The sequence below is a fragment of the Macrosteles quadrilineatus genome, unplaced genomic scaffold, assembly GCF_028750875.1.
Source record: "Macrosteles quadrilineatus isolate MER2022 unplaced genomic scaffold, UCM_ALF_1.0 Scaffold_4__1_contigs__length_99947679, whole genome shotgun sequence".
Taxonomy (NCBI): domain Eukaryota; kingdom Metazoa; phylum Arthropoda; class Insecta; order Hemiptera; family Cicadellidae; genus Macrosteles; species Macrosteles quadrilineatus.
This window is the reverse complement of record NW_026542597.1, coordinates 46,586,254-46,730,432: the sequence shown is the minus strand read 5'-3', so window position 1 is coordinate 46,730,432 and position 144,179 is coordinate 46,586,254. Positions and strand designations below refer to the sequence as shown.

General features: G+C 32.0%; 1 protein-coding gene across 1 annotated transcript; it reads left to right on the top strand.

Moving 5' to 3' along the window:
• The first annotated feature begins 54,712 nt into the window (after positions 1-54,712).
• Positions 54,713-125,286, top strand: LOC128991605 (toll-like receptor 6). The gene is made up of 2 exons (XM_054414628.1): positions 54,713-58,983; positions 123,002-125,286. Exon 1 carries the CDS (start codon positions 55,133-55,135, stop codon positions 58,961-58,963), a length of 3,831 nt encoding a protein of 1,276 aa, XP_054270603.1. The 5' UTR covers positions 54,713-55,132; the 3' UTR covers positions 58,964-58,983; positions 123,002-125,286.
• Positions 125,287-144,179: the final 18,893 nt, after the last annotated feature.

The window sequence follows — 144,179 nt, the reverse complement described above, 5'->3', positions numbered from 1 at the left end:
AGGTAATAGCAAATACAGTACTATATGTTTCATTGCATCTCTGATTCTACTCTACAAAAATATCAACAAACAACTTAATATTATGTTTCATTGCATCTCTGATTCTACTCTACAAAAATATCAACAAACAACTTAATATACAAACCAGTTCTTTTAATCAGTTCCATCGTCCATTGCCTTCATTTTCACACTTACCCATTAAAGTAAACATAGTAACAGATATTTCATCGATTGTAGAAACAAAAGAACACTGTGTACTGCTTAGTTTTATGATAATTTCCTTGGTTTAATTTAATCAATGGTGTGGCAAAACACAAATAATAAATGTATCAAATAAAGTAAATGTGAACTGAAAGCTATGTTAAGATAAAATAAGAGTATTTTGTATTACCATTTGATAATTAAATATAGTTACACATATACAACAGATTTTAGAAAACAATAAATCAACCACGTACAATTTAGTTATTGATGATATTCTTTAGTTTAATTTAAGCATAGGTTTAGCAAAACACAATAACTTAATTTACCTAAATATACATATAAAAACAATGTGATGTGCAAGTTATGTTAAGTTAATCTAACACATGTTAAGCAGTTAGAATTTATTTAAAGTAGCCTCCAAATTCATACAAACCATCTATACATCGTAATTTTCATACTGTGTTTCCATGAAAACATATCAATAACATTATTTTCATAACTTAGACGCTTTAAAAAATCCAAAGCAGAGCCGGAGTTGATATAGCAACGGTTATAGAATCTTTTTGTCTATAATCATTGACATAGTTTTAGAATAAATAATCCATGATAAAATGTTAGATTAAAATAAACCTACCTCATAGTTATAGAAAATATTATATTTAATTTCTTTGTATCAGCTGTCTGAAATTGTGAAATATGCAGTTTAGTAGTTCTTTTTGTTTACATTTAAATGTCAAAGCAAATGTAAACAAACATTGTTGGTGTTCTCATCGCAGCCATGGAGACCAATCAATATTTACTTTTAAAATGTTCACCACAGAACTTTTAAAGCCAAAGGGGTAAAGCCTACGGTCAGTATCGAAATGTGAATAGTCCTATAATGGTCCTTGGTATGGTAGCTATATTTTTGTAAAATTTAAGCCCAGTTGGTTCAGTAGTTTTTGCACCTATTAGTAACACACATACAGACAGACACCATTAGATTTTTATATAATAGTATAGATATAGATTTAAATTTTGTTCCACGTTTCAAACGAACATTACATCATTTTGAGTTTAATTCCAAATAGCACTCTTAAGCACCGCACCATATGTTTGTTTAATCCCCTTAAACAAATAATCTTGTATTTAACTATAAAACATTGTTTCGTTACTTTTGTTAATTGCAGTGAGTATGTACATACGTATGCACATCACTCCGCCAGTTACACCGGAGCAGATCCTTGCCCCTACACACGCCCAATGCGGAAGGGTACACACCCTTTGAATAAGCCAGTGTAGCCGAGCAAGGGGGTGGAACCCTACTGCAGGAAATCGTCAATAGCGCCTTCCCGTTATTGTTATTTGATTTATGTTATTGGATTTACAATCGCTGGGTGGCGTGTTAGCGTGGTATTGTACTGTTAATAGTTATTTTTAATAGACTGAATGGCTTTTTGTAGCGTGAAACGTGTATTGATTGATAATCCCAACCAACTGAAAGATCAAAAACTAAAAAGAGGCAGAAAACTTTAAATAAAATAAAATAAGTTTAAATATTATTATTGTAAACTAATTTTATCGTACATAAGGCAGTTTCTCTTTTATCAGATTTTATATATCTGAACGTCGTGTAACGGTTTACACCAAAAATTTTCTGGGAAAGGTGGTTTTAATGCTAGCAGCCTAATCGGTAAAATCTTAATTTTAATAATTGATTCTGTAAAAATTAATGAGAAAAACAAGGAAGTAAAACTCATTAATAAACAAGGAAGTAAATTTATTTCATTACTACTGTTGATGGGTTTCATGATATTTAATCGAAGCCCCTGAATTATGTGTTATAAATCGAGAGTCGGCCAAGTTGGTCTTAATAAAGACAAACTGAACTTTGACTTTACCAACTTCCCAACTTGCAGACTCAATCACTCTCTATGAGTCTAAAGACGTCAACGGGTTGAGAAGTTGAGTTGTTTAATACTTCCTGAGATTACTCATTGATAAGATACTCCAAACATGTTATTTATAACATCATGTTTTAGATCAAACAAAATATCGTAACGCCATGTATATTTTTATTATTTCTGTATTATTGAATCGTGGTTTTACGAAAAATGATTAACTTTCTCAAAAACTACCTAAAAATGTTACCTTACTAGAATAATTCCTTTTAGCCTAAAATACGTTTGATTCAGCTACAATGTTGACAATGTGATGCTAGATGATTGTTATTCCTATTACAAGATTTCAAATAATTTGAATTGTTATTCATACATTGTTCTATGTTAATGAAATCAATCTTCAATGTGGGAAAATAAAGAGTAAATAACACTTTTCAGGGCTTTCTTCATCTTACTTATATTTTCACAACAAAAAAAGGAACCTTCTATCTCAACTTTTAAACATAATCCAACTCTCCAATTATTCGTCACCATAACAACCAAAAATAGCCAAAAACTTAAATATAAACAAACTATTAGTCAGCTGATGCTAGTTCACAGCTACATTCAAGTCAATCTCATAGTATTATGGCAGTTAATGAAGAACCTACCTATTTTGACTTTTGAGTAAAAAAAAAATCATTTAAGCTTAAATCTAAATGCAGATTTAGGAAGAGAAAATATCTTTTAAAGGCTTTATCTTTTTGTGAAACACTGTGAAAACGACGTAAACAAGATATATTTTTTCGTTGGGAAAGTGGCTTATAACCATATTTTTATTAAAATAAAGATATATTAAAATAAAAATATGTACCTATATTAATCTGTATTTTTATAAATAATTCAAAATCTCCAGTAGGCCTACCTCTTAGCGCTTTAGTTCAAGAATACTATATCAACCTGGTAGTTGATGAATAATTATTTTTCCAAATGGTGTAGTATTAACTTTATATTTACAATCTTAAAAAAAATAGTTTTACATTTCTCCGTAACGGGAAAATCCGACCCAAACAATTATGAGTTCAATTGAAGCAATAAGGCATAAGGTCCTGTTATCGGTTGGAGAACAGTTTATAGTTTATATCGCCTCTCTACTAAACTGTAGTTTATGGTCGACGAGTGTTTGATATAAAGTGTAAACTATGATGCTCGCAGAGCGTATCTGCCCGTAGCTATCACGCCACGATTGCTATGATTCTCCTCGGTGGTGCTCTTTGCTGTAAAACTGTCGATCGCTATTGGTCGTATTTAACTATGTTCACGTTACTATGGTGATAACTAAACAAATTATATAATATACACACGCAAAAACACAAATAATATATTATTTATACGTGTTAAAAGGAAATGTTCTCTTTTTTATTCCGTACCAAGATTTTTTTTTAAACCATCACAGTTTACAAAAAAAATCTGAAAATTTTAAGTATTTGTGTTGCATTCTAAACAGCCAACAGCTAGTAGCTTAAAAAGGACGGATCTTTATCCTATGACAATAACAGTTAAAATCTTTAACTTTAAAATAATCAACATTCATCCATTTATGATAATAAAAATCCCCTTATCTAGTAAAAATACATTAACGGAATCGAAATAAAATCTGGGAATTTTTAAGGGTATAGTAAAGAACGGATTCTATTTAATCCAAATAGCCTTACATTATCAACTATATTATAGAATTTATAAAATTGTTAAGAGAGAAATAAGTTAGAAAATTAGAAGTTAGAAAAAAAGACTTAGACAATTAGACTTACATTTAAAAAATACTTTAAAAATCCAAGGCAAAATGGCTTTAATAGAGCTTTATTTAACTATTTTAAGCCCGGTAGTCATTGTAAACACAATAGATCATAACATTCGCATACATACTATGGGGGGCAAGGGAAAAATTGCATATAATATGGAAACTACTTACTTCTTTGCCTGATACTATCAATGCTATATTATGACACAAAAAAGTAAAATTGTATTACTTTATTATAATTGAATCCTGATTAAGCGAAAAGATTGTTGTTAGTGAAACGATGAACGAACCATTTCACCCGTGAAGATACAAGTTCTTCATCTCTCAGTAAACTAAGATGTTGTAATTTATTGGATAGGGTATGGAACATACAGTGTGGTATCTCTTATATTAATACGTGAGAGCTGTATTTTGTGAACAAACTCCTCCGTTATTTCGGACAGATTTTAACGTATGAGGTGGCAAATAATTCGTTTCAATTCGTAGTTTTGCATAAAGGTTTTAGAATTTAAAATCTATTACCCTTAAGGGAACGAGACGCTCCCAAAGGTCGCTTTTTCTCCTTAAGAATTACATTGAAAACAAATTTAAAAACATAAACAGGTGTATATAAAAAAAAATCACCAGCTTTTTGAAAGTAAATATTGATGTTTGTAATATTTAGGAGGTTATAAACAAATTGAAACAGTTAATCAGTTTTGTTGGAAGAACAGAAAATATCTTCAATTTAAAGGGGAAATATTGAAAACAGGAGGAAGAGACAATTAATAGGAAATCTTATACGTATGAGAAGAGTAAAGGAGAGGCCTGGTCTCACAGTAAGGAATCCAGGTACACAATCACTTGGGGAGATGAATAATTTTTGCCAGTTGTGCTAAGCAACTTATTTTGGAAGTAAAAAAACCTTGAAGAATATACACATAATGTTGTCACAGTGGTAAAGTAAACCTACCTTATGTCAGATCAAATAAATACATGCAAGAAATGTTTACTAGTAACAGCTTTAAAAGGGAAACATTTGTGAAAAACACAAACAATAAGGCTGGGTCCAAAAAATGCTAAAATACTTTTACAAGAAGCGTTTATTATTTCAAAGCGCTATTAAATAGCGTGAGTATTTCAATTAGTCACATAAGAATTTAGTAAAAAAAAGAAAATTATGACTGTTATTACTGTAGTTTAAAAAAAACTTCTCTATAATACCGGTACTTGACAATTGCTCGATTTTGAGATACAGGTACACTAGTTATTTTTAATCAATGTATGTCATAGAGCTCGAATTATCCTAATATGGTAAGCCACGCAAAAATTAAGGACATGAGGATCACGATAAGACAGATGTTTCGCCACACCGGAGTCGAACATCAGCTGATGCATCAGGGAGACCCATCCCTCCTCAATGATGCACCATTAGCGAAAATAAACTCGGCCGAGATATTTATTGACCCCTGCGGTTTTTGCAATATTTAGTTCCAGGGTCAGCCCCTCTGTCATAATGGCGTTGTGTTACTGTGATTCACATCTGTTACGTTGAGTTTCCATCAATTTTTAGCAAGCGACGGGGAAAAATAAGTTTTTTTATTTATCCAGATGACTCTGCGGTTTAACAATGAATAAAGCCTACACTGACCGAAAATAGAGAACAATTGTTTCATCCATTAAAAACAATAATATGACTTGATATGGTATAATTAAATTTTTGATTTCGATTTTGATAGTAGGCCCAATCCAAAACCGATATTAACATCAGCTTAACTAGTTACCTAAGTATAGTCTAGCTTTGTGCTTTGTTATTTAAAGCTAGATGACTTATTCTAGACAAAATGCTTAATATAGATTAAATCCTCAGTATAATAGGCAAAACATATCAAGTAAAATAGGTGAAAGAAAACCTGCAAACATGACCTTTGTGAGCTGTAGCAAAAATTTGACATTACTCTCTACACTGCCAGGCATCGTTTCCAAAAGAGCAAGTCTGAAATTCCCTAGCAGAGTTCATGAGATACGGTCCAGCCTGGAGAGTTTACGGTTCCCTGTCGCATATCTCATGAGGATCAGCGGCCTCTAGGCACAGGAGTAGAGGGATCAAGATGACTCACTTCCATAACTGAGATGTTCTGACCACGAGAAGTCTTCAGGCTCACAAATGAAATCTTCCAAAGAGAAACCTACTAGGCTACAACCAAAATATACCATATACGATAAGTTTGTAGGATCACAATAATTAGTATCAGTGACTAGAAAATCATGTTTTTCTTTGTAGCTGTCTGTTTCTTGATGTTGTTTCAGCTTTTAGAATTTCTGAGGCTGCATACTGAGTGTTTTTGCCCTATGAAGTCTTGAATACACAATTCAAATATTTCGACTACGAGAAACGGTTTTAGTTTTGACGGCAGACAATGCTCAGTTCCGTTCCAACCCGATTTTAAAAGTCTCTTGAAGGAATAATTAAACTAGTCTGGCTTTCTAATCACTCTAATATCCTCCCTCTCTTATTATAAAGTATTTCTACATAACTCAATCCAGAATGAATATCTTGTAGTAATCAGACCAGTATCATAGCTATGTAGTTGTTGATAATTTGGTTGGATTTGGTGGTTCACGACCACAATGAACAAGTGGAATGACTATAAATAAACCTATAAATCTTGGTTTGACACATCGATTGGTATTTTGACAAAATATCTTAAAAGGTATGGGGAGTAAAGTTCATTTAGTAAAGGATAGTCAGGAAACCCTTAAGATTTTAAGTATCAAGATTAGCCAATAAAAAATAGAAAATCTTTCTAAGTAAAATAAAATAAAATCTTCGACATTTTCAAATTTGCGGTTAGTTTTTTTATTTATTACACAAACATAATGTTCTTTAATAACACTGACTTGGAAATTCTTTTGGATGGAATGAACTGAATGAATGCTATCCTGGCCACACAACGAATTAATTAAACGAACCTTTCACAGAAGCATTATTCTGGAGTACGTAGATCCAATTACTGGAAGTTGATATGGGAAATGACCTACGATCCGTCATATAGAGGTGGTGTTACACACTATGAATCACACAGGCAGTGATTGCCTTATGATGGCTCTTCCTGGTCCAGTCTGAATATAATTGAGCGAAACGTGATTTCAATAGCTTAGAGCACCATAGATTCAATGCTTGTGGTGATATGTTTATGTTATTAATTGCCGTTCAATAATTTAAACAAAAAAACTAATTAAAATGTTGTTATCATTCTTTGGAGGTTTATATTTTTCCCATAGAACCAACTAGGGTCAGTATTCTTTCTAGTCTTTGTAAAAAAATAATAAAACTCATTTATTCGTCAAAGCATTACCAGCTAGTTTGCAGAGTATGTTTCGTGTTGTGTTCTTCAAACACATGAACATAGTAAATAAAAACGTTGGCTTACAAATTATTAGCCATTGTGAACACGTGAAGTTAATTTTTTTTTAATCTGCGACTAATGAAATATTCTTACTTTGCCTTAGATATGCTTTTCATCTCAATACTGAATAGATAATAAAAAAATGTCATTTATAATATTTTATTCTCATAAACACGTAATTATTTTAAACACTGTAATTTTTTTTGTATTACAAAAATCCTTATTTTGAAGTCAAATACAAACAATTAATTTAGTATTTAACTATACGGTAGTCATAATGTATTAAAAAAAATATGAGAATTCAAAGTATCTAAATTAGGATTGAAAATATTAGTTAGCAAAAAAAAAACATTGAAGAATATTTGTTACATTTGATTTTATACTTTTTATTCTGATCTTAGATTTGTAGATAAAATCAACCTTAAAATAATTTATATGGTAAGTAAGTACCATAGTATAATAAAAATAAAACTTATCATATATTTTTTCTATAAAGGAATAAAAAATATAATACATAATCGCTCAAAAAGGTTATTGTTAAACCAGTAAATTAAAAACTTATTAACGTTATTAACTTCGAACTCAACTTTGTAGGGAGGATTTGTTATCCTATTTTATCATGTAGCCTTCCAACTAAACTGATTATAAGTTACGTTTCCTGGAGAAAGAAACACTCAGACCCAACAGAAGCCGGTATAAGTGATTCAAAACGATCCTGTTTCATGTTTGTTTACGAGTCAGATTTTAAATATCCTATCATTTGGATTCATCGATATTAAAATCAGGTTTTAAATCTTCAAAATACCACTCTGAAAAACGTATTGGGGACCGAAAAGCAATTATGCGCCATAAATATAACGGATAATAGGAATAACTGGGTTTTGGAGCAGTGGAATCTTTCGCGGGAAAATAATGAAGGAGAGCCCGGAGCTGCTGCCTGACTGCCTTCATAAAACTTCTTAACTGTTTCCAGTTTTGGCAAATCCAAAATATGCTGCCAACGCTCAATGGAAGAAGGCATCTGTTTTGGACGCATTCTTTACATTTCACCAAAAATGTTTGACTAAAAGCGGATTAACAGGGTTTAAAAATGAAAGGTGTAATTAAATTATACATTATTGGGTTACTTCTTTAATTTGTTACTTATTTGTTTGAATTTACGGAAAATGTGCTCTTTCATTATATTTTATAGAAGGTTAAAAAACAATACTATAACATTCCTTGTTTTTCAAAGGTATGAACTTAAAATAAATCCATTGTAGTGTAAAATAAATTCAACGTAAACAGTCTTTGTATTAGTCTAGCTTGAGCTTGAGCTGAGCTTGATTATAATGTTCACATTATTCCTGGCACAGCTAGTTATTTTTAAACACCTTTCTACTTCATGCTTGAAGTTTTATTGGTTAAATTAACACTTCCCCTACAACTATTTGTTAAAAGGCGATACAAAACCACTTCCATATCTCTCTGAAGACAACACACGGTTACAATTCAATCATACGACAACGTGAAAAATACTCTCGTATTATAAATTATAAAAACACAATTCCAACTCAAGAAATTTGAAATGGTAGCCTATGGTAAGTTTAGAAGGTTACTTAAATTTTAGAAATTATCAATTTGTGGTTGCGTATACTACATAATTTCTATTTTATTACAATCAAGGTTTTTTTTACAAGCACTGCAAGTCAAGACCTTTTAATGTCAAGGCCTATGAAAGCATCTTACAAATCATATAAGTAACGAAAATGATTTAAGTGTGCAAACGAATTCCTTAAAAAAACTGACCAAACTCTTCTGCTGCAGATGATGAGGGATGGTTAGTTGTACTCATGGGAAGAAAAGCGTTAATCAGTAAATGCATGTATCCGTTACACTGGTCGTAGCCATGATGAAGTTGGTAGCAATGAGTCTAACAGAACACAAGGGAAATCAGCTGGTCAGAGAACAGAGAGCGCCAGTGTTTATCCTAACACTACTCAAGTAGGACTAATCAGCACAAGTGGTTGGTCCTTTTAACATGCATTAAGTACTGTAAATGTAGACAATTTAGACAACATTGTGATTATATGTACAACTTTGTTTGAAATTGAATTGTTTTGTTACGGTGAGTGCTTGAGAAGAAACTATTGCGGACATTTTTTTCACTTTCATAAAAATGGAAAATGATTGTTGCATTTTATTTTATAGCATGTGGATATTGAAGTTGTTTAACATGCATTTAAACACTTTGCGAAGCAAGCAGTTTTCCAAATGTCGATTTATAATCGCATTTTAGGAAATGTATGAGGGTTAAAGCAAATCAATTCAACTTTAACAGCTAGTTTTAGAAAATAAACCAGCTTTGAATCCACGATTACTTATTTAATATTTACTATTTTATGTTTATTATCAATGTATGATGAACACAGTTATGCCTTGAATAAAAAACAAACTATTTATGTAACATAATACTAAACCAATATTGTGAATATTGTTTAAAAAAAGTTAGCCTACAATTTAATTTATTACACAACATCATCGAGTCTTAGAATAGCAATATTAGATGAACATATTAGCTTAAATATATAGTTTTGTAGACGCTCCAATTTTGATTGTTGTGAACCTTATACAACTTAGGATTAGTAGGCCATCTTCAATTTTATCATGATTTTTAATCTGCTTCAAAAATTTACGAAATACAACCAAGATTTTCATCAATGAACTTACACAATTGATATAAAATCATTGTTATTTTACACTCACTTCAATATAGGATTGGGGTTAATTACAGTGGAACCTTGATAACAAGACCCTCGATCACAAGTCACCCTTTTCAACAAGTGTCATTTTCTAATCCCCTAGAATTTTATTTTAGACCTCATCACATGTTATTGCAAACCTTGATAAGAAGTCGACCTTGATAACAAGTCTTTTTTAATAATCCCCATGAGAGTCTTGTTATCGAGCATCGAGGTTCTACTGTATTATACTTCGTGGGTCAAATATTTATACAGCAGGTTCTATATCCATATCACCTATTGAATAAAATGTAATACTGTATAATATAGGATCAGTTGTTGGGAGCCCACGTTTATTGCAATTACTAATGTTACTCAAATATTCATTACTATGAGAAAATGTTTCATCAAAATCTTCATGGATAAAGTTAATTTTATTTATTTGGAAAAACTCACACTTAAAAGCTGCGTATTACTTTCATTTTCATATAATCAGGAATTCACAACACAACAACAACATAACAATGAGCTCAAACCGTAGTCTACTAGATCTTGACTAGTTCCAACAGTATCGTGTTATTAATTTGTTCTTGTGTTGTTGGCCAAACTGACTCAGCTACTGGGAAATCATCTCGTGTAACGTACGGTTCATAATAACAGTCCAGCCAACCATAACTCAGTCTAACCAACTGAGGAAGGACTTATCACTGGCCACTTCGTAAATCATCTTTTTTCCTGTGAACAGTTTTGGTTCATCGACCCGTTATGAAAACTGTTGTTCTGCAACAGGTCAAAGAGTGTTTCCTCCAAGTAAAATGCCTTCTCAACCTTTTAATATTTGATTTCAATAAATCGTTTTATGTAAATAACATAAACCATAATGATAATCAAACAAATTATAGACGTATTCATCAATTCCGTAAATTTTTTGCTTCTTAAACATAATGAATTAGTTTATATTGTTACAATCTAATACCGTACGTCCTTATTAGTACGGGTATGTAAAGTAATTAAACATACTGTATATATTTTTTTAAACGCATCCAGGGTCAAAATGAATATTATTAGCTCATAAAACATCAATACACGCCGAACAAAACATGTAATATTAGTATATTCATGATATTAGTGCATCATATACGTTCTGAAGTGCTCATTTTAATATGTTTCAAACTGATTTAAACGTTCGCAAAATGAACTCAGCGCTACTGCACGTTATTTGTTGCTCACTAACATGGAATTGTTTCTCGAGATCGTCCCAGTAATGAGAATCGCTCGTGTTCCAGAGTAAAACTCTATAAACATCTTACGATTGTTATGGATAAACTTGTCTAGTTGTTTATAAAAGCTAAATGTCACTTGAAGGTTTGGAAGGATTGTAGTTTAACGTAAAGAGTATCTTTGTGTCTTATTATCCATTTTTTTATTGATATTGTTAAATAAAACATTTTTTACTATTACTCGTATATAATTTTCAAAAATAAGTTTATACCTGTAGATAAACATGTTCTTTAGAATGTACTTCAACACATATATTACAAACTATTTGAACTCTTTATTCTACAGATTTGGAAACCATTACGGCATTAATTTATGATTGATACTCAAATAAACAAACCTTTAATAGAATTTTCCTATACTGTATTTTTATAGAATTATTGATGATTTTGTTGTTGTTCCCGAATAAAGACCTGCACCAGCCCTTTTATATTTTATGCAATGCAATGCTTAGAGAAGATTTACTGAAAACCACTAGAGGTTTCTTTTTAACTGTTAAACATAAAGAGCTTTATAATCCATATGATAATATTGACACTCTTTAGACATATGTTCAGAAGTATTTTATTTTAATTTGTGGGAGTTCAAACAGATAATTGATTGTAAAAATACTCGTCATAATATTTAGCATAATAATAATTATTTATCAAATTAAAATAGGAATAAGTCAGTTTGAACGAATGAGGTATATAGTATATACCCACGTCCACCCGAATATGATTTTAATTAATCGGTTGATAATGCATTTCTAAACAACTATATTTACCTTAACTTAATTTTTTCTTCTGACGATGCCAATCGGACACTCTATCCAGCTTAGCGACCAAGCATTGTTGATTAATTTAATTACGATTATTAATCAAGTAAAATCTGTGGTTGACTAACTAGTTATAGTGATTATAAGCTTTGTTTGTTTCAATATTGGTTGTGGTTGTAATTTTCCTCTCGTGGTTATAAGCATTTTGGTTCCAATACAACTTTATATTATAAAAGCAATATAAAAAAAGAAAAACAATTGTAATAATTTTATACTCACTAGGCTGAGGACACACATGAGGATGACATTAATTAATTACAACTAATTATTGCTTTGATTGGGTCAAGTAACGTGTTTTGCGAATAGGTTTTAAAAACATTATAAATAGATAAACTAGCTACAAACTTGAGCTAAAAATGCTCATCTGTTTTCCTATCAGTGTTTTGTTCACTACTAAAGAATAATAATTGTGACAAAAAATATCAGCAACAGTTCCTCATTTCTAACGCTTAAACGTTATAGACGTGTTGTGTACATTATAGTTATAGAGATTTAATTTACTACCGTATCTTGAAAAACAAATTGAGAGAGCTTTTCCACCGTCTGTGGCACAAAGGGCACAATTAGCTGAAGAGCTGTTTTCAGATTGCGGCAAAAACGTTTGTGAGAGCACTGAGAGCGCCCTGGATTAGCGCCCTTGCTTTAAGCTTTCATAACATTTTTAAAAATATTTCCAATAACAACAACTTTTAGGAATCGGAAAGTTTAGAAAAGAGTTTCCGATTCCTTTAATTAAATATTACTCCTTAGGTTTTCGGCTATACCAGTTTATGAACTAGAATAAAATTAGGCCTAGTGTTATGCTTAGTAATTCAGATTGTGACATAATAAATAATGATGTTTTATCCACCATTCAAGGCGAAACTAAGGTTTACAGTAGTGGTGATACATTGCTGGCCGACAACATGGATGCACAACTGGAATGTCCAACGGAATTCCTCAACAGTGTTGAGATCAGCGGCCTCCCAAGACACCATCTTTGTTTAAAAATTGGTGCAGTCGTATTGTTAATAAGAAACTTGAATACTGCAAAAGGCTTAATAAATGGCACACGCCTACAGGTAGCTAAATTACACGAAAACACAGTAGAATGCAAGGTTCTAACAGGGACCAGTGAGGCAGAACAAATATTTATCCCTAGAATCAAAATGTGTCCTTCAGAGACAACTCTACCATTTAAGATGCAAAGATTGCAATTTCCTCTCCTGTTAGCATTTGCTATGACAATTAATAAGGCACAGGGCCAATCGCTAACCAAATCTGCAATTTACCTACCTAAGCCTGTATTCACTCACGGCCAGCTTTATGTTGCCCTTAGTAGGTCTAGATCATTCAATGGCACTAAAGTTTTCATCAACGAAACCGGTAACCAGAGAGTACTTCCAGATGGAGGTTTTTCCACTTCTAACGTGGTGTTCGAAGAAGTGCTACTTGACTGATAAAATGTTTGTTCAATAAAATGTTTATTAGTTTATTCTCCTTTCATTTTTAAAATATTTTTGCGGCTCATAGAGCCGCACGGGTGCACTAGTGTTATATCATTTTTTGTTTGGTTCTAATATAAATTGAAAGTTTTAGTAGATATTGAATTACAACAGACGTGACTGTGATTATACAACTTCATATACAAAGCATATAAAATACGAGGGATTCAAGTAGGAAGGATATTGTAGAAATGATTCAATGAGATGCATGTGATAAGATGGAAGAAAAACAGTGCTTCTCATTGTTGCGGTTTGCCCCTGAGCTGGTAAGACACATATTTATAGTGGTTTAACTACCTGTTATTTTCGTCCCAGCTCAAAATAGTTGTATTGAATCTACAGCCATGGTTTCAACGCTAGTTGCGTTATGGTCACGTAGGTCATGTCGAGAAGTATCACATTGTTGTCAAAGTCGCTCGGACGTCGTCAAACTCACATAAACACAAACACAATGGGACGGTATAGTACGTACAGGCTTGTATTTCGTCCCCAAGAACCATTGTTAACTATGTACATGTCCTATTGTGTTTGTGTTTGTGTTTATGTGAGTTTGACGACGTCCAAGCGACCGACTATGACAGCAATGTGATTCTTCTCGGCATGACCTACGTGACCATGATGCATCTGTCGTTGAAACAATGGCTGTAGATTTTAATATAACAGTTTTGACCTGGGACGAAAATAAAAGGTCATTAAACCACTATAAATAAAAATAGAATATATTTCATAGAAGTATATGTTTTTCAGCCTTAAGAATTAGTTAGAGTAACGAATTATTGTTGAATATAATCTGATTAAGGACCTAAGGATTAAGTAGACCTACGTTATTTTTTTTTCTTTTTCAAAATCAACACATTGCATTTTACACATTTTACACCCCCCTCTAGAGATTGTTTTTATTTTGAGGCTGTTGTATTAAAATATTACGTATGTATAAAATTACTAAGAATAATTTGATAATGAATAGATATTTAATTTAAAGGCATTAGTACTATGTGTTTCAAAGTGTATTACATGGATTTTGAGATAACCAGACGTACAAATTGTTCATTTGGATATAGTAATTGTGTTAGGTAATGTACAGTTTGTTATCAAGTAATACGTCAAAAACAGATTGTATTAGACGGATCTGTACATCTAGACATGTAGGTGCAGACAGTATTAGCATTACTTTGGAAACATAGCCAATTGGAAGGTTCAATGATCGCCAATATATAGTCAGAGAAGGAATGTAATTAAGCGTAGAGCAGTCATGAAACGTCCCCTTATTGTACGACGGGACCTACACAGCCAAACACGGTTATATTGATCACTCAAAAGGCATCTCTGTAGTCAAAGGTACGTCTTGCCTTAGCTTCACTGTAAACTGAACCTCCTTTGTGTGGGCCTACAACTAAAGCCTGATGAAAGCGAGTGGATTTTGAAGTTTTATTACGTAAGTGCTGAATCGCTATAGGTTGGTAAGGCAAGAAACATTCTTCAGGACATGTTAATAAAAGTGGTTGAGTTTCGATACCACGATAGTGAACTAACTATTTTAGTTCATAATTCAATAAAAATGTAATCTTACTAATGTTATGAATGTGAAAGTTTGTTTGTTAGTTTGAAGTTCAATCACGCATTAACTACTGGTTGGATTAGGCTCAAATATGGTATGATGGTAGCTCACATTCCCGATTGACATATAGACATATTCTTATCTAAAAAATCATTTCGGTATCTGTACTGGAGAGTTTCCCATGTTAACCTTATGAGCATATTTAATTTCATATTTAATTTAATTTTTATTTTATTTAATTTTCTATTTAATTTAATTTCATATTTAATTAGCATAATTGATGAGTCGGTGGCTCTGTCGGTAGCGTCGCTGACTTCGGGCCCAAAGCAGCGAGGACGTGGGTTCGGATCCTGGTCACTGCCGATAACATTTTATCAGTGTAGTTCTCCTTCGTACTATACCGGCTCAACCCTTTGCTGGATACGTTCCACGCACGGGCAGTTAGTCTGTGTGGATGGGCAGATGCAAGGTTAAAAGAGGCCGCCAACCTCTTTTTTTTTAAAAAAAGGAGAAAAGAGAAATTAAAGATTTCTTTCAGCTGTTTCAACTACAAAAGTTTGTTCTATGACATTTAATAGCATTAAAAAGGTATAAGGTTTACCTGTGCAGCACTCTTATTATTTTTTTGCATTTATGACAGCTAATTTGAACTAAGCAGCAGCAAGAAGGTGTGAGAACTTTAACTTTTTCTATTGTTTACGTGCAGTGGTAGAACATTATGGCTACAGTGGATGGCTATGTGGATACAATAGTATACCGTAAGTTAAAAGAACCAAATTTTCGCAAACCGTGTCCTCTCCCATTGCAAAAGCAAAGCACGAGTATAACTGCAAGAAGCATTTTATACTTATACGCCAACCCCGTACGAAGGACGGGTAATCTGTAGTGTAAATAGGTTTTTTTGTGTTAGGACGATAGGCACGAGCCCGGAATTGTTTTTCACATTACTTCAGGCTAGACCTAGGGGTTGCGGCAATATCACTTAGATAGAATCCATTGGTGACTTGGCAGGATTTGAACCCGGGACATCAGGGACTGAAGTCCCCGCTCTCTAACCACTACGCCAGCTCGCTCGCCACCAAGAAATAGTACACATTGGTCTTATGTGTATTCATTTTATGAGTGTACCCTTTATAGTGTAAATATAAAGGGTACACTCACAAAATGAATAAACATAAGAAAGACCAATGTACACTATTTCTTGGTAAACTGTTTATAAATATTTTATGTAAATGAACTATACTATGAACATATTTTGGAAACATGCGAAGCAAGTATTTACTATGAAACGTCAAGTCATTATCATGTGTAACACATAATAATGCCGAATCAACCATAATTTCAACCTTACAATTAGGCCTACAGTCAATGAACAATCATATAATTTCACATAACGTTTACAAAACCAGAAAATCTGGAAAACAGGGGAAATGGTTATTGACAATGAAAAATAATATAATAGCATAGGAAATATATTTTTTGTTTACTTAGTTTTGATCATTACACACTTCATACATATTTAAAATACCCTTATTAATAGCGATGTGGACATATGAAACGAAAATCCAACAATCACATTAGAACTTGACCCTCATGGAAGCACCACTAGTTTAATTTTTACGATCACTTCTGCTTTTTCACCTTTTCAGTGATCTTTGAACCGTATTCGATATTCCAGATATTTTAAAGAGGTTTTAAAACCACGACTCATATAGTGTGTTTTACAGTTTTTATGATAAAAGCCACAGCATAGACGCAACCTCTCGCTTCCTTTCAGGTAATGCAAGCGTAAACGCTTCCTCTTCACGGTGGGAAGATATGTATGCTCGCTTACCTCTGAAAGTAATAAACGAGAGAGAACCTCTCATTGTTTGCACTGTGATCTGGCGCCGTGTGCTACCTGTTGATGGAAATGGAGGGAAATATGAAACAGACGCTTTGTTTATGTGGATGTTTTTGAAAACTGTTTCTAAACTAAAAGTATGGAGTATTCTAAAAAGCGTGGAAGGAAGTCGACTCAATTGTTTATAGGTTGAGTTCATAGCTTATAACTAGTAAAAATTTATGTTTTCGATATTTAATAATCGTCATTGTACAGGAAATATTCACTTCTATTGATGGAATTTTCTGCATAAGATTGAAATGGATTAGTGGACTAAAATACTTTATATAATTTCTCTATCCCTCTAAAAAAAACAAAAAAAAACAAATTTAATAACCAGAACTACCCTATATTGGAAAAAATACTGTAGTAGTAAATTGAGTTTAATGTACCGGTACTGAATTTTAGTGTTGGAAACGCCACTATTTGTAGATTCCAAAAATTACACTTTTTTTCTATTATTATTATTCATAATTATTCATTTTATGTTTCTTCAAATAAAATAACTTCTGTGAAGATTGGTTACACAATACTTTTATTCTAACCTCATCACCTAATCCTAAAACGGAAATTGTTATGCAATTGTAAAGATAAACAGATGCGAATAAGATTATAAAAAATAAAAAAACAAATTACCTTTTTGGTTTTTGTTGCCTTGAAGTTCTGGTTGATTTTTGATACCTGATGCGCATTTCGCCACAGGTTGTGGCATCTTCAGAGTTCACTTCAAGGCAACAAAAACCAAAAAGGTAATTGATTAAAACTGTTCTTAAAACTGGGTTATATCATAAAACAAAACAAAGAGCAGAATTTTAATACAAAATTTCTTTCCCTCTTGAACACTTGAACTAATAACCATAGGTTTACATAATGGTGAAGTACGGCTGGTCCACAAAATTAGAACGCGGAATGTTCCAAGAGCTTCAAATCTGAGTACTAATGTAATGATTTACCCATCTGTTGATTCAGTGACCGGATGGCAACCACGATAAACTGTAAGTCTAATAATCTAAAACACAATGTCCTTAAGCAGCAGTTTGGGATTGTAGAACACACAATACTTCACGAGATGAACATTACTTTGTGTTCGCCATCTCATCAAGCTAGAAGGCGAGGATAATGTCGTCGTTGGGCTGCCTGATTGATTTTTACTATCCATTAGGAGCGGCATCAAAAGAGATCGTTAGCTAAGAGCCAACGAACTCTTAGAAGAGGCTAACTAGGTGACTTCTCCAGAAATGCTTTATTGCTGGTTTTATAGCCATTACGTTCGCCTAGCCTGTCGGCATTAGTTACTACTGCTACATTGTGGTTGAGGTTTTGGATTGGGGAAAAATATGGACACAGTTGGGGTATTTATTTGACTCTAAATGTTAAATTTATTTTTACAGCTGGTAAATGCTAATCTAATATGCGATAATGCATTTTCGTATTTCGTATGCATAGAGCCTGAAAAAAGAGTGTTTCTTAAAAAATATAAAAATTCATAGGCGTAGGTAGACACAAATGAAAGAAAAACGCTTCACATCAATAAATTAATGAAATCAACCCTCTCAACACTCTACTAGTTTTCTTTATGATATATCTCGTATATATTCATGATGAATCAAGCAAAAGTCATAAAATACTCACGTGCTTATAAATATCCAATAACACCGTCAGCCGATAGCTAACTTGTTCAGCATTAATATGGTAAGGCTCTGCCTTGTTAATTTATAACAATAATAAGTGTCACAACCACCAAGATGGTATGAGCATTGACAGCAATATCTAAGAATTTATTAGTTGTGGTTATAGTAAATCTACCAGGCTTAAAATGATCGAGGTTATTTTATTAAGCAACTTTAATTACTTGTAGACTATGACTATTTTTTGCCTGGACTTCTTTCACTATAAACATTCTACAGAAATTAGAAAATGTAAGTTTTACTTTAAGAATAACTTGTTGTAGTTATTTCCACACGGATAACAAATTGTTATTAGGGTCTTTACAGTTTTTAAATTAAAGCCCAATGGAAGAACGTTAAATATTAGTTTAAAAATATCATTGATAAGTTATGATCATGTGAATAAATCGTAAGGGGTTCTCTGCCAGAGTTATCCAGTTGTCACTAAACAAGCCTGACGTGGTAGTTGTAAAAATAAACCCACATTACTGAAATTACCCAGTAATAATATGCAATCTTCTAGGGTCCCCTGCTTATTATGTGGGTGCAATTATTTCCTCGTTTTCTACAGACCAATTTCACTGTCTGTCTCCTTAGCTAAAAAGTTTCCATTTGTTTCTGAGATGAGCTGCGTTGCGTCGTTTTTAATGGAAAGTCCACAGTGAACTGTATAAGTGAATTTGTAACATAAAATATTTCATAGAATTGATGTATGTTGAACATTTGACTTTTTACCCTATAGTATGTATTTATTAAGCAATTTCAGTTCTCTTAATTTTGACAAGTAGTGTAAAATCCTACGAAGGTAAATCTACAACAGAGTTGACAAAGTTTTCGTACACATACAAGAACTAATATCTACACGTAACGCTGTTACGTTAGTTATAATTAAAACATTTGACTGCGTATTCTACACCATACTCATGACATTTCTTGTATTAGTTATATAGAATAGTTTTGATGTAGTAATGTAATATATTTTGATAATAATATGACTACCAAAGATATAAAATATGAAACCTACAAATTATTGTTTTGCTATAATAAGTCAACATTTGAGACATTAAAGACATACTTTAAAATTTTTATCGATTAACTAAAATTCATTCTTCTCTATTGCCTTCAGGTTTCATTTTTGGTCATATTAGTTTCTACGACGTTTGACGACTGACATTTTTGTTGTAGCCAGACTGAAAGGGATTCTGGCCAGTACCTTTTAATTTACGTGCAGGGTATATAATATACTCGCCTTTGTCTCGCTGGGGGCTCCCTTTTTTGGTTGGGGGTAAGTACAAATGGGCCATGGCGCACGGCCTACAATTGAGCCAAAGTTCAGATCTTTTGCAAATCTAGAATTGGGTAAAATTGATTTAGACCGATGCACCTGTAGGAATAACATTGGGGGGGGGGGGTTCTATATTTCGTGGGGTTTTGGGGGAGTTATATTTGTAAAATGTCACTGTTTGAAAAGGGCGCAAGATGTGAAATCATGCCAAATCTCAGATATCCAGTTAATCTAGAAATGGGTAAACGTAAAGTCAACTACTTTCAATGTTATTAACTCGATAAGAATAACAAGGGTGGTGGGAGAGTTTGATATTTTAGGGAAAGGTTTAATATTGTAAAATGCCATTTTTCGTAAAAAGGCGCAAGACTTATAAACGTGCCAAATTTCATATCCCCAGCTAATCTAGATGTGGGTAAACGTGATCAAGACCGAAACACCTATCAAGGAGTAAAGTTACGAAAAAACATTTAAAGTGTAAAATTTAAAGTAAAGTAAGGAGAATACAAAGCAATAATAATATTTGCAAAAAGGAATTATTTAAGTATGAAAAAATAGCGAAAACCGGTAAAAATTGGAAAGAAATTTACCAAATCTTGAAAGTAGGGCGTTTTTTGAAGCTGAAGGAGTGTGATTTTTTGAAAACGCTTATTAGGGTTTTGTAGAAAATTCAATTCATGCTCATGAAAATTCGTTCAAATCCTTTCTATCTCTTACCGTGTTCAAACTATATCCGTTTGACAAAAACGTGTTTTGTCGTTTTTACATGTCCGCCATTTTGTATTTTTTAGGGGGTTGAAATTTGAAAATGGGACTTTTGCAAATTTCCCCGATAATTTAAGATACCATACTACAATACTACTACATTTCAAGTCTCTAGCACGTTTCTAAACGATTCAGATGAGCATACCAAAGTTGGCCACTTTCAATGTTATTCTCCTTAAGAATAACATAGGGCTCGTAAAAGTGGTAAAAAACCTTCAAATTTTGACATTTAACCTAGATTTTGGGGGTTAAGGAGTAAAGATACGAAAAAACATGTCAGAAGTAAAATTTAAAGTAAAGTAAGGAGAACACAAAGCAATAATAATATTTGCAAAAAGGAATTGTTTAAGTATGAAAAAATGGCAAAAACCGTAAAAAATTAAAAAAAAATTTCCAAATTTTGAAAGTAGGGCGTTTTTTGAAGCTGAAGGAGTGCGATTTTTACTGATATTATGGAACGGTGACAAGCACGGCACAGTCCATGTTTCGGAGAACTCAGTGATATTCATTGCGTTATAGCTTTGCTGTCTTTAATCAATAAAATAAATTTGTTTAATAGTCAGGAAGTATTTTCACCCCTCCAATTTTATGCGTAAATTTACTTTCTTAAAGTTTCGACGATGATAAATACGGTTTAAGTAACATAAGAATCAAACAGAAACTTTACTTACCGGTAATTACTTTACAACAGTGAGGAATGGGAATACAAATAATAAAAATCTAATTATTCATACACCACCAAAAAGCTCAGTAATGTTAAATACCTATTTTAAACAGCAACAAAATTCGCTGAACGGAATAAGAACCATGCAAGATGGCGTGTCGGAACAGCAGCTGCCGGCGGCTCGTTTGGTAATCACAGGGCTCCACAATACAACAGGCTTCCTATTACAATCATCGTTATTTTATATCACATATTGTTAAGTGTTAAACTTTATGACACCAAATTACCACATGGGCCGCCTTATCTATGCAGGTATCTGGCCTGCTAGCTGCGAGGTGATGAAAAGCGGTCAGAAGGCTGCAGCTGCTTATTATCAGAAATCATCGTCATTCGTCTTCCGTCTGTTTATAGTGGGACGATCATGGATTGTTGTGATTATAAGTAACGCTACCAGGTCCGGTGGTGGTTGGAGTTCACTGACGTGTGACGGGGGCGGTTCTCTGTGGTCTTTGATGTTAAAATTGTACACAGAGAGTGTAAAGTTAGAGATGGATATTTTTACTTTTTTGGTTGTGCAGATCTTTATAACTAATTGTGAAAATTCGACCCAATAAGATCATGCATTCTGATTCAAACACTATAAACAAGAGTTAGGCGATGAGTAAATGTGAGGTTAGAGTCAGTTTATATCACACACTTACGATAGATGACAATATGCTATTTTAGCTCAAACACGAATATTGTGTCAGTTGAGTGAGATGCTTTGTGGGACTTTGTTACTAGCACTGACCAAAACGCTATTGTATACAGGATTTCCAAGAGGGTAAAATATAACATATGTTTCCAACGTAAGTGCATAATATTTCCCTTAAAGTGAAGACCGAAAATTAAATACCGACCGAGAAATTAAGCGAGCGTATATGATACGTAGTAGTGTTGTTGCTAAATTGAACAAACAATTCTATCCTGGGATAAAATACAAGAAGCCAAGTCATTTAGATTATACAAATTAAACATCTCCTGAGATACCAGTGTTATATTTTGTGAAAATACACAAGAACGAAGCAAATGAAAAGGCTCTGGCCTAATAGGTAATCAAAATGATAACAATCAAGTGAATGGTTTTGATTTGTAGAGTTAGCATTTTTTCCTATTTAATTTTGTTTGGAAGCATTTAATAAATCAAATTTGACAAAAGTATTTTTGTTATCATAGGGGTGACAAATCATGTGCCATTAATCTATACTTATTTAATACGCAAGCAGGATTTTTGTGACAATTACTCCTCCGAAACTACTGAACCGATTGACATGTTTTTGGTGTCATTGGAAAAAGCGTAACGTGTAGTTGTGCAGGAAAGTTTCTTTTTAGGGAAACAATTAGAGACCGAGGTCCTGGGGCCCTTTAAAGTTTCGTATTTCTCCATAAGATTAACATGGGAAACAAACATTGTTATGGAACTACAGCTGTTGTCAGAAATGCTGTTCTGCTATTTAATTTAATTTGTTTACAAGGAGAATTGTTTCTTGGTGCCATGTGGTCAATGAATTATACTTTTGTATATATTTTAAATGCTATACACTATATAAAATGATAGTACTGTAATACATTAAGAGATCTTTATTTTAAAAAATCAATAAGCAGGATTGAGCTTTTGCCTATATGTTTCCTGGTAAGTGTGTTGTAACTGTTTCTCATAGTACATTATAGTATCTTAAAGTAAAACCGAATTATTCTTTTCTACATTCTCACCCCGTAGCGAAGCACGGGCAGAGCAACTAGTTACTAATTATTGCATAATTGGAAGTTAACTTTTCTTTGTGTGTCAACGTTAATATAAAAATTATATTAAATATTTCACTACATATCACATTATATATAACAAATTATGTTATAGAATAATGAAATCACATATCCTTTTACAGTTATTATACGTATGATTTAATTGTTTTTTAAACCATATCTTGCGCGTAAGTTCAATAACTCAACGTCAAACATACTATTCGTTTTCCACATTTCGGAAGAACCCACACTATCATTACCTCGCTATTTTTCATTCGAACACTTATTACCTCGTCAGATACCCTGATAAAACAATTTCGAGACCGTTTCCCATAAAACCTTTGTACAAACGGAATAATTCGTTGATGAGTTTGCAGGGTGCGAGCAAGCATGTTAAACGCCGGACGATGAAATTAATTTTTATTTATGAGTTTGCCGGAGGACAATTAGCAAGAAGAAGTACTAATTTGGTGAACGCCTCGTTGGTTAGGGATTAGCGTATCTGATGTAGACGGACAAAAAGCATCTTTGTGTTAGTAGCGGCGCGTTAGACCGGGCAGGTGAATACTCTAGCGCTGGCCTTGAACATGGAACACCGCTGACGTGGTGGCTTGCGCTGGGATTTAAAACTCATCATGGTTCAATGTAGGCTTCTTTATGGTTAAGCCAATTTGTTCAGGTAATTCATAGGCCTACTCAGGACAACATCACTGGTGGTATGACCTAACTTAACCTAGCATTGCATAAGTATATTGACCTAATCACTTTTAGGTAAATCTTGTGCGGGAGTTTAAAACTTCGGATTCAAAATATAAACTGTTACAAATCTTACAATTATTACTTAATTTAATTGATTATAAAAAATACCCATTGACTTATATCAGGCGGAAGATTATCACGAGATTTCAAAATCATTTCGAATGTCAATTTGCTTTTGTTTAGGCTTAAACCACTGACTAAAATAAAAACTAATGCATCCTAACAAAAATAAATCATACGTATGTTTATACAGGACACGAATTCGGTAATTTGGTACAGGTTACTACCTAATTTGCCGCATTACGAAATATATAAGAACTCTGAAGTAGATGTTTGTACTGAAAGTTAATACTTACATTTGTTTAAATTAATGGTCCACACTAAATTTATTAAACCATATTTCACCTTTGACGTTATTTTAGCTTAATCTAACAAGAAATAAGTAAAATAATGTTAGAATAAGACATCGTTCATATTACTCCAAGGGTAATGAAAATGACGTAGTCATCATTCTTTAATACTCTATAACACTCATTTATTTGTTAAACATATCTAAACCAAACGCTAAATACAATTACATTTCTGCGATATATATATAAATTTAGAAGCAAATAGAAAAGAAACAACCTTGGATTTAATTATAGCTACGTACTATGCCCGTGTATTCAAGATTTCCACACAATTTTTCAACAGGAAAGCCCTGGATGGCGAAATAAAATATTCTCTGTTGATCATCCAATCAATAAGCATCGGAACTGAATATGCAATGTTATAGCTATGTTGTTGAATGTTGATATAAAATACATTTAACAAATCACTACACATCAGCTATAATTTCTCTCTCTAATTTCACAAAAGTAAAAGAATCTATGAAAACTATAATAAAAAACAACAACAACAGAAACACGAAACATCTATTTATGCACGACAACACAGGCAGGATATGAATCTAAGGTAATTTTTACCTAAATTAAAAATATTAGAAATGCACAACATTTATGACACCTCATAAAACATTGTGAGTTCAATATTTATGATGATGTATGAAACAAACAAGCTACATCGATGGATGAAACACAAAGGACAATGACGTAACAGTTTACTCATGGGATAACACTAACAATGATCAAAGTATCTTTGGCGTCCTTACAGATGACAAGTTCTTTTCATGTTATTGCAATGCCAGTGAATACGCACTGGGATTTATTATAAATCATATGGATATTTTCGTATGGCTTCTAGCAGAATGGGTGACATATTTCGAATGCATAATTAATACCATTTCATATTTTAATTTACTAGTTACAGGTTTACTTAAATTTTTAATTTAAAATATTGACATAAAGTAAAAAGCTATGCATGTTTTCAAGCGGTTTCCTTTAAAATCTGTTGGGTAGCCAAACAAACTCAGAAAAGGAAAATCAAAATTAACTACCATAAGAAATACATAGGGAGCAAATATCGTTTACGTACAAACCAAATAGGACTGCAGATAAATATATGCCGATGCTTGATGTGAAATCTGTTCGTGCATACCTTGAATAAATGAATGAATGAATGAATAAATGCACCTTCAACTTGAGAATTCAATCATGAAAATCGGTCGGCCAGAAGAGCCAAACGAGCTCGGAAAAGAAAACCCAATTTTTTAAAATAGGTACATAAGATAACTTATTTCATAAAAAAATAAATTAAATCAGGTTTGTTATATTTTGTGTTATGGTTCGATGAGTGTTGTGCCAAAACGAGTAAACTGGAAAGGAAATATAACGACGGACTTTATGACTAGTCATTGCCCACACAATCGTAACGATAAATATGTCTGCTTTGACAGCTGTAGAAATACGTCTCAATAGCGTGCACAAACAATGATCAAAGTAACATTACTTAGCCTACACCCGATTTAATCCTTTCGCGTATCAATACCGTTCTAAATATAGGACACTCAAAGGGGCCTTGGAGGACTTTCAAAACTCAGTAATTGTTCATGTTTATGTAGATGTTGAGGTTTTTTCATGTTCTTTTATAAGTTTATTTGACTTTTAAAAGTAACGTGGACATTTTATAACTTTTGAGTTATAATCTACTGCACTGGGCTCGTTATAAAACTTTATGACCGATAGAAATATAAATTGTATCTTATAAGACTTTTTAATTGAATTATGTTTAATTGGAATATTGTATTGTCTTTTTTTATTATAATATAAGGCAATTCCTTAGTTCACCCAATTTTTAAAGTATTCAGACCATATAATCAGAATGGTTTCGAACAGCTTTTAAAAGATTCCTCAGAATGATAGAAAATTTACTTGTAACATATTTACAGTTGGCGGTTTTACACTACATAAATCCGATGAAATTGTAATCCTATAATATAAACACACACAAACCTTCTATGTATTATTTCCTAATAAATCTCCTTCACAAATAGCATTAAAATATACACTTATCTGATTTTTTGGGTTATTTCAAGAAAAACTGGAGTTGGTATGTTTTATGGCCGATATGATTGCGGAAGGAAATACTAATTAATATTAATTTTCCTCTCCTTGTGAAGGTACAACCTCCCCTCTTCTCACAACAAGCCTTAATTGGTTAATGACCACGCATGTTTTTGACACATTATACGCCATTATCCTCTCATTACTGAACCTGATTATCGCTATTTTATGTAACACCATTGTTTTAAGCTGACAAATTTACGTCAAAACACCACAAAACATCACCAAAATTGTTTCCGTGGTAAAGAAAAAGATTAATTAGAGTAAATAGTTATACCAACCACTACTTCTATTCAAATTACCATTTTATGTTGTTCTTGCGTGAAAACAGGAAATATATGAACAATTAGTGTAGTAAGATAATTATTAATTTTACTCACTTTTACTTCAAATTTTCAAATTAACAACTAAAACATCCCACCTTTATGTTTTGGGTAAAAATAACAAAGTTGATAAAGTCTCTAGAGAATTATACTGATATTTTTTTCTAAACGATATTATTAGATACATTGCTAAACAAGTTTTATTAAGATTTTTGCATTTTTATAATTAGAATGTAAAGGGGAAACGACATGTGTATGTGTACATGTGTGTGCGTTTTATACACATTATAGATGTGTCAATGTGAACAAAGTTTGATCTAAAACTATTCCGACCTTAACTTGAGAATGTCATTCTCGCTTTTGGCACTGCAATTATTGTCACTGCTTTAGAGCTAAAGCCAATGGTAAGATAAATTACATTATAATGACATTATTTAACTTATGCCTAAAACCATATATCTAGTATGTTTTAAATTTAAACTTTTAAATAATTCCAACAGAATTATGCATTATTTTTATTCATTAGAGCTGAAAAACGGTGGGAGTTCAACAGCAATGCTATTAGGTGTTACTTAAGATATGTTAAAACAAAATTAAAGGTGTTGGCTACACTCTTGCCTCAATTCCAACTAAAACTTAGTAGCTAGTGTCCTTTGGTACTAAGAAAAAAGTTGATTCATATTTATTGACGTTCGAGGAGGGTAAAATTTATCATCGTTATTTAAAACATCTTCTGAATATGTTTTAAGCTAACAGTTATTTTTTCAAATTTCTTAATTTGTATTGGAAGAGACTAGACAGACAACTTCTGAACTAAAAAATTATGAATCCGAAATGCATATTAATTAATTAAGTATATAAACCGTCACATACCAAGGATGTCTAGTTATTGTTTCATTCACATCACATATTTGTTTATTAACTGCACCCTGGCTGATGAATACACTTTATTTAACATATAGGCTAAGTTATATCATCCTTTATCTATCGTTGCTACATAATGTTTGTATTTAAATTTAGATTTATTTTTGCAAAAATTCAATCCTTATGAGTTTGTTCCTTTTTATAAAAAAAGATAGGCCTACACTTTAAACTAGCCTAAGTAATTTTAGCTAATTTATAATATTTTTTAGTTTTAAAATGTATTTTAAGAAATAATAGGCCTAAATCAAAGTCCATTAGTGAACATGTTTACATTACATAATATCCGTCTCATTCTTGACCCATTCATACGTGAGTTGAACAGATTTCATCATTAAGACATGCACCAATAATTCTATTTAACGAGGCTTGCGTTTACAGTGAATGAACCGTGCACATTTAAATTGCGAACCTTATTAGACGAGTTACTTGTTTTGTGGTGCAATATGTGAATACTGCAAACTTGAATTCCGCATATTGTGCTTTGCAAAACTAAAATCATTACATTATTGACATCCCGATAAACAGTAATTTGTGTCGGATATCTATTTAATTTTATCTCATGCTTACATTTATGGGCCTGAGTTAAAAGTACTAAATTATGTACATTCCTCGTTGTTATGAATCTGTAATTTTCACTATTATCTTGAACCTTATGCAGATCTTACTCAGAAACCTTTGTACATAAAATAAGTGTTGTTGAATGTATAGACTTATGTATAGAATGCATAGGCTAATTTTATAAAAAGCATACGTCAACTTTCAATTATTTGATAAGGTAAAAACACATTTTCCCCATTTTAAACCACCAAAACATTACATTCTGAAAACTGTTTTCAAATTTTTTTATCACATCATTTCACAATTTGTTTAAAAACAAATCATTTTGTATATTTAAAAGTTTTTCTATGCCTAATGCTTAAGGAGAGAATATATAAAAACTACATACTAAGACATCAACATTTGTATAAACAACCCGGTATGCTGTAGTAGCAAACCTCGGTACCCATTAAAATTAATTTTATTTTAATACAAAATAAATCTCAAAAGTTTAAGGGAATATTTTAGTGACAGTCCACCCAGGTAAATGGATATTCACTTAGTCTACAGGTTTGCTGCGGTGGGGATATTTGTATTTTAAAGTTATTATAAAGTAATCTTATTTTTGTATTTTTCTCATGTAGACAGTGACATGACAATTTTCCTCTAAAGTTTATAAGTTGAGTCTGTCTCCAAGTGTACGAGTTGGAACTGATGGTGTTTAGTTGAACTAAGTTGAGATTGCCTGACCGCAATCTTCTCAACCACAACCTCCGTTAATCTTCTGTTTCTTCCTAATCTGCGACTCTGGTTGGAGTCTCTCACCGTTTATCAGTCTATGACTTCGGTCTGTTCAAAGTATGTAATTTGGTAGAAGTAATCAAACTTGGCATATTTTGAACAGAATTTCATTAAAGCATTTTCATAAAAAGTTCCTTCAGCCAGAAATTGCAATAAATTTCATAAGCTGTATAGAAAATAAATAATTTTTTCAAGTAGTTCTAAGGATTTCAAATCAAATGTGTTCATTTGTTCAGTTGTAAGTAAATTATGACAATAACTGCAATGACTGTGGATCACAACATTGTACCATTAAATTGAAGAAGACAATTTAAACGTACAAAACGAAACCTTAGGGTACTATATTAAGTTAATCGTTTTTTAGAATTGCAACACATTTTTTTAAGTTGTGCTTTGGCTAGGACGTACAATGTTAGTGAAAGAATAATACTTTTGATAATCTTCTTTTTCGTTATAGACAGTAGGGAGTGTTTACATTATAGTACAGGAAAATAATTTAAGAAATAAAAATAGTGCAATTAACATCTTGTAATAAGAAAAAGAATATAGCTCATATGCATTTTACACAACACCTTCCATAAATAAAATAAGACTAATTTACCTGTAACAAATTATCTTTGGTAAAATTGTTATCTATTCATAATAAAAAAAGAATAATTTTGAAACAAGGATGATCTTAAGGAGAAGTTAATGTTGAGAGTATTTGATATTAAACGAGTAAATAATTGCACCAAGATAATAACTAGAAAGGGCACTTGGAAATTGCTCACTATTATCCGGTCATTACTGTAATATGAGCTCGTTCATTTTTACTTTTGCTTTTTGCATCTCTCCTTCTTTACGTTAAGATTAGACTAATGCTTTCATCAACCTCTTTATGCCCGATCGCACATTAGGGATTCCAATGAAGTCCAAAAGCCCACAATCAACATGCAAGGTAGTAAAATTAATATTGTTTGTTTGCAAGATTGGAAGTTTAGATATCATGTTATAATAAGTCTACGAACATGACCAGGTCTGATAAAGGAAAATAATTACCATGGTCACGTAAACAGGAAAAGTTCATTGCTGTTATTCATTGCTATAAGTCACTTTATGCATTATGACATACTAGCTGTTGTACCCGTGCTTTGCAACGGGAAGAGAACACAAAATAGAAACATTTTTATCTTTACATCTGTTGCATAAATAGTTACACATCCACCAACGCTTTTAGAAACAAAATTCAACTTTTATGGCCTTAATAGAAACGTTTAAGTTATGACTTTTAAATCTGGTAAGTAGTGGATACCACCATTTTGGGTTTGATTAATTTTAAATCTTGTGTAGGCTGATATGAGAAAAACTGACCAAATCTTAAAACTTTCACATACATGATTTACCTTTATCTCCCTTGGTAAAATTTTTTTTCTTTATTTTTGACATTTTAAATTTCAATTTTGAAGTTGCAAAAATGCTTATTTTTAAATTTAAATGAATTTTTTTTTAATGGTACTCTTTTTTATATTAAATCACAAATCCTTCCATATTCAGTTTCTTCACTCACAATAAATCATTAGCAACACTAAGTCAGCTGTTATAATCTTTAGAAATATTGTTGTGCCTTATCAATAGTCTTTTGAAATATTAAAGAGACTATATCTGTACTATAAAAAATGCTAAACAAATGTGTACATGACAAACATGTACTACAGAATGAAATACCTGTTTTGTTGTATGATGGTTTCAATGTTGTAATTTTACATAGCATTAACGACAGCAGACATAACTAATATGATTATCAAAGCAATCAAGGACCAAGGCCAAAAAATATTAATAGCAAATACAGTATAAAATGCTTCATTGCATCTCTGATTCTACTCTACAAAAATATCAACAAACAACTTAATATCATACCAGTTCTTTTAATCAGTTCCATCGTCTATTGCCTTTACATTTTCACACTTTAAGTAAACATAGTAACAGATATTTCATTGATTTTAGAAACAAAAGAAAACTGCGTACTGCTTAGTTTTATTATATTTACCTTGGTTTAATTTAATCAGTGATGTGACAAAACACATATAATAAATTTATCAAATAAAGTAAATGTGAACTGAAAGCTATGTTAAGATAAAATAAGAGTATTTAAATCAACGATATACAATTCAGTTATTGATGATATTATTTGGTTTAATTTAAGCATAGGTTTAGAAAAACACAATAACTAAATTTACCTAAATATACATATAAAAAAAACAATGGGATGTGAAAGTTATGTTAAGTTAATCCAACACATGTCAAGCAGTTCGAATTTATTTAAAGTAGACTCCAAACTCAAAATCTATACATTGTAATTTTCTTATTGTTTCCATGAAATTATATCAATACCATTATTTTCATAACACTTAAGACACCTTAAAAATCTAAAGTAGAGCCTGAGTTAAAGCAGCAATGCTTTTAGAAAATTTTTTTTATTTCTATAATCCTTGACATAATTTTTGAATAAATGATCTTTGATAAATCTTTAGATTAAATAAACCAACCACATAATTGTATGAAATATTATATTAAATTTCATTGGATCAGCTGTCTTAAAATGTGAAATATGCAATTTGGCAGTTCTTCTTGTTTACATTGAATTGTCAAAGCAAATGTAAACATTGCGAGTATTCTCAATGCAGCCATGGAGACCACTCAATATTTACTTTTAAAATCTTCACCCCAGAACTTTTAAAGCCAAAGGGGCAAAGCCCACGGTCAGTATCGAAGTGTGAATAGTCCTATAATGGTTCTTGGTATGGTAACTATATTTTTGTAAAATTTAAGCCCAGTTGGTTCAGTAGTTTTTGCCCTTATTAATAATACACAAACAGACAGACACCATTAGATTTTTATATAATAGTATAGATTAATGTTGTATAATGTTTTGAAATATTTAAACTATGTCTACACTAGTCTAGTGAGTGCTGGGAGTTAATATATATCAGGGATATTTATATTTTTTTGGAAGGGGGGATAATATTTACTTAAAATATTAAAAGTTACACCATGGTTTGTATGACCAAAGATGGATTGAAAGGAGTTGTATCGTCAAAACACTTGCTATAGTGTAGCCAACATGCCAACCAGGCGAGTTTAAGAAACAAGTATTACACGTATATTTAATAAAGTATGTTCTTTTTAGAATATTATTTATTATAAGATTAACATTCTGCGAAATTAAAAAGTTTTTGTTTGAATCGTCCTGGGAAAGTTTTTTTTTACAACATTTCAATGAAAATATAAAAAAAAACATTTTATTTAGGTAATTAGTTCTTAAAATTTATGCCTTACTTCTAAACAGCAGCATGTTCCATTATTGTATGAAAGTTGTTTGTTGTGTCATAATTGTATGTCATCATTGCTTTTATTTGTTATACATAATTTTTTGAATCTTTGTAATATTTAAATTATGATGGAATTAAATTTAATTAGAAAACCCTCATTGTTTTTAATCAGCTAGGATCCAAAGAAAACGTCTAAAGAAAAATTCAGTTAAATTGTTTTAACATCAATAACTTGCAAAATTTTAAATATATTTTGGGTTCTTAATAATATCCCAAAATGTCAAGTCTGTATTATGTGATAGTGTTTTAGAGCTTGCTGCCGTTTGATTGCGTGATGTAGATTAAAATTAAATATGAGTATCCATACTATCCATGTAAATAATTTTAAAGTAAATTATACAACATCGATCATTTTAACTATATCTAGATAATGTTAACAAAAGGTTAACTTTTGCGAGTATTTTTTAAATCAGCATAATTTACTCGTTTCAAAATAAACCTAAAGATAACCAAACATAGGAACGTAACGCTAGTAGCATTCCCCAAGTGGTGAGGTTATTGCAGCACTACCAACAACGGAGGTATTCATCTAGACATAACCGGGCTCTAACTCGCTATAATACGGCGTGGTTTGCGGAAATTGCGAATTTTCCTCTCATTCTAACGAGGAGCTCGGCATTCTCGGTAATAATAATGTATTATGAGTACCGCTGGCATCCCAGACCTTGCTGAGATAGCTGCAATTGCTAACCATGATCCGCTATGAAAATATACATTCGTAGCAAAAACAAATTCTGTTGGATTTTATAATTATTTTCAACACACTTACATTTTGTCATCTGCACAGTCATGACTACACAGTCATCTGCATAGTCAAAAGTGTACTCGCATTCAAAAATGTTGCTTAGAAACGACCATCTAGGTAATCTTTAATTATTTTTTATAAATATAATTAATTGTTTAATCCAATGGAATACATAAAATGAATTGATAATTCTAATGGCATCGGGATAACTGTAAAGCAGATATAGATCTCCTCTTCAAAATTGGCTATTCTAGTCAATGTCAATGTCTTTAGCTTTTTACATGTCTCTAATGTCTTTATCTTGGGGAGCAAACTGGTCCGGTGGTTAGAACGTGAGACTTCGGTCCATGAGGTCTCGGGCACAGATCCCGCCAAATCACCAATGGATTTTATTTAAGTGATAACGCCGCAACATCTAGGTCATAATAATGCATGTTTCTGAATTAATGTGAAAAACAATCCCAGGCTCGTGCCTAGGTCCTAGGAAAATATGTCTGGCATAAATTGGATTCCGACCTACTAAGTCATGGCATTATAAGAAACATATTTTGGTAGAAACAATTTTTTTTATAAGCCAATGGTGGTAAAATAAAGGATATTATTATTTCATTGAAGAAACGTTCGAGCACAGGTTATACGATTTAATATTTTGCTTTAAAATGGATACAAAATGAGAGACATCGCTTCAATGTTGTATTTGATTTTGTATTGTTGTTTAGTTTATTTTTTTTTGTATTAACGATTGGTTTGAATATGGCTTCGTAATGATTGAGCTTGGTTCAATTGGTCTCTATCTGCAAATTCTCTTATTTACCCCCTTCCTCATGTCATCAAACAAAGCATTCTCAGTTTACAATAAGGCACTTGAAAGGCATTCCTTAAGCGTTCCCCTTTGAATACAAGGCTTACGTTTACTTATTCAATATCCTCCTGTTTATTGACTGGATTCTAGCAATCAGAGAATGATTGATGTATGCAAGAGAAATCAAATGAGGTATAGTTATAGAGTTCTAACTGTAATGGCAAACCAACAACTGGATTTAAAAATATTTGAGGCTCCCTAAATAATTATAAATTATAATAAAAAAAAAGATTTGTCATAGGCTACGACCTGAAGAATGCGTTCCCATTTAACCATTAACAGTAATATTCAATGAAGAAAAATACAGCGGGATCTTGAATGAAAGAGCAGAGTGTGTATGTTTATGAAAACCTATTAATTGGATAGTCAATTGGAGTAGTTAATTGGTTAGTAGTATTAGTGGTTAGTAGTTAATTTGATAAAGCTGCGTGGAACAAAGAACGAAGTTTTATTTTTGAATGAGATGATTACCTGTTGTTTCGTTAAAATACAACAATTTTAAATATAAAATCTGTCAAGTATTTCTTCAGATGATCAAGGTTGTAGTGTTGGATTTATTGAACACCACCAGTTCCCACGGACTTCCTAAACTTTTCATAAAAACAGTATAGAGTAAGAATTACCTTAAAGAATGTGAATAGCATACAGAGAACTTAACGTTTGGAGTAGAAAATAGTGTAAAGAATTAGTTATTACTGAAATTGGTACTATAAATCAGTATTTTAGAGAGGAGGTAGCAAGTTTTTATGTTAAAGAATATATGCGTAAACTTAACACTAATTAATAGTCATCTGCCAATTGACCCACAATCATTGAATATGCAATGGATTGAAGTCTTCTTTACAGTTCATACATAGTTGTTATATATAAAAAAAAACATTCATCCACATTTACCAACATATACAAAAACACAACATTACAGCCAAAATATAAAGTGGGCAGATTTTCAGTTCGTGCGTTAAGCCTAGGGATTTAATTCATTACTGTATTTAAGCCAGTAGATCAATGATTCAGAAGCCAAAATAAATTATAGGAAACTAGAAACATAACTTTAGAGAGGAGGTAGCAAGTTTTTATGTTAAAGAATATATGTGTAAACTTAACACTAATTAATTGTCAGCCAGTCACTACAACGCTAGGTTAACACGATTCTATGATTTCCCTGGTCGCTACTTAGCCACATTGATGTACATGAAGTAATTCTAGTACACTGTGACAAGTGATTGTACCATTCTAACACTCTGGATTTGGTACAGTACTTCTGCACCGATAAAATTGGAAATATTACTGATTCCTAGTAAATATTGGCTGAAAAGGTTAGATGTTTTGCAGTATAATTCTTAAACATGTTACGCAAAAATAGGATTTCATAATAGACTGTTTTTTTTTATCATTTGTATTAATTAAATGACTGAAACGACATCTTAAATCAATATGTTAAAACAAATACATATTTAAATAGTTACGCTACTATACCTGAAAAAAAAACAGCAGTTTCAATTGGCACCTTGATTATTATGCGGGATGGAACTTTTAATAATGGTGGCATGTAGATGTGTCACTGAAAACGAAATATTATGGAATGTATCGATGAGAGTACTGAACATGATTTTGCAAAACACAAACTAAGATAAACTCGTTGAGTGAGTCAATTTAATCGAATTTATAATTGAGTCTATGGAAAGTAAAGGTGCAAATGGTTTCAAAAAATTAAACATTTTACCTAGGCACTTGGAGCATTTAAAAGGTAAATTTTACCATAGAAAGTATCATTCCAAGAAATATAACCCGTGAAAAGTGATAGGTAGTGTTTATGTTTAAAAACAATAAGTAAATAATATGTTAAATACTTTATTCCTTCAAAGTGTCCCCTACTTAAAAAAAATACGTTAAAAACTGAAAATACTGTAGAGATTTTTCATACTCATAATAATACTTGAACATTTAAGTTTAATTTTTAAAAGTAAAATGTGTTAAGTATTAAATCAGGTGAATCAAGGAGATTTCAATGAATACTGCATTCAGTTCATATGATTCAAACTGCATACGGTGCACAACAACAAACCACTTTTTAGCAAGACTTATGAATAGAGTTGATTAACTTTATAAACATTTCCCGTGGAACGAGGCGTATGAATAGAATCAGGTCAGCTATTCTGACCACTTGGCTATTCATCTTCCATTTTTTTGCAACACAACATAGAATCTCGCATCCTTGAGTTTTCCATTAAAATGAACAAATTAAACATTAAAATTTACTTTGAATTAGTATAAATTATATCACCCAACCAATTAAGTTTTTTTTGTTTGTAAAGTTTAATTTATTGCAAATCTTTATTGATTCCGTAAAAAAAATTAATAATCCTAAAATTTTTGATCATATTTTAAGATATGGGAAAGACAAAAAAATGTTCCAATAAAAACACCTTGGGTAGTCTCTGTTTCAGAAATTTCTAGATACTTGTGTAGTATTGCACATAAAACCACTTATAAAGTAAAAGTAGATTCCGTGTAGAAAAATAGGCTTAAAGAATACGTTATATTCTTGTGCCTCGCCGTACAATTCATACAAGTCTCAAGAGCTGATAGTTGAGGTTTAAGAAGTACAAAAGCTAACTGTTTCAATCGCTACTACTATCGCTTATTTAGTGTCGCTAAAACAAATTGAGCAGCAAATTAAATCAAAACAAAATTGCATACTTAACTCAACACCTATACTACTAGGTTATTGATTTTAAATTTTGTTATGTACTAAATTTACATAAAATATTATTATAGACTTAACGATATTGTTTTTAACAAGGCTTTCAAGTGTTAAGTTTTGAATAACAATTAACATAATTATAATCAAGAAGAAACATAAGACGCAATATTACCTAACTTATGTCTAATTTACCTATCGTAAAACCAAAAATTATTTCCACTAGAAGATTTTTTTTAGTTTTAATAATGGAAAATAAAAATGATCCATCAAAGTATAACGTTGCGAATGCAATAACTGATATGGTTGTTACAATAAAAAAATTTACAATTTAACAACACGTGTACGCCTTGACTGTGTTTGAACACTTTTAGTAAAATTTTCATGACTGTTTTGCCACAAACCACCCTTTAAAATAGTTATTGTTTAATGCATTTAAAGATTTTTTGCCTTTTATGAAAAACTTTTTAGACGAATTCTTGAACAGTACGTTAAACTAATTTAATTAAACGTTTCACAAGACAAAAGAATCACGGACACACATTATATGCTATTTTATGCTATAAAAGAAAAATTAACTATTGCATGCATACAGTAATAAACGGCAATATATCTGCATATTTGCTATTTGTTTCGCAATTTACGCGGGTATACCGTACCCAGAGGTCAGCGGCTGTCTAACGATGCTGTTCTACAACCCGCAATTTCATGAATAGAATGAGGTCGCCCATTCATCAATGATGATACACACAGCGTTACCTTTAGTTACCTACAGTTTGTTGAGGTCCTTTGCTACGATTAGTAGTCCGGCTAACACAAAACTTAACACAACCGAATCAATATTATAATATACGTTTTAATTGTCTTTTAAGTAATGTGGGGTTTCCTGACAACACATTCCGTAATTAAAATGTTTGATGCACATGTAATTAAAATGTTTGATGCATAATGTTAATGATTTATATTCAAATCGCATTATCTAGTAATGAAATATTTATACTTCACTGCAAATATATTGTTATCGGTTATGGCGCTGTCTAGAAGTACACAGACATGGTGAATGTAGATTTTATTTGAAAAGTTCATATTAACAAAAAAAAACTTACGCCTTAAATAAGTCAATTGTACTTGCAAGACAAAGGTTATATGGCATTGAATTGAATACCGAATTAAAAAATCTTATTCATACAAATAAATTGTTGTTAATCATTATTGTATTTTATTGAAACGTCATGGAGCAGATGTTCTATATTAACGGTTTAAGGATTTAGTAAATTATTTTATTAGGGCCAAGAGCGCCGTTTCCTTGTATAATTTATATTTTAATATGGACACTGTGTTGCAGTATATTTGACGTATATTAAAATTTTTAGTAGTTTATTTACACTTTTTAACTATTGGTTATTCATTACAATGCATTAAGTTTATTATAATTTTATGATCGACAGTACAATATTATCAATCAATACATGGCCATACAAGTTTTTGGTTATGTATTTAACATATCTATAAAATATGACGATAAAAAAACATTACACTTTTTATTAAGTGAAACTAAAACGTTTAAGATAAAAGTAATCATATGATACTTTCCATAGTTTAATATTATATTCAACAATTAAAGTAAATATACACATATATTTTCTGTTGTAAAATTTGTTTTAGGTAAAATGGAAACATGTGAAACTAATTGAAATATCAATGACTGCACGATTCCCAGAGGAGAAAATGTTATTAACTTCATTCCAAGTCAATTTGATGATTCTAATCAATTACGGTTCTGGAATTGTCATAACATTCGTCATTCGCTGTTAACATTCGATATCTCTCGGCAAAATATTGCTTTGGTCGAAAAATATACGAAAAAATTTACAAGATTAAATTAATATATATTTTTAAATTACCAACGCTGTATAACTATTTTAATAAACACTTACAAATTTGTAGTTTAAAAACGCCTGAAATTTTTCAAAATCCATTATTTAATGCTTTTGTAAAGGCAAGCTTCACAAAAAGTCGTTAAAAATGTTTTCAGTCGAAATTTGCTTGTTATTTACTGTATCTCAAAAATGCGTAAAAAAGTATTCAGATAGTAAAGTTTTAGTTAAAATCTTGGCAATTAATTAGCAAATTAAATTAAAATTGTGGGTGCCTTTGAATTAAAATTTTTAAGGGTGAACTGAATGGGTCATTTATGTTATTAAAACGAGTCTCGAAAGCAAATTAGGTCAGGCTTTCATAGCTGCTCCCTTCACTATGTGTCGTTAGTGTCTGGTTTATTAAACTATTTTCTTTAAAACGGTATCACTGCTTGAAAATAAAAAGACTAGCGTTAGTCCTCGTGTAACTAATAACCACACACTCGATTCTGTAACAGTATCAATAAAAAAAATCGTTTGTCAGACTTGAAATATTACAAGTGAACAATTAAATGTACTGTTCTACCCATTTATTTTCCTTTTTACATTTCGCACCAGGTAATGCTGAAACTTTGATCTATGTATTCTGAAAAGATAGTGAACTATTTGTTATTTCCTAACTAAGATAAGTGAAAATCGTCAGACGATAGATGGTATTTTAAAGGTTCATCAACACTAATACTAATAGACTGTTTTCAATACTTCCATAATAATGTAATACAACTAAGTCATTAAATGTTTTTTTTTCACTTGTAAAGATAAAAGTGGTTAAACAGAAAACTATTTTTATTGTCCATTGGTCAACAGTGTGACGGGTAGTCACCAAAAATTATTTTCTAAATTTTGGGATTATATTTTAAAAGTAAAAGACCTGGTAAATGGATTTCACAATGCATATACCAGTGTCAGAACATTGGCATTTAGTAGACAGAATTCTTGATGACACGTAGCTTGCTCAATCGACCGACCCACAAAAACCGTAGACTTAGCAATTGTTCTTTGGAGAGACTGAGGTTGGAGTTGACCGAAAGGAAGACACTTCGCCCCAGTCAATTCACGGGGACACATCGCCCCGTTTTTGGGACACACCGGGTTTTTGGTAAGGCGATTACTTTATTAATGTTTCAACTTTATAATTTTTGTGATTGTCCAGGCTAACTTAACTTTTTAAAGTCAGTGATTGATTGATGTTAATTGTAATCATTTTTATAATAATTGATTTAATTTATAATTTGTGTGAATAAATATAGTTACTATTAAATTCCTGTTTGAATATAATAACATGTCAAAAAGAATTATAATTATTAGAGCTTTATATAAATTTCATTTGCTTAGGCCTACTTAAAGAAAAGGAGCCTGTAATAATTTTATCATCCATTTTTATTATTGTCTTTATTATTATCTTTATCATATTGTCCATCCACTTTATTTGAATAATGATTAAACATTCTTTTACCTCTCACTAAAGTATTCTGATTATTTAAATCGATCCCGGTTACGCCCCCGGTCACAATTCTAATCGTGGCAACAGCCTTTATAAAAATAAATAAAAAACAGCACATGAATATTCAATACACACATAAAGAGAGTATCATAGGAAATACAATTTTAAATTCTCCTTTTAAGTGAGGGTATTTGTTAATTATAAAGTTTTTTTTTTTTTTTTTTTTTTTTTTTTTTGGGAATATAGATGTATTACACCTAGCTACTGAAACATTAAATCTGTACAGTATTTGTATGGTTAGAGTCACGTTGTGAGGCTTGTAGAACAACAAATACTTGGTGTTACCAATACTTTTAGTCAATTACTATTGATAATTGACGCTATGAGAACTCAGGCATTCAAGGTGAAAGTACACTTCAAACACTTTACCGTGCTGAAAATAAAATTTGAATTAATGCATTCTTTAAACTAATAACACACATAATTTGGTTTGTTCACTTTGTTTGGTGGCCTGGTCTTAGGCCTAGAAAGTATGGTTTATTAACCAGCAAATCAACAATAACAATCTGCAATCTTATAACTCTTAGCTATGTGATCCAGAGCTTAAAACTAATCTAAACTAATCATTAAAGGCAAAATAAGAATTTTCTTTTTAGAGTCCTCAAATGAGAAAACCCAACGATAGTCATCAATTGTAAGTTAGCTCGTATGAAAACACAAGTTTAGATTTATAATTTAATATTATCAAGTTTGTACCCTTTACCAAACATCATATTCTCTTAAAGCTTAAAACATTAGAAATCTTTGAACGAAAGAAAACGTTAGCTTAAATCGATATTCTTCACTGGGGAACATGTATTGTGTTGACAAAAAGATTAGATTGTTACTTATCAAACAAGGGGGGGGGGGGGGGCAGAAAGGGGGAGGGTAAGTAGTAGCAAGCAAAATAAGGGACTGATATGAGTTTGATTAAAATGGCAGTAAATGTAAATTTTTTTAGCAAATTTTAATCACGCGTAAATATATACTTAGTTGATCTAGATTTATCCTTTTTAAATTTTTTTATAATGTTTCCATTAATAAAGTTTGTATTATTATTGTATTGTAGCAAACACAATAACATTATGCTGTACAGTGTACCAAATTACGATTACAGCAATACACAATATAACTTATCATTTCAAATTTGTCCAGAATGGTAGAAAGCATTAGATAAAAAACAAAATACAAATTATCTACATTTTACAACATATTTATTTGACTGTCTTTTATAATTAAATATCCAACCCAAATCCTACTAATATCCCTAGATTTAATGTAATACCTCTATTATATATTATTGTATTTTCATAGTTATTGACTTAAAAGCACGTTTAACCCACTATTTCTCGATATTGCTCTAAAAGAAGCATAGAAGGATTTAATAACCAAACGTACTACCCACTCAAAAGTAAAGACCAATTTGTATTCTTTTAACAGGCTAGACATGTGACCTGGTGTTGCAATATGTATTCTTTTCAGCGTCTCTACAGTGATGCAATTGACCCAGTTAAATAAAATAAAGAACATTCAATATATTATCCAAGTTAATGCCATTTTAAGATATTACAGTAATGAATTTATAAAATTATGATTATAACCTTTCGGTTACCTAAATATAATAGTTTGACTACTAAACCTTTCTTTTTTGGCTACAAATTTTCATAAACAATACACAAGATGCAATCTTACTAATGCCCACCATGTATATTTTAAAATACATTTCGATTGGTTAACTTTACAACACATTACATTACAATACATTACATTACATTACAATGACTTTTTTGACAAAAAACTTCAACTCATTACGTTTATATTTTATTTACAAAAAGGTTACTGAAGATATATAAAATGTACTATTGCTGTGTTCGCATTATTTGAATTATGTATTTAAAGGTTTGCCAGAAATTCAATTTTTGTTTATTTGTCTTTTATCTATATGTTATGCCAGAAATATAACATGATTAAAACATCAAAGGTGTGTTGAAGAAATCAAATTTAATCTGAGCTTATTATTAATTCAAAATAAGAAATAAATATATTTTTTGAAATTAAATTAATTATAATATAAATATACATTTTTTAAGTGATAAAAAACTCAGTTCAGCTTTTAAACGGAATAGTGAATCTCAATGCCACTACCCTAGATTATTCTTTATTTCTGAAGTAGCTTACTATTGACAAACACATAAAAATCCCTGTCATCGAAAATAATGGAGTTTTATTGCTGGAAAGAAAAAAAGTTTAAAAGAAAAGTCAGTCTGCTTTGGAACAGAGGAAACGTATTGTGTTGACAAAGAGATTACATTGTTACGTATCAAACAAAGGGAAAACGGACACAAAGAGAAAGAAGTGGTAGATAAGGAGATACATTGGTAATAAAAAACTAGATCTATTATTAGGCGTTTTTAGCATTCGATTATATCTAAAAAATATATTTCTTGGTAATTTGATAACCATCACATAAAATGCAATTTTATTATGGTTATTTTCAGTTTTAAATTTTGTTGTTATTTCACTTCGTATTTATATAATGGTTACATACTTCCAACTACATTATCCACTTGAAATGTTTTTATTTATTATTTTAGTAACCAGAATTAAAAATTCATTGAACTCTTTTAAATCTAATTTAAAAATATTGTTTTTTTATTACATTTTTATGTATAGTTCGTACTCTTTATTAGTTAACCCCGAATTGTAGCAGAATCAATATGTTTGCTTCAAACTATGTTATTGTTGGTAACAGATTATTTGATAGCTCAAACAACAATTGATAAAGTGAAACACTTTTTACGTGTAATGGTTGAAGTTCTTTATTCAATTGCATGAGTTTTTTTCTATTTGTTTACTTAGTTCAAACACGTTCACTACAACGAACTATTCTGAGTATAAAAAATCTAGATATACATTTTTATTGTTTTACTAAACAAAATACAAATATTTTCAATTATTAGTTATTTAAAAAAAATTGTACAGTTTTGCTACTGAGATAGCATTCTGTAACCTTTACAGTAAAATACTGGGGAAACCAATCAATTGATTACTTTTTACGGTTACAGTATGGCATAGATATTACCAATGACTATTAAATTATATTATTTAATTTACAGCATAGTTTATTTTTTAGTTCCATCTTAGCAAAATAAATAGGAACCGTTAAATGCAAACTAAGTCGTGTCTTTCACATGATGGGCATATTCCAAGGATGACTATAAAATGTTAAATACTGTAGTAAGAGTAAACTCCTTAGAAACTTAGAACTGGTTAGAGTATTTTTAGATGCATAAAAATAATGTGTAATTTAATAAAGGGAAAAATTATAAAAAGAGCTTTAGAATTTTAAAGGGGATTTATGCAAAAACCGCGCTTTAGGTCCAGAGACGGATTATAAAGTGAGGTGAGTGACACAGCTCATCACTGAAATGAAAACTGGCCGCCATTACATTAATTGTATCACATTTAACATGCATATTGTACATCAAACGAACACAGCCTGACGAGTGTGGAGTGATGATGACTTTGGGCATTTAATTAACTAATGGGTAGAACCCTCTAACTGGATTTAATGTGGCAATTACATTGGAACAAAGTATCAACCCGTATTTGGCGACAATTTACAAAGGTATTAGTGTTATGAAGCTTTTAAAACAACGAGCATTTCCAGTATTTCGTGTATATCTGGCCTTCCAATTTATTACTGCAGCTTTAGGTTTTGAGGTCAACTCCATTTTATAGTGTTAGTATAAGCTCTTTTGTTTATGTACATTAAATATGTTTAATATTTAAAAAATCGTAACTGACCATGTTTCAATTTTGGATGTCAATATTGAAGATTATACTTGTGGCTCTTCTGGAGTACATCATATATATATTCAATTTTTAACTTTTGCATGTATAATAAAATCGTATATTTTATTACTAGAACCAAAAGTGGAAGTTCTGTTTAAGTTTCACGTGCGTGGCGAAACCGAACATGTGACAGCTACTTTCACGATTAACGAAGCCGACCAGAAAATCACTTCGGTACAAGTTTTGAACAACACTTTCCGTCACGGCGCAAAAATACTCATATGTACAAAATAAGAATAAAATTACAACCAATATACTTTAAAACTGTTTAAATAGTGCCACTAAACAGATACTATCTAATATACTTTTATGTTTGTTGAATAATAATGCGTATAAGTACTGTAGAGTAGTAGATAATTGAAGCAATGCATTATTTGTATCTTCGGACGAATAATTGCATTCACTATTATTACCCTATCTGGAAAAAAATATTTCAAGGTCTTGTGCTACTAAAAGGGCTTAATACTAAACAAAGATGTTATTTGCTCTGAGGTACTCCTATATTTACTTCAAATGTGAAATAAGTGCACTAAAGATTAACGAATCGAAAAAGTTATTCCAAACAGCTCTGTAGTCTTTAATATCGAATGAGGAAATGAAAGAGTAACTTTATGCCAATCATACCAAGATAAAACGCATGACAACCACATTCATTTAGTAATGGAATATTGGTTGAAAACCGAATTAAACGTGTCAATTACGTCAAAACCGAGTTGCCAAATGATGTTGTCGACATTGTTTGAAGTGACGGGTGTATTTCAAACGAATATTTTTGTATATTTTTCATTTGCATTTTAGGATAAGTCTGTGATATATTCAGTTTTTTATGGCTTCAGTTATCTTTTAAGGCAGGTTTTGTGGTTTTGAGAACATAAAGCGGCATAAACATGATATATATTAAGCTATGTTTTATCGTCAAAGATTGAAAGGCAAAACAATGCTTACATTACAATAATACCTGATCACAATTATACCTGTATATGATCATTGTACATGTATATTATTGTATATATATATATATGAATTTGAACGGATGGTGTCTTTGGCCTCTAGTGACCTCAAAACGAAAATAAATCGGTCCCGGGTCCAGATCTTACCATGAGTAGGCCTACTACGGTAATAGTCTATTCCCTAAATGGGAAATTCGCTAAAAGAACTTCAGAAGAAAATGTTAAGAGAACTATAGAACTGTGGCTGTACCTAACCATCTGTCAGTATTCAATTGATTTGAACTTAAAACACATGTTAGCAATTATTGTTAACTAATATTTACTTTTCTTGTTTACCTTTTTCCTTCTTTTGATCTTGTACCTTTTGTCCAGACAATAAATCCTCTAAAATACTAATTATATTATTTTATTAATCATTGTACATCACCATTAACCACAGAACTATAATGAACTAAGAACCGGCCAACTTTTCAAAAAATGTAACCTACCGTGTTACACCTGGTGTTTTTTTAACGCAACCTAATTAATAAACACTATCGTGAGACATAAAAAAAATAAACTAGCTCAAATGATGGTATTCATTACAGATCAGCTAATACGCATCGTTGCATAATAATTACCTATCAGGCTTAGTGCTGATAATTTATGTCTTATAGTACTTGTAATTTGGGTTGTGTAAAAAAAAAACACCCTGTATGACTCAGGATGATTCGTTTAAAAGTTAAATCCAGTGCAAGTGAAGGAAAGGAAATCTCATGGGAGAGGCTAGTTAGCGTAAACGGCCAACGGACCGACACGACGACGACGGAGCGAGACGTCACGGAGAAGCGTGTCAAATCGTGTAGCACGGTCTGTGCGTAGACACCGCCGACACTTTACACTCTGGAGATAGTATTTCGAATAGTTAGGTAAAACAGCAACTTGAAGACGATTGTATTGTACATCCAAATTTTAAGGAAGGTTTTTAGGAACCAACAACAATGAAATGAGAATTTAAAACACTTCAATCAATGGCTCAAACGACAAATCGTTGATACCTGGTACACGATATCTTAAGGTTACCTACCTTCACACCTGATGACGTAGGCTCAGGCGAAGCACAGTTTTACACACAACTTCAGGCTAGGTTGCAGCATTATGACTTAAATGATATCGATTGGTGATTTGTGGGTTCAAAGTCTGGGTGTCCAACGGTGTAAAGCCCCGATACCTCAGATATAGTGTACAACGGGCCTTGATAATTTCGTATAGACCATAGATACCTTAGACATTATGTACCATCGTATCAAAGATTGGGTTGATTGTACTGACAAATAAACTGTTTGAAAGTCATGTTCAATAACTGTGATTGGTTCAAAAACACCGTATTTGAAGTTTTAGTTTGCTGTATCACTGTTCTCAACCAATGCTGTGTCCGGAAGGTCAGTAGTTAACTCTGTTGCATTGTTGCTAAACAATTATAAAGTTGAAATAAATAAATTACCTTCGTCAACCAGCTCCAAAAAGGTGTTACAAATAAAACGGCAATCAATGTGCAATCTTCAGACATAGATGAACACACTCATCAGGTTGGTCGAGTGCGGGAATGTGCGACTGTGCGTTCCTCAATAGGCCTGTTCTTTTTATCCCAACTTTAGAACGAATCTAGTTGTCATACGAGAACGAGTACCAACAACTGTGGTTGATTAAGGTAATCCTTTTATTTTATCAATTTAACATTGTGTTTTGGCTACGTTTTACAATTCAATTTCTGGACGCAATTCCTTTTAACCTATCTCATTAATACAATAATACTTTTATCTTTACATAATACAATCTAAATATTCATTACTCTACTACAAAACTATTGACCCCCGAACATCTAAAAGCAAAGTCAGTCCTTGTAATACGTGCATATAAAACTGCTTAAATCATAACACAATTAACCGTTCCAACAGCAGGCTGCCCTCCAAAACCTAAAATCGAATATAAAGCGCGGGAAAAAAGATAACAGTATGCGACGTGGAGGTAATTCGACATGATGTGACAGTGGCTGTGACAGTTGTTTGGCCTGTCGGGGCAAGTGGCACAAACAGCTGACATTATCAGCTGACAAACCACATGTCGCTGTCAGGAAACATTGATAAGATTGTCTCTGACCCGAGTGTCAGTCAAGTCGGAATAAAACATAACTTGGTTGCTGTTTTCATCAGTACAGTGGCCGATAGTCAGCCATGTTGGATGAAAGAGTTGTTGGAATTAATGCTGGAAAAATGAATAGTGCTGCACTCTGTTTGTAAACCTTATAACGATGATTTTATGTATTAGCCCAGTGTCAAGAACTAGAATATTAATTTTTTTGAACAAAGTTACCTCAAGGCCTTGTTCTTGCAGGATGAAGTTATATTTATCCATTATATTTTACCTCAGTGTGATCATCCTCCAACAACAAAGTCTTAGAACTTAGTAAAAAAAAACCCCTTATTACCTTTTAAAGCCATTGAATAACATTGAACCGTTAAAACGGCTGACAATTAATTCATTAATTTCTTTAAAATATGAATACTCATAAGGTTAACATGGGAAATTCCAAGCCACTGGGGCGGAGCCTGAAAGGAGGTAAGGATATAGGCTTATATGTTAATCGGAAATATGAACTATTATAATGCCAAATTTCAGCCCAATCCGACCAGTAGATGCGATTGAACTTCAAAAAAACAAACAAACACACAAACTTTCACATTTATAATATTAAAGAGATTTTTAAATTCGAGTGAATGTTCATTTAAATTTTGATAGCTTGTTATCGTCATAAGACAGCAACAGTAATCATTTCACAAAAGTAATTTGTTTTGTAACAGTATATCCAAAATACTTTTATGAACCAATAAAATTTTCTCTAACTATCCTATTTATAAAATGCATGTTATTACCTCGGTTTTACATGGCTAATATGATTTGGAACCAGACTACCAACCCCTCATGTACACGAATCCTTACAAGTTCCTTGCAAAGGCAACATTAGTCGCAACAAAGTAAAGCAACTTTGGGGGATTTTCTCAAACAGGATCTTCAAACAACGGTTTTATTGCACCAAGAGTATGTGTTGACAAAAAGATTACATCGGGATCAAACAAAGGGAGCCAGAACCGAGGGAGACAGAGGACTGGGGGATGCAGTTTCAAAGGCCGGTCTGCCATCGGCGAGACAAGGGTAGTTCACAATCTCGCCACCAGGGTCGCCCTCTTCCGGGGTAATCAATCGTTAGGGCTCAGAGTATAGCGATAGAAACCGACTTTGTAAACTGTATCAATTTTGTCATCGATATAATTTCTTTATTGGTTCTTGTTTTGTTTTTATATTATATTAAGGTATACATTTTTAAGAAACTTACGTTGAAGGAATCACGATTAACATTTTGAGAATAGTGGAGTGCAGTTCTTACTTGATGCAACCCTTAAATTAAACTATAATCTTATTAAATTTGCTAACTATATAACCCAAACTCTTGTCCATTTAATCTTTCGTTTTTATTAGATGCTAATTCATACTATGACTTTTTTCGTATGTTCAATTTTAGTTTCACTCAATACACACTTCGCAAAATACATTCGTTCTTTTTTTTTACTTTGTTTAAGCCTCATTGCTGGAAAAAAACTGTTGTAAATATTACGTCGGTGGTATTGAAGAGCTCGAAAAAGTAGCGAAATGTTTTGGTACCGAAAGAATTATATAATTTTTAAAAATTCGTCCTCGTGTCGATATTATAAAAATATTGTTTTGCATAATATTGTTTCAAAGCCTTACTACTAGGAATCAAGTAATTGAAAAATAAATTTAAATATGATTCTCAGAAGCTTATTTCAAAATTTGTAAAATATTGTTTCATTGCAGGTATTATTAACACTTAGAAAATATTTACTATGTAAATTGTATCACTCTGTTGACTTTTCTGATATTGTAAAATATCTTGCAATATGATATTTCTTCCAGTTTTACAATCTCTATTACAATCTTTAGATTGTTCCACATGAATGAAGAAGCATTTCACATGGACGAACTGTCCAGATGTCTTGTATACACTACAGCCTATAATGGAAAATTGCCATGCATTTATATAATTCAGATTCCTCTTCAAGTTGCATAAAACTGATCTCATTCAGTTAGCCTGTTTCACAAAGCCATACGTAACCAACAGTAGTCATAACATAGTGATATCCATTGATCTGGGACAACACAGAAGTGACCAACAGTAGTCATAACATGGTGATATTCATTGATCTGGGACAACACAGAAGCGACCAACAGTAGTCATAACATGGTGATATCCATTGATCTGGGACAACACAGAAGCGACCAACAGTAGTCATAACATGGTGATATCCATTGATCTGGGACAACACAGAAGCGACCAACAGTAGTCATAACATGGTGATATCCATTGATCTGGGACAACACAGAAGCGACCAACAGTAGTCATAACATGGTGATATCCATTGATCTGGGACAACACAGAAGCGACCAACAGTAGTCATAACATGGTGATATTCATTGATCTGGGACAACACAGAAGCGACGAACAGTAGTCATAACATGATGATATCCATTGATCTGGGACAACACAGAAGTGACCAACAGTAGTCATAACATGGTGATATCTATTGATCTGGGACAACACAGAAGTGACCAACAGTAGTCATAACATGGTGATATCCATTGTCCCAACAACTGTTTTGAACTGGTGAGGTTAAGTGGCACTATCAGCTGACAAACCGGAAGTGGATGTCAGGGCACCGGAAACATCGATAAGATTGTCTCTGACTCCAGGGCTGTTGCTAAGTGACATGGAATTAACAACAATTTGGCTGTCCTCCCTAACTGTATGTGGCCCGCTATTATCTGCTCTAGAGATTTTGGGTTTCGGCTTGTCGTGGTACCATAGTCAATAAAAGACTTTAATTTAAAAGTAGTGATTATTGATTTCTAAATTACCTGATATTGTCACTGGCATTATGATTTTAAATCACATAAAACAAGATCTAACAATGGTTTTGAAGGGATATTTGACTTTTTGTTGATCTTTTGATCTAATACTTGATAGGACTTCATGCCGTAATCAGTAATTGTTGTTAGACATTCCTGATAACACAAGATGTTGGTATCTTAGACAAATTGTACATTTGGTTAAACTTAGGCTATAACCACATCTCTTTACCACATATTATTTACTCTCTACTATTTTAAAAATTTTCTCCAAAGGAAATAAAAAAAATACTACATTTATTTGGGCGTAAGATATGGGATTTTTCAGAAAGAAAGGGCAGTAAGATGTTTTCTACAAATGGGATTTATATTGTAAGCATAAAAAACATGACCAATAGTACACAACCTAATGTCAAACAAGTTTATTAGTAAATACTTATTTAGATATAGTTAAATGATAATTTCTAAATATATAAAAAATATAAAAATATACAATCATTTCTAAGTAAAATAACCATAATAACCTTACTGTTTTACAAAGGATATTTACTATAACACTTAACATTTCTATATGAATTCTTAACAATAAAAAAATAAAAATAAACCAGTATAATAAACATCACAAATACGACAACACAATAGAAAATAATAATTTAAGAAATTTTGTCAAAAACAACATTTCAAAGAATCAACTTTATAATACTGTAAAAAGGCTTCATTAAATGGATATATCAACAAAAATAATAACTGCAAACGCTTTAACGTGCATACAATTCAAACAAGAGCAACCAAACTAACTAAATATAGACCAGAATATATGAACACTTGTCACAACGTGTTAGAATTTTTTTTAATTACGTACCCTAACACACAAAAAAAAACTGGTCTTAAAGTTCTAATTAAAGGAAGTGGAATCATGTTGAAGCTTTTGTAACATTTGCACGGATACAGGATAATCTGGAGCTCATACTCCCGCCACTCTCGTACATCGTGGATAATTAAAACTCCGCATCCGATTTGCAGAGATGTGTTGCTAACAGCTTCACGTGGCAAAAAGTTGTCTCCGTTTATTCAGTTTAACTAAGTAATTTCGCAGAAACCTGGTTTGAAATCCGGCTTACAACAGGACACTGTTGCAAATTAACTTTAGGGAAGTTTTTTTCCCGTTCTGACAGAAGTTCTAAGGGTTCCGGATAAAAATCGTGGACAACGCCTTTTGGACAATTTAATCGCATTTAAAGATGGGCAGAAATAAGGTAAAAATGTGCAGGTGCAAAAGTAAATGATACTGACATACTTTGGAATAGTATATTTTATAACAAGAGTGGAAAGTGAGTCATTCCATATTTGAGACCATTCTTAAATTGCTATATTTATCGAGCACTATATGGTCTAGAAAATGTATGAACCCATTTTCACTCGTGTTTTGAACGTTGCTTTTTGCTACTCTAAAATGACTTATTATTTTCTTAACTAAAACAGACATTGATTATCTCTTAATAACAATTAGGAACATAAAAAATTCATATTATCATATTATTATCATATTATACCTTCAATTTAATATTCACTTTAGTTGTAGTATACAGTTTTGGTTGTTGAAAATTTAAACAGTTGACAAAACAATAACCAATCTTTGTTTGTTTGAAACATTACTTTTGAATAGTAAACATTCTTTTCCGTAGTAATCAATGTAATAATAAATTTTCGCAGGTGATAATAATGTAACAAAAACAGTCCAATTTACAGTAGCGTAGAGAAAATATTTCATACATTTTCCCATTTTAACAATTACAACTTTTAATAGTAATACTTGAACAATACATAACAAATTACACATTTTATCACCAGAAAGAGTTCTGATTAACCGTAGCCTTAATTTCAGAAACAAATAAATATTTCCTATAAAAATATTGATAAAAATAAGTATGGTTTTGTAAAACTGTATTATTCTGTATATTTCAGCTTCAAAACTCGAATTGAAAAGACCTGAACCAAAATGTTAAAACTGAAAAATCTTTTTTTCCAAAATTATATCACTAAGGAATTTCCAAATCGTCAAAGTTTTTATATTACTTGACCAGCTGTTAGTAATCCCTCCAATCCTCATGGTATTTATCAATTGTAGAGACATTCAAGTCATAATCGAAATTTCATTTCCTTCAAATTTTTCCCTCTACGGGGCTGATCAGTGTGCAGGTGGAGAACGCCCGCTGGGTACCTCGGGGGTCCCGTAACTAGCAACAGCTGGCTTATATGTCGGTCGGCACTCATTTGTCTGATGGAAATTGTCGTAACACTAATAAACGTACCAATAACACGAGAACATCTCGTAAACAAGGAGCGAACAGTAGTTATCTCATCGGGGGGCGGTCCGGTACGTGATAGGGGTAGGGCTGTAGAGGATACGGGGTGATTTTAAATTAAAGTTTTTGTGAGCTAAAATATCGGAGATATTGTTTGAAGAGATATCATGTGAAAGTGTAGGATTCATTTCGATTCTTAATCTTGGTGATTTCTCAGAATTTAATTTGGTAGGACTTAACCTTCACTGATACCAATAGTGCTCTGCGAATGAATACGGCATATGATGTAAAGCAAAGAGTATTTAATGACGTCTGGTTAGCAATAGAATCAATTAATTTGTAACAATTTTGAATTTCGTCTCATGGGGTACAACTCAATACGATCTGCAACTTTGTAAAGATTGTACATTTATTGTACTTTCGCCCAAACAGCATATGATTTTTAAAAGTGAAATTGTTTATTCCTTTAAACTATACATCTTCACATCAAACAAAAATACAATTTGAAAAATGTTTCATGATAAAATGAAACCTATATGAAAACCACATTGGTTTACAATAGTTGACGTAAAATAGAAACACAGAACAAGTATCATACTGGCAGGGTAATGAAAAAAAGATATTTTAAACAATTCTATCAGAGGGCGCAGCTGGTGTTTCAACATAATCACGAGTTGCATTTGCGGAATGCATTTTTCAACAGATCGCGATGAAAGTAATTCGAATTTCACAGAGTGTAAGAGCAAAGTTAGCGAGGACAAAAGTTAAATTAGTTTTAATGTGTCAGCCAGAAAGCTGTGTACCTGGGCAGGAGTTGGCCTCTGTTTCGGCGTTATTTGCATTTTGTGGCACGCGAGACAGTGTTGTTTGCTTTATATCTAATTTATTTTTCATGGCAATTTCTTATCAAGTGGATAGAATCGATTGTCTGTTACTCATATCCAAACAAAAATATTTAGGGCTAGCTGACATTGTTTATATAAATAAAATCAGATGAAATAATTAAAGTGTAGACAAATGTTTCCTGTGTTAAAAATACGATTTTAGTGCCTTGTTTGGTTATAGATCTGTTTGAACTAGGTTGTGGGTTCAAGAAATCTCAGAATTGCAAAGCACGTAAGGGATGGTTCACTGTTGGACTTTTTGCCTATTAGCCCCCAAAAAGAAACATTTTATATTTGATTTCAACTTCAAGAACTCATACTTTCTCATCTATAACATAAGGAATAGGAATATGAAGGCATTTACAGTACTAGAATTGCTATTTTGCTATGGTTTAATTAATTGGTTGTGGATCCGGTGAGCTAAGGGTACACTAAAGAGGCCTACTTGAGTGGGCGTAGTTTAATTTCGAAGCTAATATAATTAGATAACTATTTAATTATCGCTAATCTTACTAACTAGTAAACTAGTCGTGCTCCTAGTGAACTAGGGTATTAGCATAAATATCTAAGCGATATTCACAAAAAAAATTTATAACAAATTATTTGAAAATAATTCTATTCAATATATTGTTTTCTTATTGTAATAAATGGCCTATTTTTTGGTTCGCCTAATAATAACCAGAAAAAAATGTTTGAATATTGATCATTATTTGATTGTATGTTAAACATATGAAATCATATATTGTTTCGTTAAAAAGGTGTTTATAGCATTTATTGAATTAGTTGGATAGTTAGCGTAGTTCTCGTGAATCTTGTACGAAGTATTGAAACAGTGTAATGCACTATAAATGATATCATCAGATGAAATTCCACGAAGTAAGATAGTTGGTCCACGAATATAAGTGTATTACCATAGATTAAACATACTCCCTTGGTATTACTAACAAAACCACAGAATCTTTTTAGTGATTAAAAATACATATAGACTATATTGTCTTGAGATTTGTCAATATAAACAAAATATTTTTACTACTATAAAAATGCATATTTTTGTATACACTTCTTATATAGAATTATTGAAGGTGAATTATCTATAACGAAAACTATGTATTTTTATTTGCAGCATAGATGATCCAAAACAGTTTAATCGAAAAAACAAAAATTGTATAGATCAATAATACGATCACTAATTTTTATTACAACTAGTAATACTATTTATGTTTGCAACATGTTCTTTGGATTAACAATAGCGATAAACAAAATCCCAATGTCTGAAGCAATAAACCCAATCTCCTTTCCGGTGAAATCATTTCCCTGCGCCGTGTGCCTTTGATGTCTAATATCCAATAAGTTAGAATTAAATCTGCGTCTGGGGATATAAGCTGTAGAAAATTAATAAATCACAACTGCCAAAACTATCTTCCTTTGAGCCAGACGAAATGAAAATAAAAAGACTAGCTCCCCCATCTAAATCAACCCCTCCAGCATAAAAAGGGCGCACGAGGGGTGAGCCGGACAAGTTATGAGCGGGAGGTTCATAGTCGGTTTGACCGAGGGAGGAAGTGCTCGGGTGTGTTCGGCAATTGTCGGATAGACTCGGCGGTCGGCGCGGGCAGGGTTGCGAGATGTAGGCAGTGTCGTCAGTCTGTCGGGTCAGTCGGTACCGCGCCGCGGAGCTTGGTAGTGCTAACTCGCCCTGCCCTGTCTAGTTCAGTGATGGTTCGCCAATGTTCGACAACAGTGATCAGTGATACCATGATAGTGCAACTGTGTCGTCTTCCTCCACGGATCACATACAGCAACACATGATTATTACGTCAACAGGATCACAGCATTTGCCAAACGAGATTTTCAACACTACTTAAATTTTGGCCTACAATTATGATTAGGATTTTTAAGCTCGGAAATGTATGAAAATGAAGACTGAAACGTTTGTTCATTTACGGTAATTTTTCTCAATAGTTCACTCCTTAAAATAAAAATCTGTGATTTTGGTGTTTTTACAATGTAGACTGGCTGACGTGTACTGGAAATAATTAGGATTAATAACTAAGTATCAATTACTCACTGTTACATATTTCTAATTGCGATACTAATATGGCTCGTTACTGTTGCTTTTTATTAATGACGCTTTACTGGACGGGGAGAACCGTAATTTCAACGGAGGAGCCGACGGTTCCGCCCCTGCGGTACGACGCCCCGGACGACTGTCAGTGGTGGGTGCGGGACGCAGCCGGTAGTAATGACGAGGTAGCTCTGTACTGCAAACTGAGAACAATAAACAGCGAGTTCGATACGACAAACTTTAGTGTAATTCCCTCTGAGCATACTACCTCCTTGAAAATTGAATGTAACGAAAGCATGTTATCTAGAAGTTCCTTAGACGATAGCAGTTTCGCACATTTAACGAGACTTAGGGAATTGGTTTTAGAAAATTGCAAACTAGCAAAATGGCCATCGGGAGTGTTAGTGGGGCTGAGGGACCTCCGTAACCTCACGCTAAAGACTCGGAACACGGACTGGCCGACCATGACCCTGGAGATAGCATCCGATAGCTTCTCGCCCGTCCGTCAATTGGAGAGGCTCGATTTGAGTTCTAACAATATATGGTCCTTCCCAGAAAACGTGTTTTGTCCGATGACCAATCTAGTGACCCTAAACGTCAGTCGCAACCGCCTTCAGGACGTGAGTGACCTCGGGTTCAGAGAGAAGACACCTCCACCTCAACCTCTCATCAGCACCCAGGACGACGTCGTGGACCCCGAGACCGAGGGCAAACCTCCGTCCTCTCCATGCTCCATGGACATCCAAGTCTTAGACACCTCTTGGAACCACTTCGTGCTGATGCCGGTCAACGGGTTCAGCGCTCTACGCCGCCTCAGGGAACTCTACATCCACGACAACGAAATTTCGATGGTATCTGACCGTGCCCTCGCGGGACTCAAGGTGCTACAAATATTTGATTTATCTAATAACAAAGTGGTGGCTCTGCCGTCCGAGCTGTTTCGTGATTGTGCCGACGTCGTTAAAGAGATTTATCTACAAAACAATTCCATAAGTGTTCTCTCCCCCGGACTGTTTGCCGACTTGAACCAGTTATTAGCTCTGGATCTCTCGCGGAACCAGCTTACCAGCGCGTGGATCAATAGCGGGACGTTTTCAGGACTGATAAGACTAGTACTGCTTAATTTGTCGCACAATAGAATAACAAAATTAGACCCCACTTTGTTTCACGATTTATACACGTTACAAATCTTAAACCTCGAACATAACCTCTTAGAAACCGTCCCTCCAGACACTTTTACACCCATGAACAATCTACATACTTTAGTTTTATCTTACAATAAAATAACCTACCTCGATGCTTATGCTCTCAACGGTCTCTATGTTATGAGTCTAATATCCTTAGATAATAACGTATTAGAAGACATTCATCCAGACGCGTTTCGTAACTGTACAGGATTACAAGACCTAAATTTGAGCGGAAACCAATTAAAAACTGTACCTCTGGCATTAAAGGATCTGCGAATTTTGAGAACAGTCGATTTGGGTGAGAATAAAATTACTTCCTTGGACGAACCGGGCTTCCACGGAATGACCAATCTGTACGGCCTCAGATTAATAGGAAATCACCTCACTAACATCAGTAAAGACGTGTTTTCCGATTTACCCTCCCTACAAATCTTGAATTTAGCGAGGAATAAAATTAGCAAAGTGGAAACCGGAGCTTTCGATGTGAACGCTAATCTCCAGGCGATCCGTCTAGACGCCAACCTCCTGACAGATATTAATGGTCTTTTTACGGAAGTTTCAAGTTTGTTGTGGCTTAACATTTCCGATAATCGTTTAGAATGGTTCGACTACGCCCTCTTTCCTCGAGGATTACAGTGGCTAGATTTACATAAAAACTTTGTCTCAGAATTGGGAAACCACTATTCCTTAGAGGCAGAGTTAAAAATACAAACTCTAGATGCCAGCTTCAATAAACTAAATAAAGTGACGGCGGCATCGATCCCGAACAGTGTGGAATTGTTGTTCCTGAATGACAATTTAATAACGGACGTCGAGGCTCACTCTTTTGTCAAAAAGGTGAATTTAACTCGAGTCGATCTATATGCAAATCAAATAGTGGGGATGAACCTGAGCGCATTACTGCTGTCGCCTGTGAGTCCGGATAGGCCGTTACCGGAGTTTTATATTGGGGGAAATCCTTTCCAATGCGACTGCGGAATGGAATGGCTACAACGAATCAATACGTTGGACCATAGGACGCACCCAAGAGTAATGGACTTGGAGAGTATTTATTGTAAACTACTGTATAACAGAGACAGAATGTACGTGCCACTAATTGAAGCTGAACCTTCCCAGTTTTTATGTGCATACAAAACACACTGTTTCGCCCTGTGTACATGTTGTGACTTTGATGCCTGCGATTGCGAAATGATTTGTCCAACGAACTGTACGTGCTACTTTGACGGCTCATGGTCTGCCAACATTGTAGACTGTGCCGGTGCGGGGTATACCCAGATGCCGAGTAGGATACCAATGGACGCAACCGAGGTGTACATAGACGGAAATAACTTCGGAGAGTTAACCAGCCACTCCTTCTTGGGTAGGAAAAATTTAAAAGTGCTTTATGCTAACAACTCTAACATAGCCGCAATATACAACCACACTTTTAGTGGACTAAAGAGACTCACTGTACTACATTTGGAAAACAATCACATACGAGAACTCTTGGGATTCGAGTTGAGTAGTCTGGAAAATCTGAGAGAGGTGTACCTCCAAGGCAATAAAATACATTATATAGACAATAGGACATTTATCGGATTACAGCAGCTCGAAGTTCTGCGTCTCGACGGCAATAGACTTACAAAGTTCGCAGTGTGGCAATTCTCCGCGAATCCTTACCTCGTAGAAATAGGGCTGGCTGGAAATCAATGGTCGTGCGATTGCAAATATCTCCAAGACTTTAAATCCTGGTTTAACGACAATTTCGCCAAGGTCGTCGATGTTGACAAAATTATATGCGTCATAAACAACAGAACCAATGCAGTAGGACCACCAATTAAGGACTTGAATGGTACTTACTGCGCCGCCTACATCAGTGGGTCTAGAGGAATCGTAGGGCGGTACGTGATAAACGACTACATTCCATTTTTGTTCCTGACATTCTGCGCCTTCGTCGCATCTATAGTTTTAGTGTGCGGTTTATTTTTTTACAGAAGAGAACTTCGCGTTTGGGTATACTCGAGGTGCGGTTTGCGTATGTGTTACAAATCAACGGCGTTCGACGAAGAACAAGACCGTGACAGACTGTTTGATGCGTACGTGAGTTACAGCGTGAAGGACGACGCCTACGTCACACAAATGTTAGCTCCGGGACTAGAGGCCGGAGATCCTTCCTTCAGACTGTGCTTACACTACAGAGACTTCAACGTGAGTGCGTACGTCGCCGACACGATCATAGAGGCCGTAGAGTCTTCCAGGAGGACTATAGTAGTGTTATCCAAAAACTTTTTAAATTCGGAGTGGTGCAGATTTGAGTTCAAATCGGCGCTGCACGAGGTGCTAAAAGATCGTCGACGAAGGATGATCATTATATTGTTAGGTGATATCCCCCAGAGAGACCTTGACCCGGACTTGAGGTTGTATCTCAAGACGAGCACGTGTATAGAGTGGGGAGACAGACTGTTCTGGCAGAAGCTGAGGTTCGCGATGCCTGACGTCAGGAAGACCTCCAGGTCCACATCCAGGAGGTTACCAAGGCCTCCGCCCCCGCTATACGAGCACAGCGCTTCACTGCCGCCTCCGCCACAGCCACCCCCAGGCAAGCTGCTGCCTCCGTTTCTCCACCATCCCTCCAACCTCCAGGTCGCATCTCACCGCGACTCCACGAGACGACTGGCACATCCACTGTGGGCGTAGCGGATACTCTACCACCCTAGGTCAGTGCAGATTTTATTACCAATCTATACTAATATTGTTATTGACTTTAATAACGACAACTAAGTAAGTGCCTTAAAAAAAAAAAAAAATTATAGAAATTAATTACTGTACTTAATTAATTTTAATTCCTATGGTTTTATATTTTTTACACTGGTATAGCATCGAAAAGCCTTTGGTGTATGTTGCAATAAAAGGTTGATCAGTAGCTAGACAAATAGTTCATTACAGTACAATAATTTAATATTTTGACAAATATGCTATACTCTAAAAATGAACCCCATTATACGCTTTTGAGATGCCTGATTTAAACATTACATTAAGCCATTTCACTTAGTTAAAAAAAGTGAAATGCTACAAAAATATAAATGTAAAATTCTTTTAAATCTGTGAAAAAGCCTACGTCTTATTATCTTATTAGGCCTAATGCTAAACAATTTCCATTGTAAAACTACTTTTTGCCATACATTTAACCGTAAAACATTTCCGAAATTAGCAAAGTTTAACAAAACTCATAAATTCAGATAACTGCTGTCAAATTATCTCTAAAAAGCGAATGTCTCATAAAGAGCATACGTTTTATCGCATCCCATAAACTGTTGCAATCTGATAAATGGCACAATCAGTACATAAAACACGGAATAATGTCACATTTCGGTATCACAAACATAAATATAAGGTTCCACTGGGAAAGTGAAGTCCCTGATATTATTACTGATATCAGAAACAATATATTGCCCATTGTATGAACTAATCCCTGTGGGACAGTTTGTTCACAAGTTGGGTACGTTTAATCCCCTGTACAGATGTTACTCATATCCAGTTAATTGTACACGACAACTTTGTCTAATCCGTTTTACATTTTTAAACAGAATCCCTTTCAATTTTCTGATAAAAATGTTCTTTGAGTAAAAAGAATATCTATTATAAGCAGCTTTGTAAACGCGGTTATCTATACCTTTTTAATGAACTTCTTTGTTAGGTTTCCTTTATTTCTTGTATGCTATATTTACCTTATTATTTGATAACCTACGGGTTTGTAATAGTGTTTTATCCAAAACATGAGTAGAATATAGTAAACTAGTAGAATAAGTAGAATAGTTTTATTAAAATACATTTTGATTAATACTTTATGTTGCCAGATATTACAATACTTTTGTGTTCCCTCTTACAATTAAAATGAATGAGGCTAACAGTACGAATATCTGTTACGAAATTCCCAAGCACAATCAGCATTTAAATTGTAAAAACGACGCGTTTCATTATGGTAATCATTGTGAATTTCCCGCTAATACCACAATGCTAATCACCAAACGAGTTATGATTCTGATTCACACTATCCTTCCTGATTATACTCGCAATTAACATTAGGCAGGTTAATAACTTAATATCTTTTTAGAAATTGTTTTTAAATGAGCATTGTAAATTTTCATTATTTTTCCACTATAAATTTGTTTGGCAGACAAAGATATTTTCATGTATGTTTTAACTTTAACACTGTAATTGATTTGTATCAAAATAGTTTAAGAATGCACGAAGATGCCATGTTTTTTGTTTATTTTTACAGTTGGTAATGCTTCATTTTAATAACTACTGATTTAACGTTTGAAATGTGTATACCGGTATGTAGTATTTTTTATTCAATCTTATTAAGTGGAAAAGTTTATACTAAAATATAAGTCAAAAGCAATATAAATTGCCATACCTAGCAAAGTGTTGTTTCTTTTTTCATAACTTTTTAAAAGGCATTAAAAAAGTTACTTTTCAGTCAATAAATGATTTTTAACACGTTTTCCTTTAATCATTAAGTTACAAATCGATTTATGTGGTTAAACATATTACATCAAATCGTGTAAGTTAATCATCGTACATCATCGTGATTATTTAAAACTGTACAATTAAATGGTAATGTTTTAAATGACATTGACGATCATAAGATAGCGTTGTTTACGGTTTGCCACATTGGTCTACAGTCTGTGGTTTTACCTAATTTAATTGCATGTTCATCGCACCCCAATTAGAAATATGCTAAATACAAAAGTTCCTATGTTACTGTGACGTGTCTCCGATTTATTTCTACAATTTCGTCACACTAATAAAATGCATAACATTGTGCAACAACCATCTTGGTATAGTAAAAACTTTTTTATGTACTTCATGTACTTTTGTGTACCTAGGATTCACCAATATTGGTAATAATATGATTATCGTAAGTTTTACTAGAAAAAGTATGTAATTATTCTACCTTTACATGAAATGAACAAGAATAAGCCTCATGCAACCTTCAGCGTTTTGCGATTCTAATTTCAGTCTTGATTAGTAGTAACATCGACCATGAAACCGATCATTTTCCAAGAAAGTAACTTATCATTATAAAGTTAGAATATATTCGCCAAAGATGATAGCATATTACAGACAAGACACAGCCAAGCTGTATGCGATGTCTCCTATTTCACAAGGCGGTGTTGCGGTACAACCAGATGTGGGCCTGTTATTGATTTTCACCGCTTTGGTTAGTCTCCACGTCCCTATATTTACATTTTTACATTTATATATAAGTCATGTAAAATACACTAGAGGGTATTACTTTGTATTTACTAATGTATATCTTTGGAGTATTAATTTTATAACTTGTTTTGTTAGGTTGTTTCCCAACCTGGATCGAAAATGTTATTTTCAGGGTTTACAGGTTGAGTATTGAAATTGTTTCACGGATGTGTTGAAAAGATAAGGCTGCCATAATCATACTCGAGATAATTACATGTATATCTTTAAAATAATATCCTTCACTTTTTCACTCGTTTGTGGTATACGTTAAGTTCTTTTCAATCCATACGTCATATAAAATAGTACTTGAAATTTGTCAAATGCAGTTAAAATATTAAAAAACCTAATCATTTCCACTAAAAAGGTCAATAGTTAAAAAATATTATAAGGTTTAATAAAGCCCGTATTTTAAGAGACAAATTAAACTTTAACAATAAAATGTTATAATTTACGTTGCGTAAGTTTGTTCATCTATTAGGTAATAGTGAAATACCACTTAGGTTATGAGAAATTACTTAGAGCGTACAAAAGTGTCCAGAAAATCTTTCACTTGAGCGGTACTAGTTGATTGGCCTATTGACGCTGCAGCACAAGTGGTGAGGCTAAGGGTGGGTACTCGAGTAGGCAGCGAAATCCGGCGAGGTCGTCCTTTAAACTTTACAGTCATTGTTGGATTTCACAAGTAATTACGAGGAGACCTTCTTATACTTGCAATTTAATTTGTTCATCTTCTGTCCTAAATGTAATTTAGATCGTGTAACACGGTTCTTATAAAGTTTTAATCGCTAAATACGGTCTTAAAATTGAGTACAGTATTATAAACAGCTTTAATCCAAGGGTGGGCTGTAAAAATACAAATATTTTAAATAAACTACATTAGTTTGCAGCACTTTAATACTAATTATTCTATAATAAGCCTTTAATTAAAACTATAGTATGATTTTGGGATTGGAAACCTGCAATTTAGAGATAGAGCTCGCCTGAGACCATCTCTTTTCTGTAAAAATGGCTGATTGACTTATAGTAAAAGAAGAGTTAACCCCTCTATAAAAGGGGGTTGTAACAAACAGTATTTTGTATGTTACATTATAAATTAGCTAAACGTTTACCAATCTATTTGTTTAAAATCACGCCTTTTCATAACCATAAATTACATGAACCTTATCGTGGTTATGTTTTGTTAAGTAAAGGAAACACTGTTTATGAAAACCAATGGACTGTATTAATTGACTGCAACATATACATTTTCTAATTAATTAAATCAAAACATAACCCTTTCAACAGCAAAAGAAGTTAGTTGCGTTTCATTTTCTACCACAAGTGTAACCAATATTATATTCCATCGAGTAAAGTAGGTCATGTTGTTCCAAATAATCAGACAGATATAGTGCGATTGTTGTCTTTCTTTGAGTTCGCTGGCGTGAATGATTGGTTTATTGATTTCCTGTCACCGACGCTGTAGTTGCACTCTGCGTAATTATTTTTGGGCGTATGTTGTTTAGAAATATCATTCCACAATTGGGTCGTTTTCTGTTGTTTTGGTCCGAGTAAAATGTGAACATCAGTATTAAATACAGTCATTGTCTGTATGATATACAGGCAATGATACAGTATAAACGTTATGTCAATTGTAATTTAATTATTATATTGCTCATGATATTCAATGTTATTGGACAAATAACGAGAAATGTGTTTTTGGTTTTTCTGGTGTGGATATCTGTTTTGAATATTTTGTGATATACAGCGATTTCTTTGAATATATTTACTACTTTCAAAATTATTTTGTTTTGTAAATAATTTACAGTTCATAGAAATTCAATTATTTATTCCATAAGAAATATATTTTACCTGACAATACTTTTAACTAATTCAGTTCAAATATTTTAATAAAATAGACTACTTTAATAGCAATGAAGAAAACAGTACACCCTTTTATAGACTCTTGATCTATTTGAATTAATTATTACATTTAAATATCAACTAAGACGTTTGTTGCTAAATAATATATTCTACGTACAACCTTTGACTATAACCTAATCAAGAACACATTGTTTGGAGAAAACAGAAAACAGTAGAATCCTGAAGATATGCAAATTCTTATCGCATCATTTTAGAAATCTTCTTTGTTGATTTCTTGTGCAAATATGTAATGGTGGCAAAGGTGTAAAAGGTACAGAGGTGTAAAAGAATAAATGTTACACATATACAAAATACAAAGAACTGTAATTACAAGCAGTACCTAACACTTACTAACAATTGTCAAGGTTATCCTTCTGCTTGGTTGGCAACATAAACAAATATTTCTTCTCTTTAACAAATTAAATGCAGTTGAGTACTAAAATAGGAAAACCAAAAATAAAATAAAACATTTACGCACCTTATGATTGTTTAGCCACAACATCCATCTCTTAAATAAACAGCAGCACTAAATAGTTATAACACAAGAAAAAACAAACAAACTTTATGAAAACACGTTATATAAATCCATCAACTGTAAGAGTTTTAGCTCCGGATGGAAAAACAAGAGCATAAGAGAAAGTAAAATATTTGTCCATTTACTAAATCAACAGAATACAGAAGAGAAGAGGTGGAAGGAGGTGGGATATGATGTGTTATAGTAAACAATCGTAGTGATGGAACGCCGTCGTTTTCTATGTCAGTGTTGTATGCTTTGTTCATTGATTCGCCGTCAACTGCCATTCTCAGAGTTTCTCAATAAATGTCTGATTTAACTTATCACAGCTGTTGACTGCAAACATTGAAGAAACCATTAAGTTTTAAAGTTACAGTTTTGTTTTATAAGATATATTATGATTGTGTATCGCTTTAAATGATTCGACGAAAGTTTATCTAAGAGAATGATTATCGATATGCCCTTAACATTTGGTTATGAAATGGATTATTTTTTGGCTTACGGAAATAAATGTTTTGATCATTATTATTCTAATTGATTCTTCAAAGATACCTATATGAAACTCTTAAAGTGATTTTTAGAGAACCTTTTGCTACGCTAATTTATATTAGGCCTACAAACATTATGCTTTACAAATTTTACTTTTATAACAACCTACTTATAAAACCTACGTGATGGCAAAATTCGTCTTGTAGGTTAGATACGATAACGTTTGTTTTCACCTATGCAGGTGATGCGTTTAATGTTGTTGATATAAAAAATAATCAGCTCAATTTATTGTAATACTTATTTTTATTACTTGGTTATAAATCAATGTACAGTATAGATTATAGCATTTAAAAACCAAAGCTTATGTTCACAAGTTTAATCATTAGCACTGTCTGTTCTTTGCCTAAATGGTCATTATGACTATGACATGTGATATTTTTTTTTACGGCTAGCTTTAATTAAAAAATATTGATCTTACAGGTTACTAAATCGTAAGGTTCTATTCTTTTAAAATTCAAGCAACTACCCTTAGTTAAGTAACACAATTGACCTAACAATCCCCTACTTGGGTATAGCGTACACACCTGGCTTTTAGAAATAGGGCAAGTCTGAGTAACAATAGACCTCATACAATGAACAACAATGCCTCTTGTGCAAAGCTGGTCTGCATTCTAAAATTTATAACTTTTGTATTGGACTTTTTCGTCTAATAACCAAAATTTTGGCCATAACTCTGTTTTAATTTCAATAACAAGTACCGGTATTTGAAATTTTACAGTAAGAGGTCTTAAAAGTGTTCGGAATATCCGGGAATATCCAATGGGTAGACCTAATATACTGTAAACATTAAATTTGAAATACATTATTAAATATGTTAGAGAATATTACATGCAATAACTTTGTATCATTTCAGACCACAAAAGAGCTATTTTTATTCAAAAACTAAAATAAGCTTCAGGCTCTTTTTTAATTCTTGAGAGAAAGAAGGATTCAAAATTTAATGAGCATTAAACTTTGGAGGCGGTAAAATCAAACGAAACCCTACAGTTGCTTAATTTAACCCAGGCTCCTTTCAGAACGACTTTAATTATTTAGGAATTACATCGACAAACCTAGAGCGTCAGATTTTAACTTTGTAAGGAAAATCTTTGATAAGTAAATTTAATGGTGTATTCCTACTCGTTTCCAAATAAGTCGTGGAAGAGTTTTTATCGTGTAGTGGTAGGTATTGATATTTTCTTATTGTTTATAGCGATAGTATGTTTAAGAGAATTTTATATTTGTACAAATGCATAATATTTTACTACTATACTGTGATAATATCAATACGACGCCAGCCAAAGCTGGTTTAAAGTCATATCGGCACGTCATATTAACTAACGACCTGGACAATTATGCCATTAAAACTAATGGCCAGCAATATGAGCTTTCCCGATGTTATTTGTTATTAATATCACGTAAGTATAACCTACTTTTCCACTACACCGAAGTGTCATATCAATACAACTTGTTTATATCATTAAAGTAATTGGCATAGAATATGTTTTTAGTTTATTTTGTTGGATGAAATAACCCTTAATTTTTTTATCCTTAGGCTATTAGTTGAGGGATTTTTTATGAAATGTTTTCTGTCCTCTGTTAAATATTTTTTAGCTTTATAGGAAGGTGAAACTGTAGCTGAATGTGGGGTTCTAAACTATGAAATTGTCGCAGACTGAAATTAATTGGCTAATTAGTTGTTTATGGAAGAATACCATTATGACCCAACCAACCCCTCCGAATATATTTACATAATATTTTGCGCAGTGCATTTAGACTGCATTTCCAAATCAAACCAAAGTTAAAACATAAGTCATTTTTAAGAGTATTATTGAAAATAGTTCCAACAACAACAAAAATGCCGAGCCTTTAAAAGCAAATCTTTCGAAAATGGTTTCTTTTATTGTTATACGCATTATCTGTATCTAAACTGCCTGATAACTTTAGGTACAGAAACTATTACTTAAGTGTTTTGTAAAACCTCTCCAGTCACATATTAACGACTTAATTATCACCGGTACCTAGAACTTGAATGGGTTTACTGAATTGTCCTATATACGGTACTCTGAAAATTCTGTAATCATTTACGAAAAACTAATCTTCAAACCCATCAGATTCAACACAATACTATAAAACAATGACTTATTTTTGCAAAACGAATATTTTAACAAAACAGCGTGATGCTGCAAAACGTGAGTTTCAGACATTGTTACTAATTTCACACTCCGGTTCCAGTGTCATTAAAATTTTAAGAGAACTGCTCCGGAGCGACCGTATCTAGAAAGCAAAGGCACTTTAATAATGCAAGGATTAACCAGATTTCACCTTTGTAATTTGCAAAGAATATTTAAGTTAATCTTAAAACTAATGATTTATTTCAACATCAGTGTAAATTACTTGGGTTGTTTCTTGTGTCCGTAGTACTTGTATAACTTTTTTTGATAGACAGCTGTTGTATTTTATTTTGTTAAATTATCCTTTATATTTTGAGCCTTAAGATCTATATCTGTCGTTGCTAGCGATTTTAATCATTTTTTATTTTAGCGCAGAATTTGCCAATTGGGTGTGTTGTTAGCTTTTTGGTTAGCTTCTTGGGCATCGATGCTGGAGGGACGAGTTCAATTCCCGGCTCTTCCCCAAAACTTTATTCTCACGTTCAACTCTTGTAAAATGCCACTGGTGCTGTAGCAACTGGAAATAGCATATTTATTTATTTTAACTTTTAACTTGCCTTTCTTCAGAGTTATATTGACAACAAAACACCTACCGCTACGTATAATAATCGTATCAAAATGTGGATTTTTCCATATACAAATCATAAATTATCTTTTAAACTTAAGACAAGTAATTACACTTGGGGTGAAACTTATACGGACAAATATTATAGAAACAAATATACAATCTGAAGACAGAAAAATCTGGTGTTCAGGGTTTTGTTGCAAAACTAATTCTAAAGCTACAGTGAACAACTACCCGTAATATTATGTGTTTTTATTTTGGTTCGGTTCGTAAGTCACTGAATTCAAGTTATTCGGGACGTTGTTTGAGAATGTAAATATTGTAAGAGCCCATCACCGAAGTTGGCTGCTCTCTTCACTCGTAATAGTTTATCTGCACATACAAATAAAAATACCTTTTATGGGCTAAAAGGAATCCTACTTTTAAATACGAGCATAAATTAATCAACACGATGAATTTGTTTGCTTACTTTCATTTAATAATTTTGCTAAGTTTAAAGTGTATCAAAATTATGGTAAACATTTATATATATAGAGCTCATTTGTCACTATTAATTATATAGTTATAACTCCGCACGGTTGCTATTTTAACGGTTTATCGTCGTTGCGAATCATATGAAATTTGTATTTTTAAAAGAAACAACTGATATGATACAAATAAATCCAAGAACCCAAAGTCTGTAGTTCTGCGGCAGATGCATTTCTGTGGCCTCAATTGTTTATCCGATATAAATCAGGGGAAATAAAATCCAGGTCTGGATTTTTATAAGCAAGATATTTTAAACCTTGATGTTTCGGTCTTTTTATAGTTGTCCAGAAAGAACAATACTTTCTGAATGTCGGTTCATTTAACATTATATCCTTCATAAAGTTCGTTCCTTCTGACAAATTTTATTTTGCTTTATACCCACTACTATATACCCTCTGAAGGTACTTTTTATAACTAAAGTAAACAACACTTGAATACCAACTACTTAAATGGATATTTTTTAAAGCTTGAAAAAGCCATTAGGTAATCTTTTTTGACAAATCATATTTAATATTTCAAATATGAAAATACATAATATAAATAATTTAGTGAGTTGGTGGCTCAGTCGGTAGCGTCGCGGACTTCGGGCCCAAGGCAGTGATGTCATGGGTTCGGATCCTGGTCACTGCCGATAACATTTTTTCAGTACAGTTCACCTTTGTACTGTACCGGCTCACTCCTTGCTTTGCTGTAAACGATCCACGCACAGGCGCTTAGTCTATGTGGACGGGCAAATGCAAGGTTAAAAGAGGCCACCAACCTCTTAAAAAATTAAAAAAAAACCTTCCATAACCTTGAGTGTATTCATATAAATCAAGTTTTGTTAAGAAAGAAGCAAAATTATTTCATCAATCTTTAATCAGACAACAGAAAATATAATTTGTACATTTTTCTCAGAATGTCTTTACGGTTGAAATGAAGTTTTTGTTTACGATCATACAGATGGATTCCTTTTCATTTAGATCATAAAGGCTTAGGGACGATAAAATCTGTAGAAGATTTGTATAGTATCTCGTACGTAAAATGCATTGCGTGTAAAAGAACCAAGCCAACCAAAATAAAAGAAAACAAATACATAAGGCAACTTAAAATACTCTAACTAATAATTTTTACTAAATTTACAATTATATTAATAGGCAACAGTTTTATATGAGCTTAAAAGTTGTACAAAAAGTTTACACAACTACAAGGAGATCTATCAAAAATCTCAATAGATAGCCACACAAAGAAATTAAAGTCAATTTCACTCAACCTCAGATAATAATAGATATCGAGGGCAGCCGTAGCAATTATTCCACCCTACCGAGTCACTGTTGCTTTAATTTAGAAATGGTTTTAATTTAAGTTTTAAAGTTAATAACTGTAAAACTCTAACCACTACCACCACACCTCTTTTGGGGCTGGCTCCCCATTATGATTAAAACAGTGCTATATTTGTGGCGTAATAGGGGTGGTTTTGATATTATGTGGTGCCTACCGACAAATGTAATGTTCATTTCATCGTGATGCATACTGTGGTAACCGCAACTTGATCCTGTATTATTGCTAGCTTTGGTTACTCTCACTGCAATTTTCATGATTAAAATGTAGATTTTTTTTAATTTGGTGGCTTTTAATGTTTTGAAAAATATTCTACTTGCTGAGATTATTATGGTACTATAATTATTATGTGGTAAATTTACGAATATATGTAATAATTACTCATACCTATTTAATTTTACGTAATAATCTGTGTTATATTTTCATGCTTATGGTAATAAATTAAGTCATATTACTAGGCCTATTCTCATACCTACTTTTAAAAGACTCTTTGCATGACGGTAGTCCTAGCATGGAGCCGTATTGCACAATACTTAAGACTAGGCCTAGAGGGTTGCCTCATTATAACATGACTGAAAGTAATTGTTCAACCCAGGACTTGGGTTCGAATCCTCGTGTTGTACAACTTACTAGGCTCTACCAGCTTGCTGCTGACTCAGAAGACATACAAAGTATAATTGTATAATAGATATTTAGTCTGCAAATGCACACTATAAATGCTTAACTATAATATGCTTATAATAAGCACTATAATATGCTTATAAATGCAAATGCTTAACACAATTGAAACCATATGCTTAAAAATACAGCTTTTATAAATCAAATCAAATCAAATCAATCTTTATTTGCAACAAATAATGGAGCACCATTACATATACAAAATAAAAAATTCTCACATGGGCTTTTGTCTGTGCGTGATAAGACTTCATCACTGGCTGCTTAATCTTTATACTATTTACACACACAAAAAAAAAGTGTACACTTCTCAGTCTAATACAATTTAAATACATATTTTAGCCGAGGCGAGAGTAGGAAATGGATTGGAGGCTGCGGGTTTGGACAGTAATCAATTGACTCAGTTTCTTTTGTCAGTAAATGTTAAATATTATATAAATATTAGGCATATAATAAAAAAAAACCTAATGGTATAAACTGCTGAAATTTCCCTGCCCCTTTGTCCCGCCCAGCAAAGTACTAACTGCATGTTGTCATAATAAGCCTTTTTAGATTATCAATTTGTCTAACAATACTTCCAATGAGTTCCAAATTAGACTCTCATACTAAATAACCATATTTAGTAACGTAAGTGTGTTAATGTAGTTTTTTAAATGGGTGGTTTGCTGGTGTTCTACCAGCGTCTCTTGCGAGAACCCATTTCCTCCATTACCATTTCCTGTTATGAATATAATCTCAAATTCAACGACAGTCGAGGAGTCTATAAAGAAACATCTTCAAGCATATTAAGTTTATACCTACCGATCGTTTCATAAACCTTTTTTTCATAAACCTTTGCAAACAACGACAAAGGGGCCACTTTTACCAGGCTTCAAAACAGACCTTTAAGGGTTTGTTTGTTATGTTCTGATCAAAAGGCCTCTGATGTGGTAGCACTCAAAGATATCAAGTAGCACAAAGCAATGTTGGTCTCATCACTAGCAGTGTGTTGTAGCCATAAGGTTCAATTATGTCATTATTATTTCTCACAGCTCAAGATTAGTGAATTGAAGTAGCTTTAATCAACATTAAACTCTTAAATTATTTATTTATCCATAAAAAAACTTATTTTCTTTTTCAAAATGCTTTTTCATCATCTAACACCTTTAAAAGGGTATTTGAGTTGTTCGTATGCTTGGCATTTATTTATTACCTTACTGATCACTCAATCCATACATTTTGCAGATACCATACCGTTAACTTATCTTAATTTAGTTAGTAGTCTATGTTTCAAGAAAACATTACCTGATTACTCAACAGCCATGATCATAACCGTAACACAATGGAACACATTTGTAAAGCAGGAAGCGTCTTATACAGTCTGGGCTTGACTGTAATGTCAACTGCAATCTGCGGGTTATACACCGAGTGTTTGTCTTAAGCAATGAGACCGTTTATTTTTATGTTTGTCTGGATTTTAGTGGTTGGAAGTCTTAAGTACAAAAGCAATTCTGTCCGTAAAATGTTCCATTATTTGTGGTGGTAATTTTTTTTTTAACTATAGTATAAAATAATTAATTGATTTTATTATTTTTTCTGACAAACATTCATAAGTCATTCTATCTTCAGGAAATAAAAATTATTGACTTTGGAAAATGTTTGGGTTATAAATAGAATTTAAGGTAGCCTACAATTTTGATTTTCGAATGAGAAAAAAATGTGCCTGGGCCATTTTAAGGTTAGAGCACCATTATTTTTAATAACATGCAACCATAAGATAATCCTCTTTTTTCAAATTTACGAAGTAAAACACGTATAAAAACTTATTTTTCTACAATGATTTGTTACATTACACAAAAAATACTTTATATTACTGCCAAAACATATATGAAACCTTTTGACATTTCACAAGTAATTTGTGAGTAATTTGTTACAACGTTTATAATGAAATTGCACTACATAAGATCATACTAAAACATTAGTTTTTGTCCTTACCTCGCACACTTTAACATATTACGTACCAAATGTATCTCTCATATTAATAAAATAATGATGTAAAGACTATAATGATCAACTATGGGAAAAGTCAGCAATAATACTGTGAGTGAGAAATTCACCATCGCCGACAACTAACTTTAAACAATAAAGTTGATGATAACAAACTTTTTAATAAAAGTAATGCAAACGAGTATTCAACTTAACACTGTACATTAACATTTTGATACCGATAAAAACGTTCTCTCGTAGTAAGGAAACTCGATAAAACAATAAAGTATAATGGACTAAAGGTATTATCGAGACCAGGTGGGCTTGCAACATTGATGCTCAGCACCAGTTGTGGTCGACAGAGTTTATGTTGTATGAATATTCTACCTTCTGCTGACGGACAGTGAAATACACTCAGCAGAATCGTATCAACCTGTTTGTGTGCATCAGCAACTTAGGATCCCTCACACACATATAAATTACAAGGACCAAATGGAACTTGAGGGTTGTTTAGTCGAAGTTAAAAAGCTATGAGGTTCTGAGAATACACCTACATGACTGATACACTTGAACTGCTGAACATGGTTTAGTTATATTAAGGTCAATAGTAAAGTATTTTATGGTGTAGGCCTAGTTCACCTTTATGAATATGTATTTTTGAATAGTTTATCCATTTTCTGAACATCTGTAGCTTGCAGTACCTATTGAACAGAAAAGCCTCCTCACCTAAAAGACATCATTGAAAGTTTTATATACTGATAGACCTAGGCTCCACCCACAGCTTAACTAAAGCTCTGAACTTCCGGGCCATGGTATCATAGCTTAAAAATCTTGTCCACAATGCAGACGAACCGCAATCTAGCAGTTTTGGAAGTGCGAGGATCTAGCTTATAAAGTTAATAAGTTGTTAAGTATGTTATGGTGTATTGTATAATTAAAGCTCATAAGCTAAAGTACAACTCTTTAAAGTTCTTCCGACCCAAATACAATCAGTATGTTACTACAAGTTTAAACGTTTTGTGAAACCTAATTCCAATGTTCATTTATAGACCAGTCAGTAGAGGTTCAAATAGGGTGGTCAAATTGCAAACGGTGGGGTAGTAAATTTTATTTTTGGAACTTGTATATATGGGTATCAGGAAGCAAATGCCAAAAATGGTAGCACCAAATATGTCGGGGCAACTTTTGGCAGGCTAAAAACCTTAAAATATGGGGGTTTTATGGGATAAAAATGGATTATTCCCATTTTTGACCCTAAAAACACAAAATTTTATAATTTCTCTCCAAACCATTTTGTAGAGCTTAAAAAGAGGAATAATTTTGTGTATTGAAGGGGTGTGGTAAGCCCAACGGCTACGGAGGTAATTAAAAACAATTTAAATTTAAAATTCCCATGTTATTCTTATGGAGAATAAATAAACTGTTTTAGTTTGTTTGTTTATTTATATAATTAAACCAAATTTGGAAATTGTGTTTATTCAATACTCAGCTACATTGCACATACATTGCAATAAAAAACACATTTAATATCTTCCCTGTAGCAGAAAACCTAAGTACTCAGTAAAATTAATATAAATAATTAAATAGGAAATAAATCTGACAATTTTTAGGGCATATTTAATTAGAAATTTATCCAGGAAAATGGAAATTCATTTAGTCTGCAGGTTTGCTGCGGCGAGGGTATTTTGTTGTTTTTCCATTTTTTATCAGTAAGTATGCACAGTAGTGCGTTCTAGTATGGTTCTAGCAAAAAAGTTACTAAGTAACAAATTTAAAACCCATAAAAAACTTACAGAAGTCGTCCAAGTCTGCATAGTGCTGTCTGACGGTACTCATGAGTTAAATTGTTTTTACAGTACAAATTCACATCCTGGTGAGTCACACTTTATTAAGAAGCATTAAATAATAATCATACAACATTGGTCGTATTTAAACATTTATTTAACAAATTTATTATTTAAATAAATTGTTTTTAAGCTATTGCAATGACCTCATATTTCCTTTTCAAAGGGTCGTTTATCCTCACTCTTTTGGATGGCCCTGGTTTCTCTTCGTACAATTGTGGAGGTTACATGAATGTCTCACACTGGTCTCGTTCTCCACATTCCAATATTAGGCATGAATTGTCTTCATCGTCGTTAGCTATAGCTAGAATGACATGTTGGCACTGTTGGCTACAACAGTGCTTGCAGATCGAAGAGCATTTCAGACCAGCTTTGCGACAAGAGCACGCTCAAGCACAACCCTTCTTGCAAGCGCAGGAAATGGTTTTTAGCAGTGACAAGGAGGCCACATCTCTGTTTTTGTATTGAACTAGCTCTTTATTAGTGCGACCTACCCCAACTCTTCCGGGTTGATGTTGTTTCCCAAGCCCCGTCTGTATTTTATGAAAACACCGGTATGAGTGATGGCGTTTTTTCACTGCTTGTGGAAATTTAGAATATCGTAGCTCGTCCAGTTTTTCGTTAATGTAATTACCAGCGTAGAGAGTCGATAAAAAAACTCGCTCACCGGCATCAGCAATCTCATCGTGGCTTGTAAATGGGTCAAGGAATCTTAGACATATGTCTTTTAGGTCTTTTGTAGGAGTATCTCCAGTGAAGGTGTGGATGAAAAGAATGATTTCTTGGTCACACTTAAATGATGTTGTGTTGAGTAGTACGCGTCAGCTGCACTCCCTCTTTCAGGCTTGAGAAAAAAACAAGTTGATGTGAGGGTGGTCAAGCCATGTCATCAGAACTAGGATGTCTACATCCTCTCCAACATTTGCTACATTTTGTGCTCTTTAGTCTTTGAGATGGCTGTGTTGACTATTAGCAGGTCAGCATCTTCTATGGCCTGCTTACATTCGATTTTACAATCTTCAAAGGGTTTCATCAGAACTTCAATAAGAAGATTTATGTTTTGTTCGTTGCCCAAAAACTTCTCCTGAGCGACTTGATTGATAGTGTTTACATCAAAGATCACATCTGAGGATTGGTAAACTCTCATCCTCCGCAATCGCTTGGTTCTTTTGGTACCACTCTGAGCAGGGTACCCGTCAAATACAACAGTTACGTTTGTGTATCCAAAGTAGTGTCTTTTTATAAAAGAGGAGTACATATTAGCAATTGTAGCGAAAAAAGCATTGCGAGGCCAAACCACTATATGAAGCAAATAGCCTCCATCAATAACAGCAAAATACTGCTGTCCTTGGCTAACATTGGAGGGGAGAGAGGTAAATGCTGCATACAACGAAGACTTGGTTCCTTTTCTCATAGTCCCTTCTGCAAAGATTGACATGGGGAAGGGAGCGATTTCTTAGGTAAAAAAGAGACGTGGCCCCTTGTCACTGCTAAAAACCATTTCCTGCGCTTGCAAGAAGGGTTGTGCTGGAGCGTGCTCTTGTCGCAAAGCTGGTTGAAATCCTCTTCGATCTGCAAGCACTGTTGTGGCCAACAGTGCGAATGTGTCATGCCAGCTATAATTGACGACGATGAAGATAATTCATACCTTATATTGGAATGTGGAGAACGAGACCTATGTGAGACTTTCATGCAACCTCCACAATTAATTGTCCGAAGACAAACCAGGACCATCCAAAAGAGTGAGGATTAACGACCCTTTGAAAAGGAAAGTATGAGGTTATTGCAACTTCTTAAAAGAGGATTTATGTAAATAGTAAATTTGTTAAATAAACTTTTAAATACATCGACCAATTTTGCATGATTAATGCCAAGAGGTTTATTTAATCATACACTTAATGTATGAATTATTGCGGGTTTGATGCCTCTTAAAAAAAGTGTGACTCACCACGATGTGCATTTGTACTGTAAAAACAATGTAACTCATGAGTAGGCTACCGTCAGACGCCACTATGAACGACTTGGACGACTTCTGTAGGTTTTTTTATGGGTTTTTAATTTGTTAATTAATAACCTTTTTGCTAGAACGCACTACTGTGCATACTTACTTATAATAAAATGGAAAAAACAAAATACCCTCGCCACAGCAAACCTGCAGATTGAGTGAATTTCTATTTACCTGGCTGAATTTCTAGTTAAATATGCCCTAAAAATTGTCAGATTCATTTCCTCTTTAATTTACATTAATTTTAGTGAGTACTTAGGTTTGCTGCTACAGGGAAGATATTAAACGTGTTTTTTTATTGCAATGCCAATAGCTTAGTATTGAATAAACACAATTTCCAAATTTGGAAATTGGAAATTACATAAATAAATAGACAAACTACAACTGTTTATTTATTCTCCATAAGAATAACATGGGAATTTTAAATTACATTTTTTTTATTACCTCCGTAACCGTTGGGCTTACCACACCCCTTCAATACACAAAATTATTCCTCTTTTTAAGCTCTACAAAATGGTTTGGAGAGAAATTGTAAAATTTTTGTGTTTTTAGGGTCAAAAATGGGAATAATCCATTTTTATCCCATAAAACATCCATATTTTAAGGTTTTTAGCCTGCCAAAAGTTGCCCCGACATATTTGGTGCTACCATTTTTGATATTTACTTCCTAGAACACATATATACAAGTTGCAAAAATAATATTTACTACCCCACCGTTTGCAACAATCAACTCCTTTACTGACTGGTCTATTAGCTAATAAATAATTGAACTGGTTCAGTGGTACAATGATAATAGATTCTACCTTTATACTATAAAGTACATTTGGAACAAATACAAAATGTTAATACTCTTTTTAGTTTTACCCTTAAAACAAAAGGATTACCCACATTTATTACGCACATTATGTATGGGTAGAGATTAAGGAAAAAAAGTAGCACATTGCATTATTTTTCTACGATATTCTGTTACTAAGAAATTCAGCTCTAAATTCAGTACCTTATATTAATGTTGCTGTTGATATTTAAAACCATAATTATTTCTCGGTACAGCGTTCGTTTCTTACATACATTCATCGTTGTAACTACCCTTCTTGGAAACAGTAAAACAATAAAATGTCTTAAATCTGCGCTTTCTACACGTAAATGGTTGCAGTGGTTGGTAATGTATAACCATCAGCGCTAATGTTTTCACATTACTCGTCTACAACCATTACGTGGTATCAGTTTGAGTCTGGCATAGAAGAATAAATACTCATAGGAGAGATAATATACTCATAATACGAGTTATTAAATCATTTTTTTCGACTTGTTCCATGATTGAATCATGTGTTAGCAGGTAAAGCTTGGCGATTTGTATGGTTGATATTATTTTCAAAAGCGTAGAATGACAATAGTTTACCCGGTTTTGAATTCATATATGCCATGTGCATTGTTTAATTTAGTTTAGTTTATGAAATTCGAAAACATTGTCCTACACGAGTAGCGATATAGCTTGTAATGATGACAATAGAAGTGTCAGGTAGACCATTCTTTGGCTGATAGGTTGTTAGCTCCCACTAGGCATATCCATTAAAATATTACGATAATAAATTAAACTTATAAAAATACTCTTGTAAGTAAAGATTTTTTGAATTTCTTTAGTAGTCATGATAGCAAAGTAATTTGTTAAATTTTAACCTTTAATGAAGTCTCCTTATGCGTCTTTAGAGGTTTTTCCCCATGATGCTAGTCACGAGCCTGAAATTGTTTTTCGCATTACTTCAGGCTAGACCAAAACCAAAGTGTGTTTAAACGCCCAAACGTTAAAGGTCCAAAGCTGCGTAGCTTGTAGCAATGTATCCGACGCTATACGCTACACGTATCCGACGCTAGAGAGCTGTGGGACCAACTATAATCAGTTATTTTTTATATATAAAAAAACCCCATTTTTTAACGCAAGTAGTACTATTGAGGTGTTAGTGTATCAGTGGTTCACTTGAAATAAAGTATTTTCATTTTTAAACTGACCACAAATTTACTATGAAAATTGAAGCTTTAATTTGTGGTATGTAGGCCTATTTATAGATAAATGCTGTGAATTTGAGAAAATTTAAAATGACCTGCGTAAACTGAGAATTTAAAACGTTGCTACGAATTCAATGATTACAAAAAAGCTACATTACCGTAAGTTTTGGGTTAAATTACAATGTAGAACTCGTAACAACCCAGAACCAACGTTTTAGGGACACAAGTGGCCTGTATGTTTGACGGATTATCCCCTTGTCCATTGTAAATTCAATTACATTAGGGGCAGCATTAAATAGCTCTGGAACAACTTACTACTCGACTCGTCTATATTATCTACAGTCGGTGTGTGTATTAGATCTATGGCTTAGTATACTATTGACACATAAAGTAACAGAAATACATTAAATGTGTCACAAATTAACGAAATTAGAGGGATTTATCAAATAACATCAGTTTTTAAGATGGAGGTTTAGTAATAATACGTTGCACGTATGAGTATTAAAGTAATTCATTGACACTATACAAATAATAGTACAATTTATTTGTGCTATAATAATATGATTTCACAAGTTGATTCATTATGCTAATATTGATTGTTATTTTGGCAGTTTCTAATTAAAAAATAATTATGACTAATATCGTAGTCAGTAATTTTTAAGTAAATTTTTTTGTCTATGCCACTTTTGTCGCGTATATCAATTGCAGTAAATAACAAGACATCGATAGCTTCAAAAGGTGTGACGTGGTCATGTAGACCTATGAGATCTCCCCATTTCCAGACGATCTGACGATGATGAGGGAATCACCAACGGCGATGAAAATTCTGATACTTTACACTTAGGTATTTTAATTGATTTTCGAAACACATACACTACAACTCTAAGCCTTGTTGATATTATTTATTTACCCGTAATTTCATAATCACGTTACTGTAAATCTCTAAATAAAATAACATTAAATAAGACGTCATAAATGACGGATAAATTATCATGCAAGTAAATAAGTTTGTCTTAATATTCACGATTGTAATAAGTCTGGTCACAAACATATTTCTCGCAAAAAACTCAATCTGAAATTTTTATAAATTCAACAATGAAATATTCAACGTATTATGTGAAACCAGTTTCCGCGGTCTAGGGTAAGTGTTCTCAGAGATGCATGAATCATATGAAATGTTCATTACATCTGTCGGAGGCACCACACAATATACACCCCCCCCCCCCCCACCCAGCATCATACAACAGTGTGCCACAAATATCGCACTGGTTTAATACCATTGTTGTTGGAGGTTATACTCGTTTTCCACAGACCTGTTATAACGTAGATTCCATGTTAACTGCATCATTGCAATAATAGTTTCTGTGAAGGTGCTTAGTTTGTTTACAAAGCTGTATCTTTTAACAAATGGATGTATTTGGTTTGAAAGTGTGTGTTTTTTGCGTATTTCTAAATAAAGTGTGATTGCACATAATGTAAAAGCTCACCTCGACTCAAATGGGTGCATTAAAGATATTATAAATCACTGTTCAAGCATGTTGTTTATGCCTTACTAGTATATTTCCTTAGAGTAGTCGAGGCCAACACATTGATTTAATGATATTATCATCAATATTCTATTAATCTATCCAATGTTATTTTTAATTGTTATATTCATACTTATATTCACATAACATAGAGACAATTTCTAATGTTAGAATGTATTTTCTACACATCCAAATTATAAATTGAAAATCTAAATGTATACATAACCATTGCTCTCGTTCTTGTTTGGTGATGTATTATTATTTTAACTAAAACTCTAAAATCATTTAATAAAATTAGTTGTAAAGAAATCATTAAAAAGACTGGACTGTTTTTTGTTCTCTTATTGGATAAAATGTTAAAATCACTTCACTTTATATTCTACGTTTATAACTCATCCACAATAAAATGAACCTAATCAATTTATTATAAAAGATTTTCCATAGGTCTATTTAAAAATTGAATCACGTTTCATATTTATTTAAGCTGCGTATTTAAACTCAAATTATATAAATAAAGGATGGGTTTAGAATAAAGTGGAATGCCTTGTGTAGCTTTTTAACTTACTAAGACCAGTTTTCTCACCAGCCAAATAATCAAAGACAAAATAGTCCAATTCCAAGCTTCTGGTCTAATCTATACTATAAATTCTGCATTAAATCAGTTCAAACCTTTTAAGCACTCTACAGACCTGGACAGGGTTAGCGGGATGACTTAAGTATTTAATAAAAAAAAAACTCTAATTTAAGATGGTATACGTAATTTTAAATACTACAAATTTCAATCATACTCTACAACTTTATTCATTATCTATAAAATTGTGCAGTAAAAAGGGCATTAAACCCTTGTGGCCGCTATTTGCGTAGTTGTAACCACTGAATGTAACGAGCGAAGCCACGAAGCATTTATGCGTCTGTTCGATGCAATACGCTGAAATGAATTGTAAATTGCATCCATCAATTTGGCCCTGCACTACCAAAAGCTGTCTCTAACTCTGATTAAATGGTAATCGTGCCACCAACCCCATATGGGGCGGGGCCAGTCTGGTTTTAATTTTACAGTTAGTAACCTCGATTTAATATGATTAGATGGGGTGCATGATTTAAGGGTTGGGAGTTAATAGATGTTTGGTTATGTGATAAGTGTAACTGAACATACAAGTATTTATTTGTGTGATAAATTAGCATGATAAATCCGCGAAATGGAATGAAACACATGGCTCTCCAGCAAAAATAAGGCTGTTAGTTTGAACTCATGAAAATATCAATAAAAACAAATAAAAAAATAAGTAAATCCTAATTTCCGTAAAAATCCACTTAATGCATAAGATAAAAAAAAAACCTTTCATGCTCATCTTAACACAAGGCCGCGGTGTTGGTGTGTGGCAACGTCTAGCCAATTGCCATGGTAATAACAGAAATAAATGTAAACATTTCCAATACTGTCCATTATAAAGAAGTGCAACAGCTGTTTCGGTTTGACTTTTTTCTTGCTGTGGTCTTGTTTTCGAGGGGGCTATGGTAATATCAAAGACAGAATCACCGCAATTAAAAAATTAAAATAATAACTGTACCACTTGGTCTAAGAAAATAAGTCATCTAATGACATAAGTAACGTGTCGATATCAAAATAAATTGACCTATTGTAGAAATGTGGGTAGGGTAGATTGTTCTTTTACAAAATTCCAGGTGAATTGGTCTAGCAATTTTCACGTAATGAGCTGGTTTTAGAGACATTTAATCATGTAATATATTGATATTATGAATATATTGAATATTAAACAGTAAAGTTAAAACGATGTTCAACAAATAAATAAAAGCTAGCGTATTTATGGTATTGAAAACTAGAATGTTTACAAAAGTATTAAATCCACTCTTGCAGCCAACAATAACGGTGAGGTGGCTACAAATGTCGGTGTCAAAATTTGCCTTACAAATTGACCCTGGTGTCATTGTTGTTGTCATTTTCAGATGACACTTCATTACTTTAATAATTCCGCCTGTCTCCCTGTTTCTAACAGTTTTGCGTATTCTTTCATGCGTTTTATGGAGCAGTTATAAATTATTGGATAATAATAAAAGTTGTAATAAGCCAAAGTATTGAACTTTGGCTTATTACAAACCAATGAATATATAATAGTGATAGTTTTATTTGTATATATTATATGCATAACCATCGTACGTTTTTGTATATGGATTTTCTAACATTAAGAAAGATGTCAGTGAAATATCAATCATTTTGGTTCTCAATTAGAGTAGTTGTACAGCTTGAGGAGGAATCAAAACTAATATTGATGACAGCATTATCACCAAAAAATAAAAGATACGTACAACGTATGGGAAATATGAACAGACATTCAGACAGAAGTTTCGTCATCTAACTCTAACCACTAAGCAAACGGTACCCATTGCTAAGAATGCATAGCTGACCAGTCTGTCAAGTCTGCTAAAATGAATATATTTTTGTAATATTGAACATTTTTTTAAAACCAATTTCTTTTATATTTCAGGTAAGAACTGGATACTAACGAGATATATTCATAGATTAGTGAGTTTATGACTAGTATATTTCTAAAGTCTAGTTGTAGAACAGTTTTGAACGTTTAAAAGTATAAATTATGTCGTGCTTTTTATCACTACTCCAGTAAACCTTTGTTAGATCTATTTCGGCAATGCTTAATTTTTCAGGTAAAATATACTTGAGATAAAATTCATATAATAAGATAATAATTACATTAACTTAATATGACTAATAATTTTTAAGGCTTCAATTACTTGCTATACGGCTTGAGGGTCTTTACGGAAATAGTTTTGTTTATTCTATTAGTGAAAAATATTCCTTGTTACAGTGAATAATCCTGTACATCTCTAAGTATTTTGTCTATGCTCTAACACTGTAATTAAATAATTAATCACATTCACCTTACCAAAACCCCTTGGCCATTGAAACCTCAGAAGATTTTTGGCCTCGCGTATTTATTTTACTTTAATTTGTCGTGTCAGATTTTCCCTTCGTTGAAAATGTTTTGGAGGAATAATAATACAACCCTTCACCATTCCATATAATGATTTTTTCGTTTTAGTTTTATAATTTGCTTACTTTCATTTTAGACAGAGAACCATACTGGAAATCCACGTATCATATTTTTATATTTAAAGGCTTTAAAAAACTATCCATCCGAAATGCATCACATTTAAACTATATTATATAGAAATCTATATTAGTAGAGTTGTATGGTTCTATAACAAATTCTTGTGGAATCTGAGGAGTGCAATGAAATAGATTTTGCAAATCAATAGTAGCTTTTAAAAAGATCGTTTCATATCAGGCTCAAATATTTCGTAGAAAATTACAAATTCAATTTTAAATATTCCATTGTACAAAGGAGGAGGTATTACGTAGCGCTGGGTGGAAGCGGTGAAATATTAATAGTATTGCAGCATTTGTGGACGCTCAGTTTATATTCTATAAATATTCCATTATCTACCGACGTACAGTAAAACTTTCAGGCGGTTCACCTGCATTCTGGAACTATTTATATGACAAATATTATGGCTCTTGCTTTTGATATAGTTGATATAGATTAAAATAACTACTACTTTTCAACAACAGTATGTATAACTTGTTGACCGTCAAAAATGTTTCCAAAACAAACATCTCTTTATTTGTCGACTTCTTCAACATATTTAAGTAGGCTATATTAATTCATAAATTTGTTGTAGGTCCAGTTAGTAATTTTCTTTTTATTTGAACGATCACATTGGAACGAATAGTGTTTTTGGCCTCTAGTGACATCAAAACGAAAAAGCATAACGGTCCCGTGTCCAGGTCTTACCGTGCCACCTACGGTAATAGTTACTTGCCTATAGATAAATTTGTTAAAACACCACTTTATTGAGGTTGTTCCATAAGCTGGCAAACCCCGTTTACCCTTTCTCTCATAAAAATGGTTTGCAGCGTTAAAAAGGGGTTTAAAAAGTTCGCTTTAAAACCTGTTGAAATTATTTACAAGCTCATAGCGCAGACTACAGCACCAAAACATACTTTTAAAACCAGAGCCTTTATAAAATATAGGCTAATGGTTTAGTGCAGTTCCTAGTTTAGAGTGACTATAACATTTTATAGAGCAGTTCTCAAACAAAATATTTTACACTTGACTTTCTTTTAGCTTCCTAGACCAGCGTAAAAATTGCTTGCATTAGCTTTATTCACATGTTAAGACACAGACAACATTTCCATGCTTATTTTATTTCTTTCCGATAAAAAGTACCTATAGGCAGTAAGCATGTACATACTCAATATAAAAACAATGTTTTCCTGTTGGTATGGATAGATTGCATTGATTATTCATAGTCAGATGTAGCTACTTAGCTGTCTTTTTCTGTAAATAGTTCAATTCAGTTTAACAACAACTCCTCTTTTGATAGAACATGTCTCATGTTCTACCAGATATGAGGTTGAAACTTAGTTCAGAAGACTTTGGCTTCATATCAAAAGCATTTGTTATGATACCATTTGTTGCGATTGATTATGATAGTCATTTGTTGCGATTGTGTTCTTCGACACAATCGAGCCCCTATCTTCGCGAAAAACAACGCAATTTTTAATATCTTTTTATTTATTATGAATGCTATTCACTGTAACGGAATATTGTACTGCTATCCCTATTATTTTAAGCACTCTATGAATGTAGAATCCATTTAATAAACCATTCAAATGGTCTTAAGTAAATTTATATTAATAATGTGTACTACTCATAAGTAAAAAGTTGAGTTTAAAAAGGTGTAAGGCTTTTACCGAAAACAGTATGAATAATTCTTTGGAAGTTAATCCCATCCTTCCCCTCATTTTCGTAAGGTTTAGCCACTATAACATTACATTACAAAAAGTCGATACAGGCTTGATTTTTATTTTATGACTGTACCGTATGAATCGGTACACAAACGCAGTTTTCCTAAATTATTAAAATAACCATCAGTCTACAATGTGCAAAACAGTAAACAAATTCATGAAATATTTGGCCTACAGTTATATTAATTGTATTTTTATGTAAGAGGCAAAGGGCGGAAAATGAAGCCCTGTTTAACAAATTAAACTTGGGCACATGTAATTACAGAGAATCAACATTCGAGGCACGCCGGACCCACCATGTTGATGAATCGCCTCTTGCACGTCACAAACTCGATTAGAGCTGAGCCATGTGTACCAACCACTAGCCGCTACTGCAAAACTTTAATTTGTATACATGGGGATACATAGTACAAAGCGGTGAAATTAGTTGAATCAGATATGAAACACTTACACGTGAGATAAGATTTATTCTGATTAGTATATTTTTTTTTCCTAATGTGGTTATGTATTATGTTGTATTTTTACAATATGTTACTTGTTTATTTTAAAAATAATAGTTATTGTATTGTTTTAAAGAAATGCACTTACTAGATAGAACCACTGATTAGTTAACGCAGACATAGCAAGGTAATTTACATGTAAACATGCTATCTTGGATTTAAAAATTCTTCGTGGCTTACCATGAAGTTGTTACTTAAAGAGGATAGCCGGTTTGTTTTGATTTTTGTTTAAAACTACAGGCTCATTGTTATGGGGCATTTGCCTTAAAATCGACGACAAGAAGAATCTTTTCTGCTCAATGAGTACTGATCGTCGGCTACTATCAATAATTACATACAAATATTTATGTCGATTTCACAGTACCTTATATTATCCACCATAAAAGAACGCGTGAGGGTTTACACTATTATTATCATGGCAACAAACGGGTAAAAAATTCAATAAAATAAAGATATTTTTTCTGCTACTTATGATAGGTGGAAATGAGAAATATCATCCACGCCGATCGTACATACAAGTATACAACTTAGTGGTAAACACCAAAGTGATTATTAGCAAACAACTAGTTGAACAAGCTTTTCCAGCTCTCGATTTGAGTGTGCTCCACACAGGGTATATTTGGGGCTGGAATCCTCACTGAAAGCCACTATGACAATGGTTCGCAATGTGGTGATGTCCTACAAAGCGGCGTTGCAGTTTTGGATTTGACACATGAGGCTTTTTGAATTGTCTTCAAATTTATGACAATCCATTTGGCCTCAGTGCGTATAATAACATATACTACTGCCTTTCTGTTGTTTTGTTTTCGTCAATACGACGAAGTTGATATGATTTGTAGTATTGTATGACAAAATTTAATATCTATTGAGTTGTATTTATTACAAATTGTCACTAAATATTCTTATAGACTTTCTTTTCTAAACTTGTATGGTCATATGGAGTTTTAATTATCAATACATTTATTAACTGTGAACAGTCTTGAAACAACCAACCGTTGAAAGATGTGGATCTAAATATTACAGGGTGTGATTCAAATTTAACAGTCATTGAGGATTTGGCTCCCAAAATTAAAAGCTGAAAGGCAGAGTTAATCAACCTAGAATGGAAGTAATTGAGGGGTTGTGAAAGGTTCAGGGTTGATGATGGAACTAAAGATCGCTTTTCTCTTCTTCGTCCAAGTTTTAAACTGATTGGATTCTCGATAGTGTTAATTATGTAGGACTGCACAGTTAAGAAGTTTTCAAAAGAAAAGTTTAGTTCAAGTTTGTCTTTGTTAAAACATTAATAAGGTTACTGTCATGATATAATGCATAGGATTTTTTCATATTTATGGGTAAATATGTTTATGCTAATGTATTGTCAATAGTGTTTTTTTGTGAATTTAAAATAAATAACAAAAACTAAAATCATATAAATTAAGCTAACTTTTTTGTAGCTTTAAAAATAACTGCTGTACAGCTTATTCACCGTCGATTTTCCCAATAGTTGTTTTAAAAAATAACAATAATTGAAAGGAATAACAAAAACGCATGTAATAAATACATAAAAGGGACTTTGTTAATGTGAAACATATTACAGAACTTATTCAAACTTTTAATACAGTTAACTTGTCATTTTTGAAACCCTATTACAGTCTATAAACTAAATCGTATAATGTACCACTATTGATCATAGATTTGGTAGGAGGATAATTTAAATTTAAGTCCTATTCATTTTACAGTTTTTTTTTTTACTATTTTTATATTCATTTAGTGATAGTATATGAAATTGTTTAGTAAAAAAATCCAAATATCAAAAGTTTATTTCAAAATTTCCGTTCCATTGATGAAAGTGGACAGTAAAAAAAAATATAACTACTAATATAAAATGAAATAAAGTGCATAAATAAGGTATATTTTTTAAATCTAAACTAAATGTGCAAACATTTTCAATTATAATTTTTTAATAGTTATCATTTTATTAAGAAATCCTTATCAACAAATCTCATGTAATTTAATATCCTTTTTCAGAATAACAAGCAATAAAACTACCATGGCCGGAGGGATAGAGCTTAGTAACAAGGAAAGAATTCCTAAACAGGATGAAACATGCTTTTCTCTGAATAAATAAATCAATGCAGATTTTTCATCCACTCTCTTTTTATAGGCTTCAGTTGATTATCTAATTGAATATGATTTTCTTTGCGGTATTATATAAATTTAAAAATAATGTTTTTATAAAAATAAGCCACTAGATTAATATTTTGTTACATATTTTGTTCATTTTTATGTAAATAGATTATATCCAATTAACAAGATAATAACAAAAATGTTTGAGATTACAGTACTACATAAAGTAAGGTTAGTAAACTTTTTGATAAATAATAATCTTAATTTTAAATCAATATATTAATAGGAAAGCACGTTTCTTTAAACTCTTTTTTCTCAGCTTGTGTGCATCGTAGGGAAAATTAACGCATACTATTAGAAACAAATTTTCCTGTAGGTGTGCAGAATACCTTTATAAATTAAAATTGGCTAGAACATAAGCTAAAAATCAATTTAAAACTTTAAAAAATTAACACTGGTCTTATGGATTGCCATGTTGGTGACGAAATTACAACAAAATATAAACAGAAGAATGGAAGAAATTCCATACACATTTTTTCTTTACAGCGTTGGGTGAAAATGGAGATATCTGTACATTAGATATTTTTGATCGAGTTCTCGACCACTGGACGACCTCTAGTAATAATAAAACTGCACAATGATCACTGCTACATTGTTTAGATTTTTTTATTTACCAAAGAATCACAAAAAATGATCTCTACTCATGTAACATGTTGTCAACTCCTTAGGCTTAAATATTACAACTTATAGCCTCAACATCTAACAAACTTCTTTTTCGCTTATGTATAAACTAGTTTTCACGTGTTCTATAAGCATAAAATTTAATTTTTTTGATTAAAGGTACTTTATCTACGTTCTAACAAACAACAAAGCATGTTTGGCCCCATTCCAGCCCTGCTGAAATATTTAATGTCCTCAACTAACCTTTGAAAGCTTAAGTTTTTTATCTTTCTTTTAAGAATAGTAAGTAAACAAAAAAGAGTGTCTCTACAGATAATCATAATGGGTTTGCTTTAAACTATTCATTTTTGCTAGTAATTGTAAACAAGTTACTGCCAATATTTTGATTGGAATAAACGACAAATGGAGAGGAAACATGTTGTTAGAAAACGTGACGAGCTACCACCATATCTTAGCTCTATATTTCTTCGTTAACATAATATTTTGACCTACTCTTGACATAAATTTGTACCAGGATTATTGTACAAAAAAAAAAAAACTACGATTGCATTTCGCAAAGAGGTAAATGTACAACTTTTATTTTATTATTAAACACACTAAGGTACACACATACACACATACATTTTATATTTGTTATTACTATACCCAATGTAACTGTAAAAATCTTAGAAAAAAGATAATTTCCTGGTATGAAAATTATTACATTGCCATCCAATATTTTAAACACAACAATATGTATTATGTTAAGTGAATTGTGTCTAGATAATGTAACTACGCTTTCTATCGTTGACTTGAACATATCAGCTTCGTCAAAAAAGAAAGAAAAAAGTAAGGAATCTAAATATTTATGATCTTCCGTTTCCGATGTGCCAGGGACGAATTAAGGCTAATAGGACGAAATCTCTAAGATAAAACTGATACCTTCTGTTTTTGATGGTACGTTCATCGCAATCAGCAGTTGAATTAACTGATCTAGTATATTTGTAAGTCTGCCTGAACTTAAATTAAGACTCATGGGCGTTCACGTTGCACCTGAAAGATATTTAAAATACCTTTAAATGATACCATACTATGCGTGGTCTGATTATTTCTGTGTTTTTGAATGAATCACAAGTATGAAATTGTTTGGATGATATGTAGGTCGCTCTTTTTAAATATATCTGAAACTGTATGGTTCCCTATGAATACAATGTACTTTTAAGGAGCCTTAGGAATATTTTAAATTATTTTCCTTTTATGAAGTCCCCACAATGCATACTTACACAGTACAAATATTTACACGTAATAAAACAAAATTAAAAAAAAATGAATGATTTGTTTAATGTGTGCATTAAATTAAATATTGCCGTGGATAAACTAACTTCAAACTGTTTTAGATAACTAACTCATGCAGAAATTCAACCCTATTCAATTAAAATCGTATCTCATGGATGAATAATCCTGTTCAGATATATATTTCAATACCTGATTCAAAGCCAAAACAATAATCTAATTTTTAATTATGCTTACACCATTTTTCAACCCGCTAAAGGAAGATAATTAAAATCATATTTTTATTTGCTAAACTAATTAGTTATATAATGTATACAGGTTTTGGAATTTGTGCTATCTTATTGTATAATGAAACATAAATTAGTTTAATGAGTTTATATCAATGATTCGAGATACATTTTCCGTTAAGATATAATGACTAATAAGACATCTGTGACAAAGCAAATTAATCGAAAATTATCATATTCAAATTAGCGAATTCCCGAAATAGGAAATAAGTTATTACCATAGGTCTCATAGTAAGATCTAGACCCGTTAACGATTTACTTTTTCGTGTGAAAATATAATGAGGCAAATGGAAGTTAGCTTCGTTTAGAGGTTTGCCCGAGGGGGGGGGGGGGTGTATTTTGTTTTAAAGTAGTATTCAATAAATCATAGAAAGTCATAAATAGCTAAGTAAGCTGCTGAAGCTCTGATACTATTACCTTTCTACTTCTATCATCTGTTATGCTCTATCATAACTAACTACTCCCATAACATTTTGATGTTTTAAAAATATATGAAAGTGTCATTTTGAAGTAACTAAAATAGAAAACCATAACGCATTTTGCATTGCATAATTATTTGTATTTATGAACTTAACACATTTTAGTATGTTAGTATAGTGCACTAATATTGTAAAACTACATAACTCCTGATTCCTTGGTACAGACAAATGTTTTTTCTTTACATCGTTCATAATATGTAATAAATACTTTGATTGACAGTAAAATTCCAATTTGTACTAGTGAGATCTACGTGAACTTCACTATTACACTACTACATCACTATTACACTTGTAATCAAATATGTAGGCACTAGTCCAGTTAGATACAAGTACAATTACACAGAGTCAACATTCGGCGCACATGAGTGGCCGCCATGTTTAATGAATCGCCCGCTTGATTGTTGTAGTCTTAAATTTACAGAGGTTTACGTGATTTGCCTTCTAAACTTGTCAAAACCCAGTTTATACATAAGCGAAACAAGAGTTTGTTAGATGTGGAATCTTTAAATTGTAATATTTAAACCGAAGCAGTTGACAACATGTTACAATGTGACAACATGAGTATCTATTTGTTTAAAAATAATCTAATTATAGTGTATGATAATAATAAAAAAAAACTGTTTCATTTTATATATCCAATAATAAAACATTTGGTATAGGTTATAGATATTGATTCTTCTAATCATTATTAGTAGGACTCTTATAAATTCGACTAAAAATATTTTTAATAAAATTTATGATTTTTCCTTGACGTTCATGGGGTTTAGGATGCAAGCGTGCGTACGTAATCACATAAAGGTAAATTATAAAAGAAAGAATTGGCTCTCCATGGTTACATCTGTTTACGACAACCCCTTATAGAACATATATGGGCTTTTATTTTTTTTGTTTTGTAAGATTTTACTGTGATAATAATAAATTATTGTATCATTGAGGAAATATTTTCTACTCGGATATAATTTGAAAAAAAAAAATTTATTCCCAACCATTTTATAAACCTATGGCAAATTAGTTTCAATATACATTCAACTAAATATAAAAGTCTTAAGTTACAATAATAAAATGGTAATTTGTACAGTCCACCCGAATAGTCACATATATTTGACTTTGACAAAGCACTCTCTCACCTCCGGATTCAACGATGTGTAATGCGTCATTGTTGGTAACAGAACATTAGTTAAATTGACTGTAATCACCAAACCAGCTGCGAGTGATTCATCTAATTGCCGCGAAGGGCAGATAGCATCTTCTGTAATTGCAGAAACTCACAATTGAGGGAAAATATAACTACGAGCTCCCCATGTTGTTAGTATTATTCAGGTCATACAATATAACTGAGATAAATTTGTAAATATTCCTTTTATGCATGGCAAATTATTTCAAGATCTTTAAGCTTATTTTTAAAATAAATAGTTATTAAATTATAGTATATTAAGTGTAGGAACACAACGATTAACGAATTAACCCATACATATGCAATATGTGGTGAATATATTGGTTTACCTCTCTTGTGTAAATATATGCCTTTTGAAAGTTGCTCAATATAATCTCAACATATTGATCTGACTAAAAAAATCGGCAATCGTGTCAACAATAAAGTAATATGCAGAGTCGCTAAAAATAATCTTGCACCTCTATTTGAGATATTTGAAATAGCTCAAAATTTTAAGTGCCGTCGACTGTATATCTACGGCTTATAATAGTAATTTTAGAAAATTTCCAAACATTTGTTTTCGGTTTTACTTTATTATTACTTTTATCGGTATTTATTTTTATTTATCTACGGAACTAATATTTAACTTTTTTGATGAAGTACTTATTTTAGAAAACAGCTTCCAAACTTAAACTTATCTGATATAGTTTAACAAGGGAATCCTAATCGAAGAGAGAAACTGATGAGTCTGGCTAAACCTACTCAGACCCAGAGTACACAGTTTGAGGGAACCAAAGTTTATGATCCGAGGATATTAGGTTGAGGCCATTGTTGTCCTTGCAGCTTACCACCGTGTTCTGTGTTGGACCTGGTTCATATTACCTGCAGTCACTATTTACCTTACTGTTCAATATATTGTTATCAATTATAATAAAAAAAGTTTCAATTATAAGGAAAAATTGGATCTACAAATTGTAGCATTTAGACGATAAACTTTCCTTAAAAAAAGAGGTGGCCATAGCAAAATACTTTTCGGGATCACTATTTTTAATAATAATTTAATCTAAATCTAAAACACAATACCCTAAACATAAAATATCACAAATGGATCAAATTAAAAAGTTTTCGGCTATGCATTTGAATGTTATACGAATACTCGTCTACTCTAATATGTTATTGGGGAGCGAGCTGGTGTAGTGGTTAGAGCGCGGGACTTCAGTCCCTGAGGTCCCGGGTTCGATCCCCGCCAAGTCACCAATGGATTTTATCGAAGTGATAATGCCGCAACCCCTAGGTCTAGCCTGAAGTAATGTGAAAAACAATCCCAGGCTCGTGCCTAGCGTCCTTAGGACAAAAAAAATGTTATTACTTTTCAAACAGTGATGTTGATTCGAAGTAGTAGAACAGTTATAGAGTTTGTTCAATAAATGCCTCAATAAATGTGTATTATTGTTTACTTTTTAATTAAAAAATAAGCTCCATGAAAGTGGTTATTTCAATCTTATTTCAAATATTTTGAACTTTGTTCGTGCAGCCATCCGCGTTATAATCATTTACCAAAGTCACAAACTAAATAGTACGTGTAATATTTAATGATTATTTATTAATTTGAAATATATTACCACGATGGATTAAGTTTAAATCTATTAGTATCATATCTAGTAAATTAGGTATACCTCTTAACCATGAGCAATGATGGCAAATGGCGTTCGAAGTGATAGAAATGAGATAAACACTGCAGTTACTTTGGTATTATACGGTGGCCATCCTTACAAAGCGTGCTGCAGCGGTTATTTTAGGTTGGGTTATGATAAATAGGAAGTATGGCTCATCTGGTAACGTTCGGTTCATAACGAAACGATGAAAGTCTTACAAACATAATATATAATCCTACCTAACATAACTGCAACTGCTGGGCCACAGCATGCTGTAAAATATGTGGCCTTCGTATAATATCCTAGTACCACACCGTGGTTAGTTATAAATACATTTTTGTCCTCAGACGATATACTAGGCACGAGCCCGGGATTGTTTTTCACATTACTTCAGGCTAAACCTAGGGGTTGCGGCATTATCGCTTAGATAAAATAGATTGGTGATTTGGCGGGATTTGAACCCGGGGCCTCAGGGACTGAAGTACCTCGCTCCAACCACTATACCATCTCGCTTCCCCTAGTTATAAATACTAGTAACGATTGAATGTAATGCCTTCTTTAAAAGTACCTTATGAAAAGCTTAAGAACAGTAAAACCTTGGTAATATGTATTTTGTGTTAATATCGAAACATATATATGTTAAACTGTGTGGCAGATAGTGACAAGTTTCAACTAAAACAGTTCACCAACAGTTCACTAATCATAAACATTACACAAACATCATTACAAATCAACCAAACTATGCCATCTAATTTAGCAATTAAACCGTGTCAATAACAAGTATCTTGCATTTAGGTGTTCACTCAATACAGATTTAGAACAAAGCGAGAGTCAGAACTGTTATTATTTCAAACGTGGCGAGGTTCAGTGTCATTAAATTTTAGCGGAAGAGCGTCGTTCTCGACTGCGGCTGCAAAGGGGCGAATGTTAGAAGGGCTCTTTTAATAATGTAGAGCTTAACGAGATCCCCTTTGTAATTTCATTAGTTAAGATTTTGTGCCGTCCCTGTTTTCAGCATTACGTATACGTGTTCACATTAATGTATACAGGTCAAGGATTTGTGTTGCAATTAATTAACATAATATAATTCAGTAGTAGCTATATAATTTTAGATTGTTCTTTATTTACCTAAATTTTCATATTTCAGACAAAATTATGGTATTAAATGTTTAGTTCGTGTGAAATCAAGGTACAGGTTATTCCTATGAAACTACTAGTATGATGTTGTATTACATTTACTGGCATAAAATAGAAAAAATACTGATTGTTGTATGATAATTATTTTAAAAAATATTACAAATTAATTGTTTGCCCCAAACAGATAACCTTGTTAACCGTTAAACAGAAAAAAACTATGTCATCAAGACATTATAAAATTAGTCTAAGGATGTCGTGCTTTTGGAATTATAAATAGGCTTACTGTTTTACAATAAACAGTTTTAGTAGGTAGTATTATCTAAGTTAAATGTTATTACTGTAGTTCTTATATTTTACGACTGAAATGTATAATATATGACTTAATTAGGACTTAAGAATAATAACAAGACTTAAGAATAAATGACTAATGGCTTAGATGAATTCAAAATTAAATTTTCAACACTCGTTAATCATATATACTTTGTTCATTTATTTTAATTCAGAGTCATGTGTCCACATAATTCACTATGAGCACAACGTTTGTAATTATAGTTTTAACGATGTCGTTTCTCAGTGCAGTATATCAATGTAATTGTAGGTATCGTGGTGGGGCTCGCTGAACTTCATGGTTTTTGCAATCAGCACAAACGATGTTACTGTAGCACACGCGAGTTGGTTGTTAAACTAGTGATAACGACGCCATCTCATGCTAGTCTCCTCAGCCCTTACTGCCGGGTGTAAAAGTGCCACCCTAGTAAGAGAGCACTAAAACCTAGAGTTTGAATTTAAAACTCGATCATCTAAAGCTGTTAGCTTATTATTAAAAAATAAAAATAAAACTAGTTCCACTCTAGACAAGGGTTTATTTTAGGAAATTTACTTTATATAATAACATTATGTGCTTTACTGTCAGGCAACGTAAAATGACAACTTTGATTATATATGAAGAAAATTTCATAATTCACATGGATATTTTTTTTACTGAAACCGAGACACAACAAATCATAAATACATTGTGTACACAGGAAATAGTGTATTCATTGCAATGCTAAACGAAGCTCATTATTTCTAATGTTATCTAAATAACCTTGTAACCAAAGTTATTTAAAGAATAACTCAAATAATGCAATGACGGTGGTATGAAAACGGAAAAATCTAGCTTTTTAACTTAAATTTATATGTTGAATACGTTTTCTCGTTTGTAACCTGGCTTACGTTTAGAGGTATTGGTTGAGGTATCACAATATTATATATGAAATTGTGTATAACGTTTAAATTGTAATTGTATCATGCTTTTAAAGTGCCCTTAATTTATTTATGTGTTCTTGTTTCAGGTTTGTACCACACGAAACCTAAAATGACTGAGTGCTAAGAACGTAAGTTAAGTAGTTAAAAATGTTATTACTATTTAAATATAAGTGTCATTAGTTAGAAAAGTAATCTATAAATTACATAGAATCTTAAAATAAAATAAAGTTATCCCGAAACTAAACTCTTTAAGTAACAAAGAAACCATTGTGTCCCTATCACTTAAGGCACTCAGACAATCTACAATCATAATTTTTACACAACATTCATGGGATAGAGTACAAAGAAATTTAAAAAATAAGTGCGTAAGGTTATTCAAATCAAGTAAAAAAGAGGTTAGGTAATACGTATTGTGAAACAATTTTAATTGTCACAGTTTGATAAGTCAACATTTGTTTTTACGTAAAATATAAAATGTTTCAGTCCCCTAAACAAATAATTTACATTCTTAACAATCAGCTTGATGAATATTTAACTGAGTATGTTGCGACCTGATCATCAACATTATTGGAACACCATGATAATGTGGTTTATCAAATACCTGATTGTGACATAAAAGCCCGAAGCGCGTGAGGCTTAATACGGCATCAAATACGTGTATAGGTGCAAATTGCAATATTCTTTGGCATTTGTGTGTTGCAAATTATGCAACCAACCGTTTCAAGAAAAAAAAACATTTTTTGTTAATATTTACATATTTGATGGCACCTCTTACCATCCCTATGATTTAAAATATGTATGACCAAACGCCCATGCAAATTACTAACTTTAATACTAAACAAGTTTTTCAATAACTCTTTTAGCAGCGATAATGATCCTTCCCTAATTCGAGTCAGTACTGTTTCAATTAGGATTTAGAGTTAGCTTAGCCCATCTGAATGTAGGCCTACCTACTAACCGCAGTCAGTAAATTTCTTTTCAGGAATTTCAGGCCCACATTTTTGTAATTGATTTAGTAACACTCCTGTTTTGAATTTCTAAGAATGCCAAATTAAATTTAACAAAGCATACTGATACTATGGGATCTGACACACCACCTACTGACGTTGTTGGATGGGACTTAATGTCATGTTTGTATCTGCTTTTACCAAACACCTACCTTCAGATGACACCCTGACTCATTAATTTTTGTCCACAATACCCCTATTTAAACATAAATTATCATCATAAACAACACATACAAAAATTATTAAAAAAGTTTTGAAATTTCCAACGCAGTTAAACTTAAATTAATATTAAATTATTCATATGTTATGAACTGCTGGTTTAAGCCGTATTAGCAACATCTCCCTTGCATGAGTGCAATTTCCCCGCCAATATCATAGGTGAGCTGACAACCTCAATATTAGATGTATTGTCACGGAATGGAAACCACAATCAGAAACCACTGATGGGTTTTCAATATCCGTCAAATTACAATTTGTACGTTAGAAAGTGTGTGTTCCTTTTGTACTGTCAAGTAAAACGTAATAATTAGAACACTGTGCGAGTGAAATATAGTTATATGATTATTCAGTTATTGTTTTAGTCCGAGCAATAATAATCACTGTGTGATCCATTAATTTTATATAGTTAAGAGATTAGTAATTAAAGAATCGAAAGATTTGAAATGTTTAAATATATATTGAATCATGGATATTTTATGGTACGAATAAAAATTAAAAATATAAAAATAACTAAATATAACTAATAAAAGTACAATGTTAATTGATTATCAATATATTTAATTTTTTAGAATTAGTGTCTGCAGCCAAAGAATTGAGACCAGTGTTTATATTTCAATTAAAATTAAGGTAGGTAATTAAAGAGGTTTTAATTCTTGTCGTAAGATTTAAATGAGCAAGAACTAGAAGAATATATCGCGAAATAGTTCGAAATCTTCTGGGATCCTGATGTACGAGAATCCTTTTCAAATATGGTTCATGTATCAAATATGTGGGTGTCTTAATGTGACATATGTGGGTGTCTACATGAATGTATGTCAGCGTTTTGATATGTTCTTAGCCTTTTTAGCTCAAACTTAAGCGTTGTCATCCTAGAAGGGCTATTTAAAAATACTTAAACATATAATATATATTTGCGCTCTCTCTTATATAACGTAATACACTCTCACTGATATTTAGAAAACACCATTGTACATATCTCCGAAGATTATTATTAATTCAAACATAATACAATTACATAAAATAATTTATTAAAGGAATAATAAATTTTAACTTAGGACAAATATTTATTATATCTAGGATAAAAAGTTTTATGTGGGTTAAAACAAGTTTTAATTTAGTTTTAAGGGACGTACAGAAATGTCTAAGAACTACTGTAGAGAGTGGAAATCGGAAATAATAATGACTGTTAACTGACAAGTCAGTAACTCAAAACAGGGTAGTTACAAATAGGCTGAGGGGATACGATATCACGCCTCTGTAATATATCACCTCTAGGGTTAATTGGATTGTAAATTTAGGCCTTGGCCCCTGTCAAACTAGACGAAATCAAGATGCTCCATATTTCCTTGCATTTAAATTTTGACGGAATATTAATGATAAATATAATACTTACATACCGGAATAATTATACATTAACCTACTACTAATACTACATTTATATTTATAAACTATGTAAATCTATTTCGAAATCTTGACCTTTAGCCTAAAGTGCAATATTTTAATGAATTAGGAAGGAATAAGTGTAATAATTTTGTTATTACAAACTTTAAAAGAAAAACTATGTTTATATTTAATTTCTAAAATGTTTATAGCCAACCAACTAGAAATTAAAATAATATACCACTTAGCTATTTTTGCATGAGTTATTAAACGTGACGCGTTTCAGTCATAGGTGTCGATATTTTATATAACAACAATTGTATAAATCTTTAAACTCAATAACATAAAATTTAGCGGATTTGCACCCCATTTATAGTTTTAAACGTGTTAAAAATTAAGAAAACCTCGTTTATTGTTCCTCAGAATTTTTTATCAGTGAAATGCGCACCATATGTTATATTAAAACAACACCTAAGTATGGGGCAGGTTTCTGGTTAGGTGCAAAGTATTAATATTGTAGACACCACAATGTGTTATTCGTAGAAACGCAGTTTATGATGGTACATTATTACATTCTACATTCTAACCATTGTTGGTGGTTTCTGCTGCCATTATTGCATATGCGGGGGAATCTTGCTTGGGGGATTCTATACGTTAATTAAATTCTCATTATGAGTATTTTTAATAATTTCATGCTACATACTCTAGTTTGCACATTTATGATCCAAGAGTTGTAGAAAGGAAGGTAAAACTAACAATTAATGACAATTGTCATAACACATGTATCAATTACCTAATTTACAGCCTGTGTCACTGTGTGTGTTCATAGTAAACTCTTAGAAAATGTAAGGTTTTTTACATTTTATGATACCTAATTAAGAATGGAATTAAGTAATAAAGCATTACACCGAAAAGAAGGAATCTTAAAGAGAGCGCAATTTTAAGTTATAATTCCTCGTCTGTATTAATTAAAAGGACTCCTTCATTTGCATTTTTACCAAGTCGTTGAAGGTTATCTTCTAGAACTTTGTAAAAGTTAGAAGGCCTTCAAAATATTATCTACATACAACACAGCATTACGTTTATATTTTATTGTAAAATTAGCAACCATATACGTGAAAAGTATGTTATTAACAAAAGATATATTCATTTTGTATGACTGGTTGTAATATAGTAAGTAAATAGACACTTTTTAAATCACATGGTCGTACATTGTGCTAATATAAGTGATATACTAACAATTACTAAATAAATTTATTAACTTTTATGTGAGGCTATTAAATAATATATTAAATAAACATGTTATAACATTTAAACATTATACGAGAACAAGACCATTGAATGGGTCATCAATGGTTCATACCATCTAAAGTAATGGAAACATTTTAATGTTATCGTACTTATGAATCTTAAAGTAAATGGTGCAAATCCCACTTCTGTAGGTAGAAGGTACGGTTCAAAAGTTATTGAAGCGTTTGGGAGTTACCCTATAAAATATCATAGTTATTTCTATCGCTTACCCATGATATTGGTTGTTGACAAGCTACTGTGAGAGAGAATGTGTCGGCTTGATGATACTGTTTATTTTATATTAAATGTATTACAAGTTAAACTAAAACAAGTTTTTTTGCGAAAAATATGCTTGTTTTATGCCAACATAATAATTCTTCTAGATTATCAAACCCAGAATTGTTTATACTCAAAATAAAATTGTACTGAGAACGCAAATGGTATTAAGCTTAAAATTTAAACCATCACCTAACAAATAACAAAAAAGGACTGCATAGCTATGAAACATAAGATTAAAAGCAAATAAACGCTTAAGTTTGTGGGTATATATCTGTTACTGGCTAAACAATCAGTGGGACCCATGAACCATTGACACATTTTAAATAATTTCTCACACAAATATTTTTCTACAAAACGACTGATAAATAATTCTCTTTGTGATTGGCAAAGTGATAAAGGAGGTTTAAAAGCATTACAATCTCTATTGAATTTCTGCAATTGAACATTTAGAGAATTCTATCGCTGAAATGCAATAAACGCTGAATAGTTTCCGATCATAAGACTTTAACTACTGCAATATTCTACTTTAATTCAGCGTTCCAATAACGTGTTTTGTCGTAATGCCGTCCTCAGATCTTGTTTATTGCGAAAGGCCAAATAAGCTAATTATAATAGCGTGGAAAAATAATTTCACTGACAAGTAATACAGATCTTGTAGTAAAGTAACCACGACGTAACATATACATGGTAATATTAGCAGTATTAGCTGTATGGTAATATGTACAGTATAATAAATCCCTTATACCAAAGCTGACTTGTTTACAAGTACAGAAGGAATATTTTACTAGTATAATGGAATAGTTACGATGAGACAAGATAGTATGATGTCACTTATCGTTTATTGAATGCCAAATCATTACAAATCTACATTTGAGGAAATAAGTCTTTTAACAGTGTTATGCTATCCAATCATTACCTGAATCTAAAACGCTTTGAACGCTGACTTGTAACATTCGTACAAGTTTGGTGACATCCTTTATGACAGTATACACTCAGATAAATAAATCTTAGTTAAAACAATTTTCAAATTTGTATTTTGATACCGAGTGTTTTCTTTCTTTTTTTAGGACCCAACCGATCGTGGGTTAATTTAAAAAAAGCAATAGTTATGAAAAGTTCCCTCTTATTATTAATCATCATTTTATTTTTAACTTCTAAATTTGTTAAGGCTGAGGGTAAGAAATGAAACAATGAAGCATCTGGCTTCTGAGAAAACTTTAAGAGAGGCAGACGTTTTAGTAATAATTACGTCTTCGTATTAATTAAAAAATATTACTTAATTTGCATTCCCCACTCTTACACTAAAGGTCGCCCGAAATCTTATTTTCCTTACTTCCTTAATTTTCTCTAAAATTATCAAACAATAGTTACATACGTTTATAAAAAGTCATGTGACAACATGTTCCGAACCAGTAATACAAATAAAATATTTATGTAGGGCATCGGGTCAATAATTTGTATATTTGTTTTATTTGGACAATAGTGTTTTTACTGAGTATAACTTTTTTTACTTGCATTTTATCAAAATGGTATTTTATTTGAAAGTTAAGATATAATTTACTGCTTAAACTCTTTTTTCATCCAATTCATACGGGCAACATTTGAATAGCAATCAAGTAAAAAAGGTGTTACAAAGACCTTCCGTCAAGGTAACAAATGAAACAACTTAAAACTTTACTTACATCTCCAGTATTTTTTTAGTAAAAAAATCTTAAACATCGCTCTGAATTTGTTTGGAACTTAACTTGTGGTATTCACAGTCTCTGCAATGGTCGGGACGATATCGTTGTCCAACACGCAATCTGATGGTTATTGCTGCAATAATGACGTCGTATCGTACCCGCCTCCACGACTACAAATGTTTCTCTCTGTATAAAAACCTGCGTAACTTCAAAACTTTAGCTAACGCGTGCCTCCTACTATTACTTTATTAATATATCCATCTATATTCTACAAATACTAAAGATACTTAAGCTTGTAGGTCCACGTATTTAAATAATTACAAAAACTTTAGGCCTCATAATGCCCGGTGCCCCAGGGCTATTTGTTGAGTACTGTAGTTATAATTATCATGATGAATTAGGGTTTCAACAATGAATACACAAACTTCAACCAATATTCATATACAGGGTGTCCCGTAAGTAATCAGCCAAACTCCGGGAAATGGTTCTATGGGTCAAAATAAAGAGAAAATCAAGATTAACATTTTTCCAAAATCGCTTCGTTAACCAGGTATCCGCCATTTTGTATTTTTTACATAAATATTTTTATTTTTGGATTTGTTCAAACCAAACTTTATAAAACTTCGTATGTAGGTTAAGGTAGAAGAGCCCCATGAATCATCTTGATTCAACTTACAATTTCAAAATGGCGACAATTTTGATTTTTTAAACTTAAATTATTCAAAAATTGATAATTTTATGAAAAAATGCCAAGAACACTTTTATTTAGCATTTTTAATTCCCTATCAAATGATACCAATTTCAAAAACACCGAATAAGAAATAGCTAATATATTAAGACTTTTAGTTGTAAAATGGGGTAGGATAAGGCAGAAGTTAGTCAGGTTTGCCCCATTTTACAACTAAAAATCAGCTATTTGGTATTTGATTTTTTGAACTTGGTATCGTTTGATAGGGAATCGAAAATGCTAAATAAAAGTGTTCTTGGCATTTTTTCATAAAATTGGCAGTTTTTGAGTAATTTAAATAAAAAAATTAAAATTGCCGCCATTTTGAAATTGTAAGTTGAATCAAGATCATTTTTTTCTAACATGGGGCTCTTTTACCTTAACCTACATACCAAGTTTTATAAAAATCGGTTGGAACAATAAAAAAATTAAAATGTTTATGTAAAAAATACAAAATGGCGGATATCTTGTTAACGAAGCGATTTTTGAAAAAAATGTTATTCTTGATTTTCTCTTTATTTTGACCCATAGAACCATTTCCGGAGTTTGCCTGTTTACTTACGGGACACCCTGTATAGCCTAACCTAAAATGCAATGATTGGTTGTGCCGACCTTACCTAAAAATCATTGTTATTTTTAAAGATTGATATTCCCTCATATTATTTTCTCAAGAATATAGCATAAAAGGTAAAATGTTCATTGAAAACCCATTTAATGAAGTTTACTTGAGGTGAATTTGTGGGTTGAAGTAACACTAAACTTTTCCTTTTGTCGGTTTTATGGCCTGGAAAAATCTTTTTCAAACTGTACTAATAATTTCCAATTTTTTTTCACATAATGTAAAATACATACTAAACATAAAATATGCAACGTTATAAATAGTAGATTGCTTTATGTTTACCAACGGACAATCCTCAATTTCCTTGAAAGTTAAGGAATAGGGAATTTTTGAATGGGAGCTGTTCTCTGGTAATGGTTATTGTATTTTGCTAAGAACAATTCATCTCTGACATTCATTGGAAGATGTAGTTTACAGGCTACGTCTTCTTCAATAAAGTAATTTTTCAATAACACTCTTTTACTAGTTTATACCTTATGAAATCAGTGTTTTATTTCTGTTGAAGAGGTTGTTTTCTAAGGTTTATTTTTAATTTAGATTTTAAATTTATGCAACTTAATATCTGTGGAATAAACGCCAAAATATATTTTGTTCCAAGCCAGTTTGGTATTGAGTCAGAGGGGGCGTAATGATCCTGTCGCTGCCAACTCTGGGGTGGAAACGTTCGCATCGCATTTACTGATAAGACGAAGGCTTTGAGGGAGGTTTTTGTGTTATCAGTCGTATAATACCGCCATAAGATGGAACCACTCCATCCCCCAGACGAGAGAGCCACTATGATATATGATGTGAAATATTTAAATATTGGCTTTTAAACATACTCGTGAAATTAATTTATACTCATTAAAGTTAAATTTCTAGTGCAACATAATTTTATTTGTAGTTCTTCATTACAGCTAGGATTATGTTAAGGATCCTTTATTTTTCGAATAAGATAGTATCTTAAAATGTGTAAGGGAACGGATTCTATTTTGTATAGTACATCGATAAATAAGATTATTTTTAATGGTACCATTAATTCATTAATTACGTCAATTACCACTTTCATACGCCAGATCATTTATAATAAATATAGTTTAAAAACATTTACCAACAACACATGTTTATAAATATATAGGAATCTTAACTAGAAACTTAAGTTGGAGTATACAATTATTTTTAATTCAACCAAGAAAATTTTGCTATTTAGATTAATTTGAAACAATCAATACAACGTCATAATATACGTTGGTTACCATTTCCTTATGAAGTTTGTTACTTTTTGATGGTTTGATACCATCTGGTTCGATAAAATTCATACAAAAAATTAAAAATGCAAAGTTATAAGTAGTAGATTACTTTATGTTTACCAACGGACAATCCCCGAATTCCTTGAAAGTTTATAGCTTTGGTAATCGTTATTGTATTTTGCTGCAAACGATCTATCTCTGACATTCATCGGAAGATGTAGTTTACAGGCTACGTCTACCTTAATAGTGCAATGTTTCAATAACACTCTTTTACAAGTTTATACACTTGGGAAATTAGTGTTACAATATATATTTTTTATTACTGATAAATAGGTTTTGCATTAGAGTTTAAACCTTTCAAAATTTAGGTATCTAATATTAATATAGAAACCCAGCTGTCCTTGGTCATTGGGCTTTTAATAAATGGTCCTGACTAATGGAACAGCTATTCTTAGCCAGTAACAAAGCTACACAAGGCATCACACTCCATTTTACATTTATCCTTCACTTAAATTGGGGTAAAATACGCACCCAGGTGGCGTCCCCATTTTCATCATTGATAATTAATTGATAAAATTATTCTTGTATACTAGCATAACAAGCGATCAGAATATTAAATATTTATTGCTCATATTATTTAATACAAACATGTCTCATAATCATTTTAAAATAGGAAATGATCATTGTTTTAAAACGTCTCCAAACTAACCTAACTTAAAAATTACATTATTCGTTGTTACTAAGGGTTTCACGTTCTAATTTTACGAAATTCTTCCAACTAATATTGTTTCCAAGCGTTTATTGACTATAAATGTATACGCTCCAATAAAGTTGACACAGAATGTCACAATGAAACTATGTAGTCCATAAATGTTTGACCTGTACAATACACACACCACATGTAACGGTTCAGTTAGGAGTTCTCGCTACAAACAGCTTGATGTAATTGAGTTAGTAATGAGCGCAGGACTCATCAAACATTGCTGTGTTTGCTCTGTGGAATTAAAACCCAGTAAAAGCCCGACACTGTTTATATACGTTAAATTAACGTGGACAAATGTTAGATGGATTTTTTCAAGCTAAGTCTTTGTCAACATGTTGAAGGTTTCGTATGAGAAAAAACACTTTGTAAACTATTTTTACTACGGTTGATATTTTTCTAGGTATAAAGTAATGCGTAAGCTTGCGGACATGTGATGTGTAAAAGCTCGGAATACATCTATAATCTAATACAGTGTCTTAGAAACATTTAAGTGTCTAACCTAATCAAAATTACTTTATTCTTGAGTGCTTCTCAGTAAAAACTCTTAAAAGAACTACTTAGGGCACAATCAATCAAACTATATTCATACAAGTGAACAATAAATTTAAATTAATTACATTAAAAAAATTAATTACTCTAATGTGGCCTTGGTATATTTAATAGTACTTACGGCTAACTAATGGTTATTGAGGCATAATAAATAAGCAAAATTCATATAGCTCGTGACATCTGGACATATATTTATACCCTCAAAATTATAACGCATAACATTAACACTCATTGTCCCAGATCTGTTAATTTCACAGTATTCTAGAAGCACTCAACTTAATGATGTTGTCCCTCATAGCAGCAAATGCTTCTCTTTTTATGTTGTAAATTTTTGGGGCCAACATTATATACATTAACAGGAAAAAAGAAAGTGTCCTATTATTTAAATTTTATGTTCCAACTGAAATTATAGTATTTTAAACCTTCGGAAAATGTCATAAGTCCCCAGGTGTTCATTTTAGGGCAACTCAGGGTTTTAACGCAAACGTCAAATGTGAATTTAAATGATCAATTATCTTTACCAAAGGACACCTAATACACATAACTAAAGATACAGATTCGTATTATTCCGCAAAAACTGGAAGCTTTTAAAGATTTTACACCGAAATAACTTCAATTAAAAACCTGTAAAGCCTGTAATTTTGATAGTGTGGGATTTTCTATTGCAGATTTCCTATTACGGTTCCTGGAATATCTAGTTTGTACTTTTATTTGTGAACAAATGTTTTCGCCAACAAAAATTTTAACAGAGCTAATTTACACAACAAATTGTGTAAATCAGCTCTGTTTGATTTTTTTTGCGAAAACATTTGTTCACAAATAAACGTACAAACTAGATATTCCAGGAACCGTATTAGGAAATCTGCAATAGAAAATCCCACACTATGAAAATTGTTTGTTTTAACAAAATAACGTTTCCCATTAGTATACATTGGGAAAAATAAGCCTTTGTTGACATACCAATCTATTCAATGTAATTAGCATTCTAACAAACTATATTACAGTATTGAAATAAATGTAATAGTAATACTAAAGTATTTCAAAGTAAATTTACGATGTGATTTTAAATAAACGTGACGACATTTGAAAGTTAACACAAATCACACGTCGTATTCTAAACCAGATTCAGATTCGAAAGCACATTCGCTGAACATTTCGTTATTACACATCAATGCCTGTGTTTGCGGCCACGTCACACGAAACTTTGCCATTAGGGAAGCGAGGAGTTACATTTCCTCTCAGATATATTTGTTTGGTTTTGATAATATTTAAATATTTGTATATATTTCCTATATTTGGTAACACGCATTAATTTGGTTTTACTTTTGCCGTTAATTTATTTCTATTCTATATTAAAATATAGAAAATATTATAGTTGAATTGCAAATAAGTAAAACAAATTTAAGAGTTAATATTTCAAATACTCCTTCATTTGAGCACTTCAGTTTCCTGTTTAACTACATGGCAGTTTTCGTAACTATCAATATTGAACGAGTAGGGTAAAACATGCACGCAGAAACTATATAAAAACTCTGTAACTGATCAAGAGTGTTGTAATGCGATTTGGAATTTTTTCTTATATTACAATGTATTTACTATTTAAGACAACACAGACTAGATGATTTAAGCCATAGTGCATTGATGACTAACTCTATCTTGTTAGTCTAGGTGAATTGTTTGGGTATCTTACCCCCAGATAACTCACCGGCTTGATGTATTGTGGGTCGTTATAGTGGGTTGGTGAGGGTACATTGTAGCGGTTAGGGCTTAAACTAGGTTAGGACAGCTACAGTGCACATGAACATAGTATAACATGTTGTGTTTGCGTTATATTTGTATCAATAAGTACAAGGTATCTTGGAGAATATTTAAGAACAAAGTAGTTGAAAATGTACCCAAAAACTATTACTTAATTTAGGAAAAAGGAGAATTTGAATGTTCATCAGTTGTACTACTATATCTATTGAGATATTGAAATTAAATTTCTTCATTCTTATTAAAAAATTTTTACGATATTGCTAGTCGCTTAGCAACTAAGTAAAGAAGGATGATGCAAAAATGAAAATTTGTCAAGCACTACAAGGAGAGTTCACTGCTTAAAGTGCACTAATGGACAAAATGCAATTTCTTTAAGTGCTGCTAAGCAGAAAACTTGCTGTTGATGTGATTTACTTGTGATATTGAATATATAAAAATATTTCAATTCTTGAAAGAGAACCAGCTTGTTTACTTATGTTTATATATTTTGTATAGTCTACAATTAATTAGTAATGTTTTAATTCACTAACCAACAAATATTTTAGAAATTTCTTTTTAAAATATAACTTTAAACTTATCATGATATGCCATTCTTACTATACTGTAATCGGAAAACTGATTCGATAATTAAACATAAAACGTCATGTTGGTTATATTCATAAAATTACTTAGTAACCGAATTTCATCTGGAAACATAATAACTATCCTCAAGAAAATTCAAAGAATACACTTACGTATAGACACAAGTTTGAACATTTTCTTTCATCATTTATAACGTTATGAGTAAAATATTCAGAGGGAAACACACCACACATGATAATGCATCCTTCTATTAATATCATATATATATATATGTATATATGATACTGTCATATAATATATATATATATATATATATATATATATGGTTTTTAAAAGATAAACTATATATCGGTGATAATATCTACTCGTAAGTAATACATTTTGCACGTGAAAAAGATTTTAATAAGAGAAGGTAAAAGAAAAAGAATATAAGAAAAGACAGAAGATAGTCCCATCCGCAAATTTTTAAAGCAAACACAATACAAAATTACGCACGAACTTTACCAATGTTGTATGTATAAGTGTAAAAAATCAATCACCACAAAAACAAATATTGCAAGTAGATTTCCACCACCTGTCCGCGTTCAAACAAACTCATATGCAGCGAGGTAAAGTTTGAAACATATGTTGTATTTCAATCAGATTGAAAAACCAACTCGCCGAACATGCAGTTATCACACATCAATGGTTGCTTTTGCTGCCACATCAAGCGACGCTTTTCCGTTACCAAAAAGATACTAAATATTTATTTTTCAGTATGTAAATTGTGCCATTTTATGGGTACACGTCACCTTTACATTTGATAGCTTTTGGTTTAATTTCGAGCGAGATTAATGTTTTGACTCCGAACCATTTTGTCATTAAACTATCAACTTATGGTATTATCTAACAAAAGCTTGACATTTGATGGTAGCAAAAGCAGAGCTTTTTATATTTCCTTATAATACAACTTAAAACGGAGTTGATGAAAAACGATAAAGTATCGACATAGTCAAATAAAAAATAGTTAAATAAAACCAAGCACCTCTTTGGTTTTTGTATTGGTATTAAACTTAAGAATGAAATAAAGTAATTAAACTTGTTAAAACAACAAACCCGGAGCTTAACGATGTAAAAAGTAGTAAACAGTTTACAGGACAACGATACCTATTTACCTCGGCCCAACGAGGCACAATCAGATTACCTGGGACAATTAGTGCAACGGCGACTAACTGTAAGTGATTTATCTGGTTACATACGAGATAATCCAAATTCGTACCGATGTCGTGCATAGCTTTTCCGTAGAGTGATTTTTGGGGAATCGCGAAAAAGGGTTGTGTTGTTATTTAGTTTTTTGTAACTTTCCGAATCAAGAGCGAGAGATAATAAACATAAGAAGACTAAAATTTAACATCGGGGTGTGCATATTTGATCAAGTTTGAGCACTTCATAATTTTTAGAGAAGAATTAAACTAGCCCATGATTCAATGAAAACAATTCACTTATGTCTGTCTATAAATCAGCACTGTCCTAAAGCATAACTCGTCTAGACTTGGGATAAAGATTCCCCTGCTAATAAAAGACACAATCATCATTGGATTTTATATTCAAAGGCTCACAATAGTCAAATCACTTTATATGGCCACGGACTTAACGCAAATGTCTGGTTCTACAATGTTCCATTTTGGGTTTTTACCTCTCCATTGTCTTCATCATCTTCGGTACCTCCCTCGTCTAAATTAAATAGCATTTGCTTGCCATGTATGTGGAATAGTTTTAGTTTACTAATAAAAAAAGAGTTTTCTTGTCCAGTCTATGCCAGACATCTTATTACCACAATTCTTTAAAACGGCACATACATGCCTTTTAACATGATTTGTTGCGATGACTTATAAATAAACAGTTTTGTAATAACCAGACCTTTGTAATATCACAGAATTGTAGTCCTTTACTTGCACATAGAACTTAAAAAAAAGTTTATAATATTTATTTATTTAAATTAAACGTGAATTATTTACGAAAAAGGTTTCAAACAATTTGAAGCATATAAATGGAGGCGGATGTTCGCATAAAAATATATCCAACATTTCCGGAATATTTTCTTCCAACACCTGACATGTTAAGAGCACGTCAGTCCTTATTTTCGGCTATCGTTTTTATCATCAACTGCTGCACCCCACCCTCACAGAATTGCCATTACCTAAGGCTCCCCTCTTTTATCACAGGAGGCTTTAAAATGTCTTCAAAATCCGGATTTGTACCAAAGCCAAAATCGTAAAGGGGTTCACTCACCTTAAATCAAAGCTTTGTGAACTATTTACCAACAATAATGCAGTTCCACATTGTTTAAGGTGCGATTTGCAAATATTGGTTGGCTTAGGTAAGTTAATGTAAGGCTTATTAGGTAAGTTAATGTTTTAACGTTTCTAATAAATTATAGATGTGTGTAGCCATCCAAAAGTTGGAAAACGAGGTTTTGGGATACAAATTCGAAAGAACTGGTAATATATTTACTTATTTGATTATTTTCATCATCATATTATTTAAAATCCAACTATCTACATTAGATTTCACATCAGATGACTGGACCACCACTGCACGAGCCTATTTGTCATCTCAGTCGAAGCCTCCAATAACGCTAGCGCAACGACTAATCAACTCAACTAATATCCTATCAACATATTTGTGTTGTGTTAAAGGTTTTGCAACTATATTATTGGTCGTCAATGAAATATGTTAAGAAATTAAAGTTTTTTCTAGATGGCAATAAAATTCCTGACGACATCAAGAACAATATACGTACATTCATAAGTCTTACATTTCCGACATATATTACTTCCTTTTCAAGGGTATTTAAAAAGATTTTGTAAAAAGGACAATTATTTATAAGTATTTTTAAATAAAGTAACACTTGTACCCACATAAGCTTAGGATTCTGAGAGTAGGTAGATGTAAGCTGCTTTCCAATTTCTCTCGTGGAGTTTCAGATCGAACGCCAGGGGTGACTGCTATGTTGTCTGCTGTCCCCCCCCCTCGGTGCCCCCTGTAGGGGGTCTCCCCCCCGGCACACGCCCCTGTCTGCCCCCGGTCATGTCAGGGCCAAAGTGTTTGACCAACGTACCAGAATAATCCTTTTACGAGCCGATTGTTCTGTGTAAACAGATTCACTCTGTCAACCGTACGCTGTTGAGAGGCCCACGTGATGGTAATTGCAAGCTTGAGATAGTTTCTACTATGAAATCATTGGCCGAAAGACTCATTAGATAATGTATTAAATAACTAAAATATAGACATTACCGGTTTTGATTTGCTAACCAAACACAACAGTTTTTATATTAATAATATATTTGTAACTACTTAATAATATAAATTGATACTTTAAACTATATTAGGCCTACTTAAAATTATAGTACCTAGAAACAACGAAAGGAAAAAATACTGTAAACTCTGCCATTTTATATCTATTCGTCCTCGTTGACAAGTTTATTAAACTTAGGCGAGATCTTTAATAAATAAGTTTGAATTTGAACTTTGACTTTCTCTAGTTTCGCATTTGGCCATACTTAATACCACGTGACAGCGAAAACCTTCTATTAGTAAGCATGAATGAAGACTACCAAATACACTGTCTGAGCTAATTAATGTCCCTAAAATGATTTCCCTTAAAAACTCATTTTACATTAAGGAGGTTCATTTTGGAGCTACGTTGAACGCAGAACCTGATGTGAAACGTCTATGTACGTAACTCTCCTGTGGTTAGGTTGGTTGGAAATCTCGGTTGTGAGGGGGGTCTACAGTAAATAGGTAAAAACTGTGAGGTTGGCTGAATTATTAAATACAATTTGTCTAGAATTAAGTGAAAGTTACTAATTCCAAGGATTATAATACAAAAAAATTTACAATTGTTCAGTTTGTTGAACGTTTGAAAAAAAAAACACTTATTTTACTGAGAAAAGCTCTTTTTGCAAATATACACTTCAACATGCATCATACGAAGATCTTAATCCGCTTAACGAATAAACACATGTGGCGTAATATAAATATTATATTTTCCGCGAAATGAATACTACCTGATATTCATTAATCAGAATAATTCGCGTCGCATGGAAACGATAAACAAACAGAGGAGAATTTTAATTAAAACTGCTGACGACAAGCGATAGGTTGAAAAGTTTTGTCAGCTTAATCCAATTACACTTCAGATTGATTTGGATCGTTTTATATCCTGTTATGAGGAATTAATTGTGTTATTACATAATCTAGTTTTTGCATTTTATATTTTCAGGTAAATCTCATAACGTTTATTATTAAAATAAAACATGCTTAACCGAAAAGGTCGCAACGAAATTTGCTTTCTTAGTCAACTTTAATCTTAGTAAAACTACAGTCCAAAGATTAAGTTTGAATAATAATTACTCACACACACTAGTTTAAATAAACGACCAAAAACAAATAGTTTCATCATACTGTACATCCAGAATTTTGGAACTTCTTAAAATAGACTATTTATTTGGTGTCTTAACAATTATGAGACTCTTTACATGTTCTTCTATACTATTGAATAAAAATCTAATGTTGTCTGTCGGTATGTGTATTTCTAATAGGCGCAAAAACTACTGAACCGACTGGGCTTGAATTTCACAAAAATATTGCTACCATACGAAGAATGGTAATATGACTATTCACACTTCGATACTGACCGTAGGCTTTGTCCCTTTGGCTTTAGAAGTTCTTAGGTGAAGATTTTAAAAGTAACTATTGATTGGTCTCCATGGCTGCGATGAGAATACTCACAATGTTTCACATTTGCTTTGACATTTCAATGTAAAAAAGAAGAACTGCCAAATTGCATATTTCACAATTACAGACAGCTGATCCAAAGAAATAAAATATAATATTTTACACAACTATGTGATGGGTCTATTCATTATAAAACTTTGTCATAGATTATTTTTAATCTAAAACTGCGTCATTGATTATAAGCAAAGAAAGATTCTTTAACCGTTGCTGTATCAACCCAGTCTCTGCTTTCAATTTATTGAAGTTATGAAAATAACGTTATTTTTTTGTATAAATTTTATAGCTTTTTGTTTATAAATTCAATCTACTTAACACGTGTTTAGACTAGGTGGTATATAGTACATCTTTACGTTGCGAAGCACGGCTACAGTAGTTAGTTTACTATAATCAACTGCCAAATGTCTACCTCGAACCTAAATTCTATTTTGTTACATCTACTTATTTCTTGTTCCAAGTAAAATTAAAAATAGAGTTTAAGTTACATCAAACCGACTCAAGGTAACCTTGATTAGCCTATGGTCCAGATGTTTTTAGCCTAGACTCTTGGTAAAACGTTGTGGCCACCTGTCATGCCAATTTTATTATAGAACCACAATTGACCTACAAACAAGTTTGCGAAACCACATGCAAACCAAACCAAACAACATGCAAGTATTCATGTGTAGCTCAAGGCGTGTGTCAAAGACGTGAGAGATTATGCAAATATTAGGATCATTAGTGTAGGAAGATAACACATGTCTCTGGTCGGGGTGGGGGAAGATAACAACCCTTGGGCGTCGCTTAGGGCAACATTGTTGCTTAACAAGTATAACACATATGCACTTCATAATATTTTATTGTGGCCACTAATCATCCAACCATTTTAAAACATTGCTGTGTTCTCTTTTTGTAAGATAAGGTTATATTTCTCCTTACCGTTCTTTAAAAATATTATTAAACAAATTATAATTTTGAAAATATACACGTTACTAGCAGTTAGCGTAATATATTTATATTACAATATTGATATTGCACATTTAACTAACGTTATAAATGGTTGGAATTTACTATATAATTTTAGTGGAAATTATTATCGAGCTTTAAAATAAAATGTTATAGTTAGTGTTTTAATTACTGTCAATATTTGAACAAAAAAATATTTAATGAATTAACTTATGACGGGTTAAAATTTAAATAAATTGTTGCCATAATTTTACATTAAAACCTAAATATCAACACTTAACTATTTACAAGCATATTTTAAGGATATACAGGGCGGAACAAAGTTAGTGTTAAATTCTTTATGTGTTAAACTACTTAGTATTGTAGACGAAATGGCACTAATTTAGATATTCATACCCTCACAGGTAGGGAATAAAATACAAATTATAATTTTTTTCAATATAATTGTATTTTCTTACATTAATTGGCCTTAAGTGCACTAAGAAATGTTTTTATTTAGAATGTAATGTCGTTTTCAGAATCCTCATTAAATTTCCAATAGTAATAAAACTATATGTCACTGAGATGAAACATCTGCATAAACATTTATTCTGCAATGGAAGTTTAAGTTCGTGATTTTTCTAATATGAGTATGAATAAATTGTCATACAGATGAAATTGTAAATTGTTTCATCCCAGTGACGTAGTTTTATTACTATTGGAAATTTTATGAGGATTCTGAAAACGATATTACATTCAAAATGAAAAAACATTTTTAGTGCACTTAAGACCATTTTATGTAAGAAAATACAAATATTTCCAAAACAATCTTAATTTGTCTGTTATTCTCTACCTATGAGGGTATGAATATTTGAATTAGTGCCTATTCGTCACCATTACTAAGTAGTTTAACGCATACAACTTTTTAACACTAATTTCGTTCCAGCCATTTTGTACATATCCAATGAATTTATTAAAACGTTAAAACCTAAATTATAATCCCCAAAATGTATTGCATAGTTAATTTGAAAATACTAATGTGTTTAAACCTGGTTTAAACTTCAATACAGCGATATTGTTCTAACACGTTTCTGCCACCAAATAAAGTATGTAGCATCCAATTTACACTTCCATTTCCAAATGACACGACTGTCATGTATGTTTTAATCCATGAAGTTGTCAGGCTTCGACAAATATCAGGTGATAGTTGGCAAGTCATATATATTATTGACAATCCGTCAATCCACAATGACTATATGCTATAGATTAAAGCCAGGTCCATCGGTATAATGAAATACCCGTATTTATTGCTGGCAATCGATTCATCACCCCCACCCTCCCTTCAGGAATTTATTGGATTTGCTCATTGTCGATATAATTTATTTAATACAAGAACGCGCTCTGACAATTTATTGAAGAGGGGTCAAATGGTAGTGTATTTATTAGGTTTCCTCATCCGTTGGATTACTGTTAAAGGATTTAATTACATATCCGATTATTGTAATTAGTTATTAAACATTGTGATTATTTTATTTATATTATAAACTGAGTGGTTAACGTGATTTTTTACAGAAATATCACCTTTAACTACTTATTAACTATATTAATTAGAGTAGAATTGTTTTATGTTCAAAAGTATACTTAAATACACATTGTTGTGCATTGTTTAAATATATTTAATGTGCGTTCATAGAACACACGATGAACGATGAACGATGAACACGATGAAATATTAAACTTTCCTCTTATTCTTTATTATAGTTTGTAAAAGTAAGGTAATTTCAAATTATTCTAAACAGGAATAGTTAGGTTATTAAATGGATATAATATTTATGTATTATTAAAGTTATACTTGTGAATAATAACTCTAAGTTATTATTATTGCTATGGGCTATTAATTAACAGCTGTGTCTGAAGAATGTCGGCTTTAGTCACTAACAGGACTACAAGATCGCGCCACTCATCCTACACTCATCTCCATTCATACTTTTGGCTTAAAATACCTACTATGTATGGTCGCCATTTCATTGAACAGTATTAACAGTATTAAGAAGTCTATTATATCCAGAAGCTGTTCTGGTGTCAGAAAAATGGCTTGTATACACACAAACTTGATTTTCTCAATCTTAAATGTACATGGACGTTTTTACAATCTAGGAAATCTATTTTAAAACAATTTGTAAACAATTGTAAAACCAAATGTAACCGATCTCTATAATGAATATCAAAACACAATCTGAGTCAATGTATTCTTTTATTTAACCAAGATTCGTAATGCTATACTATTAAAATAATGTAGGCTTCAAGAATGAAAATATTTATCAAACTAACTTACCTACAAAATATAAACTGCAATTTTAACATTGATTGTTACTCATTGACAAGCATGTTCCAATAGTCAGGCTCATATTAGCTTTGCAATATTAATCATACCATTTACCTAATATTACAAATTTAATAACCGAATTTATTTTCGTTCTTACACTCCGAAGGTTTATGTATTCTCAGAAAATTTTATTGATATCAAAATAAAACTTCATTGAGCGGAGCGAGCGAAGCGAGCGAAGCTCTTATACGTCGACTCTTATGCATTTCGTAATACGCAAACTCCTCCTAGACGGCTGAATCGATCGTTTTCAAATTTTGCATGGTGATAAAGACCATATCGGTGAGTGCCAACATCTATATGGCATTAAAAAAGTCTCTCAGGAATCCGCCCCACTGGGTCTCAAAGTTTCAATATAATCCTTATGGAAGCAGTATTTTACACATAAACAAAGACAAATGATCAGCTGTTGACTTTTGAATGCAGAACAGAAACGGTATAGATCATAAATATAATCAAATGACGACACTAGCTTGAGGTCCGTGACGTAGGAAGTGGTGAAGGAAGTAGTCAAGGCGAATTGTCCGGAGTGTGGGAACCGTTTATGACGATTAGATTTAGGTATCTGCATTCCTAAAATTCTATGGGAAGGGAGGAAAACGGGTCTGCGACGTAGGAAGTGGTAAAGGAAGTAGTCAAGGCTAATTGTCCGGAGTGTGTGAACCGTTTATGACGATTAGATTTAGGTACCTGCATTCCTAAAATTCTATGGGAAGGGAGGAAAACGGGTCCGCGACGTAGGAAGTGGTAAAGGAAGTAGTCAAGGCTAATTGTCCGGAGTGTGGAAACTGTTTATGACGATTAGATTTAGGTATCTGTATTCCTAAAATTCTATGGGAAGGGAGGAAAACGGGTCCGCGACGTAGGAAGTGGTAAAGGAAGTAGTCAAGGCGAATTGTCCGGAGTGTGTGAACCGTTTATGACGATTAGATTTAGGTATCTGCATTCCTAAAATTCTATGGGAAGGGGGGAAAACGGGTCCGCGACGTAGGAAGTGGTGAAGGAAGTAGTCAAGACGAATTGTCCGGAGTGTGGGAACCGTTTATGACGATTAGATTTAGGTATCTGGATTCCTACATTTCTATGGGAAGGGAGGAAAACGGGTCCGTGATGTAGGAAGTGGTGAAGGAAGTAGTGAAGTCGAGCTGTCCGGAGTGTGGGAACTGTTTATGACGATTAGATTAAGGTATCTACAATCTTAAAATTCTATGGGAAGAGAGGGAAACAGGTCCGTGACGTAAGAAGAGGTGAAGGAAGTAGTAAGGTGAGCAGTGTGGAGTGTGGGAACTGGAAACCATTTTGTAGCAGTTAGATTAATGTATCTGCAATGCTGAAACGCTATGATAAGGGTTGTAAGCATGCCCACGACATAGAAAATAGCGAAAGAAGTAGTAAAGGCTACCAGTGCGGAGTGTGGGCAATGTTTGTAGCAATTAGATTAACGTATCTAAAATACTAAAATGCTATGGAAATTATGAAAGCAGTTCCACGATGTAGGAAGTGGCTTAGGAAGTAGTAAAGTATGAGCATAGTGTGAGAACCATCTGTGACAGTTAGATTAATGTATCTTCAATCCTAAAATGCTATGAGAAGGGAAGGAAACAGGCCCCACGACGTAGGAAGTGGTGAAGGAAGTACTAAAGGCTGGCAGTGCAGAGTGGGGGAACCGTTTGGGCAGTTAGATAAATGTATCTAATACTTAAATGCTAAGAGAAGGGAAGGAAACAGGTCTATGACGTAGGAAATGGTGAAGGAAGTAGTAAGGCTTGCAGTGTAGAGTGTGGGAACTGTCTTTGGCAATACATTAATGTATCTGCAATCCTAAAATGCTAAGGAAACAGGTCCACGACGTAGGGGGTGGTGAAGGAAGTAGTAAAGGTGAGCAGTGTTGAGTGTGGGAATGGATTAATGTTTCTGCAATGCTAAAATGCTATGTGAAGGCACTGTAGACTGTAGGTTAAAATTATTACGAAGCACGAATCGATACATATTTTGGTACATGCAATAGATACGTTTAGATACGTTCGATACGTTTACAAAAAACAATTTACAACTGAGTTGACAACAGCTGATTTTACTCCTTAGAGGCTAAACATCTTAAGAGTAAAAATGCCACTTTAGACCCGCAACGAATGCATTAAAACGACTGTTTTTACTGCAGTATGACAAAAACAATATAATATGAACCCTTGATGACTCCGCTCAATTTTGCGGATGCCTGTGCGAACGCCACCTAGTTAACGTAGTGGCCACCAAACCCATACGAATGTGTTGTAATTAGTGACAACTGACGCAGCGTCTGATGGCAGGATATTATCCCAAGATAACCCTGCAGTCTACCATGTCGGTCTGTTTGTCAGCTGATCGGACTATCCGATATCCTACACTTCGCTTTGCTGTCGGCTTAGCTTCTTTTCCATCCGACCCTCCCTTCTCTTCTCTGTCATTACCTTCCCGATCCCGTCCTAATCCCTACATCTTTTAGGGAGAGTTGTTTCCCGTCCTCACGTGGGTCTTGTGTTAAATACATTTCGGTAGATATTTTTCATCTAAAAAGACCTGTTTTGCAAATATAATTTATAATTTTGTTCATGATTAATATTTTATTCCTCCATATAGTCGCTGTGTCAGTTTAAACCATTGTTTTTCGAGCACGTTCCTTTGTATCCTTTATTTACTTGTATCAAAACTTTTTATGTAAATTTTCGAGTGAACAATCAAATTTTAATTAAAATCTAATTTCTTTGAGACATATTTTTTGATTATTCAAAATAATATCATTGTTGATACTATACAGATCACTAATAAGCTAAGTGTAAACTGTGTGAACTGCTTGCTAGATCAAATCATGCACTATTAAATGCAAATGTGCTACATAAACCAATTTTACAATTTTTTAAGTTTTTTGAAAACATTCTAACTCCATCCATTATTTTAACTGCTTATATCCGTGTAATGCAATAGTAAAATACATCCAAACCCCGTACCAAACTCGAGCTCAATGTACCACCCTATATAACCAACACCCCTGGACTCTCAGTTTGAGTTTAAACGGCACTTTACACTGGGAGACAATCAATTTAGACGATGCTAATCCTTCCAATGAATAATCAACGACAACCACTTTAGAGGGTAGACAGGAGTTGTACGCAGTTGAGGCTATGTCTACAAGACTATTTGGCCCCGTGTGTCAGCGATCCCCTACATAGCTCTCTAGTGCGGTCGAAGGGAGTCACAGCTGTTCTGCCTTATTGTTTCACCGGCACGCCCCAAACTGTTGGCGCCCTTATTGTGCCCGACCAGCTGATAGAATAGTTCCCGGAAACGGGAATATCCAGGAAACGCTAGTGAATACGAAAACAGCCATTTAAGTGCAGATTGCTCGGTATGGTTTCGTTGTGCTGTTTTGATTGTTATGGGAATGTATTATGAAAATGGTTGTGTATTATAATGGCTTTTCAGTTGATTTCTGTTTTTTGCACTAAATGTAGCAAGTAATGCATTTATCTGCACTTCATGTTCATACCATTGTGTTTTTATGATTCAAATAGAAGCTGGGTTAAAAATGCTTAAAATATCTTTGTTATGTCTTGAATAGCAGTTTTGTTTACATGTTTTTTGGTCGATTTACTTTTAAAAGTATACTTGATAAGAGCATATCATGTATTAAACAGCCAAAATACATTCATTCAAAATTTTAATTTTCGAATTAATTTTCTAACGTGTTTAAAGGAAAGTGACTCAATCCCCTTGAATCGTGTTGTAGCCCATAAACTTGTAGTCTGCGCCCTAAAATTAATTCATACGAAATATGTATATCCAAAAGACGGCTCTAAAACACAGAACCCAAGACAATCTAAACATAGGTCTTAATATGTGTGATTGCCAATTAAAAAGAACAGCAAGTTTAATTGATCTAACAAGTCACGCTGTATACACTACAATATCTCAGCCAAAGAAAAACAACACCATGACACATAAAACTGTCCCTAAGCGACTGCATACACAACACCGTGTTCATTATTGTTAATAATCCCATATTTCTTTCACACAAGAGTGACCAAATACCAGGCCCATTGTAATAGCTGCATCTGGCCACCCTGTGTAACACCCTGTAGTGTAATGGCTATATGACTGTGGCCAGGCCAATGGCTTGTATGATGGATCGTCGTGCGGGTAACACCAACATTTATTGAATGTGGGGCACCCCCTCTCAGGGGGGCCTCCATCAGTTGCTACCCTCTAGTTAGCCAGCTGTCCCCCACAAGCTGTGCGTGTGTCCAATGTATACGGAATAATTAATAGTCTCATTACGTATAGCTGTAGCTTGTATCTACGGTATAAGCCACTATGCAAGATTCAACGATACCGGGTAATTGGGGTCTTACGTAGGTGAGGAGTTTTCATGAATGTAAATTTTCCGTGTGGAAAGGTGATTTCAGTTAGGGAAAGTTATCCGAGATTGTTGTGGTGTAGCGGGAATTTCTTTTGCTTTATTAGCCGTTCACGGTTTATGTTGGCTATAAAAGTCAGGAAATTGATCTTTATAACATTACAATATAATATATTTTTTGTAATTAAAAAAGAATTATATGTTACCAATCAGAATGATTTTATTACCAAATAAAACGCCACGTTAAAATTAATTACGCAATAAATAATGTTATTTAACACTCTATAATGAATATAATTCCACTTTATAAAATTTCCTGAAATCATGGTTTACCTTTGCATAGAATGTTAACAGTACATAGCAAAAGTAATGCAAAAGTGTGAAATTTCAAGCTGTTAAGAAGAAAACAGGAAAAGGAAGTTGTTTAAGATACCTGGGAAGGACCAGAAAGCGAGTGCATAATTTATATTGCATCCAGAAATTCCGTTGTCATGTAAATTGCAGTTTTCAATTTCCGCTTGCAAATATTCTCCTGGCTCAAGCTACTCCCGTCTTCTAGGAGACTGTCCTTGCTTTGAATGTTAATACAGTTCCGATACCCAGGACATTTACATACCTTGTAGTTCACTCTATAAAATTATCGATATACTCTGTGTGTACTTATATCTATAATAAATACATTGGCCACACAAAACAGAGGGTCTAATAAAATTCTTGATTCGTAAATCACATACAAACTCCATTCGTAGATCCTTGATTTTAATATTTCAACATCTACTAATCTAGAAATACAGTAGTATTTGGGTACACTCTCTTTCGGGTAAGGAAACTTCTCCCGTTTTCAAGTGGCCTAAATCTACACCTACCTAATCATCCTATCTAAACTAACCTACCTTATTATTTTTCCACACATGTCATACTAGTCCGGAGTCTTCAAACCGATAAGTGTAAATGAATTTGGAGAGACCACTGTCAGGTGTCTAAAGTTAGTGTCGTAATCTCGCGGAACTAACGGAGGACTGTAGTTTTATAGTTTTTGGCTTATCTATGTATAATGTTTTGGCTAGGTAAATGTAGATTTAGGCCACTTTAAAATGGGTGGAGTTACCTTACCTCCCGAGAAAAAGTGTAGACAAAAGTCTTGAAGTAGCAAAAGTCAATTCGATCTTAAGTTCAATTACGTAGATTTTTTTCGTAAAACAGCTTAAAATTTTACAAGGGAATGAATGAGGTGTCACCTTTCATCCATTCACAGACTTAAAATGTATGATTATCCATTCGAATTTGTTTCATCCGGGAAACCAATTTGCGTTAGTCAAAACCAGATTATTTTTGGCCGAGTCATAGATGTGCATCTTTTGCGTCATTGTACAAAATCGTATCAGTAGTACAGTCACAAACATTTTATTAAGCTTGAAATGTTCAGATTATAAACTATAACACCGCAGCTAAATCGGTCCAAACACGAATCGAAATCCAATCTCTGAGGACCACGAAAGACATTTCTTCGTGTCCCAAATCGATTTCGGAGCGGCAATAAGAGCGCAAGCCTTATAATAACAGATGGGGCTGCGAGATGGCGGTGTGGTGGTTGGCGGGTTGGCGGGAGGCGTGATGTGGAGACCGGTTATCACGGAGCCATCAGCTGACAAACAAGCCGCCGAACTGGTTGTGTTATCAGACTGACGCTGATAATGTCCGCCCTCCTCGACCTCAATTGACACCAATTACCTTACGTCCGGCTCGGCGGCCAGACGGTGTTACCCCCTCTGAGCGCTATTTTACACTTCGACATACATTGTCACCTCTATATAGTAAAACGCAACTTTAAACTGCGTATTTTCGAATGATTAGTTTTTAGCTAGTCTCACATTGATACATCTAACTTGATAAATAGCTAAAACGGCAACTTATGTCAAAATGTTTGATTCTATTGTGTAAGCACATAACATATAGGATAACAAAAGCTACAAAGCTATAACACAATGAATGAGACGAAATAAACCAAATACAACAGTATGACCTACATTCTTTGCGAATCATGCAGCGTATTCAAAATGTTGTAAACGTTTGCAAATTGCATGGTTCAAAATAAACTAAGATATTTCTAACTTTATGATGTTATGTGTTTATATGGAAGGAGCATTTCACCATCTAAAGACCATGTTAAATTTAATCTGTCATAGTCAAGAAGCATAGAAAACCAGAGCCCGAATCATCTTAACGCTGTGTAAGTCTCCATAGTCAACATAACAAAAGACTAACAGTAGTGCCGTGGTGTGGTAGTAAACTATTCTGAACCTATTAAATTATGTTATAAGAAACATAACTTGGTATCAACAGTAGATCGTTTGTGTACTGATGAATTAATCTTATGTTACATAATTTCCACTTAGCCAATATAACAGATTATCAATAGGGTATCAATGGTTTGGTGGGTAAGTATTAAGAAGGCTACGTAATTTGTCAATAGGCAACATGACAGGGAATGAGTAGAACAGCGAATGTGTTGTTTTTAACAAAGCAGAAGCAATATTTTTTTCACAAAGCCAAAATAACCTAGATAATTACTAGAAGAGCTGTGTCGTGGAGGTTAAGTTTTCATAAGTTACCTACTTGGTTTTCATTAGCCAACATAACAGAGAATCAGCAGTAGGGTGGTTGTGATGTTAATTATTCACAAGCATCCAGTTTTTTTCTAAAGCCAAAGTAACCTAGAGATAACGAGTGGTGCGTTACGTAATTTTTCAATAGCCATCACAACACAGAATGAGCAGTAGAGTGGCAGTGTGGTCAGAGATTGATTATTCAGAAGCTCGGTTATTTTTCAATAGCCAACACAACACAGAATGAGCAGTAGAGAGGTAGTGTGGTCAGAGATTAAATATTCTGAAGCTACGTTATTTTTCAAAAGCCAACACAGCACAGAATGAACAGTAGAGTGGTAGTGTGGTCAGAGATTGACTATTCAGAAGCTAGGTTATTTTTTATAGCCAGCACAACACAGAATTAACAGTAGAGCGGTAGTATGGTCAGAGATTAAATATTCTGAAGCTACGTTATTTTTCAATAGCCAACACAACACAGAATGAGCAGTAGAGTGGTAGTGCGGTCAGAGATTGAGTATTCAGAAGCTAGGTTATTTTTCAATAGCCAACACAACACAGAATGAGCAGTAGAGTGGTAGTGTGGCCAGAGATGAAATATTCTGAAGCTACGTTATTTTTCAATAGCCAGCATAATACAGAATGAGCAGTAGAGTGGTAGTGTGGTCAGAGATTGACTATTCAGAAGCTAGGTTATTTTTCAATAGCCATCACAACACAGAACGAGCAGTAGAGCGGTAGTGTGGTCAGCGTAGTGTGGCGCTGCGAGCTCCGAGGCCGAACTCATTGTGATATGTAAATTATAGCTTTGAATTACCGCCGCCGCCTCATCACCTCCGAGCCGTTTTCTGTTTTCATCTCCCGGTTCTCGTCTCTTTAACCCATCTGATCTCGCCCCCGGGCGTCCGCTGGTTCTCTCGTCAACTCTCAAAACACCAAGGTTGAGAACCTCCGCGGTCTGTCCGGAAATTAACAATTTCGAAAGTGTTACCTGGTAAATCTACGTCTTTTGAAACTAAGTGGTTTCGGTGGCTTGCTAACATACTTAAAAAAATATTCCTTGCTTCTTCTGTTAGTTGTAAGATTTGATTAAATGTAAAAACCATGTACTCCAAAATGGAAAGTAATGTGGTCCTGGTGTATTTTAATTGTAACTAATGGTTATTTGCCTTAAAATAAAGGTTACATGTACTAAATTTGCTCGAAAATCATAATCTCTCGTATACCGTATACTTAATTATGAAATAGCGACTGTAAAAAAATACGTATTTCAACTAAAGTTTACAACCACTTCATTTTACAAATCAGAAAGGCATTTTACAGTTTAAGGTTGGTTTTATGGGTATTTAACTGATAACTGATCGTAGGCCTATGTGTATTGTTGCAGGGGCTGGATCGAAGGTCCTGTCTTCCTAGAAGGGGTTCCTAGCTACGACTACGTGATGCCAGCAGCGCCCAGCACGTTCCACTACTGAAGCTTCTCAACTACAGGACACCGTGCACCAGCTGACCAGAGGAGCATAACTAGACATTCGTAATTCCAAAAAGAAACATACAAAATCAACGCTTAAATCGTATTTAAATTCAAAATCAACAAAAAATTTAGTTAAATATCGTAAAAAAAAACAATAATTTAAAATACTTTCATGTGAAATTAAAAACTATACGGTAGGAAAACGTGTAACGAATTCATGTTTCATGTTGCGTATTTAAACTCGGCTGAAGTCATTAGGTTGGTAACCATAAATTACCTTATACCTTTGCGGTGGTGTAGAGTCTTCGCATGAGAGTTTCAGTGTAAATGCAACTACAGCCCAGTGATGCGATGATTGGCGATTAAATTACAAATTCTACTCATAAGCCCACTTTTTTGTATCAAATTCATTACTATTTTAACCCTACGGTCTTTTACGGTGTTTTCTTTTCTTGAAATTCTACGCATCATGCCCTATAGTCGAACTATTTTGAAGCTAAAAGAGCTAAAATAGGTAACATTATGTCTAACATATTGCCTGAAACATTTGGATTACAAACTTTGTAGTTACGAAAAGTCGGAGATGTGCCATGCCAGCAGTAGCCTACATCGTCAGGCCATGGTGTGGGATATGGTGTTCCTAAGTGAGAAAGACTTATTGAATTATTTATTGCACTTTCAACTATACTTGGAGGATTTAAGGCCAACGTTATGCCAAAGAATTATGATCGTCGCTTGTGATCAATTGTTATGTTCCTCATACAATTTTCGTGTTTTACAACTATGTATTACAATATATGCAATAATTTACATTCTTGAATGTGACATGTTGACATGTTAATATAAATACAGCATATGTTAAATGTAATTTTTTAAGTTTTACACTCCGATAAAGGTAACATACTTTTTCATTTTATTTTTAATTTTGCTCGTCATCAACTGTAAACTTATTGATCAAATTTAAGACTTAATAATTGAAATAGATAAAAATTCAAATGGAACAATTCATTTTCTTACATCTATTGTGACTGTTATACAAACTTTTATATGCTTGGATTAATTTATTGGACTTTAAAATAGTATAATCATATCTTTTTAAGGGGTAAAATATCTAATAAAAACATTTGGTGTTTAATTATAAATTGCACTTTTTCTTGTGTTTCCCATGTTTAATTTTGCTGATTTATCTAGTCATTAATCATTATTTATTTGTAAAAAACACTGTGTAGATAAAGTGGTTATTATGGAAAAAAGTCTAAGAGTATTTGGACGATTATATATTTCGAGCATAAATTTATGGCTTAGTGATTTAAATACTATTTTACACAATGCTATTTGTTTATTTAAGTAATACTATTACTGTAAGGAATTGTTTTATACCTTCTAAATGGTGCTACGAAATAAAATTGTATAAGTTATTGAAGGTTTTTCGTGTTCCTTAATAATATTTGAATTATTGTTAATGCTTGAAACATTCCAGCTGGTGTTATAAGTAACGAACGTAATTAGAAAATTAATAGTTACGCTAATTCCAATATTGGAGTTCTGTCCAAATGAAAACAGTTTACGAAAGACGTTGAGTTTGTATTGAATTACATTTAGAACAACATTTGTCAGATTAAATTATACCATCCTACTTTTCGTCCGATTTTACACATTTATAAACCATTATTACATTAATAGTACAATATATGTGCTTGTTGTCATCTCAGTAACGCATTTTATTTAGCTGCTAGATGCTATTTAATTTCATTGTATGCGCATTGCAAAGCTCAAAATTACATTTCGGAATAAAATATATTTTTGTTTGCTCATTCCATTTTGTTCAAAGCTAAAATCTGTACTTACGATATAATAATAGATACAATAGGTGTTTCAATATTTCGTTTCAAGCATTTAATTTATCAACATAAACTACTCGCGTAGATAACGTAGAAATAATTCGTTACTGGAGTACAAACCCATAAGTTCCTCATAGAATCGCTGAACTCATAGCTTAATATAAATGTTTTATCCAAGCTAGTTTGTTAGATAACTTCAAGTTATATTTTCCTTGTTCTCATTTCATTGCAAAGGTATAAAATTGTAAATGTACATTTTTGTAAATATTCGTATAATATATTTTCATAGTATTCATTCGACTTATGGTGTAAATAGTAGTGTAAGGTTATTTATGTAAATATTATATATTATATGACGATAATTCCTAAAAATAAATACATTGGTTTTTGCCTTGGTATATGGCTGTGTTATATGTTTTACCCTCAAACCCCAACATGCAATATAATTCTCAATCTTTTACTGATAGCTACACAATAACCTTAGGTTAGTTTATGTACGAATTGTATTTCATTCGTCCGTGTAATAAAATAAAGTATGTAATTTTTAAATGCATGTCATCATTTTTAATATATATATTTATGTATATGACTGTTCATGCTCATTCCTCACTAAGAGTTTAATTTGAATCATGTTGTAATTACCAACCTTTCAATTAATACTTTATACTCGTAAGGTCCAATAAAAGTATAAATGTAATGATTTATACTACAGAACTATATAACTTCAATAGGATTCAGCCTAAGTTAAAAAGAAGCCATTTCATTTTCATGTACAACACTGACATTTTATTACAAAATAAATGAAATCATAACAAATATATACTTTTCCTTTAGTTAAATTATACCTCTGTATCTCAGCCCTAAATACCTAATTATTTAATTGAAACAGTCTTACTTTATGATGGCCTTCCGTAGAGCTCTATTTTAATACAGGAACTCGTCTGTAAAAAAATATACAAATGCATAAATATTACTAATATAACTATTCTAAATATAAAATTTAAATTACCATTTTCTTTCGTACAGTGTACTTTTTGCAAGTTAACATGCTTATAACCTAATTTAACATATTTTAGTATTTGAGGTTAACCAACAGTGAATATTATTTTCCCATATCCATGTTCAATAGTATTTTTAATACAAATTTTAATTTCAGATTTTACTTTCCTAGATTATAATGGATAATAATATTTTGTACTTACAATGTCTACGATATTTGCCTGCCATGAGATACAGAATTATGAATGAAATCAAACTTAGTGAGGGAAATGAAAAAAGAAACAATGTTACCACTACAAACAATTCAAATAAATCAATTATGCTTCTTACATACTATAACTAAATTTGCTGGATTTTTTTTTTTAAACAAACAATATAAGAATCAGTATAACTTTTACAATCAATTTTCAAACCATGATACGTAATGTATATTTTTTGCTGAACTTAACGATTATTTTATATACACGATGGATTTATTTAACAATCTTAAGCCTGCGTTACTATTTAAAATTATAAAGAGCTGTTTCGTTCAAAGATTACAAAAATGTGTTAATCAATATTCAAAGACGACTGAAAACATTAATTAGTTAATTTAATAAATCAAAAATTATAATTCACTTTTCCATTAATATTGAAAATAAAACGTTTGAATTATGAAACAATTATATATAAAGCTTTTACTTTCATGAGAATGACCAAAATATTATACATAAACTAAATCATAGGCCCGATTGAGTTTTCAGGCAATATCTTTGCAAATAGCCTCTGCGTTTGCAATATGCCACAATATTCAGTATAATAAAGTTACTATGACACGATATACACAATTATAGCCATCCAATATCAGTGAGGCTTATTACGAGAAGCTATTGTTTCGTTTGTGTCAGTATTGATACGGTAGTGAGAACCAACCATTTTACATAAATACCCCTTAACTTGATAATAGTCCGTTTTTCTTTACTCAGACTGTGAACCCTATTTTAGACGAACTAGAATGATATAAAAGTAGTAACGATGCACTCATGAAAATATTGTGTGTAGACCTATATGATTTTATGTTAAAGAAATATGCTTACTAATAAGTGTATTTACAAAAAATAATATTGGGAGTCAATTTAGGTAAAACAAATCTTACAACTAAGGGTACTGTGGTTACTAAAAACATTGATTGTTATAAAAGCCACATAAAAAAATACAAATAACCCAAATGCTTCGATAATGGTAAGGTCTCTTGACCTGCAGCTCATTAAGTATTATTTACTTTGAGAAAAAATAAATGAAATATAATATTTATCACCTTTATTTTATGAAACATATCCGTGTTGTTAAACAATCACTAGACGAATTTCAATAATGTAAATATGTTTTCGACAAGTAACGTACGGATAACTGGTTGAATTTGACAATTTTTATAGGAAGTAAGTGTCACTTTGCCCGTTCCAAAATTCAAGACCCTAAAATTTACATCCTTGCCATTTATTATCGAAAAATAACATTAACACTCTCTCAAATGGTTTTATAAACGAAATTTAACTACAAACAGCATGCTTTCAAAATATTACCTTTAGTTTAACTAAATCAGATGTTTAGTTAAATCACTAAATTAATTGCAATGTATAAAGTGTAATATGTTATAATCAAGTTACGATAATTAAAAAAAGAATACTTTTTTTCCAACACCGAAGCACGCATGACACACACATCATAAAAGGCTTGAGATATAACAATAAGATACATCAATTTACACTTTTGCGTGTTACATTATCCAAAATCAACGATAGATTTTAAGGTATAACCAAATAGCATGTCGTGTAGTATGTCCTGTAAACGAAAAACCATCACAATAGTCCTAAACCTGGCAATATTGTTATATTATTATTGTTTCCACAAAAATATAGACTAGAAAATTATTCTCATAAAACTCTGCTTAAGAGCCGAGGATAATACGGCAACGGTTATAGAATCTAACTCATTTCTTTAATTAAGAATTTATTTTACCAATGATTTATTCTAGTTAAAATATTTTTTTAGTATTAAATAAATATGTTCAAATCAGATGTGTGGAATTGTATAATAAAGTACATTGACAGTTCGGCTAGTTTACATTTTAACATATTGTGAATTTGCTCTTTGATGCCATGGAGACCAATTAATATCTACCTTTAAAACTCTTTCTTACCTCATAACTTTCTACGCCCACAGGGCAGAGTCCTAGTTCAATATTGAAGCGAAAATAGTTCTGTATGTATCATCGGAGCTGTTGCTTTAATTTGTGTTAAATTTGAGCTCAATCTGCTCAGTAATTTTTGAATTTAGCTCATACAAGCACACACAAAGACAAGACAACAGACACCGCCTCTTCTTTATAATATTACTATATAAGAGATTAGTTAAAGGGGGTCTTACCCTTCTAATATAATTAATAGCAAGATAGTAACAAAGTTTCATGCTAGTAGGCCTATGATAGTTATATATTAAAAAAAAAGTTATTAAACTTTTTTTAAATATGTAGTATATGGGGACAGAACAGCAAAGAAACAAATGTCGATTGGCATGTCATTGTTTTAAAGGTGATAGTATAAAAATGAAATTCCTTATACGTCTATACTATAATATTCAAAGTTTTGGACGCTTGTATGGAATAGTGACCATAATAGATAAGATTAACAATTAAACATAAATATAATATAAATTTGGTTTGAACCTAACTAAAATATCGCTTCTTAACTAAACAAAATGATTTGTTTGTGAAATAGTTGATTATTCAATTACTGACCTGTAATTAATGATTAATTTATAACTAAAGTCATCTCATAGTTCATCATAACATACGGTAAGTCTAATTAACACCCTTTTAGTCAAGAAGACAAAGCCCTTGGAGTATATTCTGTTGTATCCATTAACGTCACAGAAAACAAGAAATTTAATGTTATTTGATTAATTATGCTCAGTTACAACAAATCAAAGAGTAAATACATTATAGTTATAAAAAAAACTTTTAATTTGCATTGTTGAAACTCAGAATGTAAAAGTGCCTCAAATCACGCCCACACACACCTATATACACACCTACACACACAACATTGGACATTTTAATTTTAGGCCTACACTCTGTGATTAAACAATTAAGTACCATAAACTAATTTTAAAATAAATTTTACTAATCGTATATCCAACAGCTATAATAATAATTCGTTTTGAAAAATCAGAGATCTGTTAAACTCAGAAGAATAATATTCCCTTATTAGAGAAAGCTTATATGTTTTGATATAATAAGTAGGCTATTACATTAGAAAATCCACATATTACAATATATATTATCAAACAAAAATCTTTAGACGATATAACAGTAAGGCAAAATAAAAATAAAATTTTATAAAAACTATCAAGTTCATATGAATGAAAAACGTTCAATAAAGGTCGTATATAAAGACAAAGAATATTTGTTGGCTTGACATGATATTCCCAGTCCTGAATCAGTGTTATGACAATGCGCGGGCGAATTGTCGATGTTTCGCTGGGTTATATCGTTATATCTTCAAATCTGACTTCGGTAAAATGTTAAGCGCTCAGCTCACAGTCTGCAGTGGATATACATTTCTTTTCTCAATAACTCTGAAAAATACATTTTGCAGCTTTATCAATGATTTTTCTGTAATATAAGAATATCTGTCTTTCTTATTTTTACTATGCCAAGACAAATTTGATATTTTACCGATTTGCATACCATATTTTTACTTGCGATCATCTCTTGCTATTTATGTACTAATAGTGAGCCGTGTGTCTCAAAACTCCAGTTAAAGCTACTGTTGAAGAGGTTTTATTTTCTATTTCGTATCTATAGGTATGGTAGTTAAAGCACAGTTTAAGTATTTATATAATATATTTTCAAAACCTGGAATTAATAAGATCGAAATCCCTCAATAATATCTGTTTTTTTTGTTACATTGATTCTCAGCTAAACCTGTATTCAGTTGGCGGCACAGTATACAGAGTGATCAACTCAAGGAGGCCACCATTGGGATATGTCGGAGACGGTAAGAGTTAGAGAAAACTTTAAAAGGGGGACATTGTATTTTATTGTTCTATCCGAAAACATGATAAAGTATAGAGTGTTCTATAAGCCATTTCAAAGTTGGCCACCGTGTTGGAAAATGGTGGCTGAATTTCGAAAAACTAAATTTATATTTTTAACTGCCACAAAAAATAAAGAAATGTCCCTCATGTAAAGCTGTCTCTAATTCTTACCGTTTCAGATATCCCAATGGTGGTTATGGTGTATTCGATAGAAAGTTACCATTGGTATTATGACTTTTACTGCAGATAATTTAAAAATAAAACATTCACTATTGAGAAGGCCTTTGATAGTGGTTAGTTACTCTTAGAAAAATAATATTGATTAAAATCTACTACGCATATATTATTTCTTCCCATAACTTAATTTAGTTCTAACATATCTTTTACTCTATTATATACAATTGCATTGTTTTTATTAATCATTTAAAAATGCAGAGAGTTGTAACAACATAAATCTATGACTTTTAATGGAGACAAATTTGAGTTCATAAAACATTTTGTCGTATTCTATGAATCTAAAACTTTTTAAGACCTCTTTTTTTTAGGGCGTGTCCCAAACTTGACACCGTGTATTGTTTATTTGAAATCATTGAAAAGACAGACTATTTAAGACTAATTATTCATTTGGTTGAAAATGCAGATGAAAGTCAACAAAAACATGAACCCCAAGTGGATTGCCTGATTATAACTCAAATAATCCAAAAATCCTTCCAATATTGAACTCACTGCCTATTAATTATCAATAATAACTTTGTAAGTCTACACCTTTGAAATTGTATGTTTATTTGTATGGGGATGGTTCAAACTGTGGTATTGTTGCTATATCACGCCTACCATTTGTAACATAGCATCATTAATTATAGCCCAATGACAAAAGGATCTGAGTGCAGAATGATTTTACTTGTAGTCGAACCAACAACCTTCAGATCTTAACTTGAGTACCTAAAAAACTCAGCCTTCCTGATAATTTAAAATAATTATTTAAAACCAATCCTAAAAGAAACTAAAAAGATTTTAAAATAAACGTACTCCATTATATTCATTTGGGCATGTTTAGCATCCAATCACTTTATAGAAGTTGCATTAGGCTCTACTACAACGAGGGTGAAATGAAACAGTGATAATTTGTGTCCAATCCGATGCTAACACGATATTGTTACAATTGTCCATTGAATATCCCTGATTTGCATATGTATTGTCATATCGACGTGGTGCGACGCTGGCAAATGATTGGGATTATATTCAAAGTTAAAACTGGATAACACTTGCCATATTCATACTGTAGGGCAGAGTTTAGAGTTGGTTACTATTAACATACACGTAGTAATGTTTTGAAGAATTACTATGTATATTTAAATTGTACTAATGCCATTTAAATAGTCATTTTTATATTGAAATAGGAATGTTCATTTAAGTAGTGATGCACTAATAAATACATTTACTAGTCAATATTAAATTATTATTTTGGTTTGAATTGTTATATTTACATTTCAACAATGCATACTCATATGGTTAAGTTAAGAACAAAAATATTTAAAAATAACAATAAAATTATCATCAATAGCAAAAAAAAAGTATATGAGTTTACACTCAAAACAATGACTTATATTGCTAAACATTTAATTCAACTGAATTAACTAATCCTTAATAAGTATAATCCCTTCTGGTTTACTAACTAACTGTAATTATGCTAGATAATATTTACATAGCTAATATTTACACATTTAGACTCATTACCTCTAATAATTATGAAAAAGCCTTTTTAAAATGTTAAAGTAAATAATGCAGTACAACGAAAAATTTAATTTTATAAAAACAAACGTAGGAAGGTAAAATATATGGAGGAACGTCGATGTGGATTTGGGATTAACTTTCAACAGTTAACAATGGCTACAGGCCAACTTCGCTCCTCTTGAAATTTGTGGCCTTGGAGAGTTCTGTTGTATTCAGCGAAACCAATGTTTTGCTCAAAATATTATAATAAAAAGTGTTGAGCAGATTTTTGTCATAAATTAACTACGTTTGTAACCACAACATTGTTTAATATCTTATGTCAGTCTGTATGCAATAGGTTGGATTCTAAAACACAATGCTCTAATTTCATGGTAATTCTAATTCATTCTAATTTCATTTAATTACAATGCTCTAAGCAAAAAAATTGTGTTTGTTATGAAAGATGTTTAAAATTGCATTTTTCAGCATCAAAATTCAAAAATAGCCTCTGTACTTCATACTAGGTAATCATCCAACTATAGCTGGGATTTAGTTAAATATCCATAGCTACGAAGTATATTTATAAGGTGTACCTACTTCTTATTCGTACAGATTATTATTTGGTTTCGTATTATTATAAAACATTTTTTTTATTGTAAAGTAAATCATAACATAAAACAGTACCTACCATAACATGTACTTCCCACCCCCATCACTTTATAAGTTTACATTTTATTGGTACTATACTATACTATACCAGTATACTTTACTAGTACTAAATTACTATAGTCAATACTAATTTTAATACGCTATAACAAATAAACATACAGTATTCCTCAAAAAGCTTATTTAAAATCTCTGAAGCTATTTTACTGTATTTTACAGGGATATCTTCCCAAAAGGAAATACACTAGAGTATCTCTGCGAATCAGAAAACATCAAACAGAATTGTATAGCAATTCAATCGATGGCAAGTGCTCTCAATCCTGCATCTAAAATCTCTTTGCTAAATAAAACTGTATTCTTACATTAGGAATTATATTAGGCTACCTAATACTACGTACCAGATAAACTAATTACGGATAAGATATTCATACATTTAATTTTTGTTATACACATTTTTGTAATTTATATTTTATTTATGTAATTTAACATTAGAAAAGTGTCCATATCTTATTTTTTTAACTTTGGATAAAAATTAAATAATTTATGATATAAAGTAAACATTTTGTTTATTAGGCAATAGTTTTTCAGAAACAATTTCAAAAAAATATATAAAAAAACTCTTCCCAATAATATGAATAAACTATCCATACAAACAAACTATAAACAATCTATTTAAACAATCTAAGAAAACACTGTTCAATCCATACTAACATTTTATTAATATTAAACAATTTAAAAAAATCTTTAACAAACGTTACCTAGCATAATAAGAATCTGTAATACTCCAATTATCCGAACGATTAATAATAAAACATACTTACTTTAAATACTTATACTTATACTGCACAAATATCCCATTAAATCTGTTTAAGTTTTCAAAGTAATGGCACTTTTAAATTTATAACAACCTTGATAATCACTCAATAATATTATTGACTATAAATCACATAAATACATACTAAGAAAAGGAATAAACAATAATCCTTCCTTCGTATCTATTGCTAACATAATTTCGATTTTCAAGAAAGTAACATACTTCAGGTTGTAAAAAAACTTGACTAATATGGCTGTTTCTTACATCAAGTTTTAACTATGATTTGTCTGCCTTCAAATTTCATGTTGGTTTTAGCAATTGAATTTGAATTTATTAAACTTACATAAAAATGTAAATGTCGTTAATTAAAACATTCGTTTGGATCGACAACAACTAATAAAATAAAGCCTAATAAAGTGTTTAGTGCAAGATAAAGGGTATTTTTCCTCAAGTCGAAGAAAAGAGGTGCATGATTTCCCAGTGTATGAAGAAGGGCTACTTTCCACAAAATTACAGTAAAGTGTTCCACCAAGTGGGGATGTCTTCAGCACTCCTGTCTGTACATACTAGTCCCTTTGTGACATTTCTTACATTCAGCTGTATTTATCTTAACTTAATATGTCATTTTCTGTCACATTTGTTTACATTGTTTTATACGAATTTTAATTACTTATGTGGCAACTGCACCAGAAGCTGAATGTAATAAAATAAAACATTTGCAGGTCTCAGCGGTCTAAATAGGCGGTTTTAATAGTTTGTTCGAGGGGAGACTTACCTAACGCAACAACTTGCTTATGTTTTGGGTATACTGATGCCATCTATCTTTACATATGAAATATAACTGAATCAATATTGAGAAGTTAATAATTAAGATGAAGAAGCTGTGACCAGAATGTAACAGCCTCGTAAAATGTTTATAAAAAAGGAAATAATTGAAAGTAGTTCGACTGTGAAAAGATTCATTTAATATAATTATGGTTTTTTTTTCAGCATAAACTTACTTAAATTAATCTTTGCAGGATAGCTAGTGTATTATTAATACATTTAATAGCAAATACTAATAGCAAAGTTGTGAAATCATAAGTTTACTGAAATTCATACATGATGTAGCGTTTAAAAACATGATGAATGTTTACAAAAATGACCACAGGATTGATTTGGTGTTCTGATGGGGAGGTTAGAGCTGAATTTACATTCTACGGTTATTTATTCATACAGTTGATGCGTGTTATCCAACTCAAATTCTGACATTTGAATGAAAACGAAAATTGTATTGAAAATGAACACCGTTGAAAAAAGACAAATCCGTTGTTGAGAAGCATCTGAATCTTCCTCTTGCCACATGGTTAATGTGGTCAAACGATTGCTAAAAAGCTACTTTATCCTAAGTCTATTATAAAATACTAATGTTAGTTGTTTTCTATTTGTTTAATTGTATATATGCCGCGTTTAACATCATACAGAGCCTTAATTGCATTAGTTTTACATTATTTTGGTATAAATTAAAACATTATGGTAACCATTACATATTTGTGTATCTTCACTTACATGACGAATCATTGATTATGTTTTCCTGTGAGTTTTTATTTTGAAACGGGATAGAATTTTTATCATATCAATGCAATATAAAATTTACGTGGTTGGTGTAATAATGATTTCTTGCACATAGAATAACATTTCAAACCATATACCAAGAATATTTGCTGATCCTAAGTAAATTATTATACAGGGTGGCTAAAGAGTAATTTGTTAATGTTAAATATTTGGCCCTTAAGGGTAGCGGAGGTAGCGGGTAGCTCAAAATGTTCAAATGGCAAGTATAGTTGAGTTTGGTATCATTTTACAGGTCTTGACAAAACTAAACACTTCACATAAAGAAAACCAAAATCGGACAACTAATAACAAAATGGCACCAGAAAACGTTTCAAATTCAAATAAACTTGATGGAGGCTGAAAAATTAACTCGCACCCTCCTTAACCTTTAAACCCTTTTGAGACATTTGCAATTGGTTTGCGGCAACCTGTTTGGATATGAGGGGCTACAATAATGATGGTTAGTTTTGAAAATGTTGTCCTTAGTGCAGTGGTGGTTGGGGGTAGCTCAAAATTGTCAAATATGAAGTATGGTCGAGTTTGGTATCATTTTACAGTTCTGAGAAGGTTGCCACAAACCGAGTTCAAATATCTCAAAAGGAAGGGGGTGCAAGTTAATTTTTAGCCACCCTGTATATACATTCAATAATTCTAAACCAAGCGAATTGAATATAAGTCACATTTATGAGTGACACGTTCCAAAAATCATCCAAAAAACTATGTTTACCCATGAAAAATTTAGGGAATAAAAAATTAATCAGATAAGTCCAAATGGAAAATTAGAGAATAATGTATTACCCTAGGAATATCACAATAACAAATTTATTGTAAAAAAACCCACAATAACAATTCTACTCTCCTCTTTTCAAAATGCATGTAAAATTTCGAACGTCAGTGACATGATACCCGATAGAATGTGCAGAACGGGAAACATTCAACCAAATCATATTTTAGCGATGCCGGTATTACACGTCACCGAACAGGGCCAGTTTACATAAATGTATTTGCATCATTGATTTTTGTTGGAACACACCGTTTTTACAATCGAGATTCATCTTGTCTTCAACCTTCGAAACTGTACAAACCTTTCTCAAATTGCATCGTTGTTATTCTAAATAGAAAGGTCTGTAAGATATATATTTTTGTTTGGTTTGTAAATAATTCGAGCCTTTAACTTGAAAAAATAATAAGTGTAAGTATTTGTATCTAACGAAGGTTAACCCTTAGGTAGAAGTGCAATTTCGTTTAATAATTTTTCATAATTTATATTATAGGTAATAGATTTTTTAAATGAAATAAGATAAAATGTGTAAATTATGTGAAAATAGCACACTAATTAAGACAGTTGTTCATTCATTTTTAAATATGCCATGACAGTGAGCTACATACATATACCTCCTTTCATACATACACAATTAAAACTTAAATGGATTAAATAAACAGAAATCTATGTATTCAATTAAAGCTTTTAGTTAACAATAAATTTGATTGAGCCTGATAAATGTATTCAATACTTCTAGCTATTGTAAGATGTATTGTAATTATATTAATTGTGTAATCTTTTTTAAGGTTTACTTTATCATTTTAACATTTTAACCTACTGAAAAGAGTGAGCCATACAAGCTCAACGTATCTCAGGGGAGTGCACAGATAGGTGTGTACCACGAAGTTTGCAAAATAAGTTTGGTAAAATTATAATACGTTAACTAAAAATATTAAAGTCAAAGTAATTTGTTTTTAAATTTAAGTCACGTAACCTAACCAATTCAACTTATTTATGTATGGTATAATATAGTATTTTAAATCTTCTTACTATTATATAGTTGCACGATGACATTATGTATCCACAATCCGTTAAATCTGTTTATATGGATGATTAGATGTATTGTATTGCTACTTTACAGATATTGCAGCTCAGTTATATGGTTAAAGCGATATTACCCTGTTTATGCTCTAGTTTATCGTTAACATCATCAGTATAAACGAAGCCCTAACGTATATTGCACCAATTATTAACTGGGTGTGTAATATAGTAATTTAATTAGATATTAGTACTTCAGTTTTGTAAAAATAAAACTGGCTTTAGATAACGTTTTTTAATCTACAGTATTTTCAGAATTCATTGTGTCAATATTTTTTGGGGGGGATCCACTAATTTACAACGTTGGATAAAATGAAATAACTGAAAGTAACACAATGATGTATTGTTGTAAGGTGACAAATATTTCATTAGCAAGATTTTTAAACTATGTATCTTGCATAAACAGCAATAAAATTATGTTATAACAAACCGCTGAGCTATTCAAATATATAGATAAAAAAGGCCCCGCTTTTGTTATTATTAACCATAAAAATATTACAACCGGGCTGCAAGAAAGCATGAACCACCACTCAGTATAATAGAAGTTTATTGGACGATTGGCTGAAGTCCAGATACTCTGGGTTCCCTGAATTTGCGGCTTGGTTTGCTAAATTAAACCTCTGTTAGACTGAATCATTTGCCATTTACTATAGATGATCATCTTCTATATGGTTTAAAATGCTATTAATATGCTATTTACAAAACGGTATTGTATTATTATTTTTTTGTTTACTAAACATAAGTCATCAATCATATTTACTTTATTATACTATTAGGTCTGTTAACACTTGTTTTGAATTCCCATAAACCGATTCTAACTAAAGTTCTATAGTCCATGGGATTCTACTTTTTATTTAAGTGTAAAAAAAACTATAATATACTGAAAATAAAAATATAAACAAAACAAGTGTTTTAACAGCAAGTATTTTTACGAACTTATATTGTAATTTTTCTTAGTATCATTTTATTATTAACAATATACAATAATTTATGATATACAGTCAATGATACATCAAGACTAAACATATTACACTAAGACTTAATTATATACGTTCATTTTTTGCTTAAATATCATAGTTTTGAAACCATTAATACTTATATAAAAAAACGGCACGCTAAACTTAGCAGATCAGTTAACCATAAGTATCGAAAAGTCAATAAACATACTTAAATTCGGTTTCAATGTTTGCCTTTTTCCTATTATTTATTTTTTCCAGACATAACTAACGTCACCTGCTTTGCAAATTAAACATAAACTTTGTCGTAAGAGAGTGTGCTATTTCTCAAAACGTAACACAATACTGTTCATAAGAACCTAAAAAAACTATTTTAAAACATCAAAACACTGTCATACCTATTATTCTTCTACAGCTCAAGTTGTAGTTAAATGTTGTGCAATGTTTACCCATTACACACTTGTGACACATCAATGAAGGTCCTTCACCCACCAGCTGTGGCCCTTCAAACCTCCTCTATTGTGTTTTTACCCCAGAGCCATTGACAAAGAGTAAACTTCACGCCCCAACCGACACTCTTGTTTACCTCTTAAGAAGCCTTAAAACATGCAATTTATCTGAGTGAGTCTTGTAACACCGTTTATTTACATGATTTTTTTTATTTTTATTGATAGTGCATGGTAAAAGCGTATGTATATTTTCTCTGTGATTTCAGTATGTTTTTGCTGAAACAATACATTATCCGGATTGAAAAAAAAAACTATCTACTAAATGTATACGTTTGTTTATAATATATTTGTCAAAACAAAAATACTTGGCAAAACACTATATAATATAATTTTATGGGTTATGTACAAATACGTCAAAAGGGTATTTAAAACCCTTTAAAATCTGCTGTTCAGCTTAAAGACTCTTCGTTTGGTGTGTAAGTTATGTTTTTAATTCCCGGAAAATATCATTTTATATTTAGTATACAACTTGTGATTATACTAAAGTATATTTGAGAATATTTTGTTAAGTAAAACATGTTCTATCAACGCATCTTTGTTTGCGTGGATTAAGATTTAACGAATTTACAGTTTTAACAGAAAAAACCTTTTTTTCATTCAGTAGAGTTTTACGTTTATTATTTGGTCTTTACTTCTGTTCGTATTTGAATTACACTACCAAGAGGTTAGAACACTAACGATATATTATACGTTTTCTTAAAATTTAAAAAGTATTTGTAATGTGTATGTACAAAATGTCATTATTATCGCATGATGTCAAATTAAGAAACCAAATGAATATACTACTAAGGTAGTTGACGCTTGCCTTGTAGTGTAAAATGCAACTTGAAAATATTATCAATGAGGTATGTAATGCTATGTAAAAAAGTAACAGACCTATTCAAACATTTGATACATTTCACGAAGTTTTTACTCTTTGTAGTACAGTCTATTTATGAAAATAGTTTGCTCATGTGGCCTCGGCGATGGAAATATATAGACCAATGTTGGCAAGGCGTTGCTGTAACGTCAGCTATCTATTCATAAAGGGCCATAAACACCTTATTACGTCCACCGTATTGTATAGCTCCATACAATAGAGTTATCTTAAAATAGGTTCCCTTTAATTATTTCATTACGATGGGATTTTTGTTAGTAAACACATTAATTTAAATGTATTGCTGTATTTTTGCTGTTGTATTGATACAAAAACTTAATACAGTAGCAGGACGTAGCTTGGAAATATATTTACTTTTGCTTTAAGTTTGTAACACAACTTTATTTCACTTAGTAAACATTTTTTTGTATTTTTGTTGTAGTTTCATTTATTTAAAGTTTTTTTAAAGAATAGGCGATGTGTAGCTTGAGGTTTATCATCTTAATTTATTACAATGTCGAGACGAGATTATTCTATTTCCAATATTCTAAACGAATGTTTCTTTGAGATAGGTTCTTTGATATTACATTTGATTTAGGAATTAATCTATTTGTCAAATTGTAATCATTCCTGAATATTTTTAAGTGGTCATACCTATTCTGTATGACTTTTAACTTTGATTATAGAGAGATTTGTATTAATTAAAAGAGTAGTGAAAATAAAATCTGAAATTAATAAGCGATAAAAAAACGTGTGTTTTATAAATCTTTACCCTTAATCTATTCAATGTTAACAGTTATAAGTTTTTAGCTTTTAGTAAAGAATAATACTTTTCAAAATTACACAATGAGTATAATTCCTATAAATTAAAAAGAAACATATCACGATTTAATTTTTATTTTTCAACGGTTTTTTGTGACATTCTAAATAACACTATTAAGTACGGAAGTTTCATTATTTGTATTTGTAAAAGGTTTATCGTCTAAAACTAATTAGCGTTAAGCAGCTTGCAATATACAGGTTCTTAATAAACACTTTATTTATGTTCAAAGACTAGAACGTTATTAAACAAATTGTTTAATTTTCTGTGCTTTTATGAAGAATCACATTATGTTATTAAAACCAATTTTAAAGAGAAAGTCCTTTATGTACAATACCAAGCATTAATACTTAGAAAACTTAACAATTGTAATCTTTTAACCACCCAACTGCATTGCAATCATTATTACCGGTTATGCCAATAAGATCTCATATAACGCCAGCAGTGGAGTAGTAAACCAAGAAAGGAGACTGGGAGCGTGTGTGTGCGACATGAAGTACTTGTCAGACACTTTACTGTATGTTTGTGGTAAACTGCTGCTCACATACAGCGCCACCAAGTTACGGCAGAGACAACTCGCCAGATGGCATATTTTAGTAAGCCTATATTTTCTCAACTTTAGAAGGCCCTTTTTCAAATTTGACTGAGAAAGGTATTTGGATAAAACACCCAGGAATACAAAATTATGTCCGTAATCATTCTAGGATTTTAGTATTCACTCCTTATTGACATCGGTTCAAACTTTGCATCACACTGGTTGGTATAGGGTAGTGAAAAGTTGAAATCGGACTACATAAAGTATTTGTTTTTAAAATGTTGTAAACTAGATTGTTTCCAAGTATTTACCATTCTGCTAATAGTTATGTAGGTATTTTATACATAGCCTATTCAGCCATATTAATACGTAAGTGAAAATTGTTCCTTAAATTTTACCGCACGTATTTTGTTATTGTACTGTTTTTACTGTATAAGTTTTCTCAAATTAACAAGAATGGATTTCTTTGTAACTACCTGGTGAAATTAATGCTGGTTGTTGAAAAAGAATTGCTGAATAATAAATAATTACCAAATTTTGTAATTCTATTTATTAATAATTGTAATATTACACTAGTGGAATACATAATTTGTTCCGTAATTTGTGTATACGCTTAAAAAGTTTAATAATTTAATAATACAAATATTATGTAAATATGTTCAAAACTCATTGGTAATGGTAAATTTATAGATTTTCTTTATGATTTTATGAAAAACAAAATTATTTTAATGTTAAACAGTACAAAAAAGGTTAAATTGCCTGGTGTCAGCCAGTTGCTCGTGGTAGTTATATGATATAAAAGATTAAAAATATGCGCGAAAAAACATTTTAAAATCATATATTTCATGTTTTATACCATGCACATTTTTAAACCGGAATCCTTTATTCATGCGTTGTTTTACGTATCAATAAAACCTTGTCTTAAAGGAAAAACACTTTTTATCCGGCATATAATAAGCACTATAATCATTCCTTCAGAAGATAATTGGAGATGGTTCTAAAATCAAAGTTATCATTTGTCATCCATTTCAAAACTGAATCACTCTTCGGCAAATTTTCAAACGATGCAATTTGATGCTTGTTGTATCAACATTCGGAAAACTGATTTCATAGAATGTTTTCAGCTTGTTTTATAGTTATTGAATCGAAGCTCAGTACCAAATTGCTATTTACAGACACACATGAATGATATTAAGAATCATTTAAAAAGTTGTTTCATTTTTCTTCGGTTTTCTCCAAAAAATAAAATTTAGGAACTAGCAGATCCGCATTTTACAATAATATTCGTTTTATTTTTTCTTCGTTCGAAGTTCATTGTTGACGTTGGTGAGTTAATGTTGTTTAGATGTTTATTTTGCCATCATTGTTGTATTGATTTTTACTATTGTGATGGAAAATGTCCACAATAAATCTTTAAACAACAATACTTTTTTTATATTCTTTTCTGTAACTCAGTGAATAGTATGATAAATTTTTAAAGTAGAATGATGTCTTACACAAAGAGATGCTTCTATGAAACCCTCAAAATTTATTAAACTGCTTAAAGTAAGGTCAAAGCGTGGATTGTTTATAAACAATGTTAGGTAGGATTTTACATTACGATGAATTTTATATTATTTATGCCTTTAGATGCATCTATGTGCTAAAAACATTTACATAGGCCATCAAATTTAGTTATGGAACATCTCAATATTGTCAATTCATTGAAATGAGTTTGAGGTTTACGCAATGAACTATCAAATGTATTTGGTTTTTATGGCTTAACTCTGCCACAGTATGTACGATGGCACTTTGGTAAATCATTTTTGAAGTTTGAAAGATTCTAAATATAGTAAGTGCTTGATATTTTTTTAGGACGTCCTTTACCTTATGGTATAAACTCTAATATGCAATTATAAAACTGTAAATAATGGTAATTGAACAAAACTATCAGAGTAATACTACACATTTCTATCACAAAAGCTCCTTGTATATTTGAAAATAAACAATTTACGTTATGATTGATTAAAAACACCTATTAGAGCTGGATTCTTTTGTAGGCGTTTAAAATTTGCTACAAATTTCTGTATTGTTTTAATTAAAGCGTAGAATAAAGAGTAGAACATAGATTAGGCAGTAGAGCTGGCCTACTCTTTAGTCTATTGTTGTAGTAGTACGGAGTCTGAGGTGAAACAACATAATCAAGTGATTGTGTCATTATTTTACCTGGTATCAAAGCATAAATAAGAACATTAAGTATATATTTTACCAGGATAAGCTTATTTTTTAAAATGTATTTATAACTTTAGGTGGTTTAGCTTCTCAGATAACGAGTGGATTTTATTTATTTATGATACTCTAAACTAACAAAACAAACCATAAACTACTTTTAAACAATTTATATTTTTATTTTAACAGGCAAACAACATAAACAAAGTTTACTTGTCATTTTAAAATATCCAAGATAAAAGTAAATACGTTAAAAGAATTCAACAATAACAATTTTGTATTCTTTAATTTTAAAATTTAAAATTTAAGTTCTATTTAATAGAACTTAGGTGATATAGGCAACGTAACTTTACCATATCAATAGGAATGCTCTTTTTTCACAAATCGTAATAAAAATTGGTGTATTGACGACATTTATGTAAACTGGTCTTGTTTGATGACGCGTAATACCGCTTTCGCTAAAATATGATTTGGTTGAATGTTCCATCTCTGCTATATGGATACTGTTCCATGTATTTCGATTGAATTTTTAATGTTTCAACATTTTACAAAGACTCATTCCCGGAACTCACTAGCTCAGAAATATGTTTTACTCATTCAAAGGTAAATACAAAGTTATCTTTTGAATTATAATCAATACAATAAATGATTAAGTGCACAGTTCCAAATAAAAAATCAATGTGATATAACAAAACACTTAGAAACAAGCCTGTGCATTTCATTCATAATTCAAATAACTGACAAATATGTTACGTTTTACAATATAATAGTGCTTACGAGTATGGAAAATTGCTTTAGTGACACATGTCTAATTAAACTCGTAGTTTTTAACAAAAAGCTCGCATTTAGGGAAAAATGGCAGCCTTGAAAAAGTTGTAATTTTCAAATGTTGTGTTTACTCTTGCAGAGAATGTTTAATATTGTTCAATAAAAGGGGTTTCTGTTTATGGCTTATGGCTTATGGCTGTTACACTATATTTTTTATAGTTGTAAGCCGAAATTAGTTAAAAAATTATAGTTAAAAATTATAGTTAAACCGAAATTTGTTTTAAGAGGAATATTTTACATCAATACTAAGTTATAACCTTACCTTAAATTAAATGCGTCTGATTAAAATTAAATATTAACCATGACGTATTAAATGATTTCGAAGTCAGTTTTCGAAGTAGATGATTTCACTTTGCTGTAGATAAGGGTAACAGGGATCCACGTTAATAATTCGCAGAATTGAGACTAATTATGAATAGTTAAATCGTTATATTTGAAACTTCCATTACTGAAAGTTATTTTTTATGATATTTAAGCTATGAATACTAATAGTTACATTTTCAGCTTGTTAAGTACAGTTTTATCGACAATAAACCTCTTTATACTAAAAAGGTCACATCCGTGTTAACCTATTACATTTTTCGCGCGCTAAATTCCTAGAATAAACTGTTATGCTTCGCCAAAAATTGAAAAAAAATATATAATCTATACTAATCTTACGTTATGTATAGTGGGAAATATAAAATTCACAACATTAACATTGTAAATACAAAATTATGATAGTACATATTACTAAACATTTAAATCAGCAAGAGTTTCGGTAACACCAAAATGCAACTGATGAAAAAAAAACTATTAACAACATAAATTCATTT

Bases quoted from the DNA above. Each gene is read 5' to 3' on its own strand.
- LOC128991605 (XM_054414628.1), top strand. From the start codon at position 55,133: ATGGCTCGTTACTGTTGCTTTTTATTAATGACGCTTTACTGGACGGGG.